Below are 144,179 nucleotides of genomic sequence, written 5' to 3'. Positions count from 1 at the left end.
AGTGCAGGACGCACTGGATGCTAGCGCCCGCCACGGCGAAAAACAAGCTCGGAGTCTCGAACATGCCGGGCCTTGCAGCGTGATTCATCCAGCCCCCCCCCCCAAAACACCGGCTCTGACGCAACGCGCGCTTAGCCGGCAGCCCTTTCCCGGCTGCAAACTGGGAACGGCCGAGCCACGAGCCCTCTTGTGCATTCGTCAAATTCAAAGGGTGAACAGTGGCGTGACCTGATTATAGGGTTTGCACGGCTGGCTGCTGCAACGGTCACCGGAGGATATAAAAGCCGAGCCGCGCCCGACGGCAGCAGCACACGGAGACATCAAGCGAGAGGGACGCGCTCCGGGCTCTTTGCGAACCTGTTGAGCTCCCGGCCCAAGTGCCGACAACGTAACGCCCTCGTATTCACTGTACAAACATAAATGTTTCGTTGACTCATAGCCTCCTTTGCGTTTCATCGCTCAGCTCTGCGCAATAGTGGCAGCAGGCTGAGATGCCCCAGCCCCAACAGTGGTGACAGGGTGGGATGCCCAGTCCCAACAATCCCTGAGGTGGACGTAACAGACGGACTCTTGCACCTCTAGCAGGATCTATTCGTGTGTCGCATTCAGAATACCGCTTTAAATCCGCCTGCATCAGAGATCCGGCCGGTAGTCACCGAGTGTGGTAGACGCACGTAACTATGTCGCCAACCGGATCGATCCCGCGTCCTCGGGTTGAACAGCCAAGCGACTTAACCACTGATCCACCGCAGTGGGCGGTCGCTATAGTGATACAAAAGATAGGCCCTCGGCTACAGTACTCCGAAGAACGCCGTGAACTTCGCCCCGTCGAGGGGTACTACAGTCCAGCGCGATTTCAAGGTTATCGCGTGAGCGTCGGCCGGCCTAGCGTTCCAGGCGCCTAGTGGCCGGCTTTGGAACAGTGAAAATCACGATTTCGCATTTTTTTCTCCCTCGTTCACTGTTCCGTGCTACTGCCGTCCACCCAGCGACGAAAGCATCGCCATTTCTTTTTGTTTTACGCCCAGAAGGGAGTGATGGAAGCTGGCTTGACACCTCCATTGCCACGGCAGAGGATTCTGGGCCATGACGCTGTTCATGTTCTCGGTCGACGCTCGCGCGATAACCTTCAAATCGCGCTAGACTGTGCACCGACAGCCACGGGAATATTCGGATTCAAATGCCGGCGAAGCGTCAATAGGGAATTAATCATGATGGCAAGATCCCGACGTTGAACTGAGACAGCGGCAACATGATCACGAAGTACTGGCCCGCGATGGCATCGTGGCCTGGCACAAACGGCAAATAAACCATAAAGGTAGCCCTCGGCCGTTCGACCCTCACTTCAACAGAAAGCTACTGGACTATGCACGATGCAAGCAGACTTTCAAAGATACTGGAAGATCCCGTGGCAATGTCTGCTACACCACTTCACTCATCACCAACATCATGGGAAGGCAACATGCTAGCCATTAATTTTGGAGCATGTTTCATGGTGCCTGGAAACTTTCTCCAATAAGCAATAATCCCATGAGCAACGACGCGTAATCAACAAGTGACCGCTCGTACTGGGTGCGCATAGAACAAAATATTGTGCACACAATACCTTCGATGAAGCTGTAGCTACGCCTCCCGCAACATCGATACTCGAGACAAAATGGATAAGTAACGCAAAATGAGCTACCTGCGGTAGTCACAACAGGGCATTAAATTTAATCGCTTTCTTTGCACTACGCAGCAGCGAGGCCATATAAGGCTGCAGAAATGCGCGCAGAATCGCGTTTCTTGCTCGAAAGAAGCGCAATTCGTGAGCTTAATACCGTACAGCACACGAGGGACAACGAATAGTTCGTGTTCCCCGCGCGAAAATACGTGAACAATCGCTTTCTTTGCACGACGGCGCAGCGGGGCCAAAATGGCGGCGCTTGCGAACGCTGACGGGCGCGCCGAAGCACAAAAAAAGGCGGGAAAGCTGCGTCGGCTGCGTCGCGCGAGGAATGGAGCGAAGAGCCGAAGAGCTGTGAAAGAAAATAAGAGCAGGAGGCAGACAAGACGACGTGGAGGTGGGGCGGTGCAGCGAGGAGGGTTAAGGAACGCCAACAAGGAAAAAGCCCCGACGCTAACAATAGTGGTTAACGCTCGAAAGAAGCACATTACTTAAGCATTGGCAAAACTTATGCACTGCCTCCGCGCCGTGCACGAAAGCATAGAAATATCACACGTAGTACGTACCTTCAAGTTCTCCACTTTCGTAGCAGGCACGTCGACCATGTGCCACTCGCTCTCTTCGAATGCCTCCCCGTCTATCGGACAAGCTACTCGGCCATCTTTGAGGCGGCTTCCGTGGCAGGGCTCGCACAAGGAGTGCTGACAAGGTAACAGCACCGTTCTTCTGGGAAGCACACAGCACATGTGACATGTGCGGTACTGAGACACATCGTCGGCGAATCGCGTCGGTCGCCAATTGAGGCCGCTGGCGAAGCCTCGCAGTCGATATAGAGCTCCACGTCCCGCTCCGGCCATGGCGCGCAAAATTCACTCCGGAAACCTCACCACCGACCAGCGCGCCTGAAACACGCAACACACACGCAGCCTGCGAAGAACTGGGCGCGTACTGAGAAAGGCGGTTTTTCGCGCTCGTCACGTGTCCGCGTCACGTGGTCACTTTACAGAGCCAATGAGCATCGCGCCACTAGGAGGCCAATTCAGGTCAAGTCGCCAACTCCAATCAGGTTACGCCACTCTTCACCCTTTGAATTTGACGAATGGACGAGAGGCTGTTGGCCGTTCCCAGTAGGGAGTGGCGTCGAAGCGTGTGTTGCGTCAGAGCCGGTGTTTGGGAGGGGGGGGGGGAGGAGGATTCCGCCGGGCGAGCCTGGATGAATCACGCTAGCCCCGGCATGTTCGAAACTCGGAGCTTGTTTTTCGCCGTGGCAGGCAGCGGCGCTCTATAGACCTCCTGCATGTTTGTAAACAAACGAGGTGGCGCTGCAGTCGCTAGCGGGCTCGTGGTAGGCAAAAGGCCAGGGAGTGTCGTCGCAGAGCGGTGTTGAGCGCGGGTTTTCAAGGCTTGTAGGCGATTTATCAGTTTCTGCGAATCACAGCAATGGTTGATGTTTACAGCTTAGTAATTTCTTGAAGTACACCAGCTCGCGTTGGCCACGTGCGGCGTATTCAGAGAAATAGTTCGCCACTGTGTATTGTATATATGGCTAGTAGTAAACAGAAAGCGTTTCTGCCGTTGATTTTTACGCTAGGCATTGAATAAAATAAGAAGTTGTTGACACTCTGCTCTAGCCAGAATGATTTTGCTTCGGAACAGTAGTGAGATGATGTGCTGGCGATCTTTCGGCGGAGCAGACGTGCGCTCACCGTCTGCTGACATACGTAGGTGTCGTGCTGTGCGAAAAGTGGGGACAGCGTCGTCTTCTTATTCTCCTCTAGCTGTCCCGCTTAAGCGCTGTTTTTATCCGCAGGATCACGCACCAGCCAGGCCGACTTCTCCCCTTGTTAAACTGGTCGATTTGGTGAAAATTTTTGATTTCAGGAAATATTTTCTTTCTTAGCGCTGGGGTGTTCTGTTTCGTGACGAAAAATTATAGCCGAATATTCAGTAGAAATTTATAAAGTACGCTTTCGAGATGTCGTCGAAAATTGTGAGGTAATTTCTTTGAGGCTTTCTTTGAGTTCAGGGCCGCATTTCTTTGACCAAAGCGCAAGCGAAGAGGCCAAAAACGAGGAAGTAAACGTCAAGGTTCGTTTTCTGACCTTTCACATTTTCTGCGATTGGCATCACTCACACCTTCGTAATTTCGTAACGCATGAAAATAGAATGATTCTATTTGTCGCAAACGATTCCTGAGACGTTGAGGAGTGTAATTTATCTCTCGATTTTTTTTCCTACACGTGCAGTATTATGTTCGTTATTTTTGTAAGAAACGTTTTCACGTAACTATGCATGCATAAGTACATGACCGTCTAAAAAAAGAAGTAATAGTGTCATATGCAGAACAGGGCTTTGTGAACATGCTGGCATAAAAAGTTTGCACACTTTCTACTCAATTATTTAAGTCCTTGAGGTGACTTGACGAGGGTGTTAATTATAATTACCGAAGAACTGCACCAGGTATAGCTAAAAATAAAAGGCATTACTGAAACCAGCGTAGTAATTTCATATTCGCACCAAATTTAGTTTCATATCGCGTGCATAAATAACGAAAACACTTTTCATTGCTGCGCCCCCTCTCAATCTCCACACGTCTGTTAGTAGCACGCCTGCGGCTGCTTCTTTCCAAACAAGCTTTGCGGTCATGGACTGCATCATGAAACATGACACATGCATGATGCAATGAAAAAGCATGTGGCTTTTAGCACACTTAAGGTACGCTATTCTAAGCACGCCAACGTGACCGCGCATGAACTTACCAGACTTCTTTCTACTCGAATCACATAATTATGTCTGTAAATATCCAATGCCCTAAAACATGCTGTGCTATTAACAAAAGAACGCATTCCTTGGGGGCGAGTGAACCTGCCGGCGGGGGCCCCGTGCACACCGGCTCAAGGTGATAAATGCGTGCGCAACTACATACGTGCTTTTTCCCTTCCGCAGTTGTAAGCGTACTATGCTGATGTTTAGGTCAATGAACGCAGTAACTTACATGCTATTAAGTACATTGAGTGGCAGTGCCGATCGAATCTCAGACTTCGCGCTTTAGTACCGCGGCCCATTCCCCGTTAGCCAATTTACTAAAGCGGTATTTATCGCGAGAAGCCTATCGGGGCTAATTTAAATTTCCTTTTATGCTACTACGTGGATCGAACAGTGACGCAGCTGATCAAAACATGCTGCTTCTGGAGTGCTCAGGCATGATGCAGCCGCCGGTAGCTGCAGCAGCTGCGGTAGGCATCGGCTGGCGGTAGCTGTTTTGCCTACCATGCGAAAGTCGCTGCTGACATCAGCGCCACCGCATCTTCGTGACGTCGCGGGGTGAAGGAGGTCCATAGAGAAGCATTGGCGAGCGACATGTTCAAACGTGCAGCAAATTGCTAGACAGCCAGGCGCCGGTTCCCCTTTCTCCCTGGGGGTCACCGCGCGCGGCAAACTTGAAGCGGGTGGCCAGCGCGGTCGCTGGTTGGACCTCTCGGACGGCTGTCAAGTGGTGGCTTTTTATTGGTTCGTTTGAGTGACGACCGTTTCTCGGGGCTAGCCCCAACGCTGCCGCCAAGAGAGGACTCCGTTCTACCAGGCCGTTGTAGAGAGACTGACCCACCGTGAGCCCTGTGCCGCTCATGAGTGGAGTGTGATGAGTGACGCGTTGGAGCCTCGCCGGACGTCGCCGTGCGAGAACAGTCGCGTTTGCTGTTAGCTCTCGGCCCCCGTGCCGATCTCGTCCTGTATAATGCTCTGTACATAATGTATAAAATCCCTTTTGTTGTTCTCACCGAAGCCTGACTCGGAGTCTTCGCTACCGACTAGAGAACTGGCGACGCTCTGTCACAAAACGGGTGGCGAGCGTTACGGGACCACCTCAAAGTCGAAACACTGGTGGCAGCGGTGGGATCGCCAAAGTCACAACACTGTATACCAGCATCATGGCCAGCGCAGTCGCCCCTTCGTGAGCGTGATGTGCAGCCGAGGGTTCCTTCAAGGGCTCTTTGATTTCCCGCAGCTCGGCGGAGACATCGCGAAGAGCAGCGGCGCTCCCTTGCCACGAATCTTGGTCTGGTGTCGCCAAAGGCTTCCCATGGCTGCATCCGGGCTCGTAGCGGGGCGGCAGGTCTCCGTTCAGCACGCTGTCGCCACACCGTGGACAGGCGACTTCATGGAAACCGCATTGTTCCTCGAAGTGCTGCAGTACAGCTTGCAGGTTGCCCACGGAGTTGCAGCCACGGTCCTCGTTCCAGCAGTGTGCCTTGAAAGAGAAGAAGGAAATGTTTAAGCACAAACAGGCTTTCCTCTCCCCATTTATGTATTTTTTAAACTGTCATCATCATCATCATCCTGACCACACCCACTGCAGGGCAAAGGCCTCTCAAATGCATGTGTCTCGCAATTAACCCCGTCTTGCTTGTTTAAACTGTACAAAAACATCATTTGCGGGGCACTCAGTTCTGGGAGTGGCTGAGAGCATTTCGGAGCAGGCTCTGTAGCAGGCCAAAATCCAATTTGGAGCAGCTTCCTGGTGTTTTGTACCAGGAGCCTGAAACTGAGAAATAAGATGGAAATGCGAATATAGAAGGTGTTTGAACTAATTTGTGCCACGGTTTAAAATATTTGAATGCTCTGCATGACGGTTTGAATAGTGCAGGGTTGTACACAGTCATCTAAGACAGGTGGCCGGATTCTTAATGCGCCTAATTTTACTTCATTATAAGAAGAAAAAGGTGGTTTATGGTTTGTGGGGGTTTAACGTCCCAAAGCGATTCTGGCTATGAGAGACGCCTTAGTGAAGGGCTCTGGAAATCTCGACCACCTGGGGTTATTTAACGTGCACTGACATCGCACAGTACACGGGCCTCTAGAATTTCCCCTCCATCGAAATTCGACCGCCGCGGCCGGGATCGAACCCGCGTCTTTCGGGCCAGCAGCCGAGCGCCCTAAGCACTAAGCCACCTCTGCGGCTTAAGAATAAAAAGTGATATTTTTCATTGTTAACAATTATGAAATTTTTTTCTGGGCAAAATTGGAAGTGACTTCGGAAGAATGTTTGTTTAAACTTTTTTGTTATATTTTTAGCATGGTTGCTTTTTAAATACATGAAGAAAGCCCGCAAGATTTAAAATTTGGTACGCGACTGCGCCCCTGCACTGCACTGTAATCACTTGCATATGCATTCCTATTGAAGGCCCTTGGTCGGGAAAAAACATAATGAATGGGAAAAAGAAAACTCTTAGGTGATTCTCGGCGGATCGTTTGAAGGCGTTAGCAGCCAAAAGTTCGTTATATCCGTTGTTGACATACAAAAGTTCGTTATATCTGATATGAATATGAGAAATCGTTATAGCCGAGGTGGCTACTAAGGCTCGTTATATCCGAAGCAGTATACTAAGTTCGTATAGGTCGTGTCAGTAACTAAGTTCGTTCTTATAGCCAGGTGGCCAACCAGTCTGTAACTACTGACAGATGGTGGTCGCCATTTCTGCCTGCACTGACCCATCTGATACCGGGCACCATTTTGCAGGCAGAAAGTGGACAAACCGCGCTTGAATGCTGCTGAGGCTGCAGGAAGAAGCCTTGCCTTCCAGGTACTGGACGAAACGCTGTAGGTTTGTTGCTATATACATCGGCAGCTACTCAGCCGCAGGCAAGCAGACGCAGACACAGCTGTCGGGTAATGGACGTTTATTACGGCAGCGCAGGCCAATATATAGCATAGGTGGGAAGGGGAGGGGGTGTCAAGAGGGAGAGGAGAGCAGAAGGCGGCTGTCGCTCGAGCTATCGACAGAAACACAAAAGGGGGAAAGGGGGGGGGGGGGGGTGTCGACGAGAAAGATGCGCTTTTCGCAACAGTATAGCACGAAGTTGCTGGTGCTTATCAGCCCCGAAAAGGCGTCCTCCTCGTCCTCTTCCGGCGGCTTCTCGACAGGGGCTCGAGATGGACAGTCCGCATCGCTGTGCTTGCGTCCAGATTTGCAGGCGACGGTGACGTCGAACTCCTGGAGGCGCAGACTCCATCGAGCGAAGCGGTCGGACGGGTCCCTCAAATTGGCTAGCCAGCCCAGTGCTTGGTGATTGCTGACCACTTTGCATGGGCGTCTGTACAGGTAGGGGCGGAATTTAGACGTAGTCCTGTTGATGGCGAGGCGCTCATGCTCAGTCGTCGCGTAGTTAGCCTCGGCTTTCGGCAGGGAACGGCTAGCGTACGCAATTACTTTCTCCAGTTTGTCGCTTTTTTGAACGAGGACGGCGCCAAAGCCAATGCTGCTTGCGTACGTGTGAATTTCAGTCTCAGCGCTTTTATCAAAGTGCCCAAGGATAGGGAGGGGACTGTAAACGACGCTGAAGTACCTTGATGGCTTCCGTTCGACGCGCTTCCCACGTAAATGCTACGTCTGCCTGTGTCAGTTGGGTGAGAGGTTCGGCGATGCGCCATGAAGATTCGGCGAATCACCGGTAATACGCGCACAGTCCCAGGAACCTGCGCAAGGCTTTCGTATCGGCCGTTGCCGGAAACTGTGCAATAGCAGATGTTATATCTGCAGGTTTGGTCGTGCTCCCTCCTCGCTTATGATGTGGCTTAGAAACAGCAGCTCTTCATAGGCGAAGTGACGCTTCTTAGCTGTATAATGGTTAGCGCGGACGACTTGCCTCCAGCGCTGTTCGAAGCACTTTCAGGTGGTCATGAAATTTCGAGGCGAAGATAGCGACGTCATCTAAATATATTGCACAAGTTTGCCATTTCAGGCCTGCCAGCACGGTACCTATTACTCGCTGAAACGTCGCTGGTACGGAACAGCGGCGAAATGGTATCACCTTGTACTCGAAGAGGCCATCCGGAGTGATGAATGCAGTGTTCTCAGGATCTCTTTCATCGACTTCGATTTGCCAGTAACCTCTCGTGACGTCCATCGATGAGGAATACTTGGTGCTGCAGAGCCGGTCCGGTGTGTCGTCGATGCGGGGGGGGCTTTGGCGGATAGCTTGCCGTGTTCGTCGGTTACAATGCGGTTTTTGGAGATGAGCGTTTGACGGACTTTTGACGACGGCGAGAAGGACTCGCTTTAACTTTGAAGAAGACTGCGTACTGTACTTGTCTGTTCCTGACAGGGTGGGTTTCATGTCCAAGGTGGGCGAGTTCTCTTGGTTAGGGGATTCTCGTGGCGATCGCTGGAGAGGGTGAAGGGCGTCTCGAACGTCGGATAGTTCGTCTAAGCAAGCAACCGTTGTGCCTCTGTTCAAGTGTCGGTATTCTTCGCTGAAGTTGGTCACGAGAGCTTCGACCTCTCCATTCTGGAAACGGACGATGCCTCTTGCGATGCCTTGTCCTCGATCTAGAAGCAACTCCGTGTTCCCTTCGATGGTGGCTTCGATGTTCTCGGCTTCCGTGGCACGTATACACGGTGACCATGACGCTTGATCGGGGTGTGACGGCCACTTGTTTATCCAGGACACTCAGGACAGGTGATGCTTCAGGGTTGTCTCTCTCCCTCCGTTCCCCTTCCCACGTGTAGGGTAGCACACCGGGCATTGCCTAGTTTACCTCCCTGCCTTCCCGTTCGTCTTTCTCTCTCTCTTCAGGGTTGTCATCGAAGAGATGGCTTCGTCTGTCGAAATCGTTATGAGCTGGGATTGCAGATCGATGATCTCCTGATGCTCATTAAGGAAGTCTATGCCCAATATAACTTCGTGGAAGCATTGCTGTAGCACTACGAATGATGCAGGATAGGTATGCCCGTTGATGGTGTTAAGATCGGAGAACACCAACATGCCAATAGTGTTCAAGCGACTGAGAGTCATCAATCGACAGAGGCTTCAAAGGGCCGTCAACGGGGTGTGGCGCCACGAATGCAGGTGGCAGCGTCTAAAAGGGACCCCCCCCCCCCCCCCCCCGCGCGCGCGCTGTTGTTTACGGGGTGAAATGGCCATCCGCTGCCTGGGAACGTTTTTCGGAAGCATGGTTCTCGTTATTTCACGACACCGGACCCACCCGGGACTTAACGACGTCGTTCTCCCGGAAGGTATGGCATGGCGGGGGAGGCGGCAAACGGCGCCGAGCTGCAAATGAGCCGTGGCAGACGCGGCTGTGTTTGACTAAGCCAACGACGCCGGAATGCTCGTGCTTTGAAAACGACCTCGTCTTAGCCTAAGTGCTTTCCCTTATGTGGAACCATCTGTGCAAATGCCGCGGCGGCCTTTCGTTCCCACGGAGCGCTGTGAAGTGCAGGTGACTGACCTTCGACGCCGCTTGGGCCCCCATTCGGGCTTTTCATTACTGCTGCAGGGACAGCACGGATCATAACTTGCCAGAAGTGGCGAGAGTGTGTTGTTGGGAACGTGCTGGAAGGCGGATTCTAAAGACTGGATGCGTGATCGTCATCACAGTGATTGGACGCATTTTTAATGAACTAAATTCCCCAACTAGGGACCTGGGAACAGGGGACCCTATTTAAGCAGCAATCTGGCATGTGATCAAGCAGCTCCCGATTCACTCTTGAACTCTGTAAAAATGTTAATAAACCCTTTTCAGTCTCTTCTCCACCTCGAAGACCAGCACGCCTCTTCGTCACCCCGTAACAGCAGTCTTCCGATCCGGAACCCGTGGACATCGACCTTGGCGAGAGACGGCCCAGGCGAACCAAAGGCCCGCATCTAACAATGGTCACTCGCGCATTTCCTCGATGGTGTAATAAACGTTAACGAACGAACAGATACCAAGATTCGTGGCAATACACTGCGGCGGAGTCGGCGGCTAGGTTTTGTAGGTATGCGATGATGCGAGAATTTTTTGCCTCAGTGCTTACGACTTCTGGCGATTTTCAGCAACCTTTATTCCTTTGCAGCAGTAAAGGTTGACGATTGCGCCAGCTTGAAGTTTCCTTCACGCGCTATGTTGTCGCGTGCCACCAATAAATTTTTATCTGTATAGACTTGCTCTGGCGATCTCCCCTTTTGTCTACACAGTGCTGAGCCTGAAACAATAGACAATCCTCTTCTCTTCTGCCGCCACTGCATTTCTGTAAGAAGCCGAATGTAGGAATTCCAATCCAGAAACTCAATTTGTGCTTGTCCTATGCTTGTTCTTTCTTATGGCGCTTTTTTTATTCAAGAAGTGTGCCATGAGACCTAAGTTGAAAAGGGGGGAATGAATGCAGGAGACAGAAAGTTAAAATAAGCTGTGAAGACTAGTTTGCTCAGGTAGTTACAGAGGTTGCCGATAAAGTGATTGTTCATAGTCCACTTCATATAGTCACGTTCGCGGTTCCACCACAGGCTCACCTCCCAGAGGAGCCGTTTTCTATTAGCAGCTGTCGCTGGGTACGTCCACAACAAGTGCCGCACATCACAAATGTACGGTGCAGCGCCACAGTGAGGGCTCCTATCAGTTGGTTGGTTGCTAACAACTTTATTCAAAAGTCCTGCAGAGCTTTCGCCTACGGGGCCTTAGGTCTCCCACGTGGGGACGTCGAGGTGTTGCCTCGCCGTCGCCTCGCGGGTCTGCTGGACGGCCCAGAGTTGGTCACCGAGGCTGGGGCTGCGCAAGGCAGCGGCCCACCGCGGCGGGAGGGTTCCGGAGTTAGCGCCGTCAGGGTTTTTGCTACAGTCCAAGAGCATGTGGGGTAAAGTTGCTATAGCAGTGTGGCAGACCTTGCATATATTCGTCGGGTATGTTCCGTGGTAGAGTGTGTGGTATTGTGCCGGGTTGGGGTACGTGAGCGTCTGCAGTTGGCTGAGGGCCACCGCGTGCGCCCTGTTCAGCTTGTCGTTGGGCGGAGGGAAGGTTCGGCGGGCCAGGCAGAGGGCCTTGGTAATTTCGTTGTATGTGGTCAAACAGTCTTTGGTGCTGTCCCATGGACGATGGTCGCCGGCGCGGTTCGCGAGCTCGCACGCCTTGACGTGTGCCGTCTCGTTTCGGTTGCGTATGTTCGATACTGCTCCCATGTGCGTCGGGAACCACTTGATTCTGGTTTGAAAAGCTTCCTCCCACTGGACTTTTCGATTGCTCAGTATTCGGGCCGCTGTCTGTGAGATCCATCCTTTGGCGAAGTTTTTGACCGTTTGTCGCGAGTCGCAGAGAACTGTGGTGCACGTCGGATCCGTGAGGACGAGGGCCACCGCCGCTTCCTCCGCTTCTTCTGCGCGCTCGCACGCTACCCTTGCCGTTACGCGCACCGCTGTGCTTGCGTCCAGATTTGCAGGCGACGGTGACGTCGAACTGCTGGAGGCGCAGACTCCATCGAGCGAAGCAGTCGGACGGGTCCCTCAAATTGGCAAACACGGAGGAATTAGAACGCGTTTTCGCTGGCGCAAAAGTTGGGAATCGGAAACATGGGACAAGAACGGATCTGGGAGAAGAGGGGAAGGTGGCGGGTCGTCTGACGTGTGAAGCTGAGTCATAGCACCCTCTTGAATGTTGTGTGAATCATGAGCATGGCTGCGAATCCAGTGTAGGCTCACAGGACAACGGTACTTTGCGCAAAGCAGAATAATTGTGTAATCTGGAATGTGAGTCGAACAGCCTTAAGCTGTTTAAGGGCGGCGAGGGAGTCGGTGTAAAGACGAACTATACTGAATGTGGCGCTTCTATGATTGGACAGTGCAACGAAAACGTCTGCACTTCCATTCAAAATTTTCTCGATTCAAAACGTCTTCCATCTTAATTTTTTTACTTTAAAAAGTGAAACTATGCATGCAGTCCATTTCTCATATTCAACCATCCCCGTCGCAAAATCCAACTTTATTCCTTCTTTTTTCTTTTATGAAATTATTTTAGAAAAAAACGAAGTCACCACCCGTGTCATGACCAATCCGCCTTGTTGGTATGCGCCATTTTTTTTTTCGGTGCAACAAACACAACATTGTTAGCCGCCGCTGCGCCTCAGTGGTTGATGCTTGCCTGCTGACCAGAAAGTTGGTTCGATCCCGGCCGTGGTGCTCACATTTCGATGGAGGCGAAATGTTAGAGGCCCGTGTGCTCTGCGGTTTCACTGCATGTTAAAGAACCGCAGATGGTCGAAATTATCCGGAGCCCTCCACCGTGGCGTCCATAATAACCTGGGTTACTCTGGGACGTTAAACACCATAAACCAATCACATTGTTACGCTCATTACTCAACGCCGTAAACACGGGAATGCGTCCCTCCACAATAGCTATAAAAACCTTTCTCCCACGCAAGAGACACACTAGGCAGTGTTAATTCCACCTTGGTTTTACTCGTCTTCCTTAAATGCAGTGAACTTTCGTGCTCAGAAATGAATGCGAAAATACATAGGCATAGAAGTGAAACAGCTGTTTTCGTACCTATTATGATATCGGAATGTCCCGACATTAAACGGCAACGATAAAAATTCAAACACGAAGAAAAGAAACTGGTGCCAGGGCATTCGAACTCAATTTAATAGCACTTCGCAATTTCCAGGGTTAAATTGCAGTTGCCTTCGGCCAACATATCTCCAGCTCCCACGATGCTTCAGATTTTGTCGCGGAAACTAGTTGCCGCAGTTCGTGCTTGTCGTAGAAACATTGATCCACTTGTAGGTGTCCCTGTTGGCGGTATGTGTTTTCAGCAGGCAGACTTGTTGTCCAAGTATTTTATTTCTGGATATTTCAAAATTTTTCGCGCAAGCCGTGCAGTCTCTCTACGGGGGACGTCCTTCCTCAATTTTCGTGCGAATCTGTCAGTTGGATTGTTGAGACCGGCTCCTCCCTTACAGCTGAAATCAGTCTGCCCACTACCTTGCACAATCCGCTAGTCTTTGGTGGCCCCGCGCTTCCTTCGACTGCCTGAGGGACTCTTTGGACTTCGGTATTTCTTCTGGCTTTTGTTTGCAGGACTGCTGTCCGAAGACACGCTCGCGGAACGGTGATGACGTCTCCCTCTGCGCTTCCGACTGGTGCTGCGCTTTGAAGATCTCGAGCGGGAACGGCGGCGCTTCTTGGGCGCTCGCTTGCCTGAGGCGCTGCGGCCAGAAGACTTGGTCCGGTGACGGCGACGGGATCGCGAACGAAGCCGTCTGCCCTCGCTGCTTCGCGAAGACCCAGAGTGCTTGCTTCGTTGACGCTTCTTCCCACCTCCGGCACTCAGAGATCTGTTCGCTGACCCGCTGTGGCTCTTGCGCCCGCGAACAGCCCCGTCGACGCTGGTCGATGGAAGCGCTGTAGAGGTGACTGGAGGACGGGGCTTCCGGCGGACGCTGTTCCTCATTACTTGACTTGACGAGGGACCAGACAGCTTGGTTTAAGGCTCACCAGCCGCCTTCTTTGCAGAGTGGGTCTTGGCGGCGCCAGAGAGCTTCTGAAGTGCCGTCTTGCTTGGGGACCGTGCGGCGAATTTCATTGCGTCGTCCTTGAACGCGACGGGATCTTTTCCTGGATAGTACAGACCCGTCTCGCGGATTCTGATAGGTTTCTCAGGCGACGAGTTTGCCGCGTCCGCGATCATCTTTGCCTTCTTCCCGACTGGTCTGGGCTTTGGCTCACCTGGATTAGCTTTATTCCGGCTTCGTTCCGGCTTCGTTACGCTGGTGTCACTCTCCCTAGAGGTGAACTTTCGCCTTGGAGCTTTCCTAGAACCCCCCGCCTCGTCAGTCTTCATGGTCCCTTCAGGCCTACCGCCGAGGACAACCTCCGGTTACCGCTGGTGCGATTGCGACGGTCGCCGCCGGAGCCACTGCAAGCCAAGTGCTGGACTCACCGTCGCAAGGCATGGAAAGTGAGTCCGCCCAGTGTGCCTTCGCCCATTGGTGCAGAAGGCTGGGAAACCGGACTTGACCGGCAGAAGCCACGATGGCCGTTGCTATACCTGGCGAGCCAGGGGCGCTACTGCACGAGGCACACGAGCGCGGCAGTCTATTTTTCCATGTCTTCTTCTGCTCGGCGCACAATATAGCATGCTCATATGGAATGACCCAAAAGTAAAAAAAAAATCTTGTAGCCTTCATTCTAAGCTTGTGTCGATGCCAATGAGTTATTACTCCCTTATTTCAAATCACTATTTATTACGTGGCTAGTCCCTCTACTGGCGCCAACATGAGGTTGAACTACGTTGCTCGGCACATGGTTAATCTCTATAAAGATTTGGCCTTACCGCGTTTCTCGTCTTCGGTGGAGCTTCTGGCCTGTGTGAGCCTGTCCCATCCAGTATATATCTAAACTACTCCTTCATAAGTCTACCGGTTACTGGTGATGGGTTTGGTTGAGGTGCTTTGTTTCAGCGTCTTCGTTGCGAAGAGGCTGAACGCAGCCTATATCGCTCAACTAGAACGATGCCGTGTACGAGGATGGACATGATGCGCTTCTTAAAACCTGCTGACCCCTCAAAAGAAACAAAGAAAAAACGCTACGTCACGTCATGCACGGCGTAAATGAAGAGCTTTTTGCTGGACTTGTGCGAGGCGCGCCGAAATCGGCGGGGAAGTTTCAGGGAGAGGTAACTACGACGGAGAGAATCCTTCAGCAAATCTCGAGCATACACTATGGACAAGTGCACGTCGCTTTGGTTTTTGAAGTCTTCTCATGTTTCGGAACGGACACTGCTACGCTAAAAGAACTCAGCCTTCTATTATAGGCGACGAGCTCCGGAAGATGTACGGTTCGCCCCTGTTTGCGGTAGGTACGATATACAGTGTCATCCGGGAGGAGGTGCAATAAACACTCAGGCTTTCGGCATGAAGTAGTGGAAGTCTCTGCAGCACCTTCTGCGACTGAATGTTGCAGCGCAATGTGCGCAGAAGCTCTGCGACGACGAGCGTTTATTTCCACCTCGTTGGTGCATGCCCCTTCCGAGGTAACGTTACCTCAGCATAGCCAGTACAGTTCGTCAAAAATCGACCACTGCCGGTCTACGGAAAGCAAACTTTGGAGAGCGCCAGGCCGAATGCGCTTGTATGCGTATACAAGCGGGACGCACATGCCGACAGTGTCCCTAAAGTAAGGGGGGCCTGGGAGGGTTTTCGCCTGACGCGCCCCGGCCACGCTACGATGAACGGCCTCGGGACGGAGAGCAGTATTTGGTAGGAAACGCACAAACTGCGGCCTCATCTCAACGCCAATCGAGGTCGCCATCGCCACAGGGGTTTTCTTCGCCCAACCGTCAATCGTCCCTTCGGCAATCCTCAAGTCTACGCAGGAAAATTGAGGACGGCGACCTCTGGGGTTAGGTTTACCGTCGCTTGACATTCTCAACATCCTGCGCTTGCATCCTCTTTTCAACGACACTACACCTTGCATCAACCACCCTTCAACAATCATCCAGTCGACACCCAAATCATAGCGTTGTGAACATACATTGAGCTAGTTTCTGCAAAAACTCCGGTCATCGTTGCCGAACACCACGTGACTGCCCTGCAGTACTGCATAATATTATTAAACCGTTGAGGGCACGGACTGCAGATTCGCATAGCCGGAGACCATGTGGCGACACTAGTAGTATTTTTTGCTAGAACAGAGATTCGTGCTTCAACTTCTTCTGGGTGCTTCGCTGTGTTGGCTGAGTACTAGAATAATCTGATCCTCGGACTGAATTTCATTCGCGGAATACTTCGCGGTCGTCGACTTTCGAGAAGTCATGGTGGCATTCACGACCACATTTACAAAGAAAGGGCAGTTTTTTGCCAGTGTTATGACCATGTCACACTGCCACCGCACGCCAACATGTTTCTTACTGTGGAGTGCTAAAGCGGCCGGGAACTAACGGCATTGACTAACGTAATATGTCGCTACTCCAAAGCCGACAAGTCTGCGCGACCCGGGGAATCATTGAACAAGCGAACTCAACTTTTTAGTGCTAAATTTAGCAGCGGAATCCGTCATTTGGCAAAAGAAGGAGCCCTATTCTGTTGCGACGAATTTAACGAGTGCGTCAAACAAGTGTAGTTCGGCGAAGGAAATTAAGAGTTTGTACTGCATGCTATGAGCATTAAGGGCCGAGTGCAACGAAATTTTCCTTTCGCTAAATGCCTCCTATAATGTGCTGGTTATGACATAAAACTTATCGTGAAGAAGTGCCGCGCTAGTTAGAAATTTAATGAAAGAAAAAAGCAATGAAATAAAAAGATCACATAATTGATTTTGAATAATAAAACAAGGCCATTGAAAATTTGCAACAAGTTGAGTACAATTAGCAAAGGAATCTGCCGGTTGCAGTGAAAAAGCCATGAAGACAGTAAAAAATAGGACTCAGCGTAGGACCCCTGGCGCTCGCACCGAAGCAGAGGAGAACGGGAACTCACAGATCAAGCCCTTACCTTGCGGAGGGGATTTCCAGGTGCATCCTCCTCTTAGCGTGAACCGCCGGCAAGATAGTGTGTAGTATGTAATGCGGTCGCGGCGCGCCGTCAGTGCGTCTCCACACTGCCCGCTCATACACTTTGCTTCATCGCCTTGACTAGATTTGAAGCCGAAATTTTTTGGTGAATTCCTAACGGCACTATTTTTGACTCAGATAGCAATGTCGTCAGTTTTAGTTCCGATATTCAGAGTACAGTTTTGAAAATGGGAAGAGCATGCCAATTTCAATGGGAAATATCAATGGGCCGCATTTTATCGCCTCTCGGGTCGCGCGGTCCCACTGTTCCGGAGGAGATGGCTACTAAGACCGGGTGCTGGGAACCCGTGCGAGTCTTCGCGTCCGGCCGAAAAACAAGTTTTCCTGTTTGCACTGTTTGGCTTGAGCCACCGCGCTCGGGTTCTGGCGGACCCGAGGCGCCACGCACGTGCGGGGGTGATTTCTGTATCTTCACTGCGCTTGGTGGAAGTGGCGCGCGAGTAGTCGTGATTTTGCCCTGTTTTAGTAATGTTTAATTTCTTCGGGGATAGCGGGAAGACCAGTGATTAGTTAGCAGTGAGAAAATGGCGCTGAGTGGACGGAATTGCGCGCGCCCGAGAAAGAGCTATAGGGGAGTTGCGTTGAAGTGACCGAACGAGGCGGTTCGACCTGGTCGTGGCTCACAGGTTGACGGATATCCGGTTTGGTGGGGGTTCCGGTATCTTTGAGAGCGGGAGGCAGGCACCGACCTTGGTGGCGGGTTCTGGCCCGATTCCGCAGTATTAAACTTGTAGGTTGTGTGCTACTCTTGAATAGTCGGAGGTTGACGGGGATCCCGCTTTGTGCGGACTCTGGCCTGCTTGAGAGTTTGAGTTTATAGCTTTTACGGGGCACACCTGCCGACCACTTTTTAACATAACTAAATAAACGGGTATAATTGAAAACAGTGTTGCCCTCTCCGCCCATCCCAACGTGCCGCCGCGTAAACAAACAAGTGAAAGCATCATTAATGAAGAACAACAACATCGTTGCACATCTAACCTCACTACTTGCTACACAAATTTCTTCAAACAAGCGCTGCTTCTAATAATTATGATACGAGCGTGTCGCAGCACACACAGCTCCCATTCAAGAGACGGAATGGCGAAAGGAATTGCATAACCCTGCAGTGGTGGCGCCGCCGTGGTGAAAACATGATCACTATTCTAGTGTTTTATGTTTAACCTGTAAACTGCAACATGCAATAAACGAAACTTCAACGCGAAACGCTCCATCCGCGCCGCGATGGGTCGAACTCGAGACAGCCATCTAATCATCCACTTTCATCTTGAGCGCGTTGGTTCGAGCAGACACGGGCAAATGTATTATCACGATGTTACAATGACTGCGGCGCGTCGCCACACATTTCCTCATCAACGCGCTATTCTTGTGGCAGGATCAGCGCAGCACGAGACAAAGAAAGGACAGGCGGGACACAATGCTGGTGCTGCGCTGTTCCTGCCACAAGATCATGCACCAACCAGCCCCACTTTTCACCTCGCTAACGCGCTATTCTTCACTCAATATGGCGCAGTCCACTTGCTGGGTTATTCCCCACTCCGTAAGCCCTCGTTAACCAAGTGTGCTGTCTGTTTTATGGTTTTCGTTCCCGCTTCTGCACCGTTTCTCGGGTTCTTTTCTCTTAGACACCTAGCTGCGGCTGCTCGTCCGCGCTTCCTTTAATTGTCTGTTTTATTTACAACACGGGCGCGGGGCCGGAGAAGGCGCGCGACTCCCCGCCTTTCGTGTTCGCCTCGTGAATCTCCTGACTGCAGAATCTACGCCTTTACCGGGAACCTTCACCCTCAGACCTAGCGCTCTAAAACAGGGATCCATAACAGGCTGCACGGGCAAGAAACGTCAGCCTGGAGTAAGGTTCGGGCCCCCACCCTCGCCCTCAGACCGTGCATATTGCCCTCCCTCACCCTCACCTCATCGTGTCTTCCCTCCCTCGCCCTTACCTCATCATGTCTCTCCTCACTCATCCTCGTCCTCAAGAATGTTCATGTACCGATTTTTCCTCACCGAGTGAAATCCTCACGAGGTGAGGGTGAGGACGCCCTCACGAGGGCGTCGTGAGGATGCCCACTTCTGATCCTTCTGATTCTACCAGCCGCCGAGAGACCAGCCATGAGCTCGTGGTTACGCCGATTCACCGTGCGAGCCGCTGGATCCATGGCCTACAGTCCGAGCTGCTCCGACCAACAGCATCCACGGTGGCATCCACTTACGGTGCAATGGAAGGCGTAAGCCCACCAACCTATGTTAGGCTGCAGAATCCGCTGTTCTCTTAACATTTTCCGTGTGAAGATGCCGAGAACTGCACAGTTGGCGCATTACAAACGCCTCTAAACTACGTAATGTGCACTTTTGCCTGGAGGACGGCGCACGAACCTGCTTCGAGAATCGGGAGCGAACCAATGAGATCCTATTCTCGTGGCGTGAGTTTCAGCATCGCCTCCTAGAGAACTGCAGCAGCGTTAACCGTTGCGAAGGGGCTGAACGCGGTCTACAGCCACGCGTTCAGCTGCTCAACTAGAACGATGCCACGTTTTCGCCTAGAAAATATGAAGTTATTGCAAGGTATTTGGAGCATTCGGAGGTCGCTTTTGACTCAAGATGTACTTTTACGGCTAAAATAAGAAATGATCGACAAACCTAGAAGCTATCCGAACAAGGAAATTCTAGCATTAGACCTCAAAGGTGCATTTGGCAATCTCAATCATGATATCATAAACAAAAATTTACAGGACTTCAATTGTGGTTTAAGGACGTATAATTACAACAAAGAATTTCTCTCGAACCTAGGAGCTAGGCTCAATGTTGGAGAAGTCAAGTCGGAGTTCACGCGTCTGTGAAGTAGGGGCACACCGCAGGGGGCAGTGCTGTCCCCTTTGCTCTTCAACATTGCACTATTAGGACTACCGAGTAGGTTGGACAGCATACACGATGTCAGGCACTCACTGTATGCTGACAAAATTACGATTTGTACCTCCGTAAAGTCAATTGGGAGCATACAGGAAAGACTGCAATGTGCGGCAGATACCGTGAAAGAATACGCTTATAGCTGTGGAATCCAATGCGCACAGAACAAATCAAACAGGAAGAAATGAGACTCTGACCCTGTTGCAGTATTTTTGGGGGAGCGCAAATTCAAGAGGTGCCACTTGCGAAAATCTTAGGTCTGTTAATAGACGCCAAGGGCAACAACACTGAAGTGAGTAGGCGACTGCAGGCAACAACTGAGCAAGTGGCGAGAATTATTAGTAGGGTATCAAACCACAAGCATGAACTTAAAGAAAAAGAAGATAAAGCTAATACAGGCTTTATTGTGAGCAGGATAGCTTATACTGCATCTTATCTGAAATGGAAGAAAAGTGAGAACAAGCTGGGCGTCATAATACGCAAAGTATATAAAAGAGCACTGGTATCCCGGTCAACGCAGAACAGAAAGATTACTAGACATGAGCATTCACAATACTGTAGATGAAATTACTGAAGGCCGTTCGATATCGCAGAGGATACGGCTTTCAGGAAGCAGAACAGGAAGAGTCGTACTCGATAGACTAAGGGTCCCATGCATTTGGTATACGGAGGACAAAGAAGGCTTCGGAGGTCAGCATAGAAGCAAGATCGAGATGCAGCCCGAGAAGTTTGCACCCCGAATATGATAAGAAAAGAAGGAAGGCTAGGGCAAACGCCATCACGAGAACATGGGGCACGATTGAAGAGGCAATTTACGTGGACGCGGCAGGACCGGTCAACTGCATATCAGCGATACCATGCACGCATTCGTAACGGAAATTATAGTTAATGGGGCATCAATTCGATGCCAGAGAATCGCCCAGGCTGAGGAAGCGGCGATGGCTTCTCCGAAGGTATCGTGTGTTATTACGGACTCCAAAACTGCATGTCGTAACTATACAAGAGGAAGGATTGGTAAACACGCAAACAGAATAATCAGAACTCAAAAAGATACACACTTTAAATCCACAGTCATATGGACTCTAGGAAAGTCTGGGGATGTTGGAAATGGAGGCGCTCACGCTGCTGTCCGCGCGCTATTACCCCGGGTCCCCAAACATTCGCCGGAACATAATTATTCTGAACCACTATTAAGCTACAGGGATTTACTCCAACATTTGAGCTTAACGAGGAAAGTGTACGCCTAACCACAGAAAAATCTAAACAGGCAGCAAGGGGTCATTTTAAGGAAATTGCAATATATAAATCCTGTCAAATTCAGCTAAATATGTTTCCAAATTCGTATGATCTGCACTGCGCCTTCTGCGGTGAAATGGCTGACTTATACGATATGGTATGGGCATGCCAGAAAAACCCAGCTATACCAAGACTCAATAACCCAACAAGTGAGGACTGGGAGGCGGCGCTGTCCAGGTCACATTCGGAGGAGCAGTTTTCGTTGGTAAATCGGTTAAGAGCGGCAGCAAAAGCCAATGGGCTCCTTGAATGAGGGCCGGCCCACCCAAACATTCCATCCATTAAACGTTTCTCTCTCTCTCTCTCTCTCTCTCGGAGGTCGCCGACCGAGAAATGGCCAGTCCCCACAGCGGGTATGTGCCATTCTTCACTTGAGGACGACAAGAAGAATTTGTAATGTTGGCTTGAAAAAAAAAGAGGTAGAAGGCGAAGAAGAAAGAGGTAACCTCGATCTGTAATCTAGACGTCTGCCTTGTTAAAAGTTTCCCTTTTCCTATTTGTTTTACAGCTCATGCCCATGATATATTCATATTCACGCCTTCTTATTTCTTGCATGTAAAGCCCTCTTCCCTCATTTGCTCCTCTATCCCACATGAGTCAATCCGTTAGCTCTCATAGTAATCACAGAGTTTCTCCTCGTAGCCAGTCTTCTGCTTTCAAATATATATTTTGCTAAATACCTTGAGCATTAAGACGCCGCCACCCGAGTATTGGCCCAGCTCCCACAGTGGGTACAGATGAGTTATATACATTGGTTATGGGTAAATGAAGACGGTGTAACTTCCTCGTTCTCGGTGTAAGCATCCACTGCGCCGTAAGCGAAGCGATGAGGGAGGGAGTGAAAGACGGAATAAAGAAAGAGCTGCCGTTAGGGAAGGGCTCCAGAATAATTTGTGCCATCTGGTTTCTTTTTAACGTGTACTGAAATCGCACAGCATACGTGCGTTTGTGCATTTCGCCTACATCAAAACGCGGCCGGTATTTGATTCCGCATCCTTGGGATCAGCATCCGAACGTCGCAAACAGTGAGTCGCTGCAGCGGGCAAGTGGGCATGTGCCATGTTCCATTTGAGGACAACACAATTCAATTTGGACTGGAAAGAAGTAGCAGACGGAGGACAAGAAGGCAGATGTCAGGCTCATTTGTGGCGCCATACCTAAACTGCCGGATGAACGGGATTTATGGGGGTGTGTATGTGCGCATACACAAGAATTTGTTAAGTCCCTTTTGTGGAAGCTGAGTTATATGCGGACAAAATCTGAACTTCCGCATCATCGCGCCCGTGTCGAACCCGTGTCTTTCGGGCCAGCAGCCGAGCGCCATAACCACTCAGCCACCGCGGCCCCCAAAGGATAGAAAAACAGAAAAAGACAGATGCAAATTAAGTTTCTGGAATGTAACTTGTAGCAGTCGTAAAGCGGCGACATCGGTAGCTATTGCAACATGGGAGCGAAAGGTCAAGTTTTTGCAACATATTATTGTGCAAAAGAAAATGCATTAATTTGGCATTGCGGGGATAAATATCAGCAAGGATGATGTCCACAAATGAGTTGATGGACCGCACCGGGACAATTTCAGATGCGACGTCAGTGCACGTTAAAGATCCCCAGGTGGTCGACTGGATTGGAAAACGTTTATTGCCAGCACTGAACCCTAGTGAGCACTATACTAGATGGCTTCGAGCCCATGGCTCTCGGCGACCTTGTGAGCCCACTCAGTGGCCCGTACATGCGTCAACGTGTCTGAGCTGGCCAGTATAGCTTCCCACCGCTTTAGAAGGGACTGGCAGAAAGGTAGGTGGGGATTGCAAGAGAAAGCAAGCATAGCAGGGGCGGCAGAAAGGTAGGTAGGCGGATGAATTAAGGATTGGATTGGAAAACGTTTATTGTCAGCAGTGAATCCCAGTGAGCACTACACTAGATGGCTTCGAGCCCATGGCTCTCAGCGATCTTGTGAGCCCACTCAGTAACCTGGACTTGGGTCAACGGGTCTGAGCTGGCCAGTATAGCCTTCCACCGCTCTATAGAGAAGGGACTGGTAGTAGGTCCGCCGGTGGCGGCGCCTTTTTGAAGCTCCATAGAATGTGGTCGTATCCGGCTATCTCGCTGCATTCTTTGAACATAGGATTGTATTGCGTTGAATACATGAGTGCTATCGACGGGCTAAAGAAGGCTCGCGTCTAGACCCTACGCCACGTTACCTCCTGGCTTTTGTCGAGCTTTTTATCTGGTGGCGGATAGATCCTCCTTTCCAGATAAATCTGACTGGTGTAGTCATGAAAGGATACGAATGTCTCTCTCGTGAAATTTGGGACTCAAACACGGCTCATTGCTCGGCTGGCATAGCCTCGAGCTATACTGTGGGACAACTCGTTTCCCTGTTCCCAGAGTCTGCCGGCACCCATATCAGTTCCACCCATTTTTGGTCCCAGTCGTGATGTCTTAGGATTCCTTCTGCCTCTTGAGAGATCATACCCCGCGCGAAATTGTTTATAGCGACCTTGGAGTCGCTAATTATGGCAAAATTGCCGACCGAAGTGCGATAATTACCCAGGTGGTCGAAATTATTCCGGAGCCCTCCACTACAGCACCTCTATCTTCCTTTCTTCTTTCACTCCCTCCTTAATCCCTTCCCTTACAGCGTGATTCAGGTGTTCACCGAGATTTGAGACAGAAACTGCGCCATTTCCTTTTCTCACAAACCAATTTTCAATTTTTCATTTATTGGCTCAAGCAAGGATTCAACAAAACATATCTGGAGATTGTGAAAACGATACCATCCGACACGAAAGGATTTCCCTGGATGACCAAGAAAAATCAACTGGGCACATGCTGCTACGAATGGTATAAGTTTAAGAACGATGTCTGAGGACAAAATCTTAAAGTAAAATATGGCACCTGCGCCGGAAGATATAAAACATTGTTGGCCACAAATTTAGGGAGTCCCAAACAGAAGCGCAGGAGAGGGCGCAGTTTGTATGCGGGCGCACCAGAGAACAAAACGCAGCCAAATTTTAAGGTGAGGCGGATATACATTTTATACATCATTAAAAGAGTGTGTCTGTGCATGCTGCTCAGTCCAACCGCCCGAAATCCTTTCGCGGCAACCTGATCTATATATGTGCCCACCAAGAGAGAGGCATCGTATGTAACTCCGAGATACTTAACAGAGCCTACTTGAGGAATGACGCGATGCAGGTAAGCAAGCGAAGTGTTTATCTGATGAGGAATCGGAAAAATCAACTACGCGCATTTGTTTACATTTTGACGAAGGTGAGCACCGGATAACAATTGGTCAAGGGCACTTAAATATGGCTAACGACATGTAAATGGATTGTAAGTAGGGCTGTGAGAATAGTACTTTTTCCAAACAGAATCCAATACGAATACTGTACCTAAATTAGCAACCCAACTGAATACGAATAGTACAGCTAAAAACCGAACCTAAGTCCCGTTGTATTTAACCTGTATGTCAATGACCTCGTCGCTGCTATTCGTACCTCTACATTTCAATGCACTGACGACACAGTTATTTTTTCTCAAGGTTCCCGTTTGTCAGACACATTTCTCTCCTGTAGAATGCGATGATTAGCGTTATGAATTGTTTTGCTGCAAATGTAATTAACGTAAGCGTCTCCAAAACGCAGCTTGTTTTTTTCACAATCCTTTGTTTCCACTCCTGGTGCACCGTTCATCTAGTTCTCCTTGCAATTGTTCACTCGTTCCATATGTTTCCTCTGTTAAATTCTTGGGTGTCTTACTTGACAGTGGCATCACCTGGAATTCCCACCTTGTTTATTTATGCTCAAGGCTACGTACAGTGTCAGGTACATTATACAGCATCAGATAGATATTACATGCCTCTGTCCGTTCGTAAAATAACTTTACAAGTACTGGGTTATGGTATACCTCGCTATGGGATTGCTGTGTTCGGTCATTGTGCGTTTCTATGGAAAAACAAATAAACTCTATGCTTCGATCTATTTTAAAAAATGATTAGCTATGATTTAGGATTAGCCCCCGGCGCTGACATTTTTAAAGCCCTACGATTCTCAGTTTTCATTGCCCTTCTCAAAAAACTCCGGTCATGAGTCATTTTTGGTCAAACAAGAACAAAGTAGAATATGTTGCTGCACGTTTTCTCCGGCGTAAGCACTCTTGTCGGGTGTCTTGCTGCTGTGCCATATGTGGTCAGCAAACTTGTAGTTAATTCATTCCTTTCTGTCTTAATCAGATACCATCATGTGCCTATCGCGTGAAAACAAAGTATTAACTAAAACAAATTCTTCGTTGCATTAACTTCGAATATTCCAGCTCGGTCTTTTTTTCTTTAAGGTTCATTAAATTCATACTCATCTTATGAATTCGCAGCCTAAACAGGAAGATATTTTGTTACGGCCACTTGATTAAACATACTGACATGCAAGACTAGAGCGTGAAGAGAGAAATTTTTCTGTTTTGTTTTCTTGTTCTGTACCTTGCTAATATCATATGTATGCTGGGTCATCGTTTTTATTGTTCATTTCAAATTGCTATCATTGGCTGTTAGCACGCAAAAAAATTCGACAGTTTTAAGGGATTATATAAACGCATCGTCACTTCTCGGTTGTTGTGCATTAGGTAAGCTTCCTCATGCTACATTTCAGTGTAAGTTATGCGGTTTGTTTTATTTCACTTCCCATTGTTGTTAGTGCTATTTCGTCTTGTGTGATATATCCCAATGTGAACGCTGCCTGTTGGCAGCGGGCCCTTCAAGGCGAATGCGGCTTCGGCAGGCTTATTATGTATTAGTGATGATGAAATTCTCATTGTAATACAGCATTGAATTAAGAATACGAATGAAATAGTGAGATCACTGAATCGAACATGAATCAGATATTTTTACTTATATTCGCTGCGTGTGCGAATATTCTATGAGAAATCGTGAAAAACAGCAAAGCGCTGCTTTCGCAGTTATAGCTGTATCTGTTAAAAGACGAAACACTGATCTTCATTTGGGCGGTCGCAACGCAAAGTCAGTGCATTAACTTTATCATTGTCATGTTATGCGCATAGGAAACGTACCTCTTGCAGTTGATAACAGAAGAAAAATATAGAGCCGCCACATCTCAATGCATGAGGCGGGCGAGAGCTACGTATGAGACATGGCCTCCGAGGACAGGCATAAAGGCCGGGTTTACTCACCAGCCTGGGCCCTGCCGCGTCGTCCATTCCATGAGGCTATGAGTAGTACTAACACAGCCAAGGGAATTGGCCGCACCGCGGCGCTGAACCCTCCATTCTCCAACGAGGCAGTAAAGGGGGGTATGGGCTGGGCAACGTTCGAAGCACAGGAAGCGCAGAGTAAAGTACTATACGAAGAGCATCTGAGGAAATTGGACGATAACAGGTGGGCAGCTAAGGTATTTAAAACCTGTACAGAAAGAGCGTTGGCACACAGTGGCGAAAACAAACTATAAAGCTGGCCAGTAAGTTTTCCAGAGACGAGGAAGGAGAAAGAAAGAGCATTAAACGACAGGTTAAAAACGTCGAAGGTAAAAATTGGATAGAGTCAACGGAAAAGAAGCATAGTGTAGAACTATATCGATGCTGGAAAAGGCAGACCAGGAAGGAAACGTTTTATGATAACTCAAGAGGCAGTGCCCTGCTCTTTGAAGCTAGGTCAAGGTGTCTTAGAACGCGCAGCTACAAAAAGAATTTTAACGAAGAAGATGACACATGTGCTGTGTGTGGTAAATCTGTAGAAACAATAGAACACCTCATTCTAAATTGTGATGGTATCCATCTCGGTGTCGATGCAGGCACAGTCACTCTTCCTGAGGCTTTAGGGCTTAGAGATAACAATAGTCATGTAAATAAATCTGCGGTAGAAATTAGCAAAAAGCGATTGGAGGATTGGTGGCTCAAAAGCAGAGAGGTGACATAAGTTTTAAAGTGTAGGAAGACGTATTTTAAAGAAAATGGCGAGTTTTATTAACAACTTACAGCAGAGTTAAACAAAAAGAAAGGAAAAAAATTGAGCACGGTGGCACCTACCACTGCCTCGTTTCAAAGGGGACGCTCCTAGTTTCCATCCATCCATCCATGCGCATACCGATCGCGGCAGCATGAGACGCGGCGTGTATGGTTCCTGTTTATAGAATAGTCGTGGATTGGATTGGAAACCATCTATTTCGTCGGAAGGCAAACTGCAGATGATCCGTGTAGGTGGCTATCAGTCCACGGCTGACAGCCACCTGAGTTGCCCATTTAATGGCCCGAATTTGATCGCCCAGGCCTGAGCTGGCCAACACGGCCTCCCATTGCTCGACAGTATATGAACTTGTATTAGAGACTCCGGTGGCGGCTCCTCTTTACAGTTCCACAATATGCGATCGTAAGTGGCTATTTCTCCACGTAATGTACATTCCTGGTCGAAATCACCGGGGTAGAATTTTGATAGTAAGTGTTGCGACTCGGGTAGCGTAGTTGGGCCAGAGAGGAGACGAGGAAGATCGGAGACTGCAGGTTAGGAGGAAGGCGAGGAAAACTTTCTACAACTATTTACGTCATGTACACGTACAGCAACTGAGAGTGCTTCTCAGTTAAAGAGTCTCGATGAGAGGGAGCAACTCGGCCGTATTCGGTGCCGAGTTTTATTGGGTTTTTCCACCCTGATATCCCTAGATGGAGGCCGGGCCTGCCGAGGAAGGCGTGTCCTGAAAAGTTCACTGTGCCACTCATCACGCGCTCTATCCTTGGGGCACAGGCCACCGTCACGTGTTGAGCTTGAGTCCTGGATGCCATCTCCGTCGTGCAGACACCGGAATATCCGCGAGTGGCGTTCCCACGGTTCGCAGGTGGTCGCACGTGTTCCTCATTAGTGCACCGCACGGATTACGCACAAGGCCACGCTGGGTAGGAATACCGCTCGCCGACAGCTTCCCATTCGGAAGACGAATGCCGCTGTCAAACATAGGATGACTGGACACCGCTGACCCCTGGATCCTCTCTGGACTGTCGATTACGGCTGGCCTTGGCAGCTATCTTCGTTCTGTAGCTTGGGGTGCACTGGCCGATCTGCGATGGGGGCTTTCAGGCAAGACAATACTGTCGCCGCTGCCGTGGATCTGCCGGGGGGATTGACCCCGCGTCGTCCTCACTGACTGAACAGCAGCCCGTGGGACAGTCCGCTGCATCCGCGCCAGTTTTCCCACTCGACGAAGGCGAAACGTAACAGACTGCCGTGCCGGGAAAAGGAGATGCTGATGGGCAGGGGACTCCAACCGCTATGCGGAGTGAGCCGCCGCGGTGGCCGAGTGGTTACGGCGCTCGGCTGCTGGCCCGAAAGACGCGGGCTCGATCCTGGCCGCGGTGGTCGAATTTCGATGGAGGCTAAATTCTCTAGAGGCCCTTGTGCTATGCGATGTCAGTGCACGTGAAAAAACCCCAGGTGGTCGAAGTTTCCAAAGCCCTTCACTACGGCGTCTCTCATAGCCTGAGTCGCTTTGGGACGTTAAACCCCCATAAACCATATCCCTTGGCGCTCCTATTGTTGGACGCAGCAATTTAAATGTTTGCTCCGCCATTGAAATTTTTATCCTCGAATCAATACGTCTTCCATAATAATTAATTGTATTTCTGTTTTATTTATTTATTTCTGTCTTTTTTATATTCCCATTTCTGTTTTTACAAATTTAAGCTTATTAAGCCCCTTTACCACCCTCCTCCATCTCTGTCTCTGAATCTGAGGTGATCTTTCTTTTCAGATCTCATCTCATTTCTGCTGCATCCAATTGAAAAAAAAAAGCTGGTAGACACCGCCTCTTCATGGCCAATCACTCTTGTGGGTATGCGCCATTATACATCGAGAACAACAACAAACACATCCGAGCTCCACGATGCGATGGACTTATACTCGATAGATCCTCAAAAGCGAAGCCCTAGCTTCTCATGCTTGCCAGGACGGATGTTACTCAGCCTACGCACCACTGCGCAGTATTAGCTGGAAATTCAAATATACATGGCCCAATGTAACTGGGAAACCTGGAAAAATGCAACCTTTCCAACAGTGTCCGGTGCTCGATGCTGTAGAGCCTTAGAAACGTGTTGAATGACAGACGCGGCGTACTGTTTTCGATGCCGAGCTGGTTGGATGCGGCTCTTGAGGTCAGCGTGGGCGCACCATATCGAACATCCTGACTTGAAAACAAATTTGGCTAGGATGAAAGTCGTAATCCGGCCATGCAACATCCAATTTACGTAGATCCGAGGTTACTAAAATTGGCCTCACATTGTCACTTTGATAAACCTATCACCTTGATTTTACAGCCTTCGGAAGTCGTCCCTCATTTGGGATGTGAGAGCCCTTAATGGAATAATTAGGGGGCTCCTCAAACAAAAATTCCTATCATAGCTGAATCGACACTATAGCTGTCAGAGTCTGGGGCTACAGGAGGTAAACGAAGCCCAATTCTGACAGCTCTTAGAACGAGACGTCCTCGAAATCATCCGAGTTGCTGACTACCTGTATATATCCTGGAAGAAGAAGGAAGATAGTTGAAAAGCGACGCTCTAAGCCTCTGCCAATTCCTTTTGAGGGCTTGGAGATTTTCGCACGGGTCAGAACTACGGAGTCTATTCACAGGCGTTCTTGACTTGATGAAATTAAAAAAAAAATCAGCAGTGGCTTAGCTCAGCTAGGCCGGCATATACCTATTGAAATAACTCTAACGTCCTCGATGCCGAAGCACTGGCCATCAGCCGTATGGTGTAGTCAGTCATCCGGCGCGTCTACTTCGCGTCTGGTTCTTCCTGCTCCATCGGACGTTATTGAAGAAGAACAGCGCGAATTAGACAAGGACTGAAGGAAGACACACACGGACAGACAGGCGCTGTCCGTGTTTGTCTTCTTTCGGTCCTTAATTCGCGCTGTTATTCTTGAAAATGGCGTACCAGCTCACCCAAGCACCAGTTCTCGTGGTTCGGCAACGGCTCGGCGTCTCTGTCGCACCGCGTTTTGACGCCGCCGCTTGGCGAGACGCTCTTCCCGCTCTTTCGACGTCTCGGACGCACGCTTAGAGTTTCGCGTTTCATTTGTACGCTGTCGCGCGTCCTCGCGCCAAGCAGTGATTTCCGGGTCGTCCGACGCAGCTTCTCGCAGTCGCCGCAGATGGCGCGCACTCTACGCGCGCTCTAATGTTCCTGTATATGCTCCCGCATGGAGCAGAGTTGCGCGAAGGTCCGCCACTTTGTTCCAAGCTCTGCGGGAAAGCTGGTTCTCGTGCGGCAGGAACCTCATGAGAAGGCCGTCTAGAAGCACCTCCCCCCCCCCCCCCCCATCCCTGTCGGGGCTTCACAATACTCTCTCAGTCGCATAACAAAGCAGGCTGGGCTCAGCATGGGAAATCTCCGGCCCCACCCTCTACCCAGTGGGGGCTTCACAATACCCCCTCAGTCGGATAAGAAAGGAGATTGCTCAAGCTGGGAGCATGTGTTGGGCATGAGGAGACAGGGTTTGGAACAAAGTACGTCAGCGTCATCACGTGATCGCCGCTCCGCGAATAGTGTTACGAGCGGTGCGAGAAAAACAGTCGCGCAACTCTGCTCCCTGCGGGAACATATCTAGGAACACTAGCGCGCTCTAGTGTTCCTGTATATGCTCCCGCAGGGAGCAGAGTTGCGCGCCTGTTTTCCCTCGCCGCTCCGAACGCCATTCGCCGAGAGGCGGTCACGTGAACTTCGTGACGTCAGGTGTTCAACTTTCCGCAGGAAAGCTGAGTTCCCAGGCGCAGTGCCGAGCGACCCCTCGTCAGCTCGACGCCTCACGCTGTCGGCTACATTTCATGCATTTCCCGTGCGCACCTGTGGCGCAAGGTTTGGGGTTCTGCTGTGGCAGTGAGCCACGCAGTCGTCAACTATGACTGCATGCAGTGCGCCAAACTGCAGCAACCGCACTGGAAACGGCAAAGCGTTTTACGAAGTGCCATTTGAAAGCAAAAAAGACCGATTTTTTTTCCACTTGCAGCAAAACAGTGAGACAAAGTGAAAGTTCCGAGCCTTGAATGCATGTCGAACTTTCGCACCCGGAAAATAAGGAAAGGCAACAATCGTCACCTGACGTCATACTGGGGGGAGTAAGGGGGAAAGGGATGGGAGAGCACAACTATTGTGCCTAGAATATGCCAGTATATTCTAGGCACTATAGCACAACCAATTTTGATGGCCCCCATCTTCGGTTTGAGAAACCGAAACTAGCGCCATTTCGTCCCCTGACGTCATACTCACAGTTTCACCTCTATACGCCATATTGGACCGTGGCGTCATCATTGGCACACAGCAGGTGGTTGTATCTACCATGCTATTGTAGGTGGCGCTACAAGTCTCAATGCTAGATGTGCTATTTTCTAGTTGCTGTCACAGATGGCGATGTGATCCCAGGGTGGTAGCAGACCCCAAGAAATCTCGAAACATGATGAGTAACGCTCTTAATAAACGAGGGCGCCCGGACAACATAGCTCCGAGCTCGTTGCCGGATTCAAAAAATGTCACGTGACGGCCTCTCCTTTGCGCTCAGGTTTATATTGTGACGAAGACGACGAAGTGTGCAGTGGCGCGGGCAGCAGCGCTCGCGCTAGGCCAGCGGCCATTAAATCATCTCATTGCCATCGATCATCGCGTCTCTTTCTTCGGCTGTCCGCGCACGCGGAATTCTGCGGGACCGGAAAGAGTCTCTTCGGGATCCGGCCAGCGTCGTGAGCGGTTGCAGCCGCACGCGCTCGTCACCTTCCGCGGCCGGCGCGCGGAGATCCGTCGTGCTTTGCCGCTGGACTTCTGGTTCCAGGCAGCGAAGAGAGCGCAACAAACGCGCGCTCTCGGCACCTTCCTCGGCAAAGGCTCGGGGATGTGGCGCGCACTGGAAAACCCGGCCGCCATTATCGTCGCATACAAACGTTCGCCGCCGATACCTCCGAAGTCGCGCCCCTGCCCCAGCCGGTAAGTCGGAAGTCCTTCTTACGTAGCCTCCTATTTCCGAGGAATGCCTCATTGATTTCGTAGCAATAGCGCAAACAGGACAAGGGACCAAGAACGAGTAGACACACATAGCGCTGTGTGTGTCTACTCGTTCTTGGTCTCTTGTCCTGTTTGTGCTACTGCTCCGAAGTATGAACGAACAAGCCCAAAGTTCAACGTTGCCTCGTTGATGTGTTGTAGCTAGCTGGCCCACTCTGTGCATTAATTACAAGCGTAATGCATAGCATATGAGTGTTACCGCTTTGTCGTCCCCTCCCTTTGTTTCCCGCGAGCACGAACCCCTCCACGGTTAGCGAGCGGGAACGCTGCATCCGCGGAGTGGGAGTGCGGGGGAGGGGAAGATGACCCCTCTCTATTTCCACAACTTTCCTGCCCTTCTCTGATGGGATGGCGGGATTGGGCTGGTCGGCTGCTCCTCGCGAGCGGTGAATGATGATGACACGCTGGCCAGTGATCGAATATACGGCGGTTAACGGTACGAAGAGCACTTCGGGTCTTCGTCCGCTCGTCCGGCGACACGTTGCCGGTTGGGGCAGCAATTCCAACTTCCTAAGACAAAGCTTATTTATTAAAGACGGGACCGAAGTGCAAGGCAGTGATGATAAGGCAGTTTAAAGAAAAGGCAGTTTAAAAGCGGCCGACACTGAGACTCGGCGTTCTCCTTCAAAGTCTTTGTTTGCAGGGAGTTTTAACCCCTTCGATAATTGGGCGGAGATTTACTAAACCTGCTCTCGCCTAATTTGAGCCAACAGCAGTGCAATGGCACCATACATGCAAGTGGGCGGAGCCCAGGGCTCACCAGAGCCCGACCCAGGGGACTCCGCGCCTCCTGGAACGTGCAGGGCGCGCGGTTTCGCGTACGCAGCTCGCGGCAGGTGCAACCTATCGAGGTGCTCACGCATCGGCTTTGCCGTCTCCGCTGACAGCAAAAAGAATTTCTTCATAGGGAAAAAGTCGTCGGCCCCCTGCGACTCTGACACGGCAGTTCGGGGTCCTTCTCCCCCCTCCCCACGTCTTTGGGCAGCGTCCGGAACGCGCGATGCACTGTCACCGTTCTACCCCTCGTGCAGTGCTGGTCAGCAGGGGAGATGAGTCGGCGCCAGAGCCGAAAGGATTAGCGCGGGTAGCCGGCATCAAGGCACCCTACGCGCGGGCGTCGCGCCTCGGAGTAAACTCCTGCTTTCCACGGAGATGACCGCTCTCGGGAAAAGGTGCGGGGTGGGGTGAGGGGGGGGGGGGGGAGGACTCACCGGCGCCGTGGGCTTCTAACTTAACAGGCGTCTTGCGTCAGCCATGGTCGTCGGACGTGAGTTCATCGCCTGCGTCGCTCGGCCATGCCCCACCCTTCAGACCCGAACCGACCGTTCCGTTGTCCCCCCCCCCCCCCTTCTCCCGGACCACTCAACACGACGAACTGAACCCGACGCAAGGATCTGACCTATATAATGACCGCACCGACCCGAGACGCCACTTACATTTGAAGACACCGTTCCCCTGCCTTGTCCGTTCGGCTCTTCCTGGGGCCTCGACCGTTGGCTCCTGGCGACCTACGGCCCGGAAGGTCCGTGGACTAGGAATCATTCAGCCCACTCATTCATCGTGGCGGCCCGCACCTCACCACTTTCTCGTTCCTGTCCAACCATCCTCTTAAGCCCGTAAACCACTTCGCGCGTCTCTTTGTTACCGATCGGGACGATCGCTCGGTGGCCCCGGTTAGTGTGACGAAGACGACGACGAACTGTGCAGTGGCGCCGGCAGGAGCACTAGCGCTAGGCCAGCGGCCGTTAAATCACCTCATTGCCATCGATCATCGCATCTCTTTCTTCGGCTGGCCGACACGTAACCATATGTTCAGCTGTGCAGTCATGCGCGATAAAGGAGACTCGGTGCACCGGCTAACGGTTCGCGCATGCGCAGTGAGGCTGCATAACGAGGCACGTGACGTCATGAGTCAGCGCAGCGGGGGAGACCGGCGCAGTTGGTTGCCATGGTTACGGCGCATGCACAGCTGTGGCCTCGGATAGTGCGCGGCGAAACTCGCTTCTACTAGCGTTTCGCCTCCATCGAAACGCACCCGACCGCGGCGGCTGCGTTTCCATGGATGGAGGCAAAACACAAAGGCGCCCGTGTGCTGTGCGATCTCAGTGCACGTTAAAGATCCCCAGCTAGTCGAAAATTCCGGGGTCCTCCACTACGGCACCACTTTCTCCCTTTCTTCTTTCCCTCCCTCCTTTATACATTCCCTTACGGCGCGGTTGCGGTGTCCGCCGATATGTGAGACAGGTACTGCGCCATTGCCTTTTCCCAAAAAACAATTTTCATTTTTTTTAGCGTAGCTTTGGCTACAAAAGAGCTCGTCTATGAGCAGATTTACAGAGAAATTTATACTGTGATACGGTATACGCCTCCTTTAAGAGAGAAATCGTGCGCTTAAATGTAGCTGTAATTAACCTATAATCCATCCTGTTTATGGAGCACTGATATAGTGGGGGAATTTCTTTTAGGCTGCCAGCACTCCGCCAAAGACATGGTAAATTGACATTAATCCCTAACTACAAACAGATTCTTTTCGAGCACTTCCTAACGTTGAGAAGATGCCCGTTGCTTTCATGCTCACTTCCTAAACTCGGCATGACAATATGGTCAGATTTTAAATGCCTTTAAACCTGCATAATTTATAAAGGTATGCCACAATGACCGGTATGTGAAAGAGGTTAACGGGGACGCGCGACATCAGAGATAAGAGGAAGGTGATCGCTACTTGTAGCACAGTGAACAGTCGACCAAGAGATATAAGTCACGCCAGGAGTGGGAAATGTCAGATCGAATTCTGGGCGAGACTCACCAAGGACAAGTGCAATGAAACCTGCATCCAAACTGTTAAAAGACACGTGTACCACGTCGATCGGTTCTAAAACCCGGCCGACGATTTATATGGCGCTAATGTAAGTATTCTACACGTAAAACTTTTTTTTTTCTGCTAGTTGCAGCGGCTACCTTCTACTTCATCTGCCACTTCTTTTTCTTTCAAGCCCACTGAGCCCAGGAAATTTTTGTGCTCAGACAAAAAATGGCTGTGGTTTAGCTCTGGTTAAACCTGGGGCCGGATTACGCAACTGTCAATTAAGAAAATTGTCAAAAGCTTGTCAAAAAGGTGTAAATTAGCCTCGCTCCTTTTGGTCGGTCGTGGCCGGCGGCCATTTTGCTTTTTTGCGACATGGGTAGCTGCAGATTACATCACGGATGTGGCAGAAGTGGTGACGCTGCACACCTAATTATGCAGGCGCTAACTGACAGTTTTTGTGACAGCCTCGAGGCGGTCAGGTTGACCGTTCCGTTTTTGACAGAAAATGGCGGCGGTGTACGCGAAGAGTGAGGCGGCTGCGCCGGCGCGAGCAACGGCGAAGGAGAACGCACGAAGACACGTTTGACTATGTTCGACTTGCTGGACAAGCTGTTTCGAAGCCTTTTTCAACTGGAGAAGCAGACTGTGGAGCGGCTGTGTGACGAAGTCGCCGATGAACTGGGAGGTTTGCGTGCGAGCGCGCTGTCGGTGCGGCGGCAGGTGCGGTGTGCATGCGGTTATTTCCTACCGGCGGCTTTCAAGCTACCGTTGGTAACGAGGCGCACGTCGCATCGCACAACCAACGTAAGTAAATGCGTGCGGCAGGTGTTGGAGGCAATCTGCAAAGTTAGCGCGCAGAAGGGGTGGGTTCCCGTGCTCACCTCTGTGCCACATAAATAAAACACGCTTATGCTGGCAAAACACAATATTTTTCCCAGCGAGTCGCACCTCGTGGTCGTCTTCTTTTTCCCAGGGGAAAAGAAACAGACAGCCACGCATCACATACTGCAACACCTCACCTTTTGGTATTTTTGTCATCGATCGAAAGAGCCAAACAACACAGACTTCAACCAGTTGTCTTCGTCGATTTCGCGCCAAGCGCTTCTTGCAAACTCGCTCGGTAGTCACGTAGCCTTCACTGCATTCGTTTAAATTTTCCTGCGCACTTAGGTTAACCGCACAGTAGCTCGATTTGAGACGCCGCGTGGAAACAATAACACGGCGTGGAATCGGCTGCTTTCGTGCAAAGCGGCTTGACGTTTTACCGCCGTCAGCGCATCCCCGCGGCAGCAAAAGTTACCCACCAGCCAATTTATTAGCACAACTTCGTGCGCTTTTTGTTTTGCTTAATATTTTCCAGTTTTGAACACAATGTGTTAGCAAAATAAAATATTAGTTATTTTGGTCGCTGCTTATTTGTTATTTTTTAGAAAAATTTAGCAGACGGTCCCTCATCTTGCAAAAAAATGCTCTCGGGGCACCGTCCTGCTGTAATTAGCTGATTCCTCTTTGCGTCACGTGGTGACGTCTCATCGTTTCGTCATTTTGACGTCACTGTCAATAACTTGTGACAGAATTTGTGACAGTTACGTAATCCGGCCCCAGGACTGACGCGTTAGCTACAGCTGGCTTAGTGGAACTCGCTCAGTCGAACTGCAAAGCCAGTCTTTCGCCGCTGCAAGGAAGGAAGGAAGGAAGGCCTCAGACGTTGCTGGCACATACCCACTGCGGGGGAGTGGCCAAGACACAGGCGGTTACTTACTGGATACAGGAAAGTTTTGACGGGAAAAGGAGTGGTAATAGTATGTAGCCTAAGAGATTGGAAAAGGGAAGGAAAGGGGTCCAGTTAACTTGGAGATCAAAGACGGGACAATTGCTTAATGTGCAGAATAGTACACAATGCCTGTAATGTTGCAATGTCGTACTGATTGAGGGCGGGAAAAAGAAATTAGAATGGGAGTCGCTGCGTTTCTTGAAGAAAATTTTGCACAGCAGAGCGCACACTCCTGTCGCTTCGTCCAAGCAAAGAAGCGCCAATAGAAAGAACAACCGCGGAAGACACAGGCAAGCCCAGTTGATGAAATGGAATTTGCAAAAGACGCTTCCTCAAATGAGAAAAGCGGCGGCAGAAGAGCAGGAAGTGATCTATTGTCTCAGGTTCGGCACAAAAAGGGCACAGTGGGGAAGCTGCCAGGCCAGATCTGTGAAGGTAGAAATTTAGAAGGGGAACCCGGCAACGCAAGCGCGTGAAAGAGACCTCTAGTCTGCGTGAGCGCCAGTCTTTGCTACTCCAAGGATGCAGAAGATGCTGATATTCGGGAGATGATGTAAGAGCCGAGGCAGCAAATTCCTGAAATATTGTGTAGCGGCGAAACCTCACCGCAGCTGTATATGCACATGATGGCAGGACAGCAGCAATTGGGCCGCTGAGAGAGGCTCTTGCTAAGGAATCTGCAACCTCATTTAAGTGAAAGCTCATGTGACCGGGTACCCAAAGCAACCTTACCGAATTTAGATGGAGCGGAATCAGGAACTTAAAGAGGCGTAACGGCCGAGAGTCAGTGGGTGAGGATAAGGAAGAGCAAATGGACAGAGAGTCTGTCATAACCACGACCTGGGAAACTGTAGATTCTAATTTTCGTAAGGCTAAGATTACTGCTAATAATTCGGCCAGAAAAATTGGAGTGTAGTCAGGAAGACGGAGAGAAAAAGACCAATCCAGTGAAGGCGAAAAAATTCCCACACCTGCCTTTTCGCGATCCTGCGAGGCATCAGTAGCAATAAGAACATGAGAGGGAAAGGACCTTAGGTGGTCCTGCAATAGACCCTGAAGAAGTGGGAAGGGCTGCAGCTTTGCATTCGATGGGAAAATATCATCGAATTCAATCTGGACAGATGAGGAGTTGTTAAATATTTGGCGGACATCTGTGAAATGAATATTTATGCGATCAAGGAGGGACTGCACGTAACATATCTGCGGACTATGAAATCGAGACCAGGCAGCACTAAAAAAGGCGGAAGGTTGACTAAGAAATATTATACTGGAAGCGTGAAGAGGTGAGTCGCACAATTTTAAAAATGTTTGAACTGTTAAAAGGCGAAACCTAGCTGATAACGAAGGCATTCGCGCCTCAAGGTGCAGAACAGCATTGGCGACATATTTTGGAAGCCCCAGACAAAGGCGCAACGCCTCACGCTCCAAAAGCACAAGAGGGCGAAGTTTATAGGCAGGAGCTCCTGAGAATAAAACACACCCGAACTCCAAAATTGGGCGGACGTACATTTTATAAATCATCAGAAGCGTATGCCTTCTCATGCCTGACCTAGCACTACAAAGCCTGCGCAGGATGCCAATGGCCCGAACTCCTTTTGCAGAAACTTGCTCAATGTGGGGCCGCCAGGAGAGAGCAGGGTCGCCGCTGCGTTTCACTGGGCGTTCCTTCTTCATCTTCGTCCCTGGACGTGGATTCATTCACTCCCTCCCCCACTCGGTTTCGCCGGCGCGCCGCGCCGCCCGCAGCTGCCACGGTGTCCACGGCGCCGCCACGCTGAAGGCTCGAAATGCTAGCGCAATGTAGGCGCGCGGCGCGCACAACAGCTCTGACGTCACTTCGCGCATGCGCACAACTGACGAGGCGGGCGGTGTCTGCTCCGCCGTCGGCGCAGCGGCGAGGCGCGTGGCGCGCACACCAACTGCGGGCTATGACATCACTCCGCGCATGCGCAGAGCTGGCGGAGCGGTGGTGCCACGGCCATAGAATTTCCTACTATTAACTAGAGGGAAAGCTGGCGGTGCTGCACCTGTACCTCCATGGGCGCACAAAGCATCATGGGGCGATGAGCCACTTGGTGCGGAACAGTACGTTTTTTTCAGGAACACTACATTTACGCCGAAGTCGTCTGCGCGCGGAGCGCTTCGGCGTAAATGTAGTGTGTAAAAACTATAGAAGCGAAAACGCAACAGCACACGACGCCAATAAAAAGTTTTTGTTTCCCGAAATGTTGTGGAAAAACCTTTTAAAATGTTGAAGCGACATTTTTTTCAAATATACATTTTTTGAAAAGTGCGCTTGTTAAGCATTAAATATTGGCTTTTGTGGCCTGCAATGCTTGGCCAATAGGAGAGCAAGCCATCGCTTATTTTGAGCAAACTTTGCATTTAGATGCTTTTCTGCTCGTTTGTTACTATTTACAGACAGAATATTGAATGATAGGACATTCTTGATTATCAAACAATGTTTGTTTTTATTAATTTTTGGGCAAAAGTTGTAGTTCTGCAGTCGGTAGCTCTCCGCCCCATGATGCTTAGAGCACCCATGGTGGTACGTACAGGGGGTCTCGAGGAAGCTCCATGCAAACTCCCATAGGCGGGGCGCCAGCTTTCCCTCTAGTTAATAGTAAGAAACTCTATGGCCACGGCTCAGCCCGCAGCCACGCTAGGGCCACGCTGAACTCGCGAAGTGGCTGGCGTAGTGTAGCTATCGCTACAAAACTGCGGACGCAACTGACACCGATTCGCTCGAAAGTAGACATTCCATGCCAAATTCCTGCATTAAACTTTTCTAGTAGTTTATCGCTCGTTCGCTGATTCGGCGTCATAACTTGTAATAAATTTTGTCCACTTTATAAAGAAAGACGAAGACACCCGGCCTTGCCGCGAGCCGGCATGCGCCTGTGTCTTGGCCACTCCCCCGTAGTGGGTATGTGCCAGCAACGTCTGAGGCCTTCCTTCCTACCAGCGCGCGCCCAGTGTTCCCCGTGGGACAGAACGTAGGCCAAGCTCCTGCGCCCTCGGCGTTCGAGGTAAGCTGAAGCACTCCTTTTCTTGCTTGCAGTAGTCTAAAGCCTTTATGTGGACCCCGCAGAGGTGGCTCAGTGGTTACGGAGCTCGGCTACGGAGCTGGAGTTCCCGGGTTCGAACCCGGCCGCGGCGGCCGTGCTTCGATGGAGGCTAAACGCAAAAGGCGCCCGTGTGCTGGGCGATGTCAGTGCACGTTTAAGATCCTCAGGTGGTCGAAATCATTCCGGAGCTCTTCCACTACGGCAACTCCCCCCCCCCCCCCCCCCCCTTCTTCCACTCCCACTGCGCGTAAGGCCAGACAAACCAGTGCGCGTAGATTTGGGCTTCAGCACTCGGGGCGCATTCTGGTATTAACGCTGTAATCGTGGTAGTAACGCTGTAATCGTCGTATATGGTGGTTAAGTTCGTTTCTGCCCAGCGTTACCGGCATTCCATCAAAAGCTTGCCCGTGTTTGGCTGAATTTTTTTCAAAATCGCTTCTCGGGTCCGAATAGCATGGGTGCGTAAAACAAAGAAGGCAAGAATATTTCGTGAGCAGTAGCAAGGCGTATGCGGGCAAATAACTTATGTTCGACTTAGGCTAGGGGTTCAGAAACCATCACTACGTAGATGCACTTTCACAATTGCTCGAGCTCCATGTCGGACACATACAGGAAATGGCCGGCTATCTATGGCTGTTCTAAATATGGGGGATACGCTGCGTCCCCCTTGCTGTGGGCCGCGTTTTCAATTTTGATAACCACCGAGATTTGAAATAGACTGCCCCTAATTTTAGAAGCAATAGTACGCGCCGAACGAGAACTTCAATGCGTTTCGCCGGCTTTTACACGGAAGCGCGGCGGGGCGTGCCTCCAATTTAGAGAACAGCCACAGGCGCACCGGCCGCCGTCACGCGCTCGGTACTCTATGCTCGGCCCTGGCTGTTTCACGGGCGCGCTGGCACGCGCTCACACGATAGGCGCGTTCCCAGCATGTTGCGTTTTCATTTGTGCTACGTCCGAACGATTGTTTCAGAGTATGGAATACAGGTGGCGGAGGTGCGCGTGGAGATCCGTTGTTTCTGTGCGATTAGGAGAGTTTCCTTCCGCAGCAAGCAACGACGGCGGTACCGCCTCTTCCGATACCCTGATCACGTCAGCCGCGTCTCGTGGTCGTCGCGTCGGGCGCGTCCAGTGCTGCTCGAAGGGCGCCTCTAGGCGCCGCGAAAACTGTTCTAAAAAGCGCCCTCCATTTTCTGGGCAGTACAAAACCGTGATGTCAGCTCCTACTTGTGATCGTAGCAATCGGAAAGTGGCGCATGATGCGTAGCGGCGTAGCCGAGCAGGTTGCAATGTCCGATCGAATCGCGTTCAGCGAACCCACGCGCTTTTCTCTAGAATGTAGTTTCCAGCGCACACGCATAAATTTTGGTCTGCAGACAACTCCCGAACCTCTGCGCATATATGCGCGGCCGTAGCGGGGTACCTCGCATCAAATCCGTTCATTTGGGGTTCCAGCGCGCACTGTCACTTCAGCATTTCACACCGGCCGAGACGTTTCTGTTGAGGCTGCATGGGTTACCGAGTTATGAATGCGCCAGGCAATATGCCCCTTGCGCATGCTGGGTCGGCTTACCTGTCAATTATACGGGCAGGAGGTATCGAAAGTTTTAAACGAGCTGTACGTTTTTCTGCTTGCCGTAGTGTGCCATAATGGCTGCGGGATGTAGCGGCCTGCTGGCCAATTTGTATTACAGGGAGCCCGGATGCCTCATTCAGCGATTTTCACGCGCCTTGATCTAGGCTCATCGTACATTTAGTGTGGACATTGGTTTGGAGTCGGCGGCGTAGCCAGCATGGCGCCCGCGTTCCTCATCTATGAAAGGTGGTAAAATATGGAACATTGGGAATACTCAATCGTGGTCAGCACTTGCGACGTAGTAGTAGCAACGGTGACGTTTCGGGACAGAGGGCGGCTCGGCCAGATCGACGCCGCCGTGCTTAACGTTTCCTTGGGCGGCGCGCGGACGGGGAGCGTTCGTTTTCGAAAAGCTAGGCTGCTGCAGCCAGGCCATGGCAAGATACTTGGTACGTTACGAGTCTCTTCGCACTCACAAATTTAAGTGATGTTGAAGCCAGCTTGATTCGGTGCTGTTCCTCTAACTTCCTCTAAGCTCCAATGCAGGAGGCCTTTGATGCCTGTTGCCGTCACTGGCATCAAAGGTGGTGCTGACCTGTGGCAAAGAGGCAGAAGAATGAATAGAAAAACGAAAATTGTTTCACAATACAGCCCGTGTAGAACAGTGAAGAATTTGCTTGAAAACTGCTCATCTAATAACCAGAAACTTAATTATTAACCCTGGCATAATGGATAGGGAGACGAGTGCGGTTGAACATTCTTCTGAGCACTGCGGTACCAGTTGCAGGATTCATTTGAAATAAGTGTAAAGATTGGTTTGCCATTTGTGTTACATTTGTGTGGAGAATTTAATTATAAATACAGGTCATTTGGATTGTCTAATGTGCTGCAAGGCCACTTTCAGAGTCGTTTTTCACAATGTACGAACAGAGCAAGCACAGCCTCGGACAGTGCATGGTCTGCGAGTGTGACCAAAACCTGGTTATTTTTGCATGTGGCCATTGAAAGATGATAGCATTATTCATGTTTTCAAGGCCATTAGCACAACTTTTTTGAAGGCAATTGTTTGTACATGCTTTTGTAATGAAATAACAAATGAAGTTTTGCTATGGCTGCTATTTTGTGATGGTGCTGGATAATATATTCACGTATTATGATTCTACAATTTTTAAAATTTGGCAAGCATCTATATTATCATTTTTATTATAAAATTTACCATTTATGATCACAATTTTGTACAGTTTTAGACATATTTGGCATATAGTTTTTAATTGAAGAATACCTGATGCCTATTTGCCATGAGAAGCAGACAGCACACAAGACTCAATTTTAGCAAAGGTGCCACATGTTAACAAGTACAAACTTGCTAGAGTGTGCGCCTATATTAAGCTTGTTGAGGGATACCATGCCCTATACAGTACGTATTAATGTTAGCATGACACAGCAAGTGAAGCTATCATTGCCACATCAGGGACGGGGGCAGCCAAAATGATGCAGTGCACGTATGCACTATCCAAATTCTGTCGAACTTCGACAGTCTGCAAGATTTCTGCTGATTTCCTTTCCAGGAATCTGCTGCTGGCTTGCAATTGAGTGTGTACGCCTGCGACTACAAGTAGTCACTAGAAAAGTTTTAGAGAACCACAAAACTCACCGCATGCCACAGTTGCATTTGAAGCAGTATGGCTTCTGCTGCCGCCTTATGTAGCCAAGACCGCAACCACCAAGTTCTACATCCGATGGATGTAGGTCTAGTAGCATCCTTCCAATTTTTCTGTGCTGTCTGGGGATATGCCCACACTGCAAAACTACTGCTACTGAGTGCAACATCTTTTGGGGCTGTCCTAATTACATTTGTGTGCAGAAGACTACTGCCTTAGACCCTCTGCCATCAAATATCAAGCCTTGCATGCTTGAGAACAGGATTTACCGTCAACATTTTTAGCCCACTGTTTGTAAGGCATATCGGGACTGCTTGTTTCTTTTTAGCTTCATCTAATGTTAAAACCGCAGCTGTCACAAGACACTGTTAATTGGAGGGATATGCGAGAGGCCCTAGTACTGCAGTGGATGTAGTTAGGCTGATGATGATGATAATGAATGTTAAGGTCCTACTTGTCCTTTGATCTCTTCCTGTCTGATGCTAAGTAGCTATAGGCCAGACACTACCTATTATTTTAACACTAATGAAAATTTATCACTAAAAAACCAACCTTCTGTGCTGTCTTCTAGAACAAACCAATGTGCTTAGGCTGCTGTTTGAAAGTTGTGAAGATTTTTTTGTTTTCCTGTGATGTCCACTCATGATATCACCAACTTGGGTTTTTTCAGTTACGCAGTGCTTAACTTAATTGCAGTGCATAAGCACAGGAGTCTGTCACGTCACGGGAGAAGTTGAGTACTGCAAAAGTGCTTGTTGTACTGAGAGCAGTAGGCGGCGACAGCCATATTGCTTTCAAAGTTGGTGGGAAGTGGTACCGTGGAGCCAGTTCTGAATTTGTTTGCAGTGGCTCTTAATACAGATAATACTCTGCCAGCCCAATTTATACTGTTGTGGCCTGTTAGAGAAAATTTTAAATTTGGCACAATTCAGTGAAAACTGTTCTAATGAAGGACGTCCGCAGAACTTTTTGCAGGGGGGGGGGGGAACCTGATGGCCAGGGATGGGGAAGTCGGTAGGTTAGCACCAAAAAGGCACTATTTGTGGTAGTGCATAAAAATATCCGAAATTCCATGGGGGGCAGCCCCCCCCCCCCCCCCTTGTGGATGCCCATGATTCCAATATTGAAATGGGCAGGCTTATTTCATGTAATAAGGCGAGAAATTAGGCCAGTTAATTTACCACTTTTTTCTCTTCTGTACTGCATTCCATTCATGAAGGCAGAAAGAAGACGGGACACAAAGCACAGACTACTATTTCCGAGAAAAAAAAAATGGTGCATATGTATGTATGGCACAAAACCAGTTCTTACTGCCTTGTATGTTGCATGTGCAAGAAGCATGGTTCACCTACTGATAAATTCGATTACTTTATCTGACTGAGATAGTGAGGCAGTGATTCCGCATTTCATACATGATTGAACGATAAGGAGTTCCCAAATTTTCCTGATGCATTTGCTGCTTGAAATGTCCAGAGCAAATGTGCTTGGAAAGTCCAGGTGGCATGCATTCCTTTGCAGTGCAGCATGCACAAAAATGTGGGCACACCACAACACCTTGACTTGCACTGTAAAGAATGTGCATAGAGTAGCTTCCAAGCTCATTTTTTCTGGACATTTCAAGCAGCAAATGTGCCAGGAAAATTTGTGAAGCTTCAGCATAGTGTTAAGAAAGCCAAAAAACATCTAGTGATGGTAGTTAACACGATCCTGCCCTGGTCTTGCTTTTTGCTCACAACCTCAAGACTTCAAAAAGTGACAAGAGATTGCACTCCACATGCATTGACTCACTGACATAAAATGTGCGAAAAAAGTGCATGACTGTAGAATGTAAGTGTGTTTGAGATGAGACATTTGGAAACAGCTTGAAATTCCAGTGCACAAAGCCAGGCAATTAAAGTGGATTCTCTTTTTGTAATCGCCAAGAATTTAAGAGCTCATCAAACAGCATGCATGACGATACCATTCTGGCAAATTTTTTGAGCAGCTTTATGTAGCTATTTCAGGAATTTACTGGCCAAATACTTTTTGCCTTGAGCTACTGTGCAGAATTAAACAAAACAAGCATGGTCTTAAGTGGCAAGTGTGAAAGATACGCTTTCAGCAAAAGTGAGTTTAATTTTCTTCAGTCTGTATTTTTGTTTCTTTTTTAATGTTATGAGGATAGCAAAATTTGAAGCTTGAATTTCTTGCCAGCTGTGAGGGTTTTGGCAACCAGCACAAGCCCTCTAAAATTCTGATTACTGAGGTAGAAGCAGTTGCACAGTTTCCTTCTTTAGTTGCCATTTGGGCACAAAGCCTTTGCCATTGCACTCTAGCTTCCAGCTTGCATTTCATGTGTCGTTTCTGTTATTACCTGCAAACATATTACTGTGACGTGCACATTATCTCTTCGTATCTTAAAATACGTGTGCTTCACAACAGCATGGCACACCGACTGGGCTTGTTTTCGTAATTGTTGGTTAAGACCACTTTTGTATACTTCATGCGGTGTGAAATGGATGGCTATGTCACACACCAAGCATTTTTTTGTAAAAGTTCAGCTCATAAGTTTTACACACGCACGCACGCACGTTTTATTCTCCACAAAGAAGTGGAAGGAGGTGGAAGGAAAAGCCGTACATTTGCGGCTTGAAAAATCCTCCGCCCCCTTACAGTGTATACAGCAGCATAGTGGGGCAGTAGACAGTCACATTTTTTGTTGCAAAGAGAAAAGAAAAACAGCACTGTATCGCATCAGACAATAAAATAAGCCTAAATAAGAGTTTCAATAAAGCACTGGATTTGGACGCCTGGAAATTTTTTTTTTTGAAAATGAAACAATGTAATGTAATTGAACATAAGGATAGACCTTTGTATTCATTCACAAAACAGAGTATGAGTATTTGGAAGAGACATATTGAATATATCAACACCTTCTTTTTCTGCAGCATTCAATAATCGCGGAAGATTATGCCGGAGTGTTTGTTGTCCATAGGCAGTGCGACATTTTGGAACTTTCCATCGTTCTGGAGTTCTGGTGCTGTAGGTGGGATAATTGGGTCTTAATTCTGCCATTTCTGTAAAAACTGTACTCTCTCGTTGGACACTTAAACGATACTGCCTGCATAATTTGTATTCGTATATATTTCTTACTTTCAATAAATTAAGCAAAGCAAAGATATTCATTCTGAAGTTCATGAAGCTCTGACGAAAGTGCCAGTGTTTGCATTTTCGTGTGCGGAAGCAAGCTGCAATCAACTCTTACTGGTTTTGAATCATTTTTCTCTTTCCATTTTTCTCCTATTGTAAACATTTTTTGCATATTTTTTACCGTTTCTTTTGTGACTGACAGTTGTGGGCTATTGGGGATCGGGTTTCTACAGCTTGCCATAACTTATTGCTATTTGTTTGTTAGTTTGTTTGCTGTAGGTCACTGTACTCATGTTAGCTTTACCGTTTGCTACCACTAAGAAATGAGACATGCTCAGCATTATTATAGCTTTTAAAGTGCTTATGCAAGGTGTTTCACCTAAGAATTTAGTTTTTAAAAACAGGATTTTTGAGTTAAAACAGCGCTTTTTTTGGCATAGCATTGTCAGTGACGTAGTACATCAGAATAACCTAAGATGGGCTAACTAGAAGGCTGCTTAACTAATAATAAATAGTTTTTTAACTGTTACTGTCAGGTCCTCAATTATGGAGAGGCGTGTAGTAGCCCACCGTAAGTAATATCCATATTAGGTTTTAGCATTTCGAAAATGCACTTACCTTCGGCGCTTTGGCCCAACAAATCTTTGCTATTTTGTCTAGTTAATGCACTGCAGAGGTTGCTTTGCCTGCAAACTTCTTGAAAGCACATGTATTTTGGCGCGATGTAGCCAAAATTTCTTGGGCCACAACGCCGAGGGTAACCACGTTTTTCGAAATTCTAAAAACTGATATGCATATTACTTACTGTGGGTTACACATCTCTCAATAATTAAGGAGCCTAACAGTAATAGTTAAAAAGTTAGCTATTCACTACGTTAACCAGCCTGCTGTTAGCATGTCTTAGCTGTATTCTATTGTACTACACTCTTGACAATGTTATGCCAAAAAAAAGTGCTCTTCTAACTCAAAAATCCTATTTTTAAAAATTCTGTGAGCTCTTAGGTGAAACACCCTGTAATATTACATATGCTTTTTATCATGATACACACCTCTAATTTGCCTGCCTCTCCTGGCATGTCCCTTAGCTTCTGCAGCTGCAAAAAAAATTCCCGGTTCCTTGTTGTATCCTGCAAATTAACAGTGGCGACAGCCGATGGGCTGCAGGGCCTGCGCTGCACACACATTATAAGCAGCTACACTGCCAGAATACATCCTGCAGCACTATTCTATTCTGAATTCATTGCTGCACAACATGTAATAGAAATATGATAACTGAAGTATGTCACTAAGTTTAGACAGTCGACACTACGAAGGTCCTTCTCAGACACTAAATCCAACACTATGTGATTTCGTCATTGTTATAAATGTGCAGCCTAAACTTTTCTGTCCTAGTCTTTTATCCCCACTGCTTCCATGACACACGTTGGCATTGAAATTTTCAGCCATGAGAAGTACGCTGTTTTGGGCTGGTAACATGCATAGACTCTGTGCTTCTTTTTGTGCAATTTCTGGAGAGTTGCATGTATTGATGCGGCATTGCATTGCCTACAATGTGCCTCAGTTTGGCTGGTGCATCGCACTCTCATCCTCCCAGCCTTTTTCAGCTCTCCTTTCGTCAGTGTGCTGCTTGTATTGATTTGCCACTTTCTGCTGCTTTCTACTGCTCTTTTAAGCAATGACAGCTTTCTTCAGCCCATTTGCTCCTATGAGCAACTTCTTCCTTGGCATTGAACACTTGCTTCATTGGCATGGCAGCTGTATTCTGACTGCAGCTTCCTTCTCTGTTCTAACTGCCCACATGTGTGCATGGTACAAGATACGCAGTTGCACCCCGCCTCATGTCCACAGAGGTTGAGGCTGGTGTGTGTACCCTTCTTCACTCCCTGTTGCTATTGTTGCTTTACCGAGGCAACATGTGCTGCTTTTGTTTTCAGTTCGCATGCGTCGAGACAATGCAGGGTCCCTGCCTGACTTTTTCATTCCTTCTTGCCATCTCTGGCAACTTCTGCTGCCTGTTTTTTTTTTCACTTTTTCAGGCCCTGTCCTTTGCCTTCTCATTTCGGGTCTGGGAACGTCCTGTTCACTCTTCTCTATGGCCTTTCCCCTTCCAAAGTCCCAGATATGACCATGCAAACACACATGTGTCCGCTAGGTTTCCTTATCAAATGGGTATTGCCGTTAAATTTATTCAGGTGTATAATGTTAATCTGATTTCTCTGTTCTGTATCGCGCATATTTTTTTACCAGTGTCTCAGCTCTCCTGATTTTAGTTTCACCACACATAATCACTGCTGTTGTTTGCTTTTTCCAGGGTCCACTTTCAGTATGGATGGCCGCTTAAATTCAAGATCACCTGGCTTGCACAGGAGAAACACTCTTTTGAGCAGTGCGCTGAGAGAAAACGAACATGCTGCTGCAGATACATCCCAAGGTATTCACTTGCCTGGCGACTTTAGCAATGTGCAGTTTTCAAGACGAATCAGCTATGGTCTCAATGCTTGGAGTGATCATCTGAATGAATAAATTGCAGCATTTAAACAAGCTTGCACAAATCAGGAGACAGACCTGACCAAAGCACCTTGGCAAGTGTGGCTAACTGACAACTTCCAGACAACTAGCCCAGGTCAACAGTTTTACCAAACCCAAGCATTGACGCCAGCTCTGAATTCTCACCAAACTCTGACAGCTGACCAAGTCAACACATCTGACCAATTCCGCACTACTAGCCAAGTTAAAGGGGCTGCGAAACACCGCTTGAACGAATGCCGGTTACACTTCAGATGGATTCTTTATGTCAAACAGATGCTGACTCAAAAAGAATTACGAGAATCGATGCATAGGAACGGGAGTTATTCAATGAAGAAATTTCAGAATACAAGCAAAATGCTGCCCTCAACTCGGTTTTCGCGCAGCTTCCCATTCCCATTTCACTCTCCCAATGACGACACTCAGGGCGACCAATCAAAACAGCCTATCTTAGCACGTGGCGGAACTTTGCACTCCATGGTCGCCTGTTCTCTGTAACTCGTTCATGCCAAGGCTGGCAGCGCCGTTTGCATGGTTGCAACAACCATGTGAACACCTAGCTGACCCAGCAATGCTTCACTGTCACGTCGACGGCGCAGAAGGGAGCACTGATCAGTGACGTTCCCTTACTTATGGATCCGAACTCGAGCGTAAGATACTGCGACGGTGTGACAGCCTGCGGAAGATATCAGTCACATTTAGCGTAGAGCCTAGCGCTACTGTTTACCGCCAGCCATCGCCCGTCGCACTTAGCGCGCTGGTTGGCCACAGCGAGCAAGGAGCGCGCGCTGTTGACTTGACGGGAACGATGATTCTCCACAAGCTGACTATGCGCACTGCCTGCTAAATGTGAAACGAACGCATCCTTCCTTGGGACGGAAATGAACGCTTATAGAGTGGAATGGCTCGATAGGAGCGATTCCGCAAAGCCGCTCTAAGATACATAGAGAGTAGCCATAAGTGTTTAGTGCTAGGTCGTAGGATGTTTACAGAGAGGTGCAAAGTCCTTCGATGCAAAAAGTAGCCAGTGCCTCTAGTGGCGTGTTTTTGTTTTACTTGATTTACAGTGCTTTTATCTAGGGCAAACAAGTTGGTTTTGTTAATGTAATATAAAACACAAAAACTTGAGAAAACATATCTCTAGTTATTAACCCGATTTGCAGTATATTTACTGTTGGTCCCATCATCAAGCTCGCACTAAGTGATGTCATATCTGCTGCTAAAAACCGCCACTGTATGGTGACACTGCAAGCGCTACGAATTTGTTTTTGCGAGCTAATTAATATATTAAAAGTCACAGTATACGCGGTACGACCGATGCTAATAGCATCACTATAACTGATTCTATGCAACCAACAGGCAGAACAATGCACTGAAAATGTGTTTCGGGCCCCTTTAATGCAGATGACCGGAGGCCCATGACGCCGCAGACTGAGGCCTTTTTTTACGAACTAGCAAACTACCAACGTCCGGAAGCAGGCCACATTCAACCAGATGGCTACATGCAGATGACAGCTGGCGTAGCAGATGTGCCACTGTCACAAGAAGTTACGACGGTGCCACCCCAGATATCTGGGCTTGACATCGCACCAAATAGGCCACAGTTGGATACCATGGGTGCACATAAGTCCGCACGAGAGCGGCACATTATCCCAAGTTATCCCCTCCCAGAGCCTGTTATTCCCTTTTCTGGTGCTGGTATACAAGGATCTCGGAAAGCTGTGAAGTCAGCCACAGAGCTTGCTACCAGCGCATGTGGTGATCAAGTGACTGCAGGCGCCACAGGGAAACCGGCTAGTGAGCCTTCAACTAAGTAAGCTCATTCTCTCTCATTCGACTTTAAAAAATTTACACATAATTTGTGCTCCTTCGTTTAACTACTTCAACCAACTAAGCTTGCTATGATGTGCTAGTAGCCAGTACATGACACTGGAGCTATGACTTTGAAAATGGACATGAAAATTCTAGTAAATGTGCAGTCACTAAGAGTTCATATTATGCTTGCCGGCAGTAAGGCTGGTCTGAAAATGTGAGGTAATGAAATTTTTGCCTATTACTGCAGCCCTTTCTCTCTTGGGAAAGCACAGGCTGAAAACAAAAAAGCCAGAGAAATGCATTTGGGCTAAGACCCATACCATAAGAACCATACCAGAAAAAGCATGTAGCTATATTGTGGAACTGCAATCTTTTGCTACATTTTTGAGGAACGCCCTTAAATTGTAAAAAACTTGTTCACATTCCACATTCTGTTTAGTTAGCTTTATCTAGTAAGTCATTGACCTCCATATATTTGTCTAGCGCAGCTGCTACCTTTCAGCTTCAGTTTCTTTTTCTTACTTCTATAGGTTGTATTCCTTGCACAATGACATTGTTTGTGTCCATTTGCTGCTGAACTGAAAGGGACCAACTAACTAAAATGTCTACGCATTGTGATGAAAGTGGAAAGCTCTTAGGTAATATAGTTAGGATCGGGATTGATGTTACTAGCCAGAAAAGGAATTCTTTCTTTATAGCAGCTCAGCGCTGAAAACTGCATAAAATTAGACAAAGCTCTGCAGTGAAATTTTGATACTGTATCAGAGTGACCACATGCGACAGCGCATCGGATTACATAATGCAGTCATTGCTAAATGCGTTATGATCATTTTTTTAAGAAGCATTTTATTTTTGTTGCTCATGCTCTCTTCAGAGTGTCTCCTGATGCAAAGGAAGCTTGACTTAAAAAACAGTGCCGCCTTTATGTCATTGTAAAAGAGTTTACGAGCATGTATATAGAGAGACTTTCCTATTTATCTGTGTCCATATTCTTAAAAGATTGCTGTGCGCTAAGTACTGGCCTAATTGATGGCTGACGTCACTCACAAGGTAACATACAGGGCCTGCCCTGAAAGTAATGAGACAAGTCACGGCATGGTGCGCGCATGCGCTAGGCTGAGAAACCGGTTTTGAGGAAGGAGGGGGAACCTTCAGCTTCGTGATGCGACGAGCTCAGTTGGCTTCGAGCTAGCAAAGCGAGTGGAAGTGTTTGAGCATGCACCCCTGTTTTGTTGCATGGAGCGAGCGTTGGAACAGTGCTATGTCTTCACGCTCGTTTGTAAATGCTTTGTGCCTTTGGAACACTTGCGATCTGGACATTGCATCATTCCCACATGCTGTCTTGATCATGTCGAATGTCTCGGTGGGTGACTTACTCAATTTAATGCAAAGCTGCACCACGTAGGGCTGTTAGCGCTCGCTTCATGGTTTCCTCGCCACAGCAATGAAACAGGGGTGCATGCTCAAATACATCCACTCGCTTCGCCTGCTCAAAATGAACTGAGCTCGTCACATTGTGAAGCTGAAGTTTCCCCCTCCTTCCCCGCAAACTGGTTTCTCAATCTAGCGCATGCGCGCGCCATGCCTCGACTTGTTTCATTACTTTCAGGACAGACCCTGTATTATGGTTTACGTTCTTGGAGATGTAATCATTGGTACTTGCCTGCCTTTTCTAGAATTAAGGAGAAACTGCTGCCAGCTGCGACTACAGTTTTTGCGGACTCAGGCAGAGCAATGGATCTGACAGGCTGCTGCACGTGGCAGATGAAGGAATAACCGAAACCTCGGCTTGGTGGTTGCACGTCTCGTTTGAAGCTTACGGTTGCATTTTTGTGATGTTTTAGTTAGAGGAATGATGGTTCTTCCCTTTGACTTTAATTTTAATGAGTAGACAAAACCGTATCTTCAAGGAACCGCACAACTTTCCCAGAAGGCATCGGTGGCTTATCCAACCAGCAGGGGGCGCAGCCCCTTGTTTCAGCTGCTCAGCCAGCCTTTCCGAAAACTTTACCCATGGGCAACGCCAGTATATCAGTAATTACGAAAAAATCAGGCTAGTACCGAGCAAGTACCGATGTTTAATTGCATTTCAAAGAACGTAGGCAATAATATGCTACATTGTGAGCGACGTTTGCTCTTGATTATGGCAATAGTTATCCCACAGGAATATTTTAAAAACAAGACAGATAAATACAGAAGTGTCAGTATAAGCACAGAGTGCAGTAGTCCTGAAGGCATGTGCCAAGATACAATTGTATCTTTCAATGCAAGTTATTTCTTGGGGTAGGCATGCCACATTTGTTTTCAGTTTCTCAATTTTTGTAGCATTATCATGCTCACTGATTTATTTCAAGCACCAGAACTAATACAAATTTATGTGCTCACTGATTGAAAAATCCTTCTGTAAAATGTTACACAGCATTTTTAACACAATGCTGTTTCTCAGCGTTTTTAACACACAGGAACACAATTGTTGCTGAATGAGGCACTTAGGCACCAAGCTTTTGGTTGTGACTAAAGAATTACAGCCTGTAAAAATTCAGCTGTCAATCCTTGGAGGTTGGGCCTAGCAATTATAAAAGGATGTGCTGTTAATAGGAAGTGTGAATGCTGCAGTTGTACATCAAGGAGTCTATGTAGAACCATGGAAAGAATCCACCTTGGCTCAAGTAAAACCACACACACAAAGGAAAGACAAGGAGACAACGGACAGGCGCCTGTCCGTTGTCTCCTTGTCTTTCCTTTGTGTGTGTGGTTTTACTTGCGCCAAGGTGGATTCTTTCCAAGTTTCAAAGATGCTTAACCAACTTGCCCAGCAACATGCCTTACTGAGCTATGTAGAACCAGCATTTAAGTAAAAAGAAGCTACCTTACAAACTGTAGAATAAAAGGCACACGAGAAGGTAGTAGAGGGGCTCTCAAACTGGGTGCTAAACTTTCTTGTTTAATGGTGATTTTTTGTGTTAAGCAGTTTGAAGTTCTGAAAAAAAGAGGGTATTAAAAGACTTAGAAGAACTGAGCCACTACATATTTTGGTGACGGTTTGAATGCTAATATGGGTTTTGTTGGGTTTATTTCAAAATGAAGTAAAGAAAGGTCCTCGCTGATGGCTTTAGACTTGGAACAACTAGTTTTGTTCCGTGTGAGAAAATACCAATGCAGGGTATCAGAGAAATGCTTTTTTTTCCAGAAAGTCAAGGTGTGCAAATTTGACTGTCTTTTTTTTTTGTCGAGACACTGAAGAGATGCAGGGGAAGATTTGTGGGGTGGAGGGTATGGGGAGGGCAGTCTCCTTCCTAATCTAGAAATTATACGTGAAAAAACAATGCTGAACCCAGTTTTTTGGTGAGAAAAGTTGAAAAATACATGGTTCAAATTAGACCGCCCTCTCTGAGAGTGACCCGTAAATCCGCCCTGAAGAGATGCTAAGACACTGGCTCATGAGTGCCGAAATAGCAAGCGATTTTCACCAAGCGGAATGCTTCAGGCCTGACTGCTTAAAAATCGGTATGTTTGTAGACTGGCTTGATCAAGAATTGTCAGACAAGGTGCTTAAAAATGTATAAATTACTGCACCTTTGTTGCCTTTCTGAAATGTACTCAGAAAAGAAAGTTGTTTGTTTGACAAATTTTTTTACAAGTTAAGGCACACAGATATCTAAGACATTAGGTTTAACTGAGAAGGTGTGATCCAATGTGTTTAAGGGAAGTAAAATGGTGAAATAGTAATGTTGCTGATCTTAAGTGGGTGTTAATGCTAATTTTTTTTTTGTGTGTGCGAAAGGTGGGATGTGAAGTAATGCAGTATACGTTGTTCACTTGATAACACTACACAATTTTTGTTTACTGTGTTGAGAACATAGCTATTTTTTAACAATTGTAGAAACACAAGAGCACATTGCTATTTTTTAACAACTGTAGAAACACAAGAGCACAGTGAGTGTAACTGTGAAAACGTACTCTAAACAGCTTCTGTTCTTTTCAAAACAGCATTGAGATTGATGTACTTCAAGAAACTGATGGACCGCTGCCCCTTCACAGTGTGATGCCGTATGTTCTTTTCTGACCTTTTGTTCATCATCATCATCATCATCGTTTATTTTCCCTTAAAGGCCCCAATGGGGCATTACATGCAGTTTTGTCAACATTGAATTTTAGAGGATTGTCGAAGTTGCTCTGCACCTGCATACTACACAGCTGGACTTGGTGATTGCTTCCATGTTTCATGCAGCATAATGCATAGTGTTCACATGTTCAAGTAAATCTTGTTTGCTGTGCTAAAGCCTAAAGTTTATTGGTTTTATGGAAAATAAGCTGCTGACAAACATAGATGACTCCTTCCCTCTGTGCTTGTGTAGGCGAAAGCTGGGAGGTATGGGGCAACGGTTTGAGTGGGAAAGTCTGTTTAATTCTCTTATTAGTAGCCTCAGCAAACTGACAGATAGTCAAATGAACAATGCCGAAACACTGGCAGCTCTGTTTGAAATGGCCGATGTTACGTGTGCATGAAATGACCTAGGAAATTTATTTTATTTATCTCAGATACTGTCAATCCCATTGGGATTTTTACAGGATGGGCACATAGTAAGAAGGTACAAAGCGAATGCAAATGGAATGGTATATATTAAGAACACTGTTGTTTGCAAGTAATTACATGAGTATGGGAAAAAAACACAGCAGAAAATAAAACACATAACGAAAGAGTATATTTCACAGAAAAGGGTGCGATTTTATACATTGTAAGTAGTATGTTCATACAGATGCTGTTATATGCAGTGATACGAGCGGTCTGTTGTACTTGTATAATAATTATTTATTTATCTATTTTAATTATCGCGCAACTGTTCTTCTACCAGAGTTACAAATTTCTGCAAAGATGTATTAGTAGTGATAGAGGGGCTCAAATTATTCCAATCTTTTATGGCAAGCGGAAAAAATGAATATCTGAAATAAAACTGATTTCGGCACTCAGAAGTAAACATCCATCATTATCTTTGCCTAATGCTGAAGTCAGAACCAGCCTGCGAAAGTAAGCTGTACTCTAGCATCTGAACACAACGCGGCGCTGGAGCAGTGGGAGATGACGCTGGCAATCAGCACACTGGAAGACCAGGAGGCGCTAGTCGCCGTCGCCAAAGCGTCGGTGGAAGCCTCTGGAGTCTTGGACTGAGGATCCCACCCACAGTCCGCTCTGGTCTGCTTTTTACAAATAAATGTTTATTCTCTCTCTCTAGCATCTGAAATAAGCTCTATCAGTGTGCTTTAGGCCACCAAAATTTTATGTGTAGCTGCAAATGTGTTTGTGGGAACTGCTATTGTTTTATGTACAACACAGTTGGGAGGAGTGGGACAGTACAGTAAAGGGAGGAATGGGACACTGTCCCATCATATGTCTTGGTCTTGCATGGCAGTAAAAGATCACCTTCTTCATGGCCACATTTGAAAGTGTGGACAATTTTGAAACAGCTATGAAGTAGATGAAAGTAGGAAAGCAGAAGCAAGTGTTAGTACCGTACAGAACAGAAACGTTATGCTCTCACTGCCGCAACCAAAACAAAGGTGGAGGACCTAAATGACTGGAGCCGTGCCTGTAACGGGAGTTAACAAATTCTGTGCATTTTAACAGTGCCCATTCCTCCCTTTGGGTGTCCCACTCCTCCTGCCTAAGGAGGTGGAGTGGGGCAGAAATTTGTTACTCCGAAATAATTTTTCTGAGGTTCTTCTCAGAGTTAGACCACTGAGCTTTTTGCATATTGTTGAAGTTTCATATTTGTGCATTTATTTGGCTGTAACTTGTTTGCAGGCGTCAAATGGAGAAAGATAATTCTGTTATATAAACTGTCTCACCCTTCCTGGCACTCTACCTGTATGCAGCTATTACCCATTGACCAGGACAGGGAAATGATTGAACCCATGTGAGGTCATGCTGATGAATGAAATACAATTTTGTGGGCGTGTAGATGCCTTGTTGGATAAGGTCTTATGTTTGGTGCCATGCGACGTTGCATTCAAGACAGCATTTTGCTCTAGCGATCCCAATAGAAGGAGTGGAGTCACACGAGCCTTTTTTGCATCTTAAGAACCTCTTCATCTGCAAAAGTTCAAGACCTATGTGATTAGGAACAAACTCATAGTAGTTGTACCTCACCATTCAGTCTCCTATGCTGATACCTAGGAGATAGAGCATGCACATCCCCTTATACCTGCAAGGGTTTGAGGTGGTTTGCTTGCATGATGACACTAGAATAAATTTTTTTCTGCACTCTTGTATTCTGTAAACTTTCTAGTTGTACACTTTACTAGAGCGTGCAGAATAATGCGTGCTCGCATTATCATTTTATTTCAGTTGACTAATGCACTATCAGAGTCAGCAGCCCCTGACTCCCTTCGAAGTTCTGAACCATACCGCACTGCATGTGGGCGCCACCTGACGATGCATTCCTGGTGTCGAGACTTCCTGCGCAGGTCTGAACTTCAGGATTGCATCAGGTGGTGCCCGCATGCAGCGTGGCATGGTTTGGAACTTGGAGCTGGAGGGGGGGGGGGGGGTCAGAGAGCACAGCTACTGCTCTGCTTCTTGTGGCTTATTGGACCATGATAGCTCGTTGTGATATTATTATGAAAATTAATAACTGAGGTTCCACAGTCTCATTTGCCTACCATTTCTCATCAGATTTTGTGGTGCAGTTCAGAGCTATTTGTAAGCAGTTATATGCGAGGAATATGTTGCTTTTGAGCTGACTGTAAAATTGGGGCAGTAGTGTAATTCAGATTACTTAGAGCTATGAGGGCATCCCTGACTTTTATATTTGTGTGCTCCCTGTACCCGCAATTCATTTTTTGGGTAAACTGGTAGGCACATATAGTGATAATAGTGGATATAAGGATCGTCCGTCCGCCTGCCTGATTTTTCTGCAACACAGTTGCATTTTATTTTCTTTGGAGGCCATCAGTGATGGAAAGTAAGAAAGAGATTTCCTGTTTGGAATAAACAGAGCACACTGTACATTGCTTGGTTTTTGTGTGCCATGCAACACTTTCTTTAGTTTTGCATGCTTTTGGAGGGAGACAACATTTTATGACAGTTGGAGGAACTCAGCTCATTTTTGCCCTTTGACAAAGTGTCTAAGCATCATATTGTAAAAAAGTGGCTCTGACTGCTTGCCTCTGTATTTTTCAGGCATTGCCTCGTCACAGGTCAGTGGCTAATGGTCATCAAACATGAGGAAAAAGCTTACACCACCACAGCTAATGTGAGCCAGCTTCTGCACTGGCCCAGTGATCAAATAATGCAGCAGGTAAGCGTGGCATCAACTGTCGCCTTTGTTTGCAGCTAGTTTACCTGTGTACTGTAGGCTGTTCTTAACTCAGAATTTAATAAGAGTCAGAGCTTTTTGTTTGAATTAACAGAAGTCTATCTCTAAAAATGGTCCAACACAAATGGTGATTTGCTTTTAGGGGTATCTATGCATACAAATTTCATTTGGAACCTCTTCTTTGTACATACCTTATTATACACAGGAGCAGAGCCTAACACTTGCATGAAAGCACACGTTTTATTCAATCAATAGTTGGCAGTGGCTACCAGATGTTTCAGGGAAGCCCTTCAGTAATTTTTAAAAATGTTTTTTTCAGATAGAGAGACTTTTTATCGTGTAGTAATAACAGAGTTGGTGGACGTTGGAAAACAGGAGAATCATGTTAACTGGTGAAATGAATAACTAAATTCTAATAGCCAACTTTTTAACTACTACCGATAGGTGCCTACTTGTAATTAGATATTTTTAGCCAGCCAAAAGTAGTAACCACATCTGTTTTTAATTTAAAAAACTCGATTACCGTTGCTGCTATGGCTCCCCACTCCTTGCCACTTCTCTGCTGCAGCGTGGCCAGGCACCGAATGTCACTTGGTACATGTGACACAGAGTGGTGCAATTTTGATGGATGTCGCTTTGTGCTTCCCGCATGCATGTAATTTTTGAATGGTGCAAGAAATAATTCAAATTTGTTGAGCCATAGCAGTGTGAGCAATCTCATTTTTGAAATTCTAAAAACTGATATCCTACTGTTGGCCGGCTACAAATCTAATTGTAATCAGGCGCCGATCAGTAGTGGTTAAAAGGTTAGCTATAAGAATTTAGTTAATTACTTTACCAGTTAACATGATTCTTCTCTTTTCTGGGGTCCACTAACTCTGGTATTACTATACCACATAAAGCCGCTTTTTGTCTGAAAAAAACCTATTTTAAAAACTAGTGGCAGGCTTCCCTGAAACACTTGGTATAATTTTGCTATTGTTATTATTTTATTTTAATCTCTAAAGGGCCCAGGAGGGCATTTCATATTTGTGATTAGAATAAACAGCAAAATATTGACAATACAGAAAAGCAGTTCAATGAAGATAGTAAAAGGAAACCAAACACTGAAGGGTAAGGACAAAGCACTGTTTATTTCTTAATTAGCCCGAGTCAGTTTGGGATGTTAAACACCTATAAATTATGAACTTAGCACTGCTCAAACTGTTCTTTGCTGTTGGGCTTCTATGTTTGGCTTAATTTTACTATTTTGACTGAACTGCTTTCCTACACTGTGAAAATTTTGCTTGAAGCAGGTACTTTGGAAGGAATGTAAATTGCTCAGTGTAATAAAGCTAGACGGTAAAACGTGTAGTGCCTGTAGACACATCAAACATCAGCACTATCATCAGCACCTGTGTCACAAGACGTGCTGACAGTTATGCTGCCTTGTCAAAGTTTGGCAAGCATTTTGTTGCCGATATCTTCATCTTGACTCTCTTGGTTCCTGTTGCTGCAAGGGGCAGTATCATTGAACCTCTTCTGAAAACTGCCAGTTCAGACAAAAGTGTCCTATTGTGAGGCATGATGTTGTCCATGCCAAGTAAAAATTTCTGTAAAATTTGCTTGCTGTGTAGTGCACTCTAAAGTTCTTTGTTAGCCCTGGTCTAATGGCTCAGGGGCAGCAGTAGTTTTGTGGCACAGGAATTTAAGCTAGACTGCCTCCAGCCCATCCACATGTTCATGAGCTGAACAGTTAGCAAGTTGTAAAAGGGACTTATGGTAAGGCGCAATGAACTTCAGCAGTGCGTTACTCTATAGGTACTGAAGAACAGGACATGTGATGGGGGAATGTAGAGTAGAAACTATTTTATTGTGCAGAAATTTGTTTTATTCCTGAACTCTGAAAGCAAAACATTGACAGAAAGAAAAGCAAACACCGCATGTCAAGGCCGTGAACTTCCTCATTGAAGTCGCTGATCATCAGGTATGCACAGAGAGGGAAGTTATTTGTCAGAGCTTCTTCCATACTAAGGGCTCTCTTGCATACACTCCTTTATTTCCTAACACCACGCTAAAATCTTTAACCAGCTTTTGTGTCAGGTTGTATCGAGACCAAAACACGGCTGTGATCTTGTCAAACAAAAATGTGCATTTGCACCTGCAGCACAGACTGAAAATTGCTTGATGTCCCTGTACTGCTCTTTGCTTCAAACTTCTGGACTATTGTGCAAAGGTAATTGCAGATGCAGAAATAATGAAAGGACATGTGGGTTAAGATGTGTGCACAGCTTCATGCCTTGCTCTTCAGGAACTGTCTACAAGATACCGCTGTGATGTGTGTAGCCAGTTCTACATTAGGATAAGAGAGCAGAGGCACTCATGCACTTTGATGACCGTTTTTGGCAAAATTGCTCGTGCAAGTACAAGACCAGTGGCGTCGCGAGGGAGGTGCGTGGGGAGGTGTGGTCCGCACTGGGTGCAACGCTCAAGGGGGGTGCAGCTGGGCAGTGAGAAGGGGGGGGGGAGGAGCGGGGGCGAAATTAATTATGTGAAAACTGGAAAAGGCGCGGGATGGTGCCACTGAGATGCAGAGTGGCAAGTCTGGTCCTTACATAGAACGAATTATTCTGGTGTAAGGACTGCTGTAGAATGCATGCCTTAGCCAGAGATTCTACGCCATTGTCTTAACATAAACCCTGGCATGTGTTTGTGCATGTACCGTGGAAACGCGAGCATTAACCTGATACTCATCGGAGGCCCCTGCGCGTGAGCATGCCGTGCCGCCGCATCGCCTCTCTCTTGTGTATGCGCAGTTCACTCTGCTTTCCCGAGCGAGGCCCGCTGGCAGTATCCCTCTGCCAGATTTTAGCGCCTTTCTAGTTTATTTATCGCCTGTGCCTTTCTTGGTTCTCGGCCCAGCCCCACATCTGCCTCACACTCTTTATATGCGGAAAGGTGCTGAATGCCTGTAGCTAACTGGAAAAATAGCACGTTTATGATCACTATATGCGCTGACAACAAACATAAAGAAAGTAGGAGGGTGTCCTTAGCAGGGTCGTGTGCTTTAGTACGGGGAATTAAGAGGAAATAAACCCAACGGTATGTGTTCTGCATTCTGTGGTTCTTACCTTTTTTTTTCTCTGAACAATACTCTTTGGTAAAACGAGAAATACAACTGAATACGTTAAAGGTCACATGTTTACCCACCGCCTTCTCATCGTCACTGAGGTCACTGAGTGCCTCGTGGAAGACCACGAGCAGTGGTTGCATCATAGCAGAGTGCAGTTTAGAATTTCGCCTGCACTTGCCATTCCTACGGCAACACAAGAGTAAGAAGGGCCCCCTCTATGAACTGACGAGGTAAGGCTGAGACTGGGACTTGAGGTGCGGTGCGCGAATTGTCTCAAGATACCAGGCGAAAAAGAATATGAACAGAGGAATTGAGAGCTATAAATGCAAATATTAATGACTAGCCATAGCTGGCAGCGATTTAACAGTGAACATGCATGCGTTTCGCCTTTACCTGTGTTTTAAGGCATGATTCTGAAAGTACAGTAGAGGAAGGAAAACATTTTGGATTTATCATTTTGTAGAGGTGCTCAGTCATGCAGCAGCGGGGAGGAGTGCGCAAACCAAAAAGTCCAAGTGGGGCTCAACAGCGGAATGCATGAGAGGCAAAATGGAAGGAAATCTAAAAACAAGCTGGCGCCATGCTTCATTATGTGAAAAAAAGGAGCGAGTGATACACCAGGCTCATCTAAAGACTCTACTCGATTCTCTCCAGCTCATGAGTCTTCTGATAGCAGCGTGCAATCAGAACATCAGGAACAGCTGCAAAGAACGGAGGAAGCGGGGGAAAGGGCTAAGAGTGAATCAAGTGATGACACTGCATATCGTACAAGTGGAGTTCAGAAAGAAAGTTCTGAAATGTTTCTTTCGTGATGTCTCTTTCTGGCAGACACCACTAACAGATAGTTGTCGAACTGAAATCGCGAAAACAGGGAGTGCTTCATTTGAAAACAAAGAGGGGCCTTTTGGCTCAGTGCCGAGACAAGGAGTGAAAGCCAAACGAGGGTTGCACCAGCTTTCCAAGGATACGTTTTACAATGCAGTGCCTGATGGCCAGAAGAGCTTGCGATGGGGGTGGTATACTAACCTGTCAGCGACAAGTTGTACTGTTTTTCCTGCCTCCTGTTCGTCAGTGATTCTGCAGAAATGAAGTCTAAATTTGTTAGTGGGTTACAGACTTGGCGAAAGCTTAGCTCAAAAGTTGCAGATAATGAAAGTTCTGGGGAGCACCTGCATTGTCTGGAACAGTGGAAAACTATAGGCAAGATTTAGGCTGCAGAAAACCATTGACGCTGAAAGCATCTGTTCTATGTAAACTGAGCAAAGGAAGTAGAGGGATGTCTTGTGTCAACTGCTTGATGTTACACTGTTTCTTTCAAAACAAAATCTGGCATTCCGCGGGCACAAGGAAGATCAATTGGCGGTGAACCAAGGAAACTTCTTGTAAATGGGTGAAATGCTTCCTAAGTATGATCCAGTGCTTAATGAGCTCATATTAAGGCCAAAAGAGACCAAAGACCAGAAGGACCGTTTGTCTCTTATCTTTCCTCAGTAACACAAAACGAATTCACTGGTGTGCTCGAAAGACATGTGAAAGAGGAGCTTGTTTTGGAGATCAAATCGGCGTGCTACTATGGGATCATGTTTGACAGCACGCGAGACATCTCATTGCGACCAGATAGAGGAAGTGATCAGGTACGTCAAAATAGAAAACAGCCAGATGGAGGTGAAACAAGTATTCTTGAGATTTATTCGACTAAAGGGGAAAAAAGCTCCTGATCTAGCTTCCGCAATATTACAATGCCTAGAACGCGACGGTCTAGACATAACGATGTGCCCCTCACAAGGCTACGACAACGCTGCCGGTATGGGTGGTACCCAAGGGGCGTACAAGCCATTATATTAAGGAGAAAAACAAAAAAGCTATCCTCAATGGTTGCGTAGACCATTGTGTTAACCTGTGGGGCCACCATACCTTTGCTCAGGATTTATCTTGCATGAAATCTTTTGGATCAATTGATGCACTCTTTTCTTTCTTTGTGGCGTCAACTGAGAGATGGGACTTGTTGATCAGCCACACCAGAGTGGCTCTGAAAAGGTTGTCAGCAACATGCTGGCGCACCCATTACGCTGCAGTAAAGCCAGTGAAGGAACTTTATGATGAATTTGTAGCAGCCACGGAAGCTCTATGTGAGCTACAGGAAAATGCCGACACAATTGAGTGGAGCGCGATGCATTGCAGTAACTGTTTGTGACTACTTTTCTGTCTTACTTGCACCTGTGGTGTGCAGTACTTGATGAAGTCAATACTACGCAACTGTATTTGCAGACAAAGGGCTATCCCTTGACAAATGATGGCAAAGTTGTTGGCCCTAAAGCATTTCCTCAAAGAGAAACGCAGTCACCTAGTGCACGCTGCTATTGAGCAGGCGCTCATCAAATGAGATTAACATGGAATTGCAGTTGAGAGACGCCCTAGGTTAAAGAAGAGGACCACAGATGAACAAGTAAGAGATTAGGGACTTTCATTGCAGGAAGAAATAAGAGGGCAATGCTGAAGTGCATTGATAGATTTTATGCCGAGCTCTGAAGATCAAATGCGATTCTAGTACTGGCAATTTTGTTTGAACCTCTTGAAGCGAAAAGCCTTCTTTATTCAACTGAGGAGGAGCTCAAAGTTTCTATTACTAAACTGATAGCATTCCTTGACGAGCTGTCTGACAGCGCACTATTGATCGAAATTCCTTGGATGAGGAGACACCTCAAAGCAGCCGGCATTGGCCTCGAAGACTCCAACAGTTAGGCAGCATTGGGCTTCCTAACAGTGGGGTTGTGTAGACTCCTTTCCCACCCTTTCAGTAGGACTGCATGTATTTCTCACGATGTGTGTGTCTGTGGCACCGTATGAGAAGACTTTTCCAAGCTGAAACTAATCAAAAACTACTTGTGATGAACAATGGGTCACTCAAGCCTTTCAGATCTTGCATTTTTATCGGTTGAAAGTGAACTGGCAAAAAGCACAGATTTTCATCAAGTGTTCAGCAGCTTTGTAGTTCTCAAGGCCAGAAAAGGAAAATTTTGATTCGAGTTTTTATTTTTGTTTTGCACTCTTTACGTGAATTCCGCTTTTAAAATAACTGCGATTTTTTTGCAATTTGTTACATGAAGAAGAGTGGCTTCTAAGTGTTCGCACTTTTTGCATATCGATGGGTTCTTGATCGTTTAACGGATGCATCGAATGATATATGCTAGCCTGTTTCGTATGTGCGGCAGATTTAATTCTTTGTTCGTGGTGACTTTTGCAAGTTTCTTGTTTTCTGGTATGTCCATTAAAAGTCCTTACTGACGGCTTGTTTGTTTCTTGACTTTAGTTCTTTCCTGTTTTGAAATTGTCCTTGGGCTATACCGGGTGCCCCAGCTAACTACAACCAAGGGTTAAATAATGAATTATTAGAGACAGCCGAGTGAAACCAGTTGCATATTAGTGACAGCCATCTTTCGCACCACGGGCAATTTTTTGTCTTGAAATTAATTAATAGATTAATTATTTTAATTATCAAAATTAATGAATATTGACTTTAGGCAACAAATTGTATTCGCAAAGTTGTAGAGCACCTTCAAAAACCTCCATTCCATCATTTACGATACGGATACACTCACGTCTATCTTTTTTCCCTGGCTGCAAAGAAAGCCTGCAAAATGCAAAAAAGCCACGTGACTAACACATTCGCGCGCCTTGATTGTGCTGCTCTCAAGCGTGGTTTGAGCTAACGAAATCAGCCGCAGCCTTCACTCCACGGCCGTGCAGAAGCGGCAGGCCGACATGTTCGCTGTGGTTTCTCATCCGCGTCAGCCAGTTGGCACGCGTGACGGTGCAAGTTGCAGCGAGCGCGCCGCGCTTTTTCATTAACGACATAGTCCCAATCTCACATGGCAAGTTTGCTTTGTCACTGAGGAGTAAAGAAATTCAAGGCATACTTTTTCATCAGGAGTTGTTGGCGGCAATGTTGTCGCTTCCTAAAGAGGATTTTGAATGCTGGAAACAGGGGTCAGGCTAACTTTGTCGTGTGCTTTTGTGATGCCTGTCACAAGCGAGATGGAAGCTTTGGTGTAATGATTTCCAGCGTTTAAGACATGCCGTTTACAAATGAAGAGAAAGCAGACATGGTTCTGGCTCTAGGAGCATCTCATGGGAACAGAAGACGCGCTGCAGACCTTATGCAACAATGACGGCCAAGTCCAATAACGATCCTGCGTACCTTCCAGACGCTGTGACGGACGGGCAGCTTTGCGTCCACACGACGCAGAGCCCCCGTTTTTGGTGAGGATGTTGAGACGAACATTGTATCGCTATTCGCTTTGGATCCCCAGGCAAGCCTCTGGAGCATGAGCCAAGATACCGGAGTTTCCAAGTCATCAGTGTGGCGGATACTGCGAAAGAACCGCCTACACCCGTACCATGTACAGTTGCATCAAACTCTGGTGCCACGGGATTTCCAAAGCAGGGCAGATTTTTCTAATTGGATTCTGCTAGAAACGCAAGACGATCCGGATTTCTTGAGCAAAGTGATATGGAGTGACGAGGCAAGTTTTTCGCGAAATGGACAGGTAAACCTGCACAATGCCCACTACTGGAGTGAATCAAATACCCACTGGGTTTCACAGACACGGCACCAGTTCCAATGGTCGTTCAGTGTTTGGTGCGGAATTTTCGACGGTCGTTTGCTCGGGCCTGTGCTTTTCGACCAGGCTCTGACAGCAGGGCACTTCGTCAGTGACATCCTCGAAGGACCCGTTGATGATTTCCTTTCAAATTTACCGCTCGCCAGGGCCACAGGTGTATGGTTTCAGCACGATGGCGCCCCTGCGCACAGCAGTGCCAAGGCTCGGACCTGGCTCGATGCAGCGTTTCGGCAAAAATGGATAGGACGACTTGGTCTCGTGAATTGGCCAGCCAGGTCACCTGATATGACACCTCTGGACTATTTTTTGTGGAGTTACATTAAGGACAAGGTGTACAGGGCACCAACGTCGACACCACAGGACCAGAAAGATAAATTAAGGCAAGTCTGCTTGAATATGCCTGAGGCGGTCGTAAGAAATGCAACGGCTCATGTGGAGACAAGATGCCAGAGCTGTATTGTTGCCCAAGGTGACCTATTGGAGCACTTGTTGTAACTGGTCACAAACGAAATGAGATGGCTTCAGGACAGCCACGGCTTTCATCGCCGCGCAGCGAAGTCATGAACCGCCACTATCTTTGCTTTATAACTGCCAAATAAAGTTCCTCCCATTTGCATCCTTCGAGCTTGGTAGTCTGTATCGCGACAGCAAAGAGCGGCGCGCTCGCTGCTACTCGCACCGTCATATGTGCCTCTGGCTGACGCAGACGGGAAGCCACCGCCAACATATCGGCCTGCCGCTGGTGCGAGGCTGTTGAGTCAAGGCTGCAGGTGGTTTCGTTTGCTCAAACCACGCTTGAGAGCAGCACGATCTTGGCACGCAAGTGCGTTAGTCACGTGGTTTATTTTGTATTTCGCGGGCTTTCTTTGCAGCCAGAAAAAAAATGCACACATGAGGGTTTGCTTGTCGTAAATGATGGAATGGGGTTTCTGAAGGTTCTCTACAACTTTGCAAATACAATTTGTTGCCTAAAGTCAATATTTATTAATTTAGATAATTAAACTTAATTAAACTATTAATTAATTTTCGATACAAAAAATTGCCTGTTGTGCACAAGATGGCTGGCACCAATATGCAACTGGTTTCACTCGCCTGTCTCTAATAGCTTATTTTTTAACCCTTGGCTCTAGTTTGTGTTTACGATTCGTTTACTCTTAGTAATTCTTACGGCTTTAAGTGCAGTCATTTTGTGCCTGTCATAAACTTTCATTATTTGTTATGCTGAGTTGGTGGAACCAGCGAAAGAAACAAGAACCCAAGTAGGGGTCAGAACCCAGGAAGCCGCTTCTGCTTGTTCTCACGTTTTCTTCGCTGGTTTCGCTATGCCAGAGGCATGCGAATAGCCTGCACTCCTACTCCCTTATTGTCCTTGTGGCATTTGCCGAGCTATATATATTCGTGCGCATACGGCTACAAGTTACTGTACACGCTTAATGTTCATATATCACGCGGTCCCTTTATTCTTATGGTCTCATTCTGAATATTCACCTGTCCAAAACTGGTTGCTCTGTTTATTTCATCGCAACTTACGAGTGCCTTTAAAAAAATAATAAAACGGCAAGCGTTTGATTTTCTGCCTGTTTCGAAATATGCACTTTTAATGTGATGTTTTGCTGAAGTATCAGTCCTGGTGCACGTTCAGCACGTCTACGTGTTAAAAAAGAAAGAGAAAAAATTTGCTGTCGCTCGCACCAAGTCGTTGGATGCAGGATAGACTCGACTTGAAAGCAAGCCATGAGGATAGAGGAAGCTGTGATTTGGTGCTTGAAAGGCGGTGGGGAGTGGAGTATGGGTGTCCCGCAGTGCCTCCGCACTGGGTGCGGCTGACCCTGGCGACGCCACTGTGCAAGACCACATTCTTGCACAACTTCCACGATAAGCTGACAGGAGAGCTGTTTGAAGCTTTTTGAATGGCGCTTTTAAATGAAGGCTTTCTTAAACAAGCCCTCGGTATTTCTGACAAAGCAAGGAGTCTGTGACTAGCGATTCCCCTCTCTGTGCAAGGTTCAGCGACTTTGATGAGGGGACTAACACCCTTGATACATGTTTGCTTTTCTTTTTTTTGTGAATATTTTAGTTTTATAGTTCATGTACGAAAGGTATTCCCGTGCAATAAAATCAGTAGTTAGCTTGCATCCTACCTGTTCACATTGTTTTTTACATTCCCCTGCTATACGTTCTGTTATTAGCACACTCTTGATTAAGTTAATTATGCTGGACAGTTGTTCACAGTGAACAACATCCTTCGTTTAGCCCAAATTAACCAAGGCAGAGTCAAGCTTATGCACCCATTGGTCGGACACACAAGTGCTTGCTGCATACATAACAGGAAGGGTATTGATGTCCTTGTTTGTGCTTGTGAAGAGAACCCAGAGTTTCTATTAGGCAGATATAATATTTAATTTGTTTGGACTAACCAAAAGTGTGAAGTATCTTAATTTAAATTATTGCAGGCCCACTGTGTTTGTTCTGGTGGCACTTGGTGTTATTTTATTTGACCCATAAGTGCTTTAAAATGTAGGTATATCCTTTATGTGTAGTTGCTCATGGCTGTTTCATGATAGTGAGTTATTTCCACTGTAATAGGGAGCTCTAAGGGGCAGAGACAAGATAAGAGAGCACATGGCAATGACCAGATTGTGCATCTACATCTTAGTTGGAGCCTGCATGCATACATAACAAGCTAATTTGTTATTGTGTTGGTTTTGTTGTGCTAAGCTGTTTGGTTTTGTTGTGCTAAGCTGGGAGCCAAGAATATCACCCTTGAAACTCTGGTCCTGGATAGAAGAGAGAATGTCTGTCTTTTCCACCAAATGAGCAGGTAAGATAAGTGCAGAAAGCTTATTTTCACTCAGTGTTGCTTCACGCAAGGCTGCAGCAGGAGAGGAAAAATGAAGTACTATTACATTGGTGGCAGTCGCCAGCATCCAAAAACTCCTTCATAGCCAAAGCATGAGTGATGCCATGATGAAAGTTCCAAAGTTTTGCGGTATGCAGAAAAAAACTGCATTTTAACACATCAACGTGAGGGTGAAAAAGTTGAAGTGTTGAGTTCATGGCAGTGTCTTGTTGATAATGACTTAGATGATTTTAAATACTTGCAAAATAACTGAATTAAAGACAGTGTGTGAGAACTTTAAATATCAATGCTACAACATGAAGAAAATGCTGTGAGGCTAGGGCAGTCAAATTGGGAGGAGGCAGAAAGTCTTGTCATGTCAGTGGAAAATAACAATAATTGCCTTTTCTTTTTGCACCAATTCTTAGGCCTGGATGGATCAGGGTTTTTTTTTTCTTAGCAACATGGCACCTAGTAGAGCAAGATTAGCTTGGTTAGAAAGAGGGTCAGTGTTTTGGCCATCAATTAATAATGTTTTAAGCAGTCAGTTATTATTGGTAATTTAGGTTGCTTATGTTATTGTCAGTGATTGTGTAAACTAAATTAAGTGAGCACTTAGAGGACATGAAAACAGTTTTAGAGGAACAGTTAAGAAGGTAGTAATCGAGGAATGAATCGTGATAGAGCACACATTTGTCATTGTGTAGGTGCATGTTCATTAATTTAAAAATGGCATGTCTTTAACAATCCCAAAATGAAAACTGTGGGACTCTAGCAAGGTTCAGATATACTTGTTGTTTGCTGTTAGAAAGGGAACTAGATAACCATTTGAGAATGGGATTGTTTAGTGTCATTTTAGCTTGTGCAAACTTTCTCAAGTGAAAAGCAGCATTAAGTGCCACATATATGTCTATGAATGATCTACCTACCTGCTAGCTCATATTATGAGAATGGCTGATATCTGGGTGAGTTTTGTAAATTGTGCAGGGGTGCTAAATTTGCATTGAAGGCCATGCTGGAAGTTACTTGCGACTTGGAACGCTATTGGTTTTGAAGCCCCCTTTTAAATGCTTGATTCATAGAAGTTAGTCTGAGTTAGACAGTGCTCATTAAAGGATTTCAGCCAGAGAAGAACGTTTGCTAGCTTCTATGCTGGAGGAACTCTGGAGGTTGAAAGTGATTTTTGAACAATAATGATGAGATATCTACTAGTCCAACTAGAATGATGTGCATGAAATAGCTAAATATTTCATTGGGTCTGCAGCTGATTTTAATGACTCAGCCTAAAATCGTATTAAGAAACACCAAACTAAAGGGAGAAGTTTCAAGATTGCCTGTTGTAGAGTTAGTGGAAGAGGTATTCACTGCAATTGTTAGAGGGTCATGGTTGATGTTGTGGTAAATCATGAAGGTATTTCATGTAGTGTGACCGAGTAGAATAGATCTTACAAATTAATAGGGGTTGCTTTTTAGTAAATTGCTCAAGGTCACAGTGTATCTGTTTTGCAGAATTAGTCAATCCAAATTTCTTCCTTAGGTTTCTTGCCCGGTTATTGCTTTGATTATTGCCTTGTTTTATGGCAAGCCTTTGCAATCTTATTCTTTTCCCCACTAATTTGTAGGTATGGAGTTCCTGGTATCAAAAATCGCAAACACATGGCGGAAAGCATTACATTTTTTCTCCTGAAAAGGTAAGATGCTACATTTGGTCAGCAATAAGGAGACTTGTACTATTATCATTTCCAGACAGGGTTCAATTAAAGAAGCACAAATGTACAAGCCTAAGCTGCTTGCTTCAGTAAAGGTTGCTTGTTGGCAAACTTAAAATGCCATCAACAGCGGTGCGTTGCACACAAATAGTAAAGTTCTTTTTTTTTACTTTAGTTCTCACCCATTACAGTAGAAACGTGCCATAAATTGGCTATGTGGTCTCCTGCCACATACTTTGAAATAAATGGGAAAAAAAACCTGCTTCACCTTGACTGTATAAAGCCATGGACAAGAGAGCCGAGTGTACTTATTAAAATATGCCAAATGTAAATTTTAGGTTTTTCAGTCTCTTAACAGCGTCTGCCTCTCCTTAACTTAAGTGTGCTAAAATTACGCATATCATGAAAACTCCACCACCACAGATATTGGTTCTTGCTGAATTTTATTTGATGAACCTGTATGTTGGAAAAACTAAAGTATTAATGTGGTAAAGGCTCCGAGGAAGGTTGTGCTTTTGGATCATGGCTTGTATATATGTATGTGTATATTTCTCGATCCCTGCCACGGCAATTGAATTTTGATGAAGGAGAAATTCTAAAGGCCCGTGTACTGCGCAATGTCAGTGCACGTTAAAGGACCCCAGATTGTTGAAATTTCCGGAGGCCTTCACTACGGCGTTCCTCATAGCCTGAGTCGCTTTGGGACGTTAAACCACCACAAATTATAAACCGTATGTGTACATTTTCATGGTGGACTCTCACATGTACAGGACTGTGCAAAACACTTATATGCCATTAACTTTCTCCTGGTGTGTGTTTACATGTACTATTGGAGAGACAAGTCTCCAGGACGTGTGAGCAGCAACTTATTCTGATCTCTTTTGTTATCCGGCGGCTTGAGACCACACTTGTGGAGGTGAAAGTTGGGTTCACAGGCTGTATTGTGCGTTAGTGAAATGAGGTGATCCTGGAGGCTTACGTTCCTGGGAGTGCATAGTTAACATAGCTTCTACTTCAGTTTTTTCTCCTGGCGTGCACTGCGCATCCCTCGTAGCCCATTTGGTGCTTTGGGGCATTAAACAACACAATTTGCAATTTTAGTCCCTTTCATACTCATCCTGCCTCTCTTATTTTTTCTCCTTCCTAACCTACTATCTGGCAGCTGCCATTTAGAAGCTCAAGTGTGTTGCAGTTTCTGCGGCTGGCACCCCTCACTCTTCCTTTCTACACCCAATAACACACCACTGCAGTCAGCGCAAACTGAAATTTCTCAAACTTTGAAACTCCTGAATAGTGCTGTTCAGTTCAAAACAAAGTCTGACTACTTTACACGATGCAGTTTTCAAGAAGTCTGCACAACTGTGCAAAATGCCATTAAATGTTATGCATTGTGAGTGTGCAGTTTTTTTTTTAAAGCCTACAAGATGTAGAAGGCTAAGAATGAAATGAGAAAATAGGTCTCTCTCGCTATGCAAGAACAGTTGCTGTCATGTTGACTGTGTTCACTGCATCTAGTGGCTGGCGTGAAATAGCCCCACTTACGAAGCAGTAGATGCATTTGCCTGGAAGTTCATAACTGTCGGAAAAATTGCACGCCTTTCGAAGGAATTGACAGTTAGCTGTGTACACAGTTTTTGTCAGAAAGTGAAATCGTTTTACTGTGTGCAGTTCTCCCAGTCTTAATTGTCATAATAGAATATGTGACAATATTTAGTTGAGCTCTAGAAATTTGATTCTGGAGCTGCTATTACTTATGTGCACTGTATTATTGTGTTGCATAATGACTCATGTCTTGAAACTAGACTATTGCTTCTTTTTTTTTCCTGGCTGTTACAGTGTCACCGATCTACTGAAGTTGTTTGATTGCCCAACAAAGAGCTTGATAAAACAGGTTGCTAAAATTGCAGATGATTATAATCAAGACTCCGTGTACTGGCAGGTAAGTAACAATAGGTTGTATAGACAAGCCACTAAGGTGTAGCAAGGTAGTAGCAGTGCTGAGGGTAGGTGTATGTACTACTTGCAAAGTGAGCTAATTAATCCAGGTTTTACAAGAACTTCACAATAAAAAAATTTAGTATCCACGCAAAAGTGCTGTTAGCCTCCTTGTACTGCTTGCTTGATTCATTTAAGGTGCTGAGTGCTCGTTTCATTTTGTGTCTGGACTTCATTATCTTTTATATGGTGCTTTTTCTTTCTCAGACTGAATCTGATGACAGTGACACAAATGAGCCAACATCTCTGGAAGAAGAGGTTCGAGGGCTGTGTAGACGAAGGTGACTACTGTGTGATTTTTTTAGTGAAATGTTTTTTTGTGCAGTCTTAAGCCCCGTTGAATGACATGGTTGAAAGCATCTCATTAACAAATGGAAAATTTTCAACTGAGTGAAGTATAAACAGGGATATGTCATGGTTATGAAGAAGGTCTGTGCATTTTACGTATTGCAGGATAGCTTCATGTCTGAGAGTTGTTATGGAACTGCAACAGCTTTTTGGCATTTTTAACAGCAAAAGCAGTGCAGTTATAACTGCAATAGGCATGCATGTGTATTTAAGTGTTGTTACTAAAGGTTTTTTTTTGTTTTGCATTCACATTCATAAGAATTCATGAAATATAAATGGTAAATGGCTTGTAGATACCGAAATTGCTACTAGAAAAAAATATGGCTGTCAAACCCATGTGGTTTTTCAGCAGTAGCCCAGACCTTTCCGAACGGAGTGCTTTTTTTATACGGACCGGGCATAGGCTAAAGAAGCTTGGGTTGCTTATGTGGCAGTATGTGATGTGTACTTTGATCTGAATTATTCGCTTTTTGTATCACTGGAGTCCTTGGTACTTAGTGAGACTCTTTCAAAAGTTATGGTTTGGGATAAAGGTGGCCACTAGAGGTGCCACTGCTAATCGAGGGGTTGCGAGCAACTGCATGCACAGGAGGAATGTGGTCATATGTAAAGAAATTGATTGAAGTCCGCGATATTTCGTTACATGCAGATTTCGCCTGAAGCCTCGAAATGACAATACAGAGCGGAAACCATAATTAGAAATAGATGTAGATGAAATTCTCTTGAAAATGTCCACTGTAAACTCTCGTTACTCGTCTTAAAAGTGGAGAAACATCTCGCAATTGCGCAGATAACGCCGCAGCCGGCACCAGCTCCACCGCGGCTCGCACTACGCTGCTACGGGTGGTGGGAGGGGGAGGCAGGGGAGTCGGAGGCACCACGGCCAGACTGGAGGAGACCGCGTGCGGTGGAGCTGCCACTGATAGACCAGTGTGGACGCATGTGCATGCTTCTCCCTCATGTTCCCCCTCTCGGTCTGCTGGGCTGCTGTCGTGCTGTGAAATGGACTTCTCGCCTCACGTCGCCAATGTACTCCGCCGTTCCCGACCGAGGGCAGCTATCGGCGATGGAATCATGCACAGCCGAGAGGCGACTATGGGCGCACACTGCTCGTCCCTTGTCGCCTTTGCTATGTCCTATTGCTTTGACTACACTGCTTTTGAGCATGAGCTGTTGTAGTGCCATGTGGTGTGACGTTACAAAAGCGAAAGCTGCGGCTTCTGCTGTGTTCGGCACGTAAAGGCACTGATGGTGCTGGAGTACGGCATATACTGACGATCGCAGTGAGCGACTTTCCTCTGCTGTTCGTTTTATGGTTATAAAATTTTGGCTTGGTTCAGCCGAATTTCACTTAACAGAGCACTGGCTAATAGATAGTAAACGTAGCGTATACTTATTTGTGTAATTTGCACCTACGTGTAATTTGTGCACCCCTAATTTATCACTCGGGTAAAACAACAATTCACGTTGTGCGCGCAATGCGGGCTTCAGAAGATGACGTGGCCGCGTCGCCGCATACTGGCAGTCGCTTCCCCGGACGAACAGTTGCGCAAACTTCCGGTAAAGGTGGATCCTCACGATGGACCGAATCGCAGACCTCGCGGAACGAATCCGTGACGTCATGGTCCGTCCGCGGGCTAAAAGCATTCACACGACAGACGTGAATAGCAGACGACAGAGCGGACGGAAACGGAAGGAGCAGCCAAGCTCTCGACACCAGGTTGGCTGCGAACGGCAGCTGAGAACTGGTTCGAGAGTAGTCGTCAAAATGAAGGTGCAGCGGAAGCGTCAGTTGGCAGCGATCGCTGCAGTGGTAATCGAATTAGACCAGCTCGATGATGATTCTGATAATTACTGCGCAAAGCGCAGTTGCTGGCAAAGGAACTGGATTGCCAGAAAGGAGCTTGGGTTGCAAAACCAGTTGTACGAGGAGCTTCTGGAAGCAGATCGAGCCGAATACCGCCGGCTGCTCCGTGTGAACGAAGAACAATTTCTGCAGCTGTTGTCACGCGTGGGTCCACGGATTGAAAGACAATACTGTCATGAGGAAAGCCATTCCCGCGAAGACACGGCTGCAGGTGACACTACGGTACCTTGCCTCAGGTGAGCGTCGTACTTTTCTGTGTAGGTGCTTGTAGCGACAGTTTTTTTCTTTGTTTGGGGGCAGCTGAAGGGAACGTGTTAGTATGGGAATCTTATTCCCGGAATTGCTTCAGAAGTGCAATTGACGATAAAGATAAAATGAAGCTGTTGGGGGCTCCGCATGTCTAATATTTGATGCTTAACTGCTGCCGCTCGATGCTATTTTACCAGTCTACGAGTCTTCAAGTTAGCGGCACAGTGTAACACGAGAACTTATGGAATGTGTTATTGCGGCAGATTCGTTTGCTTTGATTAATAACATCTTGACATTCAGGAGATGCAAAAGAATGGGGACTTAGTCACCCGAGAAGCTTCGTTACGCTAGAATAACAAACATTTCAAGGGTTGCTATATTGTGGTGCTCTTGTGAAACAAATTCCAGATTGAAAATTTTTGTGCACTTCTTTTAATTTGCTACCGAATTTACATTGCATTATGCTCTGTCTTCCCAGGAGAGAGCCATCATTCGCTGAGTTGCCAGTTCCGGCTCGGTCATTCAAGCGTGAATGATATCATTCATGAAACCTGCACGGCTATATGCCAAGAACTGAGAGCGGAGTATATAAAAACGCCCAAAACAGAGGAAGCGTGGACAGAAGTGATGCAGGGCTTTGGACGTCAATGGAACTTCCCCAACTGTGCCGGGGCAATTGACGGCAAGCATGTCACGCCCAAAACAGAGGAAGCGTGGACAGAAGTGATGCAGGGCTTTGGACGTCAGTGGAACTTCCCCAACTGTGCCGGGGCAATTGACGGCAAGCATGTCACCATAACCAAACCTGCCAAGTCGGGCTCGATATACTATAACTATAAGAAGACGTTCAGCATAATCATGTTTGCTGTGGTGGACGCCAACTACAGGGTTATCTACACTGATGTTGGTGCACCAGGATCGCAAGGAGACGCGGGGGGTCTGGCAAACAACACCTCTGCAGAAAAACATCACCAACGAAACAGCCGGCCTGCCAGACGGCGTGAAAGTGGCAAGTTCACCTGACATTGTGGTGCCACCTGTATTAGTTGGTGATGATGCATTTCCAATAGGCAGGAATCTCATGAAGCCGTTCAGTGACAAAAAGCTCACCGAGGACAAGAAGATATTCAACTACAGGTAAATACTGAATACAACATTTTGTGCTTTAAAACTGATTCCTGCAGTCACTTGATCCAGATGTTTGATAGTGCGTCATCTTGTCCTCACCTTTTCATTGTTTTAGGCACTGTCCGTGCCTGTTTTTGCACTTGTATGCGTGCTTTGTAGACTGATTTGTATTTTTGCTTTTCAGGTTGTCCCGTGCACGACGCGTCGTTGAGAATGCCTTTGGCATACTTGCCAATCGGTTTCGCTTCCTCCACACCGTGATCAATGCCAAGCCAGAACGTGCTACAGCGATTGTGGACGCAGCGTGTGTGCTACACAACTTTGTGGGAATGGATGGTATGAGTGATGGAGATGCACATCTCGAGCTTGGCAACACCTCAGAACTTAATATGCAGCCTTCACCTCGTGGAAGGATTAATGCCATCGGTGCAGCAGTACGACAAAAATTGTGCGACTTCTTTGGAAATGAAGGTGCTGTGCCATGGCAGCGTGAGGCTGCCCACATAGACGTGAGCAAGTATTGACAACAGTGAAAGTGTTTAAATAAAATGTTTATAAAGTTTTTATTCCCGACTAACTCATATCACTTGAAAATCTTTCAATGACCTTCAAGATCTCTGCCTGACAGGACAGCACTTTCTCTCTGGGCACAGATTTAATATGTGCAGTTTTCCGAACTGGTCTGCTGGATTCTCTGGCTGCACATGCACTTCAAATGCACTGGCCAATTTTTCAGTATTTGCTGGCGGTCACTCCAGCGAGCACTCGACTCTTGAGCCCGTTCATTTGTCCTCCTCCTCTTCTTGCCTGGTTGCTGACCTGGAGAGGGTGGGGATGGTGCTGACTGGGTCTCAAGTAGGCCAGACTCTGCTGCAGTTCTCCCTACAGCTTCATTTCTGTCTTGCTCTGGAGACTGAAATGATAAAAAATGATAATGGTCCTGATTACTGTTTTCAGTGTGCAATACACATGGTCGGAGGTCTTGGAAGTTATTGTAATTTTTACGGAGAAGTAGCAAGTACAGTTATCGCAGGAAAATTTTTTCTCGAACATCCTATTCGAACTTCAAAAACATAAGTACATAGTGAACTCTTGCCCCAAACGTGCAGTTCTTACTGCAAGCATAATATGAAGGAGGCCAACAGCCATCTAAAGCCAGGAAAAACGAGGCGAATGTTTCAATTTTTTTTTGTGCGGTTGACAATCGGGATAGTAACAATAATTATATTATGCCTTAAAAATAAGTGGAAATATTCTTGAGCGATAACAATATGATACTTAATTTCCCATTTATAAGCTCTGCAAACAAAAGAGCAAGCAACATTCTCCTATGCTTGCCTGATCTCCGATGGCGGCTGGCTTTCTTATTTGCGCCATAACGAGTCCCTCATTTCTCTATCCTTGTCCGCTCTGGGGGCTTAATCTGCTATTTCTACTAGAGGTCATGCGCACATGCACCGCGCCAAACAAACGGGTCACAGGTTTTCGCATTTTCCAAGTTTTCGACAGGAAAACTGCCAATAATGCACTGCTAATATTGTGAGGGTCAGATATGCGAGGCGCAACACAAAATATCTTACCGCTTCTGCGCTCGCTGCATTGCCTTCGCACTGCCCGTTGATTGAGCGGTGAGTCGGCATTCGCACGGCATCTAGGAATCTCAGGGTCCTGAAAAATCGCCACTTCCCAGTGTACGCCTCGTCGGCTGCCTGCCCACTTTTTGTTTCGAGCATTTTTTTCTTCTCCAGGCGGTACGTGCGTCTTTTGTTATTAAAAAAGGTCTTCAATGATTCTGCGTGAAATGAAAAAAACAACCATTATCCATGTCAAACAAATGTACACCGGGCTTTCACACAGTGCACAGCGTGTCAATCATTGAGTAAAACACGTTTTTGGGCAAGTTGGTAACATTCTTGATTCATATTGCAGCGAAGAAGCACACACACACACAGAAGGAACACGCAAAAAACACGGACGAACGCAGCGTTCGTCCGTGTTTTTTGCGTGTTCCTTCTGTGTGTGTGTGTGCTTCTTCGCTGCAATATGAATCAAGAGTGTCAATCATGCTGCGTGTTTTTTTTTTCCGCAGCAGTCACTTTATCGTCACATCGTGAAATATGACCAAATAAACAAGGCTACAAGAAAACACGAAAAAACAATAGGCGAGGTGCATTTCCGAATTTACAAAATATCACATACCTGTTTGGTAGGGAGCGTAGGCTGGCCATTGTTCAGTCATTTGCTCAGTTATTTTATCCCACAACGCTTGCTTCAACTCGGTGTTCGAATAATCATTGCGGGCAATGTCCCAAAGCGTTGGGAACTGCTCTACAAGATTAATTAAGAAAAGCGCAGCGTCGTCGTCACAGGCCAACTCATGGTGCGCACGTTGGTCAGAGAACGACAAAGACGCGACAAGCACACTAGACATGCGCACGCAAGCACACGTTTCGCATGTAAACAGTGATGCTTACTCTGATGCGGCTGTCGCAAAAAATGCACAAAAAGTAGCAGGGTGGCCAGACAACGTGGCGTTTCATTCTGAATTTGTGTTTCTTTCCCGCCAGAATATATATAGTGATTATTTATTTAAAATAACAAAAAGTAAGGTAAAAGATGTTTGCTCACCCCGGCATCTGCCATCACTAAACGGCGGCACCTGAGCTGGGGTAGCGGAAATATAGGATAGCAGGTAGTTTGAAGAAGTGAAACAAAAGAGGTGAGGGGATAGCAGGAAAGAGATAGGGGAACCCGCCAGAATCCCAAAGCCAACAGGCTCATGTCCGCGGACGACGCGAACGGAAAATGCAAGGCGCTTTTTTTTTTTTCTTCCCGCCAGAATCCCAAAGCGAAAAAGCGCCTTGCATTTTCCGTCCGCGTCGTCCGCGGTCATGAGCCTGTTGGCCTGAATCCGTGACGTCAAGCCTACGTATGCGCGGTTCGTCCGCGAGATCTGCGATTCGGTCCGTCGTGTGAATCCACCTTAACCGCCGACGCGCCGGAATCTAAAACTACGGAACCGTTTGCTACTAGTCTTCGGGCCAGGACACCGGTTATCTCTATGAGCCCCTTACTGCTGGCTTTGCGATTGTATCGTTGCGGGTTCACGCGCTGTCATGGCATCCTACAGGGAACTGCATACCGTGGGGCGGGGTGGGAGCAGGTATGTATCCTATATTTTGAGTCAATTTTTTTCTGGCCAGCGAGGGGTGCGAGTGTGGGGGGCTGACGTACAGGCAGCAATACATAGTATACAGGGCATTCTGCGTTCCGTATTTATCTGTCCTGGTTGCAAAAAATTCTCGTGCGCAAACCACTGGTCTATTTCTGCTCAAGCACAGACCACAGGGTAGCTTATGATAGTCTGCATTTTTTGATAAAAATTTTAACATTGGAACTTGCCCAGACTGCCCGTAATCTGAAAAACTGGAGTCGTCTGTGCTCAGAACTTTCATTGATAGGCAAGCAGGATAGCCGATTTGAGAGGCAGCACCATCTGGTGAAGTATAAGGCAACCAATATCCCTGCTCGGAGCTGGGTGTAGGTCTTGCAGTACCCCAGGTGGCGCAGCTCCGCTCGCCTAGGAAAGTTTTCAGATACCTGTATATAAAGAATGTTGACACGAAATGGAGAAAGCGAACTAGAAAATTGACAAGCAAATATCTGGACAGCAGTAAGGGGGCAAATCAGCATTTATCGGTTAAGAAAAAGGTTAAAGGAACAGAGAGAGCATTGTGGAAAACAGGGATGCTGACGAAATCGGCACTGGAAACATACCGGACCTTTAAACAGGAAATTGTCAAAGAAAATATCTATGATAATTGTAGGGGAAGCTCTTTGTTGTTTGAGGCCAGGACTGGAGTTTTGCGGACTAAGACGTATAGAGTCAGGTACCAGGAGATAGACACTTTGTGCATTGCGTGCGGAGAGGAGGAGGAAACGGCTGAACACTTGATACTTTTCTGTAAAGGGCTTCACCCTACAGTGGAAGGCAGCGGGGCTGACTTACCCAAGGCATTGGGGTTTAGGGATAAAGAGGGGAAAGTGGATTTTAAGAGGTTAGAAGTAACCAAGCGCAGGTTATCTGATTGGTGGCTAAAAGCAAGACAGGAGTAAAATTTCACAAGACATGGCTAGGTGGCTTGAGCCACCGCCCGATGTAAAGGGTTCAGCCGTATCCATCCATCCATCCATCCAGACGAAAATTCTTTGCACAGAGGCAAGTTCCGATGTTTAAATAATTTATCGAAAAACGCAGATTATCATGAGCTACCCTATGGTTTGTGCTTGAGTCCAAACAGCCAAGTAGTTTGCACAGAAGAATTTTTTACAACCCAAACAGAAGAATATGGAGCACCGTGTATATTGTGTGCTAGGACCTTGTATAGTTTTTTTAGGACTTGTTCACGAAATTTTCGTACCCCCTTTTCTGAAGCCCTAATTTAAAGAGAAAAAAATGCGCAAATTATGCAAGTAAATGCAGTAAGTTTGTTATATCAAAGTCAACCGCTGCAACACCTTTGTTACAAGGAGTTCACAGCACGTGCTTCAATGGGGGCGGCATTGGGGAATTCAGAAACTTCATAGTAGTGAGCAGTTTGCTACATGGAGGTTCATTACATCCAGGTTTAACTGTAGATGCTTACACACATTATTTTTTCATTTTAGTGTTGAAGTAAGATGGTAGCGGTGTTCTCATCCGTTGTGATTGTGTACTCTAGGTCAAGTAATTTTTAAAAGTGAGCCAAATAATCCACCTTGACAGAAACCAACTTGAAAGTTAATTTGCAGCAGTTATAGTGCGCATGCTATGCAAGCTAGCTCTTATTTGGTATGCTTTAGAATGCTAGTTATTTGGCTCATATTGTTTTGAGTGTTTCGAAAGGAAAGATCGATGGATTAACTTCACTCGAACAGAACGATACAAATACCCTCCTTTGGTCCTGACTATTGAAGAGTGGAATTCGCTTCCTTCTATCATTGCGGTTATCGCTGTAACATCATTTCAGACAGCTCTTCTGTCACATTTAGAATCTTGCAGCATAGAGTGATGTGCATTTTTATCTCTTTTTGGTTCACTATTTTTTGTTTGCTTGGGTGTGTGTGTGTTGGCCGTTACATTCTGAGAAATGTTAGACGCCATGTTTCTTAAATTCCGAAGGTGAAGATTTTATCTTTTCTGAACTACTTTATTTGCCTATTGCTACATGTGTAATTCTTTTTACTCTTCACCTACCTGTTCCTATCCATTTTTTCCCCTTTCTCTTATTAATTTCCTGGCTTCTTAGCTTGCTTATTCCTGTTAACAGCGCTCTGCATTTTCTGTTGTACATTTGTTAAGTTTTATTTGATGAATCCCCCCTATGTAATGCCCGCAACATCCGTTTGGGTGTTGAAATAAATAAATTAATTAGTGCTTAATAAAATTATGGTTTTGGTTTCTGCATTTGGCTGATCTTGAAAAATTTAAAGTAGTGCCATGGCTGGCCTCTTTGCCTGAGGATGTCTGGCTGCTACACAAAGTCCTTTTGTGCTTCATGAAATTCTGTTTAAGGATAGCAAACATGTGACAATAATGCAATGCACAATAAGTCAAAAGCTCAATTATATACAGCCCATGAAGCATTTATGCTGTGGCTACATAACTTGCGTGCCTTTCATTGGAGACAATCATAGCTTTCATATAATGTTGCAGTGTACTACCACAAGCACACCGCTACTGGGAGCAAAATATTTATCGTTATCAGTGCATGGCTGAGTGCCCACAGCGGCTGCTCACAAGCACGTCGTCAATCTTTTGGGGGAATGCACTGTTTGCATTTGCCTATGAGACTTGCATAGCAAAGGTTTTTCTCATTCACTCATGGTCTGTGCCTTGAAAGGGTACTGTTTGCCAGTGTAGCTTTACCATTTAACAGGTGGGGTACTGTTAGATGTCGAGTTGCAATACTTTGGATGGCACAGCAAACATTCTAGTGACATGCAATCTCTTCTCTTTTATTAGACTTATAGGGTTAAGCGTGAACATTCAATCAGCACCTGATAATTGGGAAATTGCACACTTGAAGAGGCCAGTAGTATTTAATTCACTAACTTCTGCATATAGTTTTAGGTGTAGTGTACTAGAAATGCCTATTTCATAGTCATGGTGGTAATGAGCGCAGTTTAAGAGGAACCTATGGGTTGATGAAATGGCAACCTTGGCGTACTATTCGTATTGAGCAACAGCTTTTGCAGCATGTATTTGCTGTTCCTGATGTTGGCGTTGAAAATAGATATTCCCATAATTTGTACAGTTTTCACTGCGTGCATTTTTATATGGCAGTTTTGTTGCTCTAGTACAAAAACAGCACAGCTTTTGTGAAAAGTACACAGGATGCCTCACATATTTGTAGAGCAGTCGGCTTGTTTTGTGGGAGTGTCCTGGCACTCCTACTAATGTGTTGAAGGGGCATTTTATTCATCTTTACAGCTTGTGTAGCCCAGAGAGCAGTGTGCAAGTTATGTTGCAGACTATTGTGACTGGTCTGGACATTTGCAAACTAGTTCGGTTCAGCGAAGTTCAACAACGATTTGACATATTGATGTTCACTGATGCTGTAACTATTTTCACTAGCTATGGGTTGGTGCATGGTGGAAGAAGCATGTTAAGATGAAGACGGAACGAAGAAACAACAAGGACGAGTGCTACACTCTCAACTGAACATTTATGCCTGGATAAATAGAAAACGTTAAAAATAGTGCATCATCAAAGGAGCACTCGTCACCAGAAAAAATTCACCTAAGAGCAGAAAACAAGAAACATAGCAACGAAGCTCAGATACTTCCCTGATAGCCCAAAGAGGATTCTAAAAAATGGAATTCCCTATCAGTCAGCGTCATAGAAGGCTGACTGATACAAATTCCCTGTGGGGAGCTTCCATCAATTCCTGGAATAATTGCTCTCGGTGCTGGAAAAGAACAGTCCCTTTTGCAAACAAAGAAGTGCATTTTTCCTTTGCATCAATGCTCTCGCAAGTGTGGCAGTGCTTCGGCAGATTGTTAAGAGAGTCCCCGTCTAGCAGCCTATACGTCGGCCTGTTTGGTCGATGTACGTGGCCCCACAAGATAACAGCAACTTGTAAACCACCCCAATGCAGCAAGTGGTGAACGGTGCTCGTTAATTCTGCACCCATTTTTTTTTTCTTTTTTTCACCATCATCCTGCTGGCTCCGCACCTCAGTGCATATTTTGGCTAACTTTGCAGGAGCAGAGAAAACTACTGGAACTTTGTACCACCCTGCGACATTTTTAAGCTCATGCGGCATTCTGTGTGCATAAGGAATAATTGCAACCCTTCGTCGTTCCCTAGCCAAGTTTTTTGGCCCAGACCCAGCCTTCACCCATTTGAACAGCTTGCTGCAAGCCTGTAAAATCACATCTTTTGGGTACCCAGTGGCCCTAAGCCTGTCTACCTGCACACAAATGCTCTCTTGTAATGAGTGAAGACTGGACTTAGTGATCGCAGCTTTAATACACGAAGTTGCAATACTATTCTTGATGACCTTGGAGTGACCGGACGAGTAGTCTAGTAGTGGTTTTTTGGACCTGGGATGCTATGACCAACATACGTGACTGAGGCGGACAGATAACAGTAAGTCTAGAAACTGAAAAGCCCTGTCTTTGGGGACTTCTACTGTAAAGTTAAGACCTGTACTGCTTTCCTTGGAACAACTTCAAGACATCTACAACACTGTGGCTGAGGCTAGAACCAAAAGAAAACATGAGGTAGTCGTCCACATACGTACATATTTTTTCCTCTTTACGCGCTTTTTCCACCATGCACCTGAGCCACTCTCGCCCAACTTTCTGTTCTAATCGATATGGATTGGTAACCAGTTTCACTAAATGTGGGTTGACTTTCAGATGGTTCTTCGGTTCTTCCAATTGGCACATGATCATTTTTATTGAATACCTTGTATTTATATCTTTCTAACATGGCTATCACTGTTAATATACTTCGCTCCTTCCCTGCAGGGTGAAACTTTGTGAGAGCATAGGGTGCGGCCTGCCCACTAAGAAGCAGATGGATCAGTTGAACCGAATCGATGAAAGGGTCCGAAATGTGGAAGAACTACGAGCTCAGGGAGGTGAGAATGAAAAATGGGGTGCAAGTACAAGCCAATTAGCATGGCTTGCTGGTGGAAATTGCAGTCAGTGATTTTCACATGGGAGTGCGTTGAGATGCTTTTAAACAGCAAAACTTTGTTGATTTTGCATCTGTGTGGAGTCATATTTGGCTTAGAAAATTGGTGCCTCATCTCCAGCCTTTTCTTCTTAGTCTGCCTTGCCTGCAGTTTCCTTGTGTGTCAATCCTGTTCACACCTGATAGAATAGTACACTTCCAGACATGCAGTCCAGCACCAAGGAGTAGTCAAATTAGGATCAGGGCGTGCCACTTGCAAAAGAGATATTCACCTTGCTGCAATATTTGCAGAACTTGGTGTGTTTTGCATAGGACAGTACAGTAAAACCCCATTAATTCGGATTCCATGGGGCCAGAGAAAATGTCCAGTTCACCTGAATGCTTAATTATAAAAGAGACCAGAACTAAGTGTTCCTAATGAAGGTACCCTTGTTTCTAGAAGAGAAATTCGTCTCAGCTATTTCTCATTTCAGTTACATGGTCCAGTGCACACACGCTGTTGGGCGAGAAATTTGTGTGTCAAGAAACAATTTTTCAGGGTTCCGTCACATGATCCAATGCGCACATGTCTAATGAATGAACAGAATATGTCCATTAACCGGAAGACTCTGGTTCAATCCCGGCTGCGGCGGTCAAATTTCAATGGAGGCGAAATTCCAGAGCTCCATGTACTGTGCGATGTCAGTGCACGTTAAAGATCCCCAGGGGGTCGAAATTCCTGAAGCCCTTCACTACGGCGTCGGTCATAGCCTGGGTCGCTTTGGGACGTTAAACCCCTATAAGCCAGACCAAACCAATATGTCCTTTACAACGCTCGGGACACCAACAGCCTCACCCCACCACACACACACCTTTAAAAGAAAACCTGCGTACCTGTAAACAACACAGTGCAGGTATGCAGGGTGTTTTTTGTTTTTTTTTGGCGATGTGTGTTTGTGGGGGGGGGAGGCTCTTGGTGTCCTGAACGTTCTAGAGGACTCTGAAATTTTAGTTCTTAGTTAAACTTCATTCTATGGCTCTCTCTGGGTATGTTGATATTTATCAGGCAGCAAAATATTCATTTATTGAACTTAATTCAGACCACCTAATTCAAACTGACGACATAGGAATCAAAAAGGGCTGTATGATCGCCATTTTCAAGTGAATGGCAGTGTAGCCAAGCCTTTGGGATCTTCCCCCGAAAAATGTTTCGACGCTTTCCAGTTTTCTTGAGAAATCTACCAGTGATGGCGACACCTGCATTTAATTATTGGGCTTCATCTAGCTTATAAAAGCTTCCTTTTCAGTGAATATAGTATCTTTATTGTAAGAATGCGGTAATAAATATATATAGATACAGACTATCATTCAGTAGTCTGTCAGTGCCTTATAAGATGGGAGAAAAAAGCGCTATTCACATTGCCACTTCTTTCTAAAATTTGAGGTGACTTCTGAGTAGTAGGGAGTGTGTACAAACTCTGTAGCTTACATAGTTGGAGTGCAGGTATACAGAGTGTTGGCTGTAGAAACCTTCCAATGACCACAGTCTTTTCACTTCTTCTTTTCTGCAAGATTGATATGACTGTAATCCTACAATCTCGTTGAGAATTGTAGAAATGTGTTGCTAGAAGTGTCCACTGAGTGGGCCTTGATGTCACAGCCCTGGGGCACAGACATGTTGAGGAGCCAAACAGATTTCATGCCTCTCAGGGTTGGAGCTAAGTCATCTTTAAGCTGGTTTAAAAGTGTTATTTCACACGTCTTTCTTACAGTGATGTCGCCCATCAGAGCGCAGAGCAGTGTGCGGCCACAACACGAGCCGTTTCCTCGCAGTTCACACTTGACTTCATCTATGACCCCTCCTTCCTCCGGATCTGAAATGCTGCCTACTAATGGGGCCGTCTCAGGCCAGAAGCAAAGCCCAAAAAAGACACTGAAGCGTGAGCTGGAGTTCACCTCCTCCCCCAGCCAGACATCAAGTGTGTCCGGTAAGGTGAACTGAGGATGATCCAAGCACTTGTGTATGGTCGATGGCACAGCAACGGCATGCCTGTAAAGGGCAGCCTACAAGAACAACCAAAATGGGAAAAAGAAAACAGTTGATATTGCAGGTCATTCCTGAGCAAGAGTGCCCCCCTTTGCTCTAAGGTCTTGCAGACGGCATCAATTCACTCGCCACCAAGCTAAATGTTACAAACGTTATGAATTCCAGCTTCGTCTATTCTACTTTAGAGAAGACCATTTGAAACATTCGAAAAAGCACTTAATAAAGTGATTCACTGGCTTTCCTTTGAAATAGCTTGCCTAGCAGTCATGTGCCTTGAGGTTCCTGCCAACATTTTAGCCTTTCGACACCTATTCAGGAAACTGTGTAACCTTGCTTAGGGGCTGTGGTAAAAGACTCTACTGATTGAACAGGCTATGCATACTGTTAATTTTCAATTTCTCAGCATTTAGTTTCAAATGACTGCACTAAAAACAGTCATTCATTATTAACACCATAATCTGCATTGGTTCCTTATGTTTACAATTACATTAGCAAAAACCAGAATCTGTGACATCATTGCAATATTTGTGGCCAGCGCCATCATATGACTAGAAACAAAGGAGCTATGGCTCTTTTTTTGCTGCTGCTTGCCCATGAACCGTGCTGTGCCAGATATCTTTTTGCATTAATTTGAAATTCAGCTATGACTGCAGAGACTTAAGATGGGCAAACCTTTCCTCACTATACATGCACCTTGCAGTGCTTCACAGTCTGTTTCTCTAACAAATACCACTTTTGGTTTGTCAGTTTTAAGCTTCCTTACCATGTGCACTGAATAATTCGAGCATTAGATGGCCCTGTCAGTGAGTTCAACACAAAGGGCAGAGTAGAATGCTTCTGGTGTAAATTTGTTATTGACATATGACTCTACAACTTCTTAAAGTAGTTGGAGTTTATGTAGTAGCAGCATGTTCCAATATTAGCTTTTCTGTGGGAGTGAGTGCTGTTAGTCTTTTTTCTGTTTCAAAGGTATTGTAGGTGGTCACAATATGCTGTGGATAGGGTGCCAAGGGCAGATGACTTATCACGTAATAAATCAAGAGTAGGTGGTGTCAGCGAAGTGGGCTTTGTAAGTGGGTTCTTTTCACAGAAAATGAACTTAAACGAAGTCGTTGAGGTGTGGAGGCTTAGGCACACTAAGTCTGTCCCTTTGTGTCCACTGATAAGCAGCTTGAGGTGTTTGTGTCACGTATAATGACTTGAAGGAACCAGCATAGGCAGGTTGCAGCGGGATGCGAACTGCATATGGTGCATGAACACAGGTGTGCAATCTTTCAGTGCCGGGCTGGCGAAGCTAAGTGTATTGGGAACACTGATTGAAAAGTAGTGGAATATGTTAATTGTATTGGGTACGAAGTTTTGTGTCCAAGTTGCTCGACATTGTGTGTCAAAGAATTCTGCTGAAAGTGTTGTTCTGAAGTCTAGATATGCACCACAGCACTCGACATTACTTCTAATGGATTTGCTGGACATGCAAATGCCGAGCAGGATTAGGGGCGTCTAGACACTCGTAGACGCTCAGTGCATGCAGTCAGGCTGGAAGTTTCTGGCTTGTGATGATGAAAGCGTTCTAATATGGTGTTGGAGATGGGATGATGCATTCCTGTATGAATGTGTGCATGCTCGGTGTGCATAAGACACCCATGCCGTCATCTACTGTGGTTATGTTGGCTATAGATTGTACCAGCTAATCTAGGCATCCACTTATCAGTGGAGTGCATTAGCCTGATTCATTGCACTGTGATGTTCTCAAGTTGTCAGTTCTGACCATCGTGTAAACTAATTGATGCTCATAAGTAGGTAGGTTAGCCAATGATTGTGGACTTACAAGGTCAACACAGATGACTGAAGCTAGTAGTGGTAGGTAGAAAGGTGCTTTGAGGGGTTGCTGTGTGACAATGAACTTTGCTGGCACTTGGGGCAAGTCAAGGCCAATGCCAGGCGTCATTATGGATGTGTGGCCAGATGAAATGGGAGGTGATGAGGTGCTGAGTTGCACAGATACTACTGTGCGTCTGGGAGTGGAGGGCGTCGAACATTTGTCGCTGAAACTCAAGGGGAACACATGATTTTGTGCAACCGGTGTGCCTAAATGAGCTAAAAACATTGCTTTCACATAGTAGGACATCTTCGAATACTGGCAAGGCATTAATAGTACATAGTTGCTAAAGTTATTGTTCTGGGTGACAGCCAAGCAAGTAACGTTAATGAGAGGGCAGTCAGAAAAATTTGGGTCGGTCTCAGCTTGACAGAGAACTCAACAAAGCTAGATTCACTGCCTGCATGTTCAGTGCTGCACTGAGTTACAAGATGTGGGGGCAGCATTAGTGTGGTCATATCTCAAGGCTTGTGATGCAGTTTGATGGTGGTGAAAAGAGACTCTATGCTTGCAAACTCCAGTAACTTGGGGCCGAGACTTCGACGATAGAGGTGTCCGAGTCTCTATACCACTGGTGCTTGTTCTAGCTTGGGCGTAGCAGCCCTGGCTGTTTGGGCGCTGGTCATTCAATGTCTAAGACAAAATGAGGTTGGAGTGTGCTGGTTGTTGGAGGGAACATTGGTTCAGGCATATGTGGTGAGCATTGCGAACCAAAAATGAAAGACGTATGGGTTTGTCACTTGTGTACAAAATAAATTATAATACAAAATAATACAAAATATAATGTAACCAAGATATTGCAAGGCGCAGTGGCTTCCTCTGCACTGTGGCAGTGCATGGTGTTGCTGGTCACTCTCCTACTTATGAGCGGACAATTGCTAGCCTGTAGAGTAGTAAAATATAATGTTTAACAGAGTGCATGGGATGAAAAATACTGTTCTGAATGCATTTCATGATGCAGAATATTTAATTCATGAACACATTTCCCACAATATTTTTTGTATTCCTCACACTTGTTTTTAGCCCCCTCAGCAGACTTGGACAAGCGAGGCTCGTCATAAGCAGAATGTCATTTTTGGCTCATGAGGAGAGCAGCTTATTGTGCGTTGTCTTGCACCCTGTGCCTGTTTTAAGGTGAAGAGGGCTTGCCCAAAGCATTTTCAGTGCACTAGCACTAAGGCTTCCAATCTCGAAAAAAACCTGTTGTCGGCTTGAAGCTGGCTAGGCCTGCAGAAATATAAAATATGGACGTGACTGTGCCCTGCAGGGTTTCAAACCCACAGTGGCGCTAACACATCAGCTTCGTTGGCCACTGCATGAGAGCACTATGTGGTCACCTTAACCTATCACCCCTTGTGTTTAAATGCCACTCCGTCGCGCTGTGCACTGCATGTCGTCGTCTTCACCAGCTTCCATCCATGCACAGTGGATCCAGAACACACTGCTATTGCCCTCTTAAGGTGCGTTAAACGGTTCCAAAATTTTATAGTGCACTACCACTAAGATCTCCAATAATCAATTTCGCCGATCTTTGCCTGATATTTGACTGATCTTTGCCGATCTTGAAACCCTAGCCTTGAGTCGAAAGCGAAATGAAATGTACTGGGCTCGTGCACAATACTTCGCATTTGGCCAGGTAAGCTAAATCAGCTGTAATTTTTTTTGTATACTGGCAGATGGTAGCACAGGCACTAAATGAACATTTTGGTACCATTTTTTAAAAAGAATTAGTCCATTAGGTGACAATGCATGGTCCTATAGTTTTTACCATTCTTACAGTTTTCTTTTACATTTGTCATATAAACGTTTCAGTATGCTCCCACAGATTCTTCTCAGCTGACCCTTGCTGTTTAGTGCCTTTCAGGTCGAAATACTTTCTAAAGGCATGCCAAGTGCACTAGAGCCATGAGAAATGGGCACTGCACTTGCTGTCAGCAAGCTGTAAGAAGCGACCAGGGCATGCACACTGCAACTCGTGCACTGCCGCTCATTCAGCATGTGTGATGTCTGCACGATATTAGCGACAAAGCAATGTGTCTGGCTGATTTTTCTTGAGCACACACATATGGTGCGCTCATAAATAGGTTCTGCTTTCTGCTTGGCTGAGAGATATCCATGTCCGGGGTTCTTTTGTTCTCACTGTTTCTTTGCTTTGGTTGCTGTTCACCATTATCCTCATTGTCATTGCCTTGCTGGATTCCAACATTCACCTTTCATGGTAGGAAAAATTTCATTTTCCAGTTCATAAAAAGCTAGTTCAATTTAAGATTTCATCTAATTGCTGCAAGGAGTATTCATGTTAGCTGTCCAACAAGCTCATCAGTATAGGCGCATCTGCAAAAAGACTACCAGAACTACTCATGTAAAGATTACCTATCACTCAATGGCCACTGCTAGCAACCTTCGAGTTTCGGTGGTGTCAAAACTGCACATGTTAGAAAGGTGTTGCAGTGAGATCTCTATGCATTCAATATTTGGCTATAAACCTCGGCTCCTTCAGCATTGCTTTCCATGCTGTTACTTCTTCCTTAGACCACATACAACCTTTGTCCGTAAAGTTTCGAGACTGATTTATTTTCTTCTCTAGAAATTATTTCCTGAAACAAATTTTGGTGCGTATGTGTAGTGGCATCTTTTCTGGCTAACCTGAGCTATATATATTAATTGCTGTGGCAGCCGCTAGATGGCACGACATGTAGAAAAATATGTTGTCACTAGTCGTCTGCGCATTCTACTGCGAGTGAATGTGGAGAGATGGACGTCCACCTCGAACAGCGTGTAAACATAAAATTCTGTGTGAAGCTTGGCAAGACAGCCACACAGACATATGAGCTTCTTCGTGGCACTTATGGCAACGAGACATTATTGCGGGCGCGAGTTTTCAAGTGGCACAAGAGGTTCGTTTCGGGGAGAACGTTGGTGGAAGACGACAGAGGCAGGGGAGCCTTTCAACCTCACAGAATGAAAACAACATGGCTGGGATCAGGGAAATCATACAGCAAGACCGCACCATTACAGTCCGCATGCTATCAAATGCTCTCGACATTAGTAAGACAACATGCCACCAAATTTTGCGTGAGAACTTGGGGGAAATGAAAGCTGAATGCCAGATTTGTGCCGCACTCCCTCACACAGGACCAGAAGGACACGCGAGCATCAGTGAGCGCTGATTTGCTCTCCGAGGCAGAGAAGGATGCTGCATTCGTCGACAGCATCGTTGCTGAAAACGAAACATGGTGCTTTCAATACGATCCTCAAACAAAGAGGCAGAGTGCCGAATGGCGGTCCACAAGCTCTCTGGTGTCGAGAAAGGTGCGGTGACAGAAGACCAAAACAAAGATGATGCTGATAGTTTTTTTATGCCAGAGGTCTCATACACCACGAGTTTGTCCCACAAGGGCAGACGATGAATCAGGAGTTTTATATTCGCGTGCTCAAACACATGCGTGATGCACTGCGGCGCCGTCGCCCTGACTTATGAGCATCTGGACAATGGGGCCTTCTCCATGATAACGCAAGGCCGCACACTGCTCTCAGCGAGAGAAAATTTCTCGCCAAGCACAGCATTACTGTACTTCCCCATCCGCCATACTCGCCTGACCTCTCCCCATGCGATTTTTTCCTGTTTCCTCGTGTGAAGAGAGCCCTAATAGGTCGCTGGATGGGGAGCGTGGAGGCCATTCAAGACTCCACGATAAAGGAGCTGACAGCCCTGCCAAAAGAAGCGTTTTTCATATGTTTCCTAGACCTCAAGAAGCGTTGAAAGCTGTGTATAGACTGCAAGGGAGACTATATCGAAGGGGTGCTGCACAAATAATTTCAATGTTAAATGCATTTTTTAATGGACTCAGTCTCGGAACTTTACGGACAAAGGTTGTAGTTCAGTGGAAATGCAATAACGATGACGCCGGTAGCAACAGGGATCCCGGAAGAACCATCCTGGTATATTTTTGCCCATTACTGAGGCGCCAGCAGAGTGCTGGTGTTGTGGTGTGTATTGATGCCAACAGGGCTGAAAGGGTTATTGTCCTTATTAAGCTAGGAAGCATGGGATTGTAATATTGTGACTTGCTGCATCTTTAGTTGCAGTATGTCAGCATGGACTCGGGTACACATGCGTTTTGAAGACACACATACACATGCACCTTTCCCGTCCTTGAAACACACTCGTAATGTGTGATATGTATGTTCTCTCAGCAAAAAATGAAACTTAAGCAAGACAGTTGAACCACAAGCAGAAATGAGAATAGGAGAGGGTGATTTCACTTCTGAGCAGTGAATACTGTCCTTTATAAGTGGTAATCAACCTCACTTGTATTTCATTTCCAGGAGCTAATATATTGCTTTTGTGTTAGCACTTCAGTTCTTTTGTTCCCGTTTCATTCGTTGCTGATGGTACCATTTGTACTGTCAGGATGGAAAGGATGGAATGAAATTCATTGAATCTATGAAGAAAGCACTGCAAAATGCTCCCACATAAACTATTCTGCTCACCTTTGCTGCACTGTGGCCTTCAGGCAGAACAGGTGTTCTAAATGCTCCTTTCCACTTTTAACAGTAGCATGCAATTACGTGCTTCAAGTTTCTATTTAACGGCGCCAGCAAAATATATATTCAAAACCCTTTCATGCATGCGTTATGCTCTGGTATATAAAAAAAATCTTTACATTTTTGTGGGTATATTTAGAACTGCCTATTTCACAAAAACGTGAACGGCTCAAAAAGATTACCCGCCGCGGTGGCTCAGTGGTTAAGGTGCTCGGCTACTCATCCGGAGTACCAAGTTTCGAACTCGACCGCGGCGGCTGCGTTTTGATGGAGGCGAAACGCAAAGGCGCTTGTGTGCTGTGCGATGTCAGTGCACGATCCCCAGGGAGTCGGAATTATTCGGGAGCCCTCTACTATGGCACCTCTTTTTTCCTTTCTTCTCTCAGTTGCTCCTTTATCCCTCCCTTATGGTGCAATTCAGGTGTCTGCTGAGATGTGAGACAGATACTGCGGCATTTCCGTTCCCCAAAAACAAATTTTCAATTTTTTTTCAAAAAGATTAAGAATTCATTTGTGTACCAATCTTCGATGCTTGTGTGTTTGCAGCCTTATACTTCTATCAAGCACATTTATGCCCATTATTTTCTTTATCATCCAAAGCTGGCAGCGCAAGATGAACTCAGCTGCAGAGACCTGTAGTAAAACATTCCACCACGTCAGAAGAGAGAAGTGACAGCACCAAACTGTAGAACTTTGCAACGTCCATCTGGGTTACTTGTTTTGGAAAAGCAATTCTTTTTCTGAGATGCAAATGGCCCTGCTATTCTGTCCAGCAGGGATTTCAAATGTAGCCGGCATTACTGACTGTGAAAAAGCGCTGATGCTTTTAAAAATTTTTATAAGTGACATGCACAGGCATGAATGTCATGCTGCAGAGGGATAAACCGGTTGGAGAATAGTGTCTTGCTACACAGTAGAAAAATATGGAATATGTGTGTTCGCATTTCAATTTGTCTTGAAAATACGTCTTTCATCTTTGTAAATCCTTCAGGTGCCTTAAATATGGTAATGACATGCAGCCTTTAAGTAGTGCTAATGCATGGCACACGCTGCAGTGAGTGGGATTGTCCTGCTGAAAACTTCCTGCTGGAATTGCCCCACGCAGCCATCTCAGTTATCCACTACGTTCAGGAAATGAACAGAATAGTGAAGTCCACAATAATATTGGTCGTCCCGAACTATGCTGAAGATCTCGTTGTGTACGCTCAATTTACAGCGACGGGGCTCACCAGAGGCTCATTTATCCCATCTGGAGCTACTCTTACACCTCAAGACCCAGCCCTGATTTCGACGGGTGCCAATCCCCACTACAAGCAGAATGAGAAGACCAGAAGGAATGAGGAGAGGTCTTTCTGCAGACTGAGCTGAATTTCTCCAGGTAAGTGGAAGCAATACTGATCTGGGCAGTAATGCCAAGTTGACACTGAAGCAGTGACATGTCCAAAATGAGCAGCCTGCAAGAATAAATATGAGAGGAAAAAGTACTGTAACCCATATTGCAGATCATATTCTTGCTCTTTATAAAAGTCTTACAAACTATTTGCAAGACAACACCAGGCCACTCGTGACCAAGCTGAGCGGTAAAAATTTTTATTATGAATTTAAGCTTGAAGGGTTCCACTTTAGAGGAACCCATTTAAAATCCTTTAAGGGGAGACCCGGGTCTTGAAATAAAAAAAAAATGCGAAAATTTCGATTTTGAAAAAATGTCATATTCGGGATGAGTACATTCTAAAGTTTTTACCAAAAAAGTTTCAGTCTGATTTCGACCTCCAGCTACCGGAATATGCATATATTTCATGCCTATGATGCCTGCAAAAAGTGATTTCGGAGGAAAATGCGGTAGGACTTTGTGCCCGTGTCTTCCAACAACCGCATTCCCGATTGCCGCCACCTTGGTTTTGTTTGAAAACTGGGCCCGTGTCATGGAGGAAGACTATAAGGAGTGGAAACTCCGCCGTCTGCGGCGACCAGAAAAGGTCACAAGCCCGCGGCGCCACTATCATGCTGGCGGTTTGGAAAGGAACTACCGTCTGTTTCGGTTGCCAAGGCAACCGGTCGAGCGTGTTGCTCCCGTTCGGCCGCACGCGCCTGACCTCTGTTGAGGGCACTCTCGCGCGCTTCTTTGCCGCTGGTAGCCTGAAGAGCAACTACTGCCACGCTTCAACCATTTGAGCACAGTAAAAAATAAAATGCGTTCTTTTCCATGACCGCTATAAGATGATCTGTAGCTTCTGGTTGTACGCAGGGCTATTGTCTGACACCCGCGCGATGACTATGATTGGATGGGTATAAGCGCTGCTGGCATTCGTCGAAGGCAAACAGGCCTTCACGTTCGTCGAGTATGTGACCACGCTAAGTTTCATCTGCTGGAGGAGAACGCGGGCGTCATACGGCGCAGCGTTTATGACTACACGTCAGCCAAGAAGGCAACAAGCGGCTACAACTTCTCACCTTGCTCACCTTCTCCCTGCAAGACTTGTAACCGCTTTTGCAATTTCGAACAGAGCACCGTCTTAGTCTAGCAAATTCCGAAGGAGGCCGCACTGCGCGTAGCAGCGCTGTTAGTATTATGGCCCTCGACAGGCACCGACAAGAACTGTTGCTGTTTGACTTAAGGGCGCAGAAATACAACTTCCTGGCGTGCCCGCTGAAGCAAACACCCGTGTCGTCTGCTTGTCGTCTGCTTTGAGCGCGCGCCGCCGGAGAGCGCTCCAGAGCCACCTGCCCGGGCGCTGCATTTTTTTTCCCTGCTGCTACTACGAGGCGCCGCAAGGCGCCGCCACTGCATGCGCCCCCGTCGGCGCATACAATTGTGACTTTATCTGGTCGCCTGCGCTCGCTCGCACTGACGGGAGTTTTACCTCCTATATAGTCTTGCTCCGTGGCCCGTTCCTACTGCCTGGTATTACTCACTACTGTGCAATATTTTGGAATGTCCGCATTCCGCTGTCTTTTGAGGCCTCTACAACGACCTCCTAATCGCTGGCACGTGCACTTGAAATGCGATTTTTTCAGCTTAGTGATTTTTGCCAACATGGGTAGTCTTACTAAAGTCTTTATTATGTTTTTATGGTGTAATTTCAATTAATCTTATACCATAGAATTCAGAAAGCACAAAATTGTGGAGCTATGTTGTTTTTTTTTGGTTGAGTCAAACATTTAAAATCTTGTGAACCATAATGTCACCTCACTATACTTCATAATTATGGCAGTTGGGCAAAGTTTAAAATTTTGATATGATGATGTATACCTCAACAACAGTATAATCATCATTTTGAAGTGAATGGCACAGTAGCCTAGCCTCTGGATTCTAGATCCGAAAAGTCGGCCAGTGATGGTGACACTCGCACTTCATGTTTGGGCTTCATCTAGCTTATAAAAGCTTCCTTTTCAGTGCAAATAGCATCTTCATCATTAGAATGCGGAAATAAATATATGTCGATACAGTCCAACTTCAATTAGTCCTCAGTGCCCTATAAGGTGGAAGAAAAAAGACACTTCTTTCTATAAAATCTGAGGTGATTTCTGAGTAGTAAGGACTGTGTACAAACTCTGTAGCTTACATAGCTAAAGTGCAAGTATACAGAGTGTCGCTGTAGTAACCTCCAATGACCATGTTCTTTCACTTCTTTTCTGCAAGATTGATTTGACTTTGGAATCCTACAATCTCGTCGAGAACTGTAGAAATGGGTTGCTAGAAGTGTCCACTGAGCGTCTTTTGATGTCACAGCCCTAGGACACAGGCATGTTTAGGGGCCAAACAGATTTCATGCCTCTGAGGGTTGGAGTTAAGGCATTTTTCAGTGATGTTGCTGATCAGAGTGCAGAGCAGTGTGCGGCCACAACGGCAGCTGTTTCCACTTGTCTTCAACTATGACCTCTCCTTGCTTCGGAGGTGAAATGCTGACTACTTATGGGGCCGTCTCACATGAGAAGCAAAGCCCAAAAAAGACACTGAAGCATGAGCAGGAGTTCACCTCCTCTTCCAGTCAGACATCTAGTGTGTCTGGTAAGGTGAACCGAGGGTGATCAAAGTACTTGTGTATTGTTGATGGCACAGCAAAGGCATGTCTGTAAAGGGCAGCCTACAAGAACAACCAAAATGGGAAAAAAAGTTGATATTCCAGGTCATTCCTGAGCAAGTGTCTGCCCCTCTCTTGCTTCTGAGGTCTTGCAAACAGAATCAGTTCACTCGCCACCAAGCTAAATGTTACAAACGTCATGAATTCCAGGTTCGTTTGTTCTACTTTTGAGAAGACCGTTTGAAACCTTCAAAAAAGCACTCAGTAAAGTGACTCACTGGCTTTCCTTTGAGATAGCTTGCCTAGCAGTCATGTGCCTTGAGGTTCCTGCCAACATCTTAGCCTTTCGACACCTATTCAGGAAACTGTGTAACCTTGCTTGGGAGCTATGGTAAAAGGCTCTACTGATTGAACAGGCTATGCATACTGTTAATTTTCAGTTTTTCAGCATTTAGTTTCAAATGAATGCACTAAAAACAGTCATTCATTATTAACAGCATAATCTGCATTGGTTCCTTATGTTTACAATTACATTAGCAAAAACCGGAATCTGTGACATCATTGCAATATTTGTGGCTAGTGCCATCATATGACTAGAAACAAAGAAGCTATGGCTCTTTTTTTTGCTGCTGCTTGCCCATGAACCGTGCTGTGCCAGATATATTTTTGGATTAATTTGAAATTCAGCTATGACTGCAGGGACTTAAGATGGGCAAACCTTTCCTCACTATACATGTGCCTTGCAGTGCTTCACAGTTTGTTTCTCTAACAAATACCAGTTTTGGTCTGTCAGTTTTGAGCTTCCATACCATGCACACAGAATAATTCGTGCTTTAGATGGCCCTGTCAGTGAGTTTAACACAAAGGGCAGAGTAGAATGCTGCTGGTGTAAATTTGTTACTGACAACGCTTCACAGCTCTTAATTTGTCCTATAATGCAGCATGTCATGATAGGCATAGGTGGGCAGTAACAGCAATACTGGGACTCTTGAGTCTTGATTATCTTGTAAAGAATAACGGACATGGGCATTATTATATGCACAGTTCTCATTAAAAGTTTACAGGATGCAAGGGCCTGAAAACAAATTTATTGTAGAGCTGCCTCGCAGCGAAGTCACATGCCATTCACACCAGTAGGTGGAGCATGCATGTTCTGTCATACTTGCTTGCATCTCAAGCGGTTGATTTGCATGACTGTGCTGAAATTTTGTTTCCTGCATACACACATCTTTTAAACTTTTGCTGCGATCTCTATAAAATGTGTTACAAAAGTTGTTAAGCCATAGCAAGATTCACAGAGTGGCTTCACTGAGTGGCTTGTAGCACATGTTTGTGGCAAGGCACAATGTCAGTCTCTTCAGGCTGGTGCATCATGCTGGTGGGATGGTTTGCTATATGGTTCCTCATCTAGCGAGGAAGTTGCTGATCATACAAGTGACTAGGCACTCCTGAACTATTTTTGAGGTTAGGGCAAGGTTTCGAGTTTTTTTCTTATATCATTATTTCATGTTATACTTGTTCATAAATTTGATATTTTTAATTATATTATTAAAAATGTACTGCTCAAACTTTGAGATGGGCAGTGCTTGTGAACAAGCAAAATATTTTACCTGTGTACTTTCAGTTGCAGTATACAACTATCCTGATTCATGTTTCCAGGCACATGCCAGTTTGCTTAAGTATGTATTTATACACCGGTTGTAAAGTAACATCTCACTGCAAAGTTGAAAAGTATGGAATATACGTGTTTGCATTTCATTTTGGCTTGACTGTGCACACAAGGAGTGATCGACTGGATTAAAAAAAGTTTTTGTATATCTGTTTCAATTCTGTCAATCTTGGTCATGAGCAAGGGTCAGAAAATCAACAATTTCTGTTCGGACATGACTAGGTTACTGAAATCCTGTACAACTGGCCAAAACGCCAACTAGCTCAGCTCCACTGTGGTTTATTAATAACATCCTAGAATTGAAGTGTATGTCAAAACTATGATCCGGCTGCAAGCAGTGTAGGCTAAGGTGGCAGGAGGGGATGGGGTGCTGCCACCTCTGGAGAAATGTTGGGGTGGGGAGCGACCGCCTCCTTGCTACCACTTTTCTGGGGTCTCTGCAAATGACTCATCATGTAATAAATTAAGAGTAGGTGGTGCCAGCGAAGTGGTCTTTGCAAGTGGGTTCTTTTCACACAAAATCAACTTCAACAAAGTCATTGTTGAGGTGTGCAGGCTTAGGCACACTGAGACTGTCCCTTGGTGTCCACTGATAAGCAGCATGAGGTGCTTGTGTCACGTACAATGACTTGAAGGGACCATCATAGGCGGGTTGCAGCAGGATGCGAACTGCATATGATGCATGAACACAGGTGTGCAATTTTTCAGTGCTGGGCTGACGAAGCTAAGTGTATTGGGAACACTGATTGAAAAGTAGTGGAATATGTTAATTGTATTGGGTACGAAGTTTTGTGTCCAAGTTGCTCGACATTGTGTGTCAAAGAATTCTGCTGAAAGTGTTGTTCTGAAGTCTAGATCTTCAAAGCAGCACTCAACATTGCTTCTAATGGACTTACTCGACGTTCAAATGCCGAGCAAGATTAGAGGCGTCTAGACACTTGGTGCATGCAGTCATCAGGCTGGAAGTGGACCACATTTGCTAATCGTCGTCACAGTGTGGAGATGGGCCTTGCCTAGAAAAAAATGTTCTAAATGTTTGTTTCAGGTCACAGATTAATTCTAACAGGTTTAGACACCCACCCATATCCGATTATGGCAATAGTATCTTTTGAAATTCATCAGTTTTTGAGGAACTTACAGGAGCCCATTCATGAAGGTTAAGCATTAGTTTTTAGTTGTACTTTTCTATCTCTAAAGCCTTGAAGTAACCTTTCTCATGTAGTGTAGATTTGTTTGTCTGATAAATTATTAGCATGATGCATACATCATGGTGTAGTAGCTTGTAGTGCAAAACATTAAATAACCAAGCAAATTAAGATTTAGAAAAAAATTAAAAAGTTAATTTAATTGAGCAACCAAGTTTGACAATAAAATAAATTAAAATTAAATTAATGCAAGTGGGACACCAGTGCCCCACTGTAAGTACATATTTTGCATCATAGGATGCAGTGACGTTGAACACCTGTGATGTAGAGCTGGAAGCAAAGAGAAAAGCACTCCATGTGAAATGAGTAGTACGTATGCAGACTGCTTCAGCAGGTGCGATAATGTCAGAGGTTGTGTGAGCTTTGTACAGATACGTGGGGTAAATCTCGTGCTGGAAAAAATTCCACTTAGTGCAGAGGACCTGATGCTTTTACACTTTGCTTCCAGGAATGCAAGTCACCAGGGGCCAGGTCTACCTACCTCCGGAACCTGGTACCCGCAGGCATAGTCCATCAAGCTCTGCTAGTGCCCCTTCTCTCCAAGAGATGCTGACCAGGTGCTTCAAATAAAAGGAACTGCTATGCACCCAGGCACATTTCAGGGAGAGGAGCGGCATGTCTGAAAACAGCAGCCTGCATGAAGAGTGCAGGGAAAACTCGCCACATTACATGTCATTCTGAAAAGCCAGTCTTGTGTCTCCTTCCTAAATGTGTCCCGAATATGTGCCATAATTTCCGGTATACAGTCCGCCAGCTGTACAGTTGAACCTCACTCATTGAAAATTCGCTACATTGAAATTTGTTTCCTAGCATGCTAAGAATCCTTAGAAACGTGCTTCCGTGGATAGATGGATGGATGGAAACAACTTTTATTAGAAAAAAGGAAAGAAAAAATCTTCCAGGGTGGTCTCCTATAGGTCCAGGAGTCCACGTGCTTGTGCCTCACATAAGGCCCGATCGACCAGCCATTTCTGGCCGGCGGGCTGAGCGGTCCGTAAAGCAGCCTCCCAGGAAGAATGAGCGGGATTGGGGATGGGGGTACTGCCTGTGGGGAAGGACATTCCCAAAGGTAGCGGAAAAGTGTGGATCTGGGCACATCACAGGTGTTACAATGAGGAGGAAAGGTGGGGTGAAAGCATGAGAGACCTTGGAAGTTTACCTTTGTTTCTTCTTTTCTCCATCAACCATGTTCAGCCTGGCCACCATGGGACATTTTTTCCGGGGCAGGGCAAACTATGGCATCTGGTGCATGGTGTAAGAATATACTGTGATCTGGCGAACCAAACACTGCTGCTGAAGCGTGGAGCGGCAAGGTTCCAGTGAGAGCTGGGCATGCCGTCATGTGATCTGTTCGCAGCCCACATTCAGCCCAGCTGGTCAAATGTGCCAATGCGGCGGTTTGTCTGAGCATGGGTGACTGGGGGGCATTTAACGAAAAACTGATTTCTAAATTAAGTCTAGTGATGGTTCAGTGCAGCACTGGACAAAAGCCCCGGCTGCATACTAGCTGGCCCATTCACAGACCGATTGTGGCACCTGTGTGAGCACTCAAAGGAGCCATTGAAACCATATGGCAAAAGGATTCTTAAAGCATGGTAGAAAAACTACAGCTCCATGCTTGCAGTGATAGTGATGCTAATAGGAACTGGCTTGTGGAGAGCGGGGAAGGTGACAAGAAATTTCGCATCCTTCCTACTGAAGTCATCCACACCGGAAGATAATGGTCCTCGGGGACTACTCCCCCCGAGTGTAGGGGGTGTTTTGAATCTTCTTTTGATATTTTATTTAAATATTTTATAACTTTATTGTTGTATTCCTATTTATGTAAATTTTAGGGTTTTATATAATTTTAGGAATTTGTGTATATAACATTTTTAATGATATGATTGGTTGCAAGCTTAGAAAATTTTTCACAACTCGCTTATTCCACACTTACACATGCCAAAAAAGGTTGTTCCGCAACCATGAGCAGACCACGCAAATGGCAAGTGTTCGAATGCATTCGCTCCTGCAGTAGTAAATTTGAACTGATACATTCACACAAGTAGAAACCAAAGTGGGCACTAAGTACAAAATATTTCACAGGTTGATGAGCTTCGTGGCTGGTATGACAAGGGGGCGTCGGGCAGGAGAGTCTAAAGTAGGCCCAAAGTTGCTGTTTGTTCTGCCATTCTGGACACAAACTCTCATAACGGCATCTAGCTGCAGGTCTGCAGCTCTCGTGCGCATGGAGGAGGAAGTAGGAGATCCGTCAGCCTCCTCTCCATCGTTCGATTGCACAAAAATGTTTAAGGCGAAAGCCTTTCTTGGCTCATGAGTGGCATGGACAGAAGCTGTAGACAAGTTGTAGACTGAAGTTATCCACATGAACTGTCAATCGTAAGTTGTGTGGTAAATAAAACAAAAATGCAATAGTTGTTGAAGCAACAGTTCTTCATCAACATATATATGTAATGAAATAGACCAGAAATTTAAAAAAGTAGAAAATAAATAAGAAAACAAATAAAAGCAAAAAATTGGAGGACGCACAACCTTCCTCTACGAGTGGGACGCGACAGCTTGTTGCAGCGTTGCCAAGGGGTCCACAGAACGCCATCGCCCGTGCGGTGCGGCGCGTTGCCCTTTGGACAATTTAAGGAAAGGAAACGACGCGTCTGGCATATCTCGGCGGACACCCGAACCGCGCCGTAAGGGAAGGAAAATGAAATGCAATTGGTTTTAAGGAAAGGAAGTGCCGCCTGCCTCAAATATATCTCGGTGGACACCCCAACCGCGCCGCAAGGAAAGGAATAGAAAGTTATAGCATTACGTTACCGGACGCCGGATTTCCCGGTCAGCGCGGCGCACGCCAGAGGACGTTTTAGCGTACCGTCTCTCCCGTAACAAGTTACCGTAAGGCTAAAACGAGCGATGATGATGGCAGATGCCCATCTTTTAAGGAAAAAAAATACAGATGCGTTGCAATCATTTCTATGACGTGAGATGCTACACTTTAATAATCTTTTTCTCTGCATCTACAGACGTACCGACTACACTTCAGCTAACAGCCGGCTCACCGGCTTTCAAATGTGCCCGTGAAGCTAGAAACCTTTGCCTGCCTTGGCCAGTAGGCAATTTCGCTACGTAAACCCCAGTAAGCTTGCATACACAGCGCACGTTGCATTTGCGATCGCTGTAAAAAAGCACAACTACGACACCTGTTTGCCGCGCTGCATCGTTGCTTCTTTTGGATGTGAACGTAGTGGCGCCATCTAGTGGCAGTAAGTTAAAGCGCGCCAACTCCGGTCCGGGCCCATAGAGCTACTACTACCAACACCGGGCCGGAGAAATTTTTTATTTTTGCAGTTACTGATGAATATAGTAAGAGAATTACCGGTCTTTTTTTTTCGAGGAAAAAGGTCATGAAAATATAAAAATTTTTAAATCTGGCACAAAACTGAAGAGCTGCAGTGTATTTGGTTATTTCGCTATTTGGCTATGTACACGACATATAGTTAGGCTTAACCGCTAAAAAATCGGCAAATATCAAACACGTGGCCTAGTTGTTACTCAAACCTCAACGTATGAGTGAAAGTTTGCAAATTAAAAGCGAATGCCTTCATTTATAGAGAGAAATGGCGCCGAAGAACTCGGCGGAGGTTCTGTATTTGGTCCGAAGTGTCCGTGCAGGGCGCCGCCATGTTTGTTTACGAACAAACGCTAACTCTGCAACGCTAAAAGAGATTCCGTAAAGTGCTACCGGACCGGTAAGTGGCGGCGCATGCGCAGATGTCGCTAGCCGGGCCCGGTAAACGGTAACGTAAACTCGGTAACGATATGCTATAACTCTCTAATATTTCCGACGCGCGGTGCCGACAACTACTTCAACTACTACGACGCCTACGGCTTTTCGACCGAACGAGCTGTATACGCTGTCGCGTAATAAAAAAAGTTACAGAAAATGAAAATGTAGGTATAATGAGTACACGGAAAGGCTTTCGCATTTGCACTCTTTAGCAGACTTAAGTGCAATCCTGTAATTTTTACTCGCTTCAAGGCACCGAAAGAGCGCTTCCCTGAAGCAGCTGACTCGTGTACACACAATACGAGTTGGAGGTACCGGACAACTTGGTCCATCATTTCAAGCATGTCTGCAGACTTTCCCTGTAGAATGTGTAATATGCGAATTGACCCTCGTCACGCAAGTGCTTTTTAAAAAACACGAGTGTAATGGCATAGTTTCGTTTTCGCACTTTCAGTTGCGTGCTCTTGCCTTACCGCGGCGACGGACTTTCAACAGCCGCATGTAAGAACTCGATGTATCGTCGTGATCAGAGCGCGCTGGAAGCTGCCGAACATGGTTGTGGTCAAGCGCTGATGGGCATTACGGGGTCTATAGTTGCTATCGTCGGCATGCCGGCGCCATGCCGTCGTCTCTCAGTTCACCGCCAGCCGATTCCCCGTCAAGGCGGGCAACGTTTGTACTGGCTGATCAAAATTTTCCCGCTCTACCTGGGGAGGTCAGCATCACCATGCCGGCGCCAAAAGCCACGCGCATTTTTGACGTGTGCACACTTTGAGGCGCCTACAGTTTCCGTGCTCGCCGCGGCACTCATGCCAGGCCAAACCGCATTAGAGAATTGAAAGTGGCTGCTGGCATTTGCTGTACGGGCGGCGCGGGGTGTCATTCGCGATGGATCACGCAAGACCTCTCCCAGAATAGCCGAGTTTTTATTGCATGGGATTCTGCGGAAGCTGCAGTGGCACTGGCCTACACGAACGTAGCATGCAGGAAAACGGAGCACATAACATAAAAGCAGGGTTCTATTGCATTCCAAAGCACAAGAAATGACTAAAATATGGCCAGTTATCTGCGCTGGTATGCGCTTTGCTGCATGCTGTTGGCGAAGCTATTTCGTCGGCCCAAAAAGAGTGTCTTGACTAGACCTATATTGAGGGTGGGGCCAGACCCCGTAAGGCGGCCATGAGCCCTTCGCGCTCGGCGACCTCTGTGGCTAGCTGCCCCTTACACGTAGGAATATTAAGAACATCCACGTTTTTATCGCGATGGCGTTAAGTGTCCCGTTCAGCGGAAAATCCAGCGTCGCCGTCGTCGTAGGCGGCGGCAGCGTGAGGGAAAAGTCCTCCGAGAAGCAACCTAGGTGGCAAGGCGGGTGACCTAGGTCACGTCACCTTGTGACGTCATCACACCCTGCCCACCGCGCCAAGTGGCATTTAAATTGATGACTATATTGCTCGGGTGGTGGTCGTGGTGATGTGAAGCTCAACCTGGGCTCGCAAGACCCAATCGTGGCAGCACCTGCCATCGCAGGGCAGTGACGCATCGCTTAACCACTGCACCACTGACGTATGAAGGCTGTAGTAGAAAATGACCAATTCCGCATACATGGGCGCATTAACCCATTAACGCTATCATGTAGCAACCTTGAGGCAGAGCTTGTGTCTCCTCCAGTTTTTTAGCGAGAACACCTTTCGGATAACTGGACAGGCCTCGGAACTGATTGTTAACATTTACTGTGAAAGAATGTACGTAAGGTGCTTCAAAAATGATCTTTCAAACACAATAGAGAGGATGGACACGGGACAGCCGCTGTCCCGTGACCATCTTCTCTTCTGTGTTTGTTATATGCGCTAATGGTTCCTGAAAACGTATACCATCTAGCCCATCTACAAGTTATTTTCGATATCTTTCACAGGTACCCCAGACAACGGATTTCCTGGGGTCATTAGATCTAAACCGGGATCCAACTTCTTGACAGTGTATGTAATTGTCTATCCCAAAATTGGCTGCTTGATAGGCGAACCACATTTAGAAATGGAGTACAGCCGCTCCAAACATTGCTCCGAATCATTGTTTGGCTGTAGAACCACGGCACGTGGATGTATGTTCAGTGGCACGGGCGCAGCGCGTTTTAGCGTGCAAAATCACCAAGAAGAATATATGCAGTGCTAAGCTTCCTTGCTGAGCGCTCCAATTTCCGGAAGAGCCGGTTAGTGCGCGCTGTGCTGCTTTGATTTTTTTGCTTACACAGCGCAGAGTATACCTTAGAGAAAGGCACGCTGTGCTGTGCTAAGTACGTACAGTTAATACATGCGATATTTTGCAACTTCTTTATTTTCTTTATTGTCTTCGCGCATGGCAGGGGCTTCCCTTCGGCGACGAAGACTTTCACTCTGTTTAGCGCTGCATGCGGCGGTCGAGAGGTGGTTCTCGGCAGAACTACAGCTGACGTGCGCGCGACGCAGCCACTTGTAGCTAGATTTATTAACGTCGTTAATAAATCTCTGTTACCAGAAAAAAAAACCCATTGGAACCATCTGAACATTCCAACTGGTTCCAATTGGACATTCCAACTAGTTCCAATTGGAACCAATTGGTTCGAGTTGTATTTTTAGCCACCCGACCAATTGCACCCTGCTGGACCCAACTGGACCAACCAATTGGAACCATTAGGCCAGGCAGTTATTGCACCCAGAAAATATTCACGAAATAATTAAGTTTCGCAAAATACGCATTCTAAAACATTTATACAAATTAACATATTATGAATGAGCAAAAGGAAAACTGATTTGTGAGGACTGCAGGGGGACATTGTGCCTGGTGCCAATCAACATTTTTACTACAGAATATGTACATCCAGAGAACACACTTCTGCTCCAACTTATACACCCCATTTATGAGGCTGTCATGCAGGGGCCAGTGACGCTTGTCCACTGAGCGCAGTTATTTAATTCCGACCGCAGTGGTGGTGCGGATGAATACAATTTAGTAAGTTAAGCTACTGATAGGTCTTATTATAAGGACCATATCTGTACTGCCGAGTTGCTCAAATATGCAGACATTCATATGGATACATGGAGTACAGTTGGGCAGATCAATTGGATGCAATGGGTAAGACCAGTTGGGCTCCCATATTGGAAACCCAACTGGTTCATTTTGGTAGTCCATTTGGACTATCCAATTGGAACACCATTCCAGTTGGAACCGGTTGGAAACTGAACTGGTCCAATTGGAACCAGTTGGAAATAAAATTGGTTCCAATGGTTTTTTTGACTGGGTAAGGTTCTGGCGTCGCGCCAACTCTGGTTTCCCGGGTTGAGCGGCGTGGTTTTTGAGCGAAGGAAATGGCGCAGTAACTGTCTCACTACTCGCAGGACACCTAAACCGCGACGTGCAAGGGAAGGGAGGAAGATGGGAGTGAGAGAAGAAAGAGAGAAGGGGGTACCGTAGTGGATTGCTCGGAATAATTTCGACCACCTGAGAATGTTTAACTTGCACTGACATCGCACAGCACACGGGTGCCTTTTACGCTTCCCCTTAATCGAAACGCGGCCGCCGCGGTCGGGTTCAAACCCGGTGCCTCGCTGTCCTTGGCGTAACCGAGTGCGGAGCGCAGTGGAGGAAGAAAGACGGCGATTGCGAAGAGAGCGCGAGGAGGAAAGTGGGGAGGCCAGGAGGGTACGCACTAGCATGAAGGCAGGTTGCGGGGCCTCGCCATCGTCTCCTCGCCGATGGCTTCATCAATAAGTGTGACTTCTGCGCGGAAGGACCTTGATCGTTTTGGGCTGTGGCGGCAAGGTGATAATGGGAAATTTGTACGTAAACTCAAGTGGTCAAATGTTTAGGGGAAACCCCCAAGGTGGAGTAAATTTGTTATAAGGAAGTAATTACTCGTTGGCATCCACCCAAGCGCAGCCATATAGCTTTCCTTTGTAGCCGTATGGCTGCGCTTGGGTGTATGCGATGTCGGTGCAGGCACAGTCACTCTTCCTGAGGCTTTAGGGTTTAGAGATAGCAATAGTCATGTAAATAAATCTGCGGTGGAAATTAGCAAAAAGCGATTGGAGGATTGGTGGTACAAAAGCATAGAGGTGACATAAGTTTTAAAGTGTAGGAAGACGTTTTTTTTTAAAGGAAATGGCGAATTGTATTAACAACTTTCAGCAGAGTAAACAAAAGTAAAGGAAAAAATTGAGCATAGTGGCAACAACCACTGCCCCGTTTCAAAGGGGATGCTCCTACCACCCATCCATCCATCCATCCATCCATCCATCCATCCATCCATCCATCCATCCATCCATCCATCCATCCATCCATCCATCCATCCATCCATCCATCCGTCCGTCCGTCCGTCCGTCCGTCCGTCCGTCCGTCCGTCCGTCCGTCCGTCCGTCCGTCCGTCCGTCCGTCCGTCCGTCCATCCATCCATCCATCCATCCATCCATCCATCCATCCATCCATCCATCCATCCATCCATCCATGAGTGATTACTCCCTTATCACAAATTTACTCCACCATGGGAGCTTCCCCTAAATATTTGACCAACACTGTTCCCACTTCGAGTTATTGATCAATTCGCTCTAGCCCTACCATAAGCCTGCCGTCCCGGTTAGCTCAGTTGATAGAGCGACTGCTTCGGTGAAACGGTGGTCTGGGGTTCGAACCCCGGACCAGGACGAACTTTTCTTCGACTGCGAAGTTTCTGAGAGAGCTGTATAGCTTTCCTTCGTAGCCCTATGACGGCGCTTAGGTGAATGCCAATGAGTAATTACTCCCTTATTGTAAACTCGACTACGACGAATGACATACCGCTGATTATTTCATGTGCGTCACCAACCTCGAACCTGTGCTTCATGTGCTCCATGTTTGCGTTCCGCTGCTGCGTGGGCTTGCTGTGAATGAAAAGGATGGAGGTACGTGGGTTGGTGCTTCTGGAGGGTAGAGTTGGTTGGTTGGGTGGTAGATGGCACTCCTGGAGGGTGAAATTGGGCGGAGGTGGGGTGAGGACGTGCATCAAGGGTGGCAGTGGATAGGTTGGCAGCCCCCTAGTGGGGGGGGGGGGGGGGGTGCACTGTTGAGGTGGCTCGCGGGTGGTGGTGCTGTTGGCGGAGGAGTGCGGCAGCTTCACTCTTCGAGGCTACAATAAGAGTCGCCGTTTTCGAATTGGAACACTAGCACAATACTGTTGGCTACTGTGTTGGATACTGTGTGCTGTTGGCGGAGGAGTGCGGCAGCTTCACTCTTCGAGGCTACAGGCAGAGTTGCCGTTTTCGAATTGGAACACTAGCACAATACTTAAGTAGTATGTACTAGTGGGCGGAGCGTAGTACTGGCCTGTAATCGATTTATTTTCTGGCTCGCTCAGCCTTAGCTCAGAGAAAGATGGAAGTAGGTCGTTTTTAAGCGCCGATATCTCCAGGGCGACATAAGTTAGATCGAAAATTTTCACCAGAGGCTGATAGGTAACTCAATGTATGTCAGTGTTTCGCTCTCTGTGCTAACCGTTTCAGGGGCCCTTTAAGTTCCCATTCATCCCATTTCGCGCTTGCGTTCAGATCCTACTTTGCAGCTCCAGGATGACACAAGATCATTACGATGATTGCGATAGTGATGATAATAATCGCTACAATAATAAAATACACGTAACTGCAAGTTTGGGCTAACATCCCCATTTCCTGCGGCCCCTGTGTACGCTAGTGCATGTGGCTGCGCTGTTAGAAGCAATGTAAGGGGCGCCGAGTTCAGTGTTCGCAAAAAAACAACGTTGCATAAAAATTACGGAAAGTGAAGTATGTCAGAGCAGTATGCAACGTGAATGTACCCATAACATGCTATGTAAAATAGAACAAACATAGCACAAAGCAATTCAAGAACAGATTGGAGTGGGGATACGACGCTCCGATGGGTCTTATTTCACACCCTTAAACGAACACTGAAGACAACTCCAACTTTTTATCTTAGTAAAAATCGATTCTGTGACCATTTCTGGGTCTGTTGGCGTTTGTCCAGCAGCAACAGGCACTTTTGTTGACGAGAAAATTGGATTTAAATATTTTCCCGCCACTCGATCCAAACTCGTGACATCAAGATCGAGAAGGACTCCGTGATCAGCGTTTTAACTGAATAGGTATTTAACCTAGCATCAGAGATCCGCTAAAATGGCCTCGTTGTTTGCGAAAACGGCCTGTGATGAAGACATCTGGGGCCGAATTGCGGAACGATCACAGTCTCAAAATAGCCTCGAACCGTCACAAAGCCCCTCTCCTATTGGTCTATATGTCCGCTGGTCAGTTTCGACCAATAGGAGCGGGGCTTTGAGATCGTTTTGAAACTGCTTTGAGATTGTAGTCGTTTCGTAATTCGGACCTTGTATTGCATTCTTAACGTTTTCTGGTATATAAAGGCTCCATTTTCAGTAAAAGTAGCTCCTTTCTCATTAGGACGCCGTACTCAATTGATATAGGCGAATTTTAATTTTTCCTCGGCGTCTCTTAAAGGGGTCATGACACCCAAAATTGGAATATACATTCTTAATTGCATCTTATTCATGATGTTCCGGCCTGCAGGGGGCGTCTGCAGCGAGCAGACATTGGATTGGTGAGTGGCGACACCACGGGTTCCTGAGCATCCGCAGGGACATCCTCGCAGGGGGATGATGGTGAACAGTGCATCACCACGGACCCGAGCACCCGCGCTTAGCCGTGCGTGGCATCGCCGTTGTGGAAACCTGTTTCCCCCCTCCATTTCGATGCGGCCCATCTTCATCGTCGGCGGTCAGCACGAGGATCTAAAAATGAAAATTGGTCAGAAGGAAATGATAGTCGCAGTAACAGTATCATTCCCGGTGTACACCTGTACCGCGAAATGAGGGAATGAATGAAGGAGGTAGTGAAAGAAGGGAGAGAAAGGTTGCCGTCCATCATCATGGCCAGCCATTCTGGACAAGAGAATTTTTGAACGGGAAACAGTTTATGAACGCAATTATTTCATATGTTGTAAGATTTCAACATAATAATCAATATATCCGCAGATAACCCGCCGACAGGCTTGCATTTGTTTTGCTATTAACGTTTTTGCGATCGTCAAAACCGTTTGCCATTGGTTTTCTATGGCAGTCTTAACTGCTTCATGCAAGCGACGGAAAAACTTTAAAAGAAAGATTCTGCTACACATCGAAAGAATGGACCATTACCTTCAATATTTCCATAACAGTATCTTACTATTTTCTAATATTCAAAACATTTTTCATAAATGTTGCACGCACCGATTTGGACACCTCATCAGGCATTTAACTTTCTTGAATGGGTTAAAAATCGTGTTGCGTGTTTCACCTCCCCCAACTACAACATTCATTCGAGCGTAACAAACGTTAAACAATCGCTCCCTATTTCGACATTGTAACATGCCAATTTCATAAGGTCGTCTACTCTGCCAAACATTCAACTGCAGCTGCCTGCAGCCCTACCTTACCGTATCTGAAGCGGTTTAGACAACCTTCTAAGCTTCCAACGCCTTTCTAGTCTAACCGTTGCATGTAATGCATCCGTTTTGCTGCTGGCCATTATTCACTGGAATGATCTTGGAACGCATTATAAACATTCGTGATTCGGCTACTTTTAGAGCCGACATACCAGCCGTTTGTTCTAATTACTAATGCTTCATTAACTATTGTATAATGTGTTTTTGCTTTTCAATTATCGCTACTAACATCCTCCCTCCCCCGGATCCTCGGCCGACGTCGTAAAATACGGCACTGAAGAGATTCGCTTAAAAAAGCTTGAATGGCCCCAAGCTGCTTTTCTAAAATTTTTTTCTCAAGTCTCCCGTATTCTAATGAAATTTGTACGGTGGAGTTTTCTCTCGCTTGAGATTACTTGTACCAAGTTTGGCAGAAAGGCGACATTTTGTTCCGGTGTAAATTGATTTTAGAGTTCGACGTTTCCGTGACCTTAGTTCCGATGAATTCTACGGGTAACACCGCATTTTCGACATGGTCACAAACGTTCATCGGATGTTAATACCCACTCCTCGCTTCACTAGAAAAATTTTAGGTCGTCTCGGGCATTTTATGAAAGGGGTAATAGCTTTCAGTTGCTATACTTCAGCCATTCATCGCTAGTGATGTTTATGACGCCGTCGCTGCGCTACGCGAAGCATCGCCCCTGCCACGGAGTGAGTTTCGGTTTCAGTTTTCTGTTTTTGGTGTTTTGAAATGGTTCCGCTCGGTATTTTGAAAAACGGCTTGTAGTGGAGGCGAGAGGGGTCTCTTAAGGAATGCATGAGATTATCGACTCAAAGCGTTCGAGAAACCTCCGGAGTAGCTCTTAAAACATACAATTTAGAAGTGCTAAAAGCAGCCGCAAATGGCGTATTTTCACGGCGGTAGCTTTTGTTGCAGAAACCTTTTTCGTGTTTTTAATAAAGCCCCCAGAATTCCCTCCAGACGCCCGCATTTTGAACATCCCGCACCTAGGAGGGATGAACCTTGCGTGTCCGGAGACATGGCACCCCTAGTGCACGTAGCTATAGAAAGGCTGGCGTAGCTGCCGTAACGTCGAAGTTCCGCGCGCTTCCTTCCGAGCGAGGGAAATAATAGGCAGCTCAAAATAATACTATTTTTACAAGAACTGCGTTATTTGGAATTTATTTAGAGCTTCGTAATTGAAATTCAGCGCATCTCCTAGTGCATTAAGAGCTCATTAATTATTGCTGAGTAATTAAATGTATCTGTGTAATACTGTTTTTTAAGAGTTGTGTCCAGGTACCCGTATAGCAACTCCATTCTTTTTTAAACTCTTGGCTCTCAGCAGCTGGGACACCCTGTGCAAAAACGCTGGCGGTCTCTCTTCCATTGTTCATGTAGTTCACTGCTCGTGCAGTTAAAGCTGTTTGTAAAGCAACCTGTATGAAATCATGAGGTTAATACACTGACTGTAGAGCGAAAGCGGTGGTTACACTCCCATGCAAGCCCCTCAACCTTCTTGGTAGACCTGGTTGTACTATCATGGTAACGCCTCTTGGTATCCAGCCGTTACTCTGGAGCCAAAATATTCAGGCTGCACTAATATGACAGAAGCAACGATATTTTTTGACTACATCATTCTAACCAGAACCACGGTGGCCGCTACAAACAGCATTTCTGCAACGTTAAGATCAGGGTGTTCAGAAATACGGACACATTATCTTTGACCAGACATTAAAGCTTCTTGAAGGAGTGATTCGTTTTCTATTTTATTTTTCTGCACGCATCATTGGCTGTGCCATAATGGCACCGAAGAGAGTAAGCACCAGAGAGGTAAAGTGTGGAGGCGATTATAACGCTCGCATAATGGTTTGACGCCTATGGAATTAATGACAGTTGCCCCAGTGTCCTGAAGGTCCACCACATCACTGCAGCCGTCGCTGTGACATGATTCGCTCGAATAAGGTATATCTTAGCCTCTCACTTTATTGTGAACGAATGCTGGTCTCCTCTGTTCAACAAAGTGAAAACAGCGCAAGGACACGAACGGGTAAAAAGGCAAACGCATGTGCATGCTTCCTTGCGCTGTTTTTTACTTAGCCCGGCTTATAGTGTTCCTCTTATTTCCTCCACTTTGTATTTTTTGTGCCGCCAAAACTCTGTTCCTGAGATGGGAATTTGGCGGATTGGCGCACCTTCTACCCAACCATTCTTCGCCTTCTGCAGCCGCGGGAAGCGAAAAATGAACGCAATTCAGCGACGACAAGCGAGTGGGACAGTGGGTGAGACTGTGCGCTTGTCAATAAGTGCTTCAGCGAATAAGTACGACGTCTCGAGTGTGCGCAGTTCTAGTTGCTTTTTTCCCTTTCAGTAGCTTTCAACCTTGACCTTATTTTGATCACTATTGCGTTTTAATTGAGGTGCTCTTTATTAAAACGCAACCGGGGACGAGGCGCTAGTTGTGCTTCCCCAGTGGGAGCATGGCTCAGCTCTTAACCGAACCTTTTCTCCCCGAGCGGGATACGGCGACGCGCTTTATCTCTCCCTCTCTCTCGACCTACAAGTTCCAGAAGATCGAACTTGGTCCCCGAGAGGATTTGAAGTCTCTTTTATTCTTCCTTTTTCCTCGAGGCACGCAGGAAGTACGAAGCTGTATGACGTCCTATGGGAGCCCTTCCCACGCACTGAACATCCGACGTTAATCGGAGCGCGCGTATGAAAAGGGTTTTTATCAAGGGCTTCTTAATATCTGGAAGCACTTGATGGAAAGTACCGTGTTGAGCATGATTTCAGTTCTTCTTTGACGTCAGCGAGGGCGATGAAAGTACGTGGCGCGTGTTTGCAGCAGTGGGCTTCCTTTTGACGGGCCTGCGCGCATCCGCTTGGAATAACACGGAGCTTGCTCAGAAGATCAGCGACGAGAAAGCCGGATCGGGCCACCGCCGGAGTTCATTCGGCAGAACAAACCGTCCAGTCGGCCTCGAGGGAGAAGCAAGAAGCGTCTGCGTCTGCATCGGTCTCTCTCTGAAGGGGGAGCACGTCGTTCGCGGATGTCGCATACGTGACCCACAAGGTCACCTTATTAAGGAGCGCATTTATAGCTTCCGCAGCCACGACGCAAGCGGAGCGATCACGAGAAGCTGTTCATTTAGGGTTCACGCATATTAGCGTTCGTTTTATCGTCGTTGTATTGGAAGCAACGTGAGCATAGCCCATCTCGTCGGGCTCTTTGGTGCGAACGAGTGCCTCTTTCGCTCCACCCGAGTCCTCCTGTGAGCAAAAAAAAAAAAAGATTCTTTTTTTTTGTCTGCACTCAGCTGCGGCATCTCGAAGATCTTTGAGGAACTGCTTCAACTACATGATTTTCTCGGTATAGCAGCGTATGTTCTGACAACCGCATTAGGTCGGGTGATGGTTTGTTACTCAGGACGAGGATAATATGACGATTTTGTCCGAATTCGTCTTCACTTGCACACTTTTTGATCGTTGATTAGTCACTGAGCTTCTTCTACGTTATCACCATGGGACCAGGGTGTCAGGCCGGGGGATGACAAGAATGGAATGGGGTTGGAAAGAATGAACTGCATTTTTAAGGCACAGCACAGTTTTTGTTCTACTGTTCAGAAACGACAAAGTTAAAGCAAGCTGCGTACGCAAAGCGGTTACTCTGAGAAAGCAGTGAAAGGAGAAGGAGATGATGGCTCTTTCCATTTCTCACGTGCAACCAAAATCGGAGATCTGAAATAACTTTAAGAGGCCAAAAAGGGTATGGTTTTATAAATTAGAATATGCAGGTGACTGCAAATGCCCAACTTTCCTAGTTTACAACCCACAAAATAGTGCTGATGACTTCGTCATTTTGCCACTGCGCAATAGTTTGCAGCCTAGACGTAATTTTTTAATTTTCTGAAGGTGTACATCAACGACGTGCCATTTATAAAAGAAATCGCGCATTTCTTCATCTTCGTTTTTTTTTCACCCTAAAAAGAAAACAGCTTTTGGGCTCACACAGAATGCTCGCCATCGGCAAAACAGTGGGAGTCAGAAGCTGAATTAAAAAAAAAAAGTTAATGGCGATTAATTGGATTTATGCGAAGGAAATACGATAGCATTCGGCTTTCTCACTCCGCTTACGTAGCAAGGAGACACATGAAAGATGCTTTGAAACCACTTTATAATTCTGTGTGTTGTGCATTCGTGATCTCTTAGGCGGTTTCGACCATATAGAAGCTCCAGAAAAAGTCTTTCTTTTCAGGTGGCGGTTTTGGTTTTAACTGGACAATCGTGGTTTTGTGGTCAGAGAAGTGACTGTTCATGCATTTCATATCTGTGATGTCCTCTTGATTGCGGAACCCAAGGTCTGTGCAGACATTTCGCTGCGTTGAGACGAACCCCTGAGAGGTAGCGACACAAAGGCCGACCTTCTCTTCAAGCATGTGTAGAATGGGCGATGCTTCCTAATATCTTGATTAAAGTCACCCACAAGTACCATTTAGCCTTTTTTTGTGTGTGGAATTGAAATTCATGGTAAATGATCGATGAAGCTTGCTAAGAGTTGGCTTCAGGCGAAATGTGGGCGAAACGTCCTTCCAACTTGACAACACCTTTTGGTCGGCGCTTCGTTATTTTCGTCAATGTATTCACCCGACCAGACGAGATTTCGTCGAACCTTAGATTTCATCTGGGCTGCAGCTACACTGGCACATGAGGGCAAGCATGTAGGAAGCAGGCGCGCGGCCATGGAAATGACAAACAAAGAGGATTGATTGGCGACGTTGCGTCGCGGACACCAGTTGCGCGCGAACTTCGCTTGCAGATTAAAGGTGGCCTTGTATCCCAGGAGGGCGCGTCGGGGCTGGGCCGGCCAGGCCCGGCTATGACTAAGCAGATGTAATCGCGGGGGGCGGGGGGGGGGGGGGGGGGCTGGGTTCGTCGTATGGGTCCTTTTGTCAACAAAATAAGCGGCAAGTTTTTGACACCCTTCACAGCTGTCCTTCCGCTGGGGCAGTGGTCACAGACATGGCGGGTTTTCGGGGAAACGGAAGGGCCGAGAATGCGGCGGCTTATCACGGTAGGAAGAGGGACATCTACCAGGAAGGACGCATGGAAACGATGCTGTCAGTTTTCCTTAATAAGCTTAGCGTTGAGAAGGCCGGGGGTCATGGCGGAGCCTAGGCGATACAGGGAGAAAGGGGATTCGGTGCCGTGGAGTTTCCATCCCTTTTTCCCTAAAGAGAGGGTGTGTGTCGTACGCTGTGAAAGTTGGGGCAGAACAGTAACTAGAACTGTAGTTGACGCTGTTGTAGTTTGATGCTCTTTTGTAGCGAGAGCTGCATTACGCCAGCCGCTTCGCGAGGTCAGCGTGGCTGCGTGCTGAGCCATGGCACCACCGCTCCGCCTGCTCTGCGCATGCTCCGAGTGACGTCATAGCCGGCAACTGGTGTGCACGCCGCGCGCCTACGTTACGCTAGTATTTCGAGCCTTCAGCGTGGCGGCGCCGTAGCTCGTCACGTGGTTTGTCACGTGGTGCGAATCAGCTGCCGGCGGCGCAGTGCGCCGGCGATACCGAGTGGGGGTGGAATGGAGAGGGGGAGAGAGTGAATCCACGTCCAGGGACGAAGATGAAGAAGGAACGCCCAGCGAAACGGAGCGGCGAAAGACTGACTGCAATTCGACTGAGCGAGTTCCACTCGGCCAGCTGTAGCTGTCGCGTCACTCCAGGTTTAACCAGAGCTAAACCACGTTCATGATTAAACCGCGAAAGAACGGGGACAGAGACAAGAAACACGTACACACACAGCGCGCAGACTTCGAACTTTTATTCGAAAACGCTTCGAGCATTCCTTTTTATACGCTCTAAACCACCACATGACACAGCCAATTTTTTTGCTTGAACGGGAGAGAGTTGTTAGTTCTTGTAAAGTTTAACGGGGCGTTGCTAGCATCAAGAGACCAATCATGTTGACGCTTGCTGCAAATGTATGTGACTCTAATGTGGGCTTGACCTCGAGGCTTTAAAACTAAGCCCGGGAGTCCAGTCGGTTGTTCTAAGCTATGGCTTGAGGTGTACATCTTCGGCTATGCCTAGCTAGTCAGATCCACGTATCTCTTTTGCGGCACCTTGATGTAAAAATTGTAAGTTATGTGCATAAACTTCAGTTAATCTCTGCTTCCTGAGAAAGTAGCGCTATTCATAATTCGTCGTCAAATGTTCATCACTGCGGAAAAAAATTCACTGACTTGTTCTATTAATTATACTGTTGTTCAGTCGTGATCTTGATGGATGTAAATGGCGACTCCAACAGCTCGACTATCAGGACATTTTGCCCCACAGCAGAACTTGAACCGGGCCAGTTCAAGAGGCTGTGTAGGTTTCATTCAGGTCTCTGAAGGACATAAGGCAATGGCTTGTTTCAAGCAAGGATATTTTGTAAGGTCTGTGCAGTAGCTTCAGAGAACGGACGTTAAAGGTGCACTAAAGAGGAATCTGAACTCGTCTTTTTATCGCGGGAATTTGATCTACACGTTGTGGGCATTTTTAGAAACACCGAATTATTGTCAGTGCGGCCGATTTCCCCACGGGGCTGGCTGAATGGCACTCCACGCGTTGGTTGACTCCACCTATTTTCAGCTTTGAGTTAAAAAAAAAGGCGGGAGAAGGGACGTCCAATCCGATTTAAAATGGGGAAATCGGCCACACAAGACAATCATTCGCAGTTTCTAAGAATGCTCGCAACTCGCAGATCTATTTCCCGCGGTAAAAAGACGAGTTCAGATTCATCTTTAGTGAAACTTTAAGAGCAGCTACGGTAATGGAGCCTTGGGCCATGATTCCAAGGCACTACCGCGTGATGGTGTCTTGGTGGTGGTTATGTAGCCTTCGAAATTCGTCTGCAAGATCTCAATTCAGGTTCTATTTGCAACGATGGAACCTGACCTCATCAATCTTGCTGGTCAGATACAATCAGTTGAGGCTGGTGACCACTTAAAGCCACATATACAATTTTTTTAGAGTGGGTTTTGGCATAAGCAGCTACTATGAAGTCGTAAGTAGCGCCTTGGGATTTGTGAATTATGATGTCGCTTGCTTGTATTTTGGGCAACTGTTTTCGTGTAAGAGATGCATGTTTCAGGTCTTTTTTGTTTAGCTGGTAAGAGATCGAGTGTACCATGGCTGGAATCCATGATGGCGCAATTTGGACGTCGCCCAATCTGAGTTGCCGACGTTTGACTCTAGAAACCACGCCAGTGGTAGAAGGGCATTCCAATCAAAGTCGAAGTGTTCTGCAATCCGTGTCGAATTGAGCGTACTTTAGAATTAGCAGAGTGCCGCCTACCGTTCCGTCCGCTACGTCGATATCACGAATGAGCCTATATGGTTTGGAAATGCAGAGTACGATTTGCTCAGGAAGGTTTGGGTTTCACACTGCGGCATGTGTGCAATCTATTTTTGGCGGTTTCGTATTCGGCATCTTACCGGCGACCAACGATCGTATCAATCGCTGGGCATTCCACAGTGTGATGTCATGTAGCCCGTGCTGCTGAGATAATCTACTGGTCAGCATCTTGATTAGAATGGTAGAGCCTCGGAGCGTTTGGTGCTCGCAACGCCGCTCATTCGACGTCACAAATCGAGGCTCAAGTGTTGCGATCTCATTTTCTTCGAGAGCTTTGACATCTCCAAATTTCGTCAAAATGGAGGAGAGTGTTAAATTGCCCCAGAAAGGGGTGTTTGAGCTTGGTTTTAAAATTCTTGCGCTATGTAGAGTACAGGCCACCGAGCGTCCTTGCTGCGTTAGAAACCTCAAAAGCTACCGGGAAATTTACAATACATTTCTTAAAAATTCCAGCTTTCGCACCTCGCGGCAATGCGCGGTGCCGGGCTTACGCGCGAAAACCTGGCAGACGACGTCACGTCGGGCAAGTGACGTCAGCAGGGGTGGTGGTTATCATTGGTTCACAGCGCCAAATTCTTTCAGACGTCACGCGCTACCGCGGCCGCGGCCATTCCGCGCGCGCCGCAGCCGGCGTAGGTAGGGCAGGGGCCGAGTGAGTGGGGTCGGCGGAGGAGCGCCGCCCCTGTAAGCGTGCGAGAGAAGAGGGAAAGGCGCGAAGACGCGGAAGATCAAATTTTGCCTTCATATAAGTAACCTTCCACAAAACGCATTAAAAAAATTCTTGCTGGGGGATAATTATGAACCGTCGTATTCTAACATCCCAGACATATCGCAACTTTATTGAGAGCCCCTTTCTGGGTCTCTTTAAGTCGCACTGACGTACTGCAATGCAAGCAACAGGATCCCCATTCGCAATCTGCGCTGTTTCGTAACCTTTCCGGTCCTCGTCAAAAATCGCAACTTCAAGGCTTTCGAGACGTAGCTTCCTTAGCAACTTTAGCAGGGGTATGCGAACAGTACTTTTTCCGAACTGAATCAAATACAAATACAGCACCTTTGCTACCGAACCGAATACGTAATTTAACTAAAAACAGAATCAAATACGAATCGAACAGTAAGAAAACCCAATAAAGTACGAATCGAATATTTTTATGAATATTCGAAACTTGCGCGAATATGTACATTGAGAAGTCGTGAGAAGCAGCGAAGAGCTTCTTTCAGTTATAGCTGCATCTGTCAAACGTCGCAACACTGATCTCCATTTGAGGGGTCGCAACTCGAAGTCAGTGCATTAACTTAATTTTTGTCTAGTTACGCCCACAGGAAAAGTGCCCTTTGCTGTTGATAAAAGGTACTCTGAGGACAACACTATAAAAATATTGTTCGCAATTGAAATTGATTCTCTGGTTCTTTCCGGCTATGTTCGGCCGGCAGCAAACGAGGCATTGATCGTCGAGAAAATTACACTTATGATTCTTCCCACCAATCGATTGAAAGCCGTGAGGACTTTACCGAAAAGGATGTGTTGCCACTGGTTTTCGAAGTTAATGAGAGTGATATATTGGGCAGGGCGTGGGATACACGCCCGGAAATCGGTGTCGACGCATGCATTTCACTTGCAAAATAGCCCGATGGTGGCGAACAGTATTTTCATCTCTTCGTGTTTTGTAGTATATGAAAGCTCCGTTTTCGGTGAGAGTGGTATCTTTGTTTTTAGAAAGAGGCGCCCTATAAATGCAGGCCACTTTCACTTCAGCCTAAGCGTCCCTTTGATGAGATCCCGCAGTATTATATCGACAAATTATTTGCTCGGAGCGGTAGGAAAACCTTAGAGTTTGGTTGTCGCTTTCGGCTCACAAGTACATTTAGTGCCGAAAAAAGTCTAAATCAATACAAAAACGACAGATTAACACAGCTGCATACACATTGAAGAAATTTACATGTATCGAAATGGTGTCCACTAGGTGGAGTAGCTAAAAGAAATGCGAACTGGCATGCGAAAGTGTCCGAGTGAAGGTTATCTTGTGAAGGTATCCGTCTCATAGCCTATTACATGGAAAAAATAAAAAAATAACCAGGAGAGCCGATGCCTGTCATAGAAAGGCGGGAAATAATTTGTTTCATACAGTCTAAAACATTTATTAACGAAGTGCCTCCCGCAAAGAAAGGGTAGGATCGGGATCAGGGTAGAGTTTACGGTCTAGGCGGAGAGATTTGTAATACTTTTGTTGATGGTGCGAAGGCACAGTCTCGACCCGCCCTAGGAAGACCTTGGCCAGGGGATCAGCGGTGCCCGGAGAAGAGTTTCACGGGCGAGCTTGTTAATTATTGATCTCATTGCCCGCCAATCCCCGAGTGCCCAGGAATCCAGCGCAGAAGACGAACAAGGCTGCAGCGACGCAAGTGCAGCCTCGAGTTCCGCAGACAGATGTGGTGGGAGTGTTTTTGACTGCATGGCACGAATGGCTGCATGTGGGTCAGTGTAGATATTATAGTCAGGAATAGGTGGAAGGGAATGAAAATTTTGAGTGGCGTGAATGATGGAGAGGACATAAAGCGAGAGAATGCCAGGTGTGTGTAGGAACGGACCTCTAGTGCGAGTAACAGGGGTAGAAAGAAGAGGCTGAAAGAGGGCTTGGCTACCGGAGCCACGAGGAGCCACGTAAGAGGCATCCGTGTACGCCACTCCATGAGTATTGAAGGAGGGACTATTATGAGAGGCAACAGGATGTCGGCGGCCAGCATCTATAGGACTGGTGATATATTGAAAGGAAACTGAAGTATACGGAGGTTAGAAGCCTCCGGACGAGAGGAATTAGGAAGAGTGGCCGTCTGGATGACGGAAACAGTAGGCTGGTTAAGCCAGCGCCCGTGAGCTGTACTTGAGAGGCGAACCACGTATTGAACGAAGTTTATGAAGTTCCGTGAATGCTCGCAACATCACAAATTGTTTATTTTTACGTTAAAAGTTTTTGCACCACATTCTTAACCAATTATGTTTTGTTCTGTGTAATTATTTATGGTTTAAAAATGCTAGCATCATATCTTCGGAGTGCTGTTCTGTAAGTTCTATATCAATTTTTGGCAGTTTGCAAAGAGATTTGCTAACATTGGTTTGCAGAGTTAGAGTACAGTGTTGAAGTAATCGATAATATCATAACTATTTGAACAGATGAAAGCAGTGACTCGAATTCGAATGTTTTTTTATAAACAACGCCGCAGACTACCATGAAGCCATTCGAGAGAATACTTCAACAATAACTCTCACTGGTCGAACAACCTACAGACCTTATCGCGTTAAGAAAAAAACAGAATCGCGTAGTATCTCATGGTCGCTTGTGGAGTTCTTCCTCTGGGCCAAAGGGAAGCATCTACGAACTGCACTGAAAATGTCTGGCAAATTCTTCCATTCAATGGCCACCCTGGAAGAATGACAACAAAGGCTCTACTTGAGTGAAAGCGGCGTAGTCAAGAGAACGACCGTGGTGGCGAGAACACGTCGGACTGCAGAAAGGTCGACGAGGAGCAAGCTGACTTCGAAATATGCAGTCGCCTTGCGGAGTCCTCTCTCAGCACAAACCGTACCACCACCATGTCCGATTGACACCGCTGTGACAGTCTGCCAGCTCCTCCTCCTCGATGGACGCCGTGGAGCAGTGCCAGCAGATACTCTTTCTCCAGCGGCAACCATGATGGCGAAGGCGAGAGCCGCGGCTTCACGAGATGGTCGGTACGCGGTGCAACAGAGGAAGAGCAGCAGGACAGTGTTTACCACATCCGCCTTGTCGAGTCCTCGCCCTGCGCCAGCCGAATCGCCACCCCGCTCGGCGGACACCGCTGTGACAGTCTGCCAGCTCCTCCTCCTCGAGGGACGCTGTAGAGCAGTGCCAGCAGATACTCTTTCTCCAGGGAGAACAATGATGACGAAGACTCGGGCCGTGACTCCACGAGATGGTCGATACGTGGTGCCACAGAGAAAGAGCAGCAGGACGGTGGTTACCGCCTCCGCCTGGTCGAGTCCTCGCTTAGTCCCAGCCGTATCGCCTCCACGCCCGGCGCAGACCCGTGAGATTGTTTTCCAGCTGCTCCTTCTCGGTGGCCTGCCCGAAAGAGCCCAAGCAAATTGCCTTTCTCCAGTGGGAACTGGGATGGCGAAGACGAGTTCCGAGTCGTCGCGAGCTGGTCGGCCCACGCCACCGGAGAGGACGAGCTCGAAGATGGCGGTTTCCGCACTCGCATGGCAGTGTCCTTGCTCAATCCTGCCAAATCGCCACGACGGCAAACGTACGTCGCTGGCTGAATCAGGGAGGTGGTCAAGAGCGCGGAAAATGGGGCATCGAGGCGTCGTGCACCAAAACGATTGAGGCTGCGTTGGCCAGGAGCCGAAGAGCGTCTGCCTTCTATGTCGCATGGCGTTGCCCAAGCTGATTCGTTCCCGGCGGCTTTGACGGTCAATTGGTGTCGCTGAAGTCGAGAAACTGGGCACGGATAAGGACAAGAGCTAAGAACGGTGCGTCGGAAGCCTACCAGGAATCACACTCTTGGCTGAGGACGCGGTGGACGTTGCGCTCTCGTGTCGGCATGGAAAACCAAGGTAGCAGTTGATCCCGGTGTTGCGGTCTCCAGGGTTGGCTCGAAATACGCCGGAAGATCAGAGAACTTTAACCTAAGCGGGAGGACTGTTGTTCTACCGGAAGGAACGCAGTACCTAGAACGTTTCAAGAATTCTTCCTTCATTTTCCTTTGCTCATTGCATGTGTGCGCAGCATGGAAGGAAGCACTGGCGAATGCCACTTTATCTTCCTCTCTCTTCTCAATTCCGGCGAATTAAATGAAACTATGGTACTATAATTTTTTCAATGGCTAAACTCTAAGCAAGGTTTGAGCAGCGGTTCCCTGAATTTCAAGCACTTTTATGGCTGTCATCATGCTAGCTATTTTCAAAGTGTTCAGGAATGTGTACGTTGCTCGTATTATCGTCCACTTTGGGGAGATTGTGAGTTTATTCAAAACAGGAGTTACAGTAAGACATTTATGCACTTCACACATCGTACTGAGTGCTAGCCCAGAACACATACGTCTGCACACCACCCACACTGCCCCCAGGTTATGCACATGGTTGCCTACACCCTTACCTTTTTAGACGGTATAATCCTTCAATTACTCTTGGCTTCGTCGCTGTTGCTGAAGTCTTGACAAAGGCCGTGAAACAGGACGAGGCTTTTCAGTTTACTCAGCGTGTCGAGAAGAGAGTGACGATGCTGCTGGCAGGTCATGTTCCGCAGCACCATCTGGTTGCTGCTGGTGAAGGCGCGCGTTCCTTCTAGGGGTCTTCCTGCTGTGTTGACAGCCGGGGTATTCGAGAACTGGAGCGGGTGCTAGGTGCTCGCCACTATACTCTTCTGAGTGTGTACACCACTCGCGACGGTGAATCTAGTACACATGGCGTTTCCATAAGCGACCATCTATCGTACGGATCTTGTAAGACAAAGGACCGGTAACGCCACAAATAACACCTGGTGGCCACTTGGGTCCAGTCAGATAATTTCTTTTAAAAACCGGTTGTTGCTGTTGAAATGTTTTGATATCTTGATTTTCCCGCGGTACCAGGTTCTTTTGTTTGAGCTCCATTTCATACTGCATGTCTGGGTGAAGTCTGTCGAGCGCAGTACGAAGTCTTCGACATATCAGCAGTTCGGCGGGGCTCTTCCCCGTGGTGGAATGTGGAAGAACATGTTGACTTATAGAATAAACCAAGATAGCTTCGTACCTATGTCTCCACTTACCAAGCGTTACAGGACTTGCTTTGTCTTCTGAACCATCCGCTTAAATTGACCATTGGAAGACGGATGGTAAGGCTCCACCTTCACATGTCGAATTTTGATTCTTCTGTAGGAATTCCAGGAATTCTTGTGAGACAAACGTAGCCCTGTTGACCGACAGAATGGTATCTGGTATACCATGTGCTGCAAAGAGAGCACGCACTTTCTGGAACGCTGTTGCTAAAGGCATATATACAATCTGGAGAACTTCCAACCATTTGTAATAGCAGTCTACAACGAAAAGAAAAACCTTTCCCTGGAAGGGTCATGCGAAATCAATATGAATCCCAGTACAAGTGTTTCTTGTGGACTTCCACGGGTGAAGTCTCTCACGTGCAGATGCTGGCGTTGTTTCCTGGCAACGCAGACAACATCTGAGCTTATTTTCTATGCCTTCATCGATTCCTGGCCACTAGACAGAGCTTGTGGCTAGAGCCTTCATGCGAACAATTTCAGGATGCATGTTATGCAGTAGACTCCAAACCGGTTCCCTCGCTTCTCTTGGAAAGACAACTATACTTCCCCATAGCAGACGAACTCTGTATTGTGACAGCTCAAGTTGTAGTCGAACGAAAGGCTTAATTGAGCTCATCGGAAAATTTTCCTTCAGGCCATCTCTTGACAGTACAGTGAAACACTTGAGCTAAAACAGGGTCTTTTCGAGTGCAGCGTGCAATCTTCTGTGCGTTCCAAGAAATTTCTGGTCCGGCTTCTAGCATCGCGATCTCCAACAATCGCTTTTCCGAAGAGTTATCTTCGTGTCTTAATGGCAGTCGGCCGAGTGCATCTGCCTCCTGCAGCTGTAGTGCAGGGGCCAGATTACGTAACTGTCAATTAGGAAAATTGTCAAAAACTTGTCACAAAGGTGTCAATAAGCCTCGCTCCTATTGGTCGGTCGTGGCCGGCGGCCATTTTGCTTTTTGCGTCATGGGTGGCTGCAGATGATGTCACGGATGTGGCAGAAGTGATGACGTTGCACACCTAATTATGCAACCGCTATTTGACAGTTTTTTGTCACAGTTTTGAGGCCGTCAATTAGACCATTACCTTTGTGACAGAAAATGGCGGCGGTGTACGCGGCGATACGACTGAGGCGGCTGCGCTGGCGCGAGCAACGGCGAAGGAGGGCGCACGAAGACGCGTTTGATTTGCCGGACGAACTGTTTCGACGCCTTTTTCGACTGGAGAAGCAGACTGTGGAGTGGCTGTGCGACGAAGTCGCCGATGAACTGGGAGGTTTGCGTGCGAGTGCGCTGTGATGACCCCCATAATGCGCAGGTCCACACGGGACGGAGAGGCAAAGAGACACCGTATGGCTCAGTTTAAACAAACAGATATATTCAATAATTATACATGATTAAGATTCAGAGGCTGGGGCGTCCGAGCTTACGTGCCGACGACTTCATGGGGGCGATGGAGTGGCTCCGGAGTTGGGCTCGAGCGGTTGCTGGCAGAAGCTGCACGCCGTCGGGTTTCGGCGCTGAAGGCCCTCTTGGCGAACGATGTCGTCCTGAGCGTCCTTCTTCCGTACTGCTTGTCGATTTTTATATCCTCTTCTCCACACTCCCTAGGGTGAGGACGCCCACGCCGGAGGGGAAGGAGGGGGGCTAGGGCTTTCACTTGGGCGCACAAACATACCACCGCACTTATGGTCTCGCCCCCCTCACGTGTTGAGTCCGAGGGAAAGAAGGTTGTCTTCGAGGTAGCGCATAGCGTCGGCTGTGGTAAGGCGCACTCTGGCCCGCTGACAGTTCCCGCGGGTCACCGGCCTCCGCTCTCCATCCATCAACTGACACTCGCTCCTCAAGGTAAGGCGCGCTCTGGATCGCTGACAGTTCCCGCGGGTCACCGGCCGGGAAAGTGGTCCCTTGTCCTGGGATGTGCTCGGGAGGCCTCTCCTGGAACCGCCACGGCAATTGGGGAGGATGAAGCCCGTTTCCCCGCGGCGGCGGCGGCGGGTCCGGTTGGGTCCGGTTGGGCTTAAACCCCTTCGTTCTGGTCGTCACTCTCAAAGAGCATGGCTGGGTAATTGATGATGCCGCTGTCATCTGGGTCTCCGTCTACGCCGCGCCGTCGAACGCGGAACCTCGTAGCACACACAAGGAAAGTCACACTCCACAAGGAACGTCACAGCGCTGTCGGTGCGGTGGCAGGTGCTATGTGGATCGGTTCTTTGGCACGGGCGGCTTTCAGGCTGCCGTTGGTAATGAGGCGTACGTCTGCATCGCACAACCGGCGGTGAGCAAATGCGTACAGCGGGTGTTGGAGGCAATTTGTAAAGTTTGTGCGCAGAAGGGGTGGGTTCCGTCGTCACCTCTGTGACACACAGCTACATATAAATAAGACACGCTTATGCTGGCAAGGCACTTTATTTTTCCCAGCAAATGGCACTTCGTGGTCGTCTTCTGTTTCACAAGGGAAAAGAAACAGGCAACCTCTCGTGACATACTGCAACACCTCACCTTTTGGCATTTTTGTCATCGATCGAACGAGCCGAGCAACACAGATTTCAACAAGTTGTCTTCGTCGATTTCGTACTAAGCGCTTCTTGCAAGTTCGCTCGGCAGGCACGTAGCCTTCACTGCATTCGTTCAAATTAATCTGCGCACTTCGGTCAACCGCACAGTAGCTCGACTTCAGACGCCGCGTAACAAACAATAAACACGGCATAGAATCGGCTGCTTTCCTGCAAAGCGGCTTGAAGTTTTACCGCCGTCAGCGCATCCCCGCGGCAGCAAAATTTACCCACCAGCCAAATTATTAGCACAACTTCGAACATTTTTTGTTTTGCTAATTTTTTCGACTTTAAACACAATGTTTTGGCAAAATAAAATATTAGCTATTTTCCTCGTTGCTTATTTCTTATTCCTTTTTACAAAAAAATTAAGCAGACGGTCCCTTGAATGCTCTCGGGGCGCCGCCCTGCTGTAATTGGCTGATTCCACGCTGCGTCCCGTGGTGACGTCTCATCGTGTCGTCATTTTGACGTCACTGTCAATAACTGACAGAATTTGTCGCAGTTACGTAATCTGGCCCCAGATCTTTATTCCAGTTCATAATAATATGCAGACATCATCAACGACCATTGCAGCATTCTTGGTGATAATAGTTGAGGCATAGGTTTTTAGTGGTGCAAGAGTCCCATCCAGGGCTTGTGATCAGTGGCGATAAGGAAGTGCCGTGCATAAATAAACTTGTAGAACTTCTTAATTCCTAAAATTATGGTGAAAGCTTAATTCGCGGTCAATCTGCGCATAATTTCTCTCGTTTGCTGTCATCGTTTGAGAGATGTAAACTAACGGCAGTTCCTGACCTCCTTCAGTGTGAATTGAAACCACCCCCAGATCACATGGAGAGGCATTACAGGCCATTACTAGAGGCTTGTCGACACCTAATGAGTGAGGACTTGATTGCCGCAGTCTTTTGGTCTGCCGGAAAGCGTTAGCTTCCTTATTTGTCCATTTCCAACCATAGCCACTATCGAGCGGCCTGTTCAGAGCTAGGGGTTCCAGGGTGTGTGCTGCTGCTCGCAAGAGCCTATTGTAGAAGTTGAGTGCACCAAGGAATGCCTGCAGCTCCTTCTTACACTTTGGGTCTTGTTCCTCATGAATAGCCTTGACCTTTTCGTTTGTTGGCTGTATTCCCGCCTTGATAATTTTATACTCCAAAATAACAACTTCATTCACACCAAACTGGCGTTTTTCTTGCTTCAGACGAATATCATTCTCCTGGATTCGCCGGAGCACCGCTTCGAGACGCGGGTTGTGCTCTTGTTCGTCTTTGCTGCGTACCAGGATGTCATCGAGGAAAACTTGAGCGCCACCAAGGCCTTGGAGTAGGTCATTCATGTAGCGCTGGCAAATCGCAACTGCGACTGCAACTCGAAATGGAAGACGTGTGTCACGAAACAGAGCACGATGTGCGGTGATGGTCAGCAGGCCAGCTGTTTCTTCGTGCACTGTCAGTTGTTGGTACGTGTGAACAATGTCAAGCTCAAAAAAAAATCGCGCAACCAGACAGTTTTGCAACTAGTTCTTCGGGTGTCGGCAAGGGATAAGTGTGCCATTGAACAAGAGTATTTACCGTGCTTTTATAGTCACCACAGATTCGCACTGTTCCGTTCTTTTTGACAACCGGAACAACTGGTGCGGCCCATGTGGAATGCCGTACTGGCCGCAAGATTCCTTGTCTGACAAATTTGTCCAGGGCTTCCTCACCTCTCGGCTGAAGAGCAAATGGAACTGGACAAGGCTTGAAAAACTTTGGCTGAGCAGTTGGCTCTACTTCCACTCGCACGGAAGCTTTGTTGCTCTTTCCCACCCATGGTTGGAAAATTCTGGCATGCTTGTGCAGCAGCTTTCCTGTAACGTTTCGCGAACTGAACTGTTGAACAACGACGGACGGCTTCGGGTTTAAGTGCGTCTTGAACTTGGACACGATGTCGTCGTAGCGCGTCTCTGAAGGTAGCGTCGGTGAGCACAAAGAACGTATTACAGCGTAGGCTGCTGCACCACACACCGTGCAGAGCACGGCACGTATCTGCTCACTTGTTGATGTAGAGGACGAGAAGAAGAGGCGACGGGACGCGCCGGTGCCGCCGTGGGTGGGACACACGAGATGCCTCGCGCACCTGCGCTGCTCGTCGATAAGTTGAGATGCCTCACACCTGCGCGGCGCGGCATCACCAAACATGTCTAGTCGCTCTCCTTCATCTCTCTCGTTGGCTCCGCGCTCTCCTTTCGAATTCGTGTCTGTTTTGTGAAGAATAAAATCGGTCTGCTCGGAATCTGCATGCTGCCAGCACGTCTCTTTTTATCCTGCAGCGAGGCCGAATCCCTCGCTACAATGTGATACAGGTTGCAACGAAATAGAAACTCCAGCATTTCCAGGTGCAAAGGCCACTCCGCATCGGTGCTGGGGTCGAACGCTTTAAATGTTCCAAGGGTGGGAGCCGACGCCAGCTGTCGAACGCTGTCCCCGTTTGCTGGGTCATATCTTGTCGTGCGGTGCCGTTCGGCTCAATCCTCGTCGCGACTGTGTTAAATCTTAATTCAAGACAGGAGTCAGTAGGACACTCATGTACTTCATCGTACTGGGTGCTAGCCCATATCACACACGTCCGCACGCCACACGCACCACCACAGCATTGACGCACTGCCTCCTGGTTGTGCACATGGTCGCCTGCTTAACAGGGGAAGCATCGCTTTTTAATCAAATGTATGACCCAAGCTTACGAGTTTTGTTTTGTCTGTAGACTAGTAAATGTGACCAGGGCGTAAAGAGCCAAAAAATTGCAAAATAAAGCACCATGACATGATGCCGTCTCATTGGGACTAACTAAATCTTCGCTTTATTTCAGAGCAGACACGTAGAAAGAGACAACTAAAACTTGCATTTAGGATGCTTGAAGCGCTTTGTTTGCTCCTGTGCACCGCATGAGGCGCATTTCTCGCTGATAATAGGTTCTGACGATGCATATGAACAGTGCACGTCGGTGAAGCATTGTGAATTTACTTAGTAGAGATTGGTGTCGGCTTAGTGCTATGAAAAAAGAAACTGATCATTTGGTATCTTAGTATTGCAAGCACTTCTGAATCATCGAAGATGTTTTCTGCATCAGAAAGCAGCGCTTCTGCAGATTGAATGCCCATATGATAAGAATGAAACTGGTTTCTTATATAGAAGACAGCGCTTTCGTTGAGTTGTTCCGGAAGTTGGTCACGTTTCCGGAACTGAAATGGTTGACCAATGACGGCGTTTCACGTCTGCAAGTAACCGCATTTTGTAACTTTTCATTTAGTCCTCTGCCCTTGGTCACAGCTCCCGGTGACGGAGACCAAGAGGATGACGTCACGATGGTTGTTTTAGAAATTCACCCTTGACGCACTGACGGGGACCGGTGCCTTCGCCTTCTAACGACGGACGTAGACGAGGTTGTGGCATCCCTGACGAGCTAATTCGGCACTACTTACGCTTAAGGTTGGAAACTACGGGGTGTTTCTCAGAAGCATTGACAAAGTGAAAATAATGCGACCGGCCTATCTTAAACTGGAACACGACCGGACTGAACATAACTTATCTCACATTGACACAATCGACGGTACAGGGAGGGTTATATGATGCGATTTTTGATAACACAAAACAGAGTGAACAGCGGTCAAGGGGGAGCCTCAGTCCACTAGTCAACGTTCCCGCAAGTCCTCTTCTCCAAACGTTGCCTAGGGGATATAAGCTGTCCTTCAAGCCTTGTTCCATGACTTTTCTATTGACAAAATTCTGGCATTTTAATACCGATGAAGCAAGAATTTATAGCTTTGCTTTGACATTGGAAACCTCTTTGAAGAAGTTTAAGCGTCGTTATACTTGGGTACTTTAGTATTTTCGGTGTATCTGCTCGTGATCTTATCTCAATTGCCTGCGAATAATTTAATTGCCGTATTTATGTTAGTTGCTATGTAAATAATAAATAAAAATAGAGTGGACCCAACACTGACCCTTGTGGTACCCCTGTTGCGACGCGTACACGGCTCGAGATGTGGTTTTGTAGCTTGACAGACTGATATCGGTCGGTTAAAAACTATTCAATCACGTTGGTTGTCTTTTGATCATTGTTAATATTACGGACAACCACATTAGGTCAGGTGATGGTTTGTTACTCAGGACGAGGATAATTTGACGACTTTGTCTGAATTCGACTTCACTCTCATACTTTTCGATCATTGAGAAACTTCTACGTTATCACCATGGGATCAGGGTGTCAAACCGGGGGATGACTAGAATGGAATGGGGTTGGAAAGAGTGAATTGTATTTTTAAGGCAGAGCACAGTTTTTGTCCGACTGTTAAGAAACGACAAAGTTAAAGGAAGCTGAGTGCGTAAAGCGGTTGCTCCAAGAAACCAGTGAAAGGAAAAGGAGAAGATCGCTCTTTCCATTTGCCACCTGCAAACAAAATAGGATATCCGCAATAACTATAAGAAGCATAAAAGGTTTGGTTTGGTTCATGGGGGTTTAACATCCCAAATCGACTCAGGCTATGAGGGACGCCGTAGTGAAGGTCTCCGGAAATTTCGACCACCTGGGGTTGTTTAACGTGCACTGACATCGCACAGTACACGGGCGTCTGGAATTTCCCCTCCATCAAAATTCGACCGCCGTGGCCGGGATCGAACCCGCGTCTTTCGGGTCAGCAGCCGAGCACCGTAACCACTCAGCCACCGCGGCGGCTGAAGCATGAAAGGGTATGGCTACACAAATTGGAACTCAGGTGACTGTGAGCGCCCCACTTTTCTAGTTTATTACGTACAGCACAGGGCTGGTGCCACTGCGCATCAGTTTTCAGTCTAAACGTAATTTTTATTTTCTGGAGGTGTACATCAACGATGTGCCGTTTGTAAACGAAAATCACTCATTTCTTGAGATTGTTTTTTTTCGTTTCATTTAAAAAAAAACACAGCTGTTGGACTAACACGGAATGGTCGCAATCTGCGAAACAGCGCAAGTCAGCAGCTGAATTAAAAAAACAGAATTAGTGGCAATCAACTGGATTGATGCGGAGGAAATGAGATAGTATTCGGTTGTTAGACTCCGCTACGTATTAATGAGACACATGAAAGATGCTTTGAAACCAGTTTGTTATTCGCTGTGCTGTGTGCATTCGAGATCTCTGTAGGCGGTTTCGACCATATCCAAGCTCCAGTAAAAATTGGATTTATTTTCATATAGCTGCTTTGGCTTTTACTTGACAATCGTGGTTCCGTGGTCAGAGAGGTAACTGCTAACGTATTTAATATTTGTGATGTCCGTTTAATTGCAGAACGCGAGGTCTATGCAGGTAATCTGGCGTTGAGATGGACCCTTGAGGAGTAACGACACGAAGACCAACCTTCTCTTCAAGCATGCTTAGTAATTGGTAATGTTTCATAATATCTTGACTAAACTCACCAACAAGTGAGATTGAGTCTTGCTTTGTGCGGAATGGAAATTCATGACAAATTATCGATGCAGCTTGCTGAGAGTTGGCTTCACGCGAAATTCAGGCTGCAGCTACAATGCCATCTGAGGGTAGACATATTGAAGAAACCTCCGCAAGGTGGTCATAGACTTGTTCTATTAAGATGGGGTGGGCGTACGCTGCAGATACTCGGTTTCAGGTTACGGATTTTCTACAAGTTGAAGCCTCCCCCCCCCCCCCCTACCCCTCCCCTTCTACGCCTCCCCTCTCGCTTAGACTCACACGAGCCTCGAAGCAAGCTGCAGCGGTGTGTTCAAAAAAAGAATAGCAATAGTTTTAGTTTCACTGGGCGAAAAAAAAGTACCTAAACCAACACACCTTGACGACGTTGCCTACGGAAAACCGGGGATGAAATAGAAGGCTGCTACAGCTGCAACCATGAATTCAACGCAGCCCTCTGTCCTGCGCTTTCTCACAGCACAGCGAACGCTCAAACACACGCGTTACAACCTAGGGCTCGTGAGGCCGGAATTGTGGTTGGCGTGGCTGATTGCGGAGTCGTGCAGCGGGTGATAATCAAACTTTCGATAAAACACGATGTTCCAGTTTTACGACGCCTTGCTAAGTTTGTAGGGTCAACATCATGTTCTCCTTCTTTGGTGGTACTTACATGATAGCAATAGGCCGAGTAGATCAATCATTCCGAGTGGTTTTGTATTACTTACAATGTAAGAGAAAATATATTTCGAGAGGGTTTCTAAACTACGCATGCACATTCAAGTTTGGGTCGAATAAATGGATCAGTCAGGCTAGCAACAATACGGCGAGCGACGGAAAGGAAAACGAAAGGTGCGACAGCAGCGTCAATTAGGGGAACAAACGCGCATTAAAATTAAGCAGAAATTAAAATGTAAGAATTGACATGTGCTGGGCATGTAAAATTCCCAATCGGCGGTTTACAAGGACTCAGACTAGATATCGTAAAAGAGGGAAAGTGGAGGCGATCGAAAGTTAAGACGGCCGCGGCAAATTTGCCAGGCGGGAGCGATTGGAGGCTATGGGAGAGGCCTTTGTCTTACAGTGAACAAAACTCGACTGCGATAGGCGCTGTAGACGATGATGACACAGAATAACTGCATTGAGGCAGTATTTGCAATCTCATTGCTGTTGCACGTGCTATCATCCAAAAAACATAGGTACAAAAATTCTGCCCCCTTTTCTAAAACTTGCGAATATCTTTGAATGCAAGGTCGTACTAATTAGAGCGTTAACAAAGCAGGAAATGAGAAAAAAGACAGTGAACAAAAATATGCGATGATAAACTTTGTGAGTATATTCCTTAAAGTAAAAAGAATCACTGCTAGCATATTTACAACACCAGGGGTCGCGCGAAGAGTTACGATAATCTTTAGTAAGGTCTTGTCTCATCTAGCAAGGAAATGCTTTTGAGGCATCCACGAAAGCATCTGACGTAACGCTCGCTAACAAAGAAAACAATTTCAGCTTCACTCCTTTCTCCTAATTATCGTGAGTGGCAGTAACATATTCTTCAGATCCCGCGTACATTATAATGCACGCCTGTCTTTTGCGGTATTTTTAAACGCACGAGATAGCTAGCCTAAGCGGCACTGAAAGCAAGTACTCTCTGTGCTCCCTCGTAGTCACCATTTCAAGAAATGCGTAGCAACGCAGTTCCTGTGAGGAGCCTTCCAAGTTGGTCGCGTCGCCTAAAAGAGCTTTCCGCTCTCAGCGGCCAATTAACTCCCAAGTTTCTAGCGCTTCACAGTGAGATTATTTGTAATTTTGACTTAAATATCTATTGTACCGCGTATGTATTCAACCATATATCCATCATAAGACATCTTTGTAGGTTTCTGGAAACATATAGACCCATATACTCCAGAGAGTCTGGAGAAAGGTCATCGACATAGAACAGTTGGACCTACGGATGCAACATTTATGTCTGCGTTATGGGAACACCCACACTTGAGAAGTATATTTTAAATCTATCAGACCAAACATCCTGAAAGGGACGTTGATTAATGTGGACAGGGAGAACGGCCGTGAGAAGGCAAATCACTGCTGTCCGAAGTGTAACCCAAGTGCGTTCGTGTAGCTGCATGTTGCTGCACGAAAGAGGGAGGGAAAAGAGATAACGGGTAGTGCGTGGGGTTAACCTTACTCATATGTGGATCTCGACTCTGCACAAGGAGAGGGGGCGAAATGACAAAGAAAAGGAGACAAAGAAAAGAAGGGATTCATGAATGCTATGAAGTTTTCTGTGACACTGACCGGTAAGGTTATGCTCCCAGCATCTTCGCATCCACGAAGGTCCTGTGTAATCCAGGAAAACGTTGAGTTGGGCTAATTGTTATAAATTCACAATAAGACAGCGCAAAAGACGACGGACCAGAGAATAGTCGAGCGTCCAACCTGAATCATCTGGTCTTCAGTAGAGTGCGCGGAACTTCCCAGCGAGGGCACTCGAATAGAAGATGTGCATTGCTTTCCTTCCATTCGTAGTTCCGCTGTTGCGATGAAGCACAAATGTGCATCCCTGTAAGGACATAATAATGTGCAAAGTGCAAACTCAGGACAGCGGGAGAAGGAGAAATTAATGGAGAGACCCAAACATTATTTTTCAGTGCGAGAGTAGCCGGTCAGCAAGATGGCAAGGCGGGGCCTAGGACATTGTGTCGTTGAGGCGGAAGAAAACTTCTGACGCGGTCACACAAAAGGGGACCCTTGAAGTCGTGGTCGCTTGCGCTGCGAATAAAACCTCGAAAATCGCTCGCAGTAAAAATTAAGTTCAAAATACGCCACTACTCTTCAGAAGCAATGGTGCCTTGCAAAAATTAATTTGCAGTGTAAAATAATACGTTAGAGGTAATCGGACTACTAAGGTAATGTAAATGATGTTCAACAGAAAATTCGTATGTGCGGAAGGCAAGAGAGCTGCCAAATGATGTTCTGTCCGCGTGTCTTTTGGTACGTGAAACGTTCCCCACGCATTTCCTCCTGAAGACGCCATGCTGCATATCCGCACGACAGACAGCGCCGTCTCCGCTCAGCGGCTGTCTGCAACTATGGAGGCACCCTACGGTAACGTGAGGCGTGGCAACTACCGCGGCCGCGTATTGCGCTGGTTCCGGATGTTGGTCACAATGGGTTAGTCGGACAGCAAGCGCGGAACTATTGCGTGGAGCGTCTGGAAGGTAATGCGGTCGTGTTGGAAGCAGCGAGCACGCAATGGGAAACACCTTCGGCCTAGCGCAGCCGAACTTGAGAGCAAGAAGGTGCGCCGCGCGAACAAAATCGTTTCCGTCTCACCAACTCCACATGGTGTCATCACGGCTTTGTTCGAGACAGAAGCATGAATGCAACCAGAGTCATTCCAAGAAGCTTCTTCTGGCGCTTAAGCATGCGGGTCCTGAGCCGAACAGATACCCCGTTATCGTTTAAGTGCGCGCGAAAAAGCCCAAAGTTAAAGCCTCGTCGTCCTCTCATAGTGGGCCGAGAGTCGGCAACCGGGCTCGAGCATTGTGAACATCATCATCACACAACGGCAACCCCTAAAAATGGCGAGGTAAGGTGGCACACTTTGCTTGCATTGCGGTTTGTAGCTCCGTTCGCGAAATTAAGCTCACACTGTTACATGGATGCGCTAGGCTGAACATAACAAAAAATTGGAGTGCTCTTCCTTAAGGGTACGACGCGATAGCGTAATCGGTTAATTTTCATACATCCAGAATGTCATTCTGTACATTACATTCATAGATCCATCGGAGTCCTCATACCCCTCCGGGCGCAGTGGTATACAGCGGCTCAGCGTTGCGCCGCTGCCCTGCGATGGCAGGTGCTCCCCACGCTGGGCCTTGTGCGGTCCAGGCTGATCTTCCTGAGCAACGTGCCACCTGCCATTGTCACGGCATAGGTCACGTGATCTACGTGGCCCACAGGCCTCCTAGATTGCTCTCTGGGCACCACGTGACAGAGTCGTGCTTGTGATTTTTCGCTCACAACGCAGTCGTCGACGCTGACAACGCTTACACCTGATTTTCTGGACAACGAGGCCTTACACGGTATTGGTTTAAAAAATTTAAGTACAACAAAATGGCGGAGGCGCGACACACACGACACAAAACGACGAAGTTTTCTGAACACGTAAGCAGTTTGCTTCAAAAAGAAGCCTTCTTATTAAATTTGTTAATAGAGATATTTAGAATATGGGACCCTATCGATTAAGGGGGTAGGGGAATAGACTGACGCCAGTGCGCATGCGCAGGACAATAACTCCAAAGGCGTTATTGTCCTGCGCCAGAGCAGTTGCGCCGCGCTGCTCTCGTATCCCTTTAATAAATTGGGTCCCCTTATCCTAAATGTGTTACGGGACCGCGTAGTGCCGCATCCAGTGACAATGACTCCGAGTACGATAAGGAGTGACTTATTGCTGGGTTTTCATAAGTGTTGCGATTTGGGCTTGTTGGTTACAGCTCATATTAGAAACATTTGTTTTTTCTTGGAACAGCACGAGAAACGTTCTAGCGCTATTTAAAGAATGAGCGGTTTTCATGTTAACTTTCCCGGTGCATTAGAAAAAGAAATTATTGTCCCAAATGTGGAAGTTATATCTGCTTATTCGTCTCAACTACTGAGCATTAATAGTGATGTTTCTGTTATTCAGCAAATAAAGAACCTGTTTTTGTCGTGTTTTCCATTTCTTTCAACATCCCATTTTTCTTGCAAAAGTAAAGCCTCGGAAAAAAATGTTTTGTTTCAAGCCATCTAAAATTTCCAGAAGTTTTGCGTCTAGCTGACCCTTCTTTCCAGACGACTTTGGCACTGTGACGACCGCCGGCAGAAGCTTCGAAAAAAAATCGGGAGAGCGCTATGAGTCAGGCGCGGCCTGACACGGGTGGCGGTGGCAATCCTAGCTAAGCGCCGCCGCTAAGTTATAGAACTTTCGCGCGAGTTTATGCAAGAGCTCGTTGCGCGACTGCAGGCGGTTCTCGGTGAGGCTTTGTCGAATGAGGACGAGCTCCGACCTACGGGAAGCCGCCGTCCGCAGTCAGTTCTGAAGCTAATTCGCTGAGTGTTTAATATCTGTGTTGCGTTAAGTGTTTGTATCAATTTGTTCAATTTCGCCTTTTATTTTTCAATTTCTTGCTCCTTCGCAACGGTCTTCCTTACTGGCCAGTTTGTGCTATGCGGACAGTTTTCGAAAAAAAAAAACTCAGGAAGCAGGCATGACCGGATGAGCCCTCGGACCAGCCGGTCTCCCCGGAACATGCACTCCAAGCCGCATAACAAGCGCCAGGAGAGCCAGGTCCCGGGAGAAACAAAGACGATCACAGGAGCAGTGGGAGGAGGCTTTGTGCAGCTCAAGCGTGGAAGACCAGGGACGCCTGGTGGACCGGGCGAGAGCTGCTACAGTCCACGTAGGCATCCTGGACTAGGGGCTCCACCAATCGGCAGAGAAGTCGACTCTGCAAACGTTTTTCATTCGTCCATTGAATCTCGCCTCTTCCCCCGAGTGCAAACAGTCCTTCGACATCCCGAGGATGTTCATTAAATGTGATCCACCAAACCAAATTGAAGAAAAAACGATATACGTCCATTGTAGAAATACGGATGTGTGCTACAATCTTCGTTGGTAAAATAAGGGATGAGACGTTGGAAGCATATTAAAAAGCAAAGGTATTTTACTCACTACTGTGATAAACTACTCATTTACGTAGCCCTAATACCTTCTTTGTGGCATACATTAAACAATGTCTGGTGATCTGTTTGAACGATATTTACATTTTCTAGCACAGGCATAGATACCCATAGGAGCGATGCTCTGTGGACAAATGCGCTTGAGAGATTCCCTCTTATGAACTAACATGACATAACAACCAGTGTTGCAAATGTAGACAGCGCTTGCCAGTTTTGTCTGAGTAAGCACGGGGAAACAGCAATACGCTACCGCCCGCAGCATATCTTGAACTCAGTTATGTGTGGCGAAGCTTTTACCACAAACTTCCTGGACGGCTAAAGACACTGCAGGCTATGAAGATAACGGTGAAATCCACGCTTGAATAAGTGACTGAAGACACAGTATTAAAGTTTAGGCAGTGCTCTGCCTCTAGGGTGCTCATACACACTCTTTGAGGTACAACAAATGACGCGAAATTTTTAGTGCTGCTTCAGAATCAGTGCGCGATTATACAGTGCGATTTTGATCTAACATGCCATCCACATTTCGCAGTTTTTCATGGAGGAAAGCCAGTAAGTGCAGTTATCGATCCACTTTTGACAATTAGCTCTCTTTAACAGATTCGCACGGGACAAATACGCACATACAAATCTTAACCTATGTACACCGCCCCATTGCTGGTAAAAATTACGCGTTTGAGCGAATACTTAGCTCCTTGAAGGAAGAATTTGTTCAAGTCACAACACAATGGCGAAATCAAAGGCTAATTGCTAAAGCACATGGATAATTTTAAGAACCAGTGCAAATGAACTTGCTTCAACTTACTCTCAGACAACACAGACAAGGGAGGTGGTAATGTGGACCCCTTTGACATAATTCACAATAACGCATGCCTGTGGTCTGAAATTGACAATGCAACATAAATTGCAAGCCTGACGCTCGGGCGACCGAAAAGAGAATTTCTGAAGAAGCGGAACTTTGCCCATTTTGAAAGCAAAGCCTTTGCGAGCCATGCGCACCAGTAGCGGTCAGAAGTCATTGCCGAAAGAACATCATTATTCTTGCCAAACAACACAAGTGCTTAGTAGCGAACGCTATATCCTGATACGCAGATTCTTATCTCTAAATAACAGGATAAATGCCTGTGTTTTGTCGGCCGCCAGCGGCAGTACAAAAAGTTCCCATGAAAAAAAAAGCTTTTCGAGAAGAGCCATCGCGTCACGTTCTTGCCAACCAAAATCACGTCCTAGAACAAAAATATAATAAAAACTCACAAGGAAATACCTCTTCCAACGAACGTAACACGTTCGACAGCAATTGATAGTCTAAAATTATACTTCGGCTCGCAGTCACATGTAATGGGTCATTAGATCACTTCAAAAAAGCGCCACTTTACCTCGCGATTCATATTTGATCCAGGCCGGCAAGAAAAGGCCTTGGCGAACGGCTCAAAGTTTTTCTCAGCAGTGTTGCACAAGGGCACCAATTGTCGGCCCGATAACTTCACCTCACAAGCCGTCAGGCAAAACGTGAGGAAAAATATTTGTTCAGCGCTGTACTTCTCAAAACCCTTGAGTGGAAGATCATTTTCTTCTTCTCGATACGTCACATGCGCGACATAGGCTATTTCCAGGGCTGGTAAAGAGGGAAATATTAATTCGACAAGGCTATTTCCAGGGCTGGTAAAGAGGGAAATATTAATTCGACAACGGACGGCTGCACATGGGGACCCGACGCGTTCCCCAGCGTCATGACAATCGCACCTTCGGATGGTCGATTTGTATCGCCACCATCGTCGAGCAACATCGTCAGGAAGTTGGCTGCCCGCACGACCTATCTGGCGTAGATGTAGCCAGGGCCTGCGTACAATATCACACTTGTACCGCTCTTGCAGTACAGTGGGGGGGCACCAGGGCCGCGAAGGAAATGGACATGACTTCGAGTACGGGATCGTACCACGTCACTGTTCTCGTGTCAAGGGCCTCCCTTAACGAGCGCCACCGCGAGAATATGTTTGAGTCGTTGAAGGCCGACGCGTAGTTAGTGTAGATGTTGCTTGGGTTTTTTCCGAAAGCGAAAGCATCTTCAGGAAATGTGACGGCAGTCGTCCGCTGCAGCAAAGACAGCAGGGCGTCCTTGACGGGACTTCGAATCTTCGACGAAGTGCGGACTTTCTCCACAGCCGTGGAATGGACGTGCTCCAGGTAGCGTTTGATTGAACGCCGCTGCTCGTAAGCAAACTTGGCCTGGCTGACAGCGGCCAGGAGCAGATAATCCGTCGCCTCGATGTGTATGGCGCAAACTATCTTCCGAAACTGGGAACCCAGCTTGTATGCACTTGCATAATGAAATAACTGGTTGCTCGAAAAGATACCAACGATCTGTAAGAATCACCGAGATGTGTGATAAAGAATGGATCCGGCGTCGTAGGCGTCAAATAGTGTGCTAACAGCAGTCAATATTTCGCCATTTGTCGCTAGGAGTACGTCATAAATTTCGATGGGAGGAGAGACGTTGAAGGCGGACTGCACATCGATCACCCAGTCGTCCGCTTTTAACTGCGGGATAAGAGATGGCAGCTGCTGAATTTCCATGGAAGTGGGAACGAAGATAGACTCTCTGTGTGCGTGGCTCAAATTTCCCTACACGTGGCTCCGGATGGCTGCACTTTCAATCAGGAACTCTTGGTAAGTTGGTGTGGGCGTTCGATGAACGAAGAACTCTCCGTGAAATAAGTATAAGTAACTCGGATAGACGTCCTGGTTAGATAGAAGCTCTCCGTCCAAGATCTCCCATATGATCGGAATTGTTGATGGCTTGACAGGGACGGTACGATTCTGGTCCGCCCGCGAAGGCAAAAGGTCTACGCGGAACAAGAGCGGAAGGGCACATCGCACGGCTAGCTCGATCAGCGCAACAAGTGCCCTTGAATAGCCGAGTGATTTACTGCCTTCGTCCTCGGTAGGCCACGCGAAGCTCTTGTTGTGCACGGAGTGAATCAAGCTGATGACCGCGTCTTTGTCGTTGTCTTGCCTGTTGAGACGCGAATGGACGAGGCGCATCGGCCTTTTCATAACGTCACTTTCATGCCGTTCCGTTGCAACGGCGTCCTCAATGTTCACTATCTACTCCATTACCACATGCGGCACAACACCCCAGGCCAACCCACGATGCCTGTTAGTCCATGTGGAGCAGACGAGGAGGCTTTGGCTGCAGCCTGACTCCTGGCCGAGCGAAAAGCATTGACGTGGAGGACGCAGTCACGCGTGTCGCAAAACTGCCTTTCGAACGGGTTCTTTTTAGAGCAGAGGCTGCACAACGAACACGAAGAGGAGCAGCAAGACACAAGGCAGGCACAGTGGCAATGCGGCCAGGATCCACTGCGGTACCGTGCACTCCTTGTCTGACACTCGTGATGTGTGGCCTCAATAGCAGCTTGGCATCTGCGTGTAATCAACGGTTCAATGGTCCGTGCTTCAATGCTAACAACTGCTGTTTTTTAATGTTGTATCCAACTATATACAGCGTATAGCATTCCCAAGCGTATCTCGCGGGGTCGATACGCTATTTTTAACATGTGCGGAATCAAGTGAGGCGGGGCGGTTACCCCTCGGCATCTACATGCGTCGGCGGGGACCCCCCGCCCTAATGTAGAGCGCAGCCTGCATTGTTATTAAGCTGAGGGGGTATTGCACATCCACCACAGGGAGGAACCTGCATGTTTTCATTCACTGGGGAAGTCACCTTTCTCGATCTACCCCCGTCTGACGCATTGATGCGACGCGCTTTCCTAGCGTATTACCGACGTTTACACAAATTCCATGCGCTAGAAAGCTGATGTGATGCGATGCGCACTCAATGTAAAAACTGCTATGTCCAACTGAGGAAGGGGCTGATTTGATAGGCGAAGGCCACAGGGTCGCCAGCCTGGCTAGCGCCCTGTTCGGCCGCCGGCACTTCACTGTGTTAACAAAGGGGCGATGGGTTCCCGTTGGGTCACCTTCCCCTCTTCGAGTAATTCCGCCCTTGTTAACAGCACGCCCCGACTCAGCTGAAGAGCCTTGCAAGCCTTCGGGCGTGCTTGTTTCAGGGGGTTGACAACAGCGGAGACTGAATTGTCCGCCCAGTTTACGTAATTGACGTAATTGACCTCGAGAATACGATTCTTGTTTGATGGAGGGAAGTGTCGGAGAATGCTGCAGAGTAGTCCTTAAACACGGATATAAGGATTTCGAGTGGTAGAGAGATAGCGACCGCCCTGGTCGCTGCGGCGCCGCTGCTATGGTGCCTCCTAAAAAGAAAATGCCTCTGTATTCATTCTGTGACGTCACGCACCTTGTCCGGCTCGCCATGCCGTGATGTGGTCAACCGGACAAGGTGCGTGACTTCACAGCATGAGTTCAGATGCTTTTTATATCTACGATGAACTGTCTGGTCGCCCTCCTGCCATGCCGCCGCATCTAGACGCTGTGCCAATACGTCGCACGGCCGGCGCCCAGTAGTTTTCGCCGACACTTGATTAGCGCCGATAAAGCGGCGAACTCTATCATTCGTCGGCACCGGTCCGCCAGTGCGAAATGGTTGCGGGAAGACCTTATGCAAAAGCTGAGCATCATGAGTGCGTTTCTGTCGCAATCAGCGTGGCGTCTTATCCCAGAGTCTACGTCAGTGACAGCAGCCACCAACAGCAGAGGACTAAAGGAATGCAAAATGAAATGTATTGCTGGAAAAAAAACGGTCACAGGTGTCTTCCGATAAATGTTTTCTATTCCAGCGGCGGGTCGACCGCAATTGACGGCCGCCGCCGATCACTTCACTTCTCAACTATACCTTCACATGGAATGTCTCGCTTACCTTGGCGGCGACTTGCATCAGGTCAGCATCACATGCAACGAAGCAGAATCGACATTTGAGCTAGTTGGTATTGCATCTTGGAAAAATATATAAAGCGCGCTCAGGACAACGGACAAGGAAGCCCAAACAACACAGGCGTCTTTGCTCAAGTCGTGCCTTCACAAAATGAAAGAAAGCTTCTGTGAGCAAGTCCGGCACTGAAGCAAACAAGGATTCGCCGCCTGGCAGCAGCGGGTCTCCACCCAGACAACCCGTCCTCATATATTGATTAGACGCAGGGGCCATATCACCGCTCCCTCCTCGCCTTCATTAGATCGGCACATCTTTCCTGCTTTATTTAACACCCACCAACTCTTTTCTTTACTTTCTTTTCTCTTTTCTTACTAACCCCCCTTATGACCAGAGGCAATAAACAACGCTATCAAAAAAAAGTGAACAGAGTAAGACTGGTTGGGTTTCCAGAGGTGGTGTTGTTTATAGCTTCTATCGAGGTGCTCAAAAAAGTAAAATATTTCAATAGGTCACTTAAGCGTTCAGAGGAGGAGAAAAACAAAAATATTGCAGTTATTCCCTATGTTCATCGGTTTTCCCATCAACTAAAAAACGTGGGTAACAGACATGGTGTCAATGTTCTCTACTCTGCCCCTCGAAAAGTTCGTAGTGTTTGTGCGAAGGTCGCTGTGCACTCTAGCAGCGGCGTCCGTGATAAAAGGAGGCGGTGCACCGGGAACCACGGGAACCGCTATGTCAGATGCGCAGAAGGAGTGGTGTATCACATTTCCTTCTCTTGTGGCCGGACCTATATCGCTCAAACGGGCCGCTGCCTTATGTGCGCCTGCAAGAGCATTTTTTGTCCTTGAAAAAGTCGCCTTCATTTAATCTCGCTAAGCACTGTTCGAAATGCAGCGGTTGCAAGCCTTTGCTTGATCCAACCAAAATCTTGTTTCGACACCCTAATCAGCTAACCAGAGAGGTTTCAGAGGCCTATCACATCCGTAAGAATAAGCGCACGTGTGTTGCCGACCGCATGGTGGTTCTGCATGAAAGGGAGTTTTCTTATCTTCACGCGCCTGCATGAGCACTTACCCTGATGCGCCTGCGTGAAGGCTTTTGTTTTGTTTGTGGTTTTCCTCTCTTTTTGTGTGTTTCTTCAATAAACGCCCAGTTGCGAGAAAGCGCTTGTGTTGTTTGGTCTTCCTTGTCCGTTGTCCTGAGTGCGCTTTATATATCTTTACAAGTCACAAGCAACCTTCGGAGCGGTAGCCATGACTGCCACCTGGGGTGCAGACGCCTCAATATTTGCCATCACGCCTGGCACGTCGACCGCCGCTGCAGCCATGGCGACCAGCCGTGTGCCTCGTCGGAGCACTGGGGCCAATCAGAACGGAGGTGGGATGGTGCAAGCGTGAGTTAAGCACCTCGTTTCGTACATTGAAATGGGCCACATAAGAAAATAAAGCGTCTATAGATCGCTAGTCTCCTACAATGTCAATGATATGGCGGCAAGAATGGCACCCCGAAAAAGACGAAGCGCACAGCGAAGAACTGCGCTGCAACAAACAATTCGATGTATTGTTCAAATCTCGACGACGTTTCCTGAAATAAATTAACATGGTAATGAGGCACGCTCACACAACAGGGCACAAAGCATTCAGCAGCAGTCACTCATTCTCTGTAGCTATGAATGCAAGGAAGGCGCATTTATCTCATACTGGATAGAGCCATTTAGCATTGCTGTCGCATAGTAAAGGCACGTTTTTCACGCGAATGCTCCATCGAGGCCACATTCAGCGCTAAACATGGCAACTTGAAAGACGAAGAACAAAAAGATGTTTTAGTTGAAAATTCAACACTTGCGTTGATAGTAATCACCTAAAAAGTGAGACGACCGCTCTTCG

General features: G+C 46.9%; 2 protein-coding genes, 1 long non-coding RNA gene and 1 pseudogene across 6 annotated transcripts in view; 2 read left to right on the top strand and 2 right to left on the bottom strand.

The window, feature by feature from the left end:
• The window catches only part of LOC144094323 (uncharacterized), a 6,446-nt gene extending 3,858 nt beyond the window's left edge, over positions 1-2,588 (bottom strand). Inside the window, exon 1 of the mRNA XM_077628269.1 lies at positions 2,233-2,588. Coding sequence (XP_077484395.1) covers positions 2,233-2,523 — 291 coding nt within the window. The 5' untranslated portion in view covers positions 2,524-2,588. The remainder of the gene's footprint in view (positions 1-2,232) is intronic.
• Positions 2,589-40,767: 38,179 nt separating this feature from the next.
• Positions 40,768-76,344, top strand: LOC144114406 (uncharacterized; annotated as a pseudogene). Its single transcript, XR_013311032.1, has 12 exons — positions 40,768-41,911; positions 48,564-48,683; positions 50,183-50,591; positions 54,584-54,643; positions 57,774-57,891; positions 68,385-68,464; positions 70,105-70,173; positions 72,028-72,130; positions 72,394-72,467; positions 74,534-74,637; positions 75,129-75,787; positions 75,963-76,344. The product of XR_013311032.1 is annotated as an uncharacterized LOC144114406 (transcript).
• Positions 76,323-78,518, bottom strand: LOC144114409 (uncharacterized). The gene is made up of 3 exons (XR_013311033.1): positions 77,978-78,518; positions 77,359-77,570; positions 76,323-76,691 (listed from the first exon to the last, which is right to left on the bottom strand). It is a non-coding gene; the product is annotated as an uncharacterized LOC144114409 (long non-coding RNA).
• A 153-nt stretch (positions 78,519-78,671) lies between these two features.
• LOC144114407 (uncharacterized) lies at positions 78,672-100,003 on the top strand. 3 transcript variants are annotated; one of them, XM_077648129.1, is made up of 6 exons: positions 78,674-78,859; positions 78,917-78,941; positions 83,795-83,907; positions 85,715-85,930; positions 93,633-93,794; positions 99,764-100,003. In XM_077648129.1, exons 3-5 carry the CDS (start codon positions 83,844-83,846, stop codon positions 93,782-93,784), a joined length of 432 nt encoding a protein of 143 aa, XP_077504255.1. In that variant the 5' UTR covers positions 78,674-78,859; positions 78,917-78,941; positions 83,795-83,843; the 3' UTR covers positions 93,785-93,794; positions 99,764-100,003. The 3 variants fall into 3 exon arrangements, with proteins under 3 accessions (XP_077504254.1, XP_077504255.1, XP_077504256.1); XM_077648128.1 differs by having other exon boundaries at positions 78,672-78,941; XM_077648130.1 differs by lacking the exons at positions 78,674-78,859; positions 78,917-78,941 and adding an exon at positions 79,879-79,997.
• Positions 100,004-144,179: the final 44,176 nt, after the last annotated feature.

The sequence above is a fragment of the Amblyomma americanum genome, chromosome 1 (assembly GCF_052857255.1).
Source record: "Amblyomma americanum isolate KBUSLIRL-KWMA chromosome 1, ASM5285725v1, whole genome shotgun sequence".
Taxonomy (NCBI): domain Eukaryota; kingdom Metazoa; phylum Arthropoda; class Arachnida; order Ixodida; family Ixodidae; genus Amblyomma; species Amblyomma americanum.
Note: the sequence above shows the minus strand (reverse complement) of the source record. Positions and strands in the feature narration are given on the sequence as shown.

What these genes read in the sequence shown, in the direction of transcription:
- LOC144114407 (XM_077648128.1), top strand. Translation starts at nt 78,895, where the DNA reads ATGGCATCCTACAGGGAACTGCATACCGTGGGGCGGGGTGGGAGCAG. An exon ending in GTGGGGCGGGGTGGGAGCAG is followed by an intron (nt 78,942 to 83,794) that starts GTATGTATCCTA and finishes CCTTCCCTGCAG; the next exon opens with GGTGAAACTTTGTGAGAGCA. An exon ending in AGAACTACGAGCTCAGGGAG is followed by an intron (nt 83,908 to 85,714) that starts GTGAGAATGAAA and finishes TCTTTCTTACAG; the next exon opens with TGATGTCGCCCATCAGAGCG.